Source organism: Scardinius erythrophthalmus (assembly GCF_964197995.2).
Source record: "Scardinius erythrophthalmus genome assembly, chromosome: 4".
NCBI lineage: Eukaryota > Metazoa > Chordata > Actinopteri > Cypriniformes > Leuciscidae > Scardinius > Scardinius erythrophthalmus.
In genome coordinates, this window is record NC_138224.1 from 12,665,506 (window position 1) to 12,809,684 (window position 144,179).

Genomic DNA, 144,179 nt, shown 5'->3' on the forward strand with positions numbered 1-144,179 from the left:
CCAATCATTATGAGATGCTCAACCAATAGGAAACCTGGGAGGTGTTGTTATCGCTATGGGCACGTCATAAAAAAAATCCCCTTGCTTCCCTGTGCCGAGAATCAAAGAGAAAGTAAAAAAGGACCAAGTGCCAGGCAATCATTTAGGAGGCCATGTTACAATAGGTGAAAGTTAAAGCAGCAGTTAATAATCACTCAACTTAGTATGAAAAACCCCAAAGTCTAAATAGCACAGAAAGAAATACATACAAGAAAGTGGAAGTTTTGCGTGATTCACTTTCACATTAATCAGGATATTTAAGGTTCTGGTAAATAAATTTGCTTTTTGTTGTTTCAAGGTGACCAAACTGTAATATATAGTGTATATGTTACCGGCAAAGTGTGAAATCCCTGTATTGTATAGAATGCCTAGGCAATGTATAGAATGCCTGATGGTTTTTGGCAAAAATACATTACCTCATTCTATACATTACCTAGGCATTCTATAGAATGCTGGATTACACACTTTGCCGGTAACATATATACAAACTAGGCTATATAATTGGACACACTTTACAATGAGGTCTCATTTTTTAACTTTAGTTAATGCATTAGTTAACATGAACTAACAATGCACACTACATTTTATAAATCTTTCTTAATGTTAGTAAGTAAAAAATATTGTTATTTGCTTGTTAATGTAAGTTCACAGTGCAACTTTTGATGTCAAAAATATCTTAGTAAATGTTGAAATTAACATTGAATAATATTAATTATTAATAATAACAAATTAAACCTTATTGTAAAGTGTTATTTAACATCAAGTGGCAAGTGTGCCTATACAGTTACTTTACTGATTTGTTATAGTGTGCAATTCAACTAAATGAAATGGACAATAATATGAAAAACTTAAATAATTATAGCATGGATCTAATGCAATAACTAAAGATAAAGCAAAACTGGTAAGAAATAACTAAGAGGCCTTTTATGGGGCTAGCGATGGATGGATGGATGGATGGATGGATGGATGGATGGATGGATGGATGGATGGATGGATGGATGGATGGATGGATGGATGGATGGATGGATGGATGGATGGATGGATGGATGGATGGATGGATGGATGGATGGATGGATGGATGGATGGATGGATGGATGGAAGTCTACTGTTTTTCAAGCAAGTAAACACTGCTTTTTTCAGTTATCCAAGATTGAGAACATTTCATCTCCAATATGTAGGAAAAACCCAACCAGCACAAATGTGTAATAAAAGATGCACAAATTTTCTGAGACAGACCGGTAGACTGGGCAGCATGTTAGATGTTGGCATCTGTTCTCGCTTATATATCTTTGCCTGTAAACGCCTGCATCTTTTGCATAAGCGCTGCAGAAACTATTCTTTGTGGCTCATATCATGGGAACATTCTCATTACACCTGAGAACTGATTATCAGATTATCACAAGCAAGTGAGGCTTTGGACTGTTGCTATAGTAACGGAGCTAAAATGGCATCAGTATCCATGGATTTCTTGGCTAATTCTCTGCACCCTGTGCTCAATAATCTCAGTGGCTGTTCACAATACCTCAATCTTGGTTACGTGATTTTTTTTTTTTTTTTTGGAAAGAGCAAACCCTGTTCAGTAATACTTAATACAAAATGAACTGTTGAATGATTTCCATGTTAGAATCAAGGTCAGACATTAACCCGGACATGACATTGAATGTAATAAAAAAGTCCCAGATATTTTTGGTACATGGCGGCCAAAATTTTGTGTTTTTACTCCTTTTGGCCTGATTTTAGATAAAACAAAAAGCTTCAACTGGAACAAAGGGATCTCAGGTGTTCTAGAAAGAAAGTTCCTTCTTTAATAAAATAAATTAGCAAATTGTGCAGATTGACATGATATTACTGCGTGAAATCAATGCTTAATTATGTCATGCTTGCCCATTCTCTTCCAATGCCCTTTCTCGCTCTTATTTACTCTCTCTGTCTCTTTCTCTTAGTCCTCGTACTGTATATAGTGGTGCATCAAAGATCTCCAGATCAGTAATACCGACTGAATGCCTCTGATCAGTTTCCCTCCCACTATGAGCAAAAGAAACCCTTTCACAGGCCACCCTTATATAAGGCTCAGAGGGGATCAGGAGCTTGATAAATCTTTGAACTTATGAGAGACACAATTGATGTTTCTCAGGTGATGAGCCTGGGAACCAGAAGGATACATTGACTGTTTTACACCACAGTGGGAACTCAAGCACTGAATAGCTCATAATAAAGCTCCGTCATTCTAACAGGTCCAGATCTAGATGTAAAAAAAATAAAAATCCATACGATAACAGTTCATAGTGACCACAGGTTGTAAAACTATAAAAAGGACAAAAAAACACAACAAAAGCACTGTAAATGTAGTCCATATAACTAGTATAATATATTCAAGTCTTCTAGAGTTTTGTGTGACAAACAGACCCTAATTTAAGTAACTATTAACAGAAAATGCACAAATTGAATGGATTTTATGATGCTTTTATGGTGATTTTGTCATTTTCTTCTAGACAAATCTTTTCACTATGAAATTAATTTGGTGCTCAAGAAACATGTATTATTATTATCAATGCTGAAAACAGTTGTGTTGCTTAATATTACAACTTAATATAACAATTTAATGTGTAGTAAGTATTAATTTCTCATTACTACCCTCCTCCTCATTCATTTTTTAAAGTTAGACATCAACCTTCTTAGTACTCCTCAATCAATTCATTATAAACAATATAACATATAACTATATATATACGTATATATTAATTTTTTTTATAAAAGAATGCATGTTTTCCCATTCATTTTTGTAATAATTGTATAGGGTCGCTAACGACCCCAGTTGTGTAATGGTTTGAGTAAGTTTTTTTCTGCACAACAATAATTGAATCTTTCATGACTGAATAAGTGAAAAACAAAGGCAGAAAACAAAAGAATAGGAAGAATCATCAGCAAAACTTGAAATGGCTCAGCGATTTACTGCCAAGCAAGTAAATAACGCAATCAAAGTGTCATGGGATTGCAGAGAGATGAACCCAATCGGTATGCAGACGGTATGCAATACACACAGATTTATTAAGACAAAACAGGGAAAACAAAACCCACGAGGGGGCAAAACAAGACAGGAATGACTAACTAGACTAGACTAAGACTGACAGAAAACAGAACAATAAACTAACAGCTAAGACAGGATCAAATACTTCACAAGACTTCTCAACAGGTTACTCACAAATGAATCGACATAAAGATTGGCAATGAACCGGCACAGGACAGCAAACACAAGGGGATTAAATAGGGAGCAAACTAATCAGGAACAGGTGACACAGGTAAAGCAATAATCTAATGATAACGAGATGAGATAACAGGGGGGCGGGGTTACATGACGAGACAACGCAAGCACACAGCCAAACAAATGGCCATGTGCTTACACACAAAACATGGGTCTGTCATGATCCTGCCTCAAAACAAGAAAGATCTAGGACATGAAGGCAGAACCATGACAGAACCCTCCCCCCAAGGAGCGGCTTCCAGACGCTCCCTAGAGGGAACATGAAACACGGGACAAGACCGACTGAGACATAGACACAAACCAACAATACATGACAAAAACTAATAAAGGCAGACATGAATACACAATGACAGGATTGGGGTGACATAATAAAAATAAAAAACAAGGAAGGGGAGGCGGAGACAACACAGAGTTCATGGGGGAATGTCCAGGGTGGGTGGGTGGGACTGTGGTCTTGGGTGGACAGGACGATGGCTGAGGGCGAGGGGACCGGGCAGACTTGGCTGGGGACACACGAGGAACAGTCTTGGGGGAAACAGTCCGGGGTGAAGTGGTGACAGAGGGAACAGCTACAGCCGGCAGCGGAGCGAAGACAATGGGTGAGGCAGGTGGTAAGGGATTGGAGAAAGATGTAGACTGTGATGCTGGGACAGGGCTGGACACAAAATTAGGGACAGGGCTGAACACAGACATCCTCCTGTCAGCTGGGACAGGACTGGACACATTAGCTGGGACAGGGCTGGACACATCAGCTGGGACAGGGCTGGACACCTCAGCTGGGACAGGGCTGGACACCTCAGCTGGGACAGGGCTGGACACCTCAGCTGGGACAGGGCTGGACACCTCAGCTGGGACAGGGCTGGACACCTCAGCTGGGACAGGGCTGGACACCTCAGCTGGGACAGGGCTGGACACCTCAGCTGGGACAGGGCTGGACACCTCAGCTGGGACAGGGCTGGACACCTCAGCTGGGACAGGGCTGGACACCTCAGCTGGGACAGGGCTGGACACCTCAGCTGGGACAGGGCTGGACACATCAGCTGGGACAGGGCTGGACACATCAGCTGGGACAGGGCTGGACACATCAGCTGGGACAGGGTTGGACACATCAGCTGGGACAGGGCTGGACACATCAGCTGGGACAGGCATCTCCAGAATCTTGGCTAGACTGGACAGATACTCGGACAAGGCTCTTACAGCGATGACAATCGGCATCTCGTGGCTCGCCGAAACCGACCGCAAAACAGCCTTAGCAGCTGAATCGGCCGCTGCTCGCTCTGCAGCCCTCATGACTGCAGGCTCTGGAACAGCGCTTGCAGGAGCGGGCTCTGGAACAGCGCTTGCAGGAGCGGGCTCTGGAACAGCGCTTGCAGGAGCGGGCTCTGGAACAGCGCTTGCAGGAGCGGGCTCTGGAACAGCGCTTGCAGGAGCGGGCTCTGGAACAGCGCTTGCAGGAGCGGGCTCTGGAACAGCGCTTGCAGGAGCGGGCTCTGGAACAGCGCTTGCAGGAGCGGGCTCTGGAACAGCGCTTGCAGGAGCGGGCTCTGGAACAGCGCTTGCAGGAGCGGGCTCTGGAACAGCGCTTGCAGGAGCGGGCTCTGGAACAGCGCTTGCAGGAGCGGGCTCTGGAACAGCGCTTGCAGGAGCGGGCTCTGGAACAGCGCTTGCAGGAGCGGGCTCTGGAACAGCGCTTGCAGGAGCGGCTCTGGAACAGCGCTTGCAGGAGCGGGCTCTGGAACAGCGCTTGCAGGAGCGGGCTCTGGAACAGCGCTTGCAGGAGCGGGCTCTGGAACAGCGCTTGCAGGAGCGGGCTCTGGAACAGCGCTTGCAGGAGCGGGCTCTGGAACAGCGCTTGCAGGAGCGGGCTCTGGAACAGCGCTTGCAGGAGCGGGCTCTGGAACAGCGCTTGCAGGAGCGGGCTCTGGAACAGCGCTTGCAGGAGCGGGCTCTGGAACAGCGCTTGCAGGAGCGGGCTCTGGAACAGCGCTTGCAGGAGCGGGCTCTGGAACAGCGCTTGCAGGAGCGGGCTCTGGAACAGCGCTTGCAGGAGCGGGCTCTGGAACAGCGCTTGCAGGAGCGGGCTCTGGAACAGCGCTTGGGACAGCGCTTGAAGTAGCGGGCTCTGGGACGGGCTGAGACGAAGGACAAGAGGCTCCCTTTCTCCTCTTCTTTCTCTTAGGTCGTGGTGTGGAAGTCATAGCCGGACTTGTGACCGGTTGAAGAAGCTCAGAGGGATCTGTGACCTGAGTTGGAAGGGCAGTCTCAGGCAGCGCTGACTCGGTCGAGGATGACTCCGACGGAGAATCCCACGAAGTCCGCCTCCCTCGTTTGCCACGAAAATCAACAGGAGTGGATGGGACCTCAGGAGACGAAACAGAATCAGCCTGATCCTGGGTAACAACGGCCAGGACGCAACCTTCCGGGACCACTGGCAGCGAGGCGGGTGGAGAGAAGATGGAGCCCCGCAACTCCCTTCGCGACAGGCAGTCCACCATATCAGTAAACGGGCGGTCTACCAACCTCTCCCGTTCAGCAAGAGGCGGAGGAGCGTTGAGACCCGCTATGAAGTAGCGGTTGAGAAGGATATCAGGGAGGAAGAGCCGCTTCTCATTCGCGACCCGGGCATACTCCCTTATCGAAAGCTCTCCCTGGGAGGGGATCGGGAGTTTGCCCCTCTTCGAGTCGGCGATGGTCCTGTGCCACCACTCCTTAAGAAGGTCCGACTGAGACTCGACGGGCGAGGACCTTCTGTCTGCTGGGTTCGAAGATGGCCGGTTCATTCTGTCATGGGATTGCAGAGAGATGAACCCAATCGCAGACGGTATGCAATACACACAGATTTATTAAGACAAAACAGGGAAAACAAAACCCACGAGGGGGCAAAACAAGACAGGAATGACTAACTAGACTAGACTAAGACTGACAGAAAACAGAACAATAAACTAACAGCTAAGACAGGATCAAATACTTCACAAGACTTCTCAACAGGTTACTCACAAATGAATCGACATAAAGATTGGCAATGAACCGGCACAGGACAGCAAACACAAGGGGATTAAATAGGGAGCAAACTAATCAGGAACAGGTGACACAGGTAAAGCAATAATCTAATGATAACGAGATGAGATAACAGGGGGGCGGGGTTACATGACGAGACAACGCAAGCACACAGCCAAACAAATGGCCATGTGCTTACACACAAAACATGGGTCTGTCATGATCCTGCCTCAAAACAAGAAAGATCTAGGACATGAAGGCAGAACCATGACACAAAGTGTCTCAATCACTTGATGGTGGATCTGGTGAAGAAGCTGTCAGTGATCAAAATGTTGATTTTGAAGGTATTGAAAATGATAGTTTCGAGAATATGTTTGAGATGGCGAATATGAGCCAGATGCTGAATGTACTGGGAAATGAGCTCTGACGAGGACAGTGATGATGGTATAAAACATCTGCTCAAACTGAACCCTTCCAAGCATCAAAAGGTAACAAAATATGATTTATTTTATTCTTCTGTGATTGTTACTCTAAAATCTAGAGTTTTATATTATCAACAGGTAGAGATCCATCAGTGTTAGATATAGATCCGGGTCGCTAAAGACCAGAATATGTAATAATGATTGGCGAAACATTCATACATTTAAGGGTTAAAATATACTGTATATATCTTATATAAAATATACATTACTGACCCCAAACTTTTTTTAGTAGTGCATACTAAAAAAGTATCACACCACAATCCCTCCGACACAGAGACAGTTTAATCTTCACCCATCCATTGTGGTCTATAAATTTGACCAAGACCAATAACATTCCCTGTAAAACATCATCATTTTTATCACACTAAACTGCTACTTGTTAGCTTGTTACCAGAAAAGTTACAATACGTTAAAAACATCTGATCTACTATCACACTACCGAGAAAAAAAAAAAAAAAGTATTTTGTAGTTAGTAGCTACTCGTTACTTTCAGTTAGTTACTCCCAACTGTCACTGGGAAGCTTAACCTCATCTTATGGTAACACGACACAAACTTCAGCTCGGTTTCTCTGTTTACGACTGTTCTTTCAGCTTTCAGAAAAGCCGTGGCAACACCATGGCGACAGAAGCCCCTGATTGTGAGTCACACAGGGATTGTTGCAGTGAATGTCACAATGCCTCTTGTGCAATCTCAAAAGTGTGAGAGAGCACATTCCTTACTTCTGCATGAAAAACAGGATGAGGGCGAGACAGACACGTAGGGCACGGGCACAAACTGCAAAAAACACCACAGCACGTTCAGCACAGTAATATTTACAGTAAGGTTCAGCCTGCTAGCATTAGCTAATGCAGTAGCTAAGATGAAATAACAATACAATACTTTTAAAGCATTTATTATTCTTGGTTAATGTTAATAACTACACAACCTAATACATATTTAACATTTCAAGATGTAAATGAATAAATAAACTAATCTACATTAATATAAATTAATGCATTATGAACGAACCTTAATTAACAATGCACTATTTATATATCACCATTAAGAGAAGTTAATAAATGTTCATTGCTAGTTCCTAATGCCGTAACTAGCTCAAAATAAGACCTTTTAATACCATTTTACACTTAAATGTGACTGCAAACATCTTAATCACTATTTCCAACAAAGTTCTTAACTATATTTTTACAAATATCATGAATTCTTAATTACTGTAATATATATACAGTATATGATGTTTTTGGCGAGTCGCACCACATGACATTTTATAACATGAAACAACCTTAATAAGCCTTATTTTCTATTTTATTTATTTATTTTTTGCACAAAATGACTGATTTGGTGGAGTTTGTCAAATAATAATATGACGTTTTCTATATAAAAAAAAAACATTTTATTGTTTATTTAGACTAATGAAATAGTATTGTAGAATTTCTTTCACCAGCCTGTCATTTTAATTAAAATTCCTGTCAGCTGTGGCCAATTCACATTGATAAAATGAATACATTTTAAAACTTACAAGCATTTGTGTATTGAAATTAGAGCTGTCAATCAAGATGCAAGCTGCTACAACACATCTATCGATATTTATATCACACAAACACTGATAATGAATCTGTTTAAGTATTTGTTGGTGAGAATATGAGCGTTATATTTAAATATATGGTATATTTGTGTGTGTGTGTATCAGGTAATACCACTTTTATCACTCATGGTGGAAAAACTAGACAGTTCTCACACAACCTCCCACATCTTGGAGTCTTGGGAGAAGTGAACCATTAAACGTGCTCTAAAAGGCAAGTTAACACACTCACACACCTCGCTGAATGCTCCAGAGGATCCACTCATCTAGAATATCAGGCATGCTGGCCATAAACGAGAGCAAAACTGAATATAACCATCATAAAAACAAGTACGGACTGCAGGACTAGCCAGAAGGAGAGTGGAAAAACAACAGCTTTGCCATGAAGGAGGAGAAGGAATGTGTGTGTGAGAGATTTACAGGGGTCTGTCAGTAGCAAAAGGGATTTCACTCATCGTCTGGAAAGGAAAACTAGGCCAGGAAGAGCAAGACGGTATGAAGAACTGCATAAGGAGTGTGTCCAACTCGTGTATACATGTGACTGAACATTCAAGACTACTATAGAAATGAAGCCTGACTGAAAATAAACATATTCAGGCCAGGGCGTATCACAAGCTGGCGCAAACACACATACACCATGCCAACACACACATTTCAGTCTTCACCCACTTTTTACACTCGAATTGAACCAAAACTAAAACACTATGCTGTGCCACTTGGACATACATTGGGGTCCAAGAGTCTGTGATCATTAATGAAAATGCTTTTTTAATACAAAATTTAGTCACAAATAAGAGTGTCCACAATACAGAAAAAGCAAATATTATAAAATCTAGTTTGAAACATGTACCAAGCTCTTTAAAAAAATACTTTTTTATATGTATGTATTAATGTTGATAAAACTTTTATACCATTTTCGAGACAAGTTTAAATGACTAAAATATTATCATTTCATGACTCACTTTATGTTTTTTGGCTATTTTTAGAGACTAACTGAACATGACACACAGTCATGAGGGTCTGAAGGCATCCTTTCTATATTATTTCCTGTTTTTTTTGCATGGCGGTTGCACAACATGACTTCGATCTGGTGGACAACAGTTTTTCAAATATTAATAAGCATATAAGCAAAGTGATTTTGTTAAAATATATATTTTATTATTCAGTTATACTTTAATATTCAGTTAAACTTATCAAATTATTTTAATTATGCAAAACAATAAAACTGTTAAATAAACAATAAATATATTTATTTTTTATTTTTTATGTGCTCTCAGACTTCTTGACCCCAATGATATGAAACCTCATAAATGTGTTTTTTCCATATTGACCTGCTCACGTCATTCCTGCTGATTCGTAGCATGTTTTAAGCCTTGAATATCCCAATCTCCCACGCATGTAATGTGCTGTTCACTGCAGTAATCGCTGCACATTAGAGCAATCAGTCCTGGTCGCTATGGTAGCTATTACATTCACAGCTGCCCAGGCGTGTATAGATGTTATGAACCAAAGAGGATCGGCAGTAGATGTGGTTTATGCACATTTGCGACAACGCTCTCACAGTTTACCTCGGACAGCCTACTTGGTCTTTTATTTCACTCCTACAAATTTGTTCATGTAAATTCATTCAAATAATGTCAGAAATGTGGTGATGATGAGATGGCAAACAGCATGGCTGTACTGGGATTCATTACAGCTCTGCACAAATGTTGTTTATCTGAGGCTGCGTTGCGCTTGCAGGGTGAATTAATTGAACCGTCTGAGTAAATTAGTTACTAATCGGTCTCAGAGGCATGAAAAAAATGCCCCATGTTACTCATTGATAACAGCGGCTGCTTTTCTGGGTCAAGGCTGCTTGGCTGAGGGGAAAAAAACAGTCTGAATCTGAAATTTGACATTTAGGGGAATCGAATGATGTGCTAACTTACACAACAACACTGTTTTTGCTCGATATGTAACCACAGAGGAAGAGTGCTGTGCATTTCATGATAAAAACGAAATATTAAGTGCTGTCAAACTGAAGAACAAGCTGTTCCTGGCTTTCAGGAAGGAATTATTGAGAGAAAAACCCAATACAAATCGAGCTCTCATTAGACAATTTTGTCTTGCTCCTTAGCTTAAAGTGGACATCTGTTTTAAAAATGCAAAGGGAGGTGTAAGTGTGCATGCAGTTTTGTTGTGATAAGGTTCAGCCTAAACACTTGAAGACGGTTTCGCACAATGCTGCAAGGTTGCAGCATGAAGCACATCTTCCACTGCGGTCGTTCTCTCTTTTTCTGTCGCTCTCAGCTGTCTCAGGTCTGCGGTGTGCTGTTCAACAGAAAACAGGAAACAGCTGAAGCGTGTTCGCGAGTTCTCAGAAAACGCAAGCATGTGCAGTTGTTTGCAATCGGAGGGCTTTAAATTTGCCACGTGCTAAGCTTACGGCCGTGCGCGTTCTTTATCACCTTCCCCCGTCTGATATGTCATAACACTTATCATACTGATAAAGATTCTTATTAGTTCCAGAGTACATCAAAACAGTTTGATGAACAAATTCTGTTTAAAAAAAAAAACAGGCTTGGCTGCTTAGCCCGAACAGTCAAGGGATGTTTACCAAGGGTTTGGCCTTCCTAAACCTCCTCGTTCCACACCAGGCCAAAGTACAGCAAATCCACACAATACATCTTTTAAACTCAGATCTTAAACAAGATCACGATGCCATTTTTGAGTCAGAGACAAAATAACAGCAGATTTTCAACAACATATGAGTCACAAGAAACCTGTCATGCACATATTTCAGCCAAAAACTCATAGCAAAAAAATAAATTACATTTTGCTTAAAGAAGATTAAGCCTATTTTTAGGGCTATTAAGAGTGTTCGTATTTTTACATTATTATATGAATTATATGAAAATTGAGCATATTGTCCCCCGCAATTGTCATTACCGTAATGCAAAAAAAAAATAAAAAATTGTAATTACCGCAAAGCAAAAAAAAGTTTCTTTATCCTGAAAATATCAAAATCTTGATATTTCAATTAAACGATATTCAATAATCAGAAAATAATCGGATTGCAGATGCATCACAGTAATGAGAATCTGGAGGAAAATGAGTAAGATCATACTACAAAAAAATAAGACCTGAGAAGGTGTTGGTGTTTTCATATGTGTCTGCTGTTGCTGTGGTGTATTAGTTACTGGTTATCTTTTCCCTTCTCTGAGTCAGCAGTTAACCACATACACCACAGGCCAGAGACCTTTCTGAAAGACAGAGAAACAGAGAGCGAGAGGCCTGTAAAAAAAAGTACCCAGCTATTCTAAGCATTCCTCTCGCTGTAAAAGCAGGAACATACATTCCATAAAAGAAACAGAGAGAGAAAACGAGGTGACATATAAATCTGGAAGTTCCCTAAATGACAAACACGGCAAAAGAGATCAATGTCTCAATACTAAAGTCTTAATAATTGATTTGTCTCTCTTTTGCTTTTAATGGCAACGGCATTTGAGCTGCATGAACTCTACAAACTTCTTTCCGATCCTATTAAATCCATTAAATTGTGAATCCTAGATTTTCAATGTAGACTCAGACTTTTAAACACAAATTATAAACAAACTGAAATATATCAGCAGGAAAGAAGAGACATCTCCACTGGTGACCCTTGCTATCAGCTCCCTGGTCTTCAGCAAGAGTAACGACTTTAACACTAATGATAAGATAAGTGTAAAAACAAAAGATAACAAGCATTTTCCTGACCCTCACTTTATAAACTACTGCGCACATAAAAATATAAAAACATACATGGCAGAAAAACTGCTTTTGAAAGCCAAAGGTATGCTGCCACTTTCAACGCAGAAATCAGATCAGATCAGATCAGATCATAATATTATGTATAATTAATAAAAAGAATATCTGTCATCGTGTCAGTTCTACAGAAAATATTTAGTCTGTTCTTTGGGATGAAAGGAAAGTAGCACCTGACAGTAGAAAGGTTCTGAATAAAAGAAGAAAGACACACACAGAGAGAGAGAGAGAGAGAGAGAGACAGCAACCAGGTGAGTCTCTCCCAGAGTGAAAGAGAGACTGCAGTTTCCTTCCAGCTGCTTTCACTCAGGTCTTCTTTGTTGTGGTCCAGTGCTGCAGATGAAGAACGAGAGGGTGGTTGAACGCCGAAAGGCAGAAGTGAGAAGAAAGAGGAACAAACCGAGGCCACACAGTGTGAAGGAACACACACTTACAGCAAATCCACAGATATGTTTTACTGCGCGGTCTTGCATCTACACACAATCTCAAGCTGCATGTGCCAGATTCCGTGTGTTTGTGATGTTGTTTACCGCATGCATGCATACTTCCCTGGAAAACCGTAAGCTCAAGCGCCTTGGTCAGAACGAATTTTAACAGAGTAGGAAACAAGCACGGTGACTCTGAACTGGCAAGGCCTGCAGGTAAATAGATGTATTGGACCTGTTTTGAGTCACATGACAAGCACACCTACAGAATTGATGTCCCGCTTCAAACGCTCTCGCAGCTTTCCAAGTGTTCAAACATCTTAAGGACACACGAACAGCTATTCAGGTCCTTTCCTTTTCTTTTTTGTTATACTCGTCTTCTCCCCACCCCCATCTCTCTTTCCATCTCTTTCCATTCTTTGTCCATTGAATCGAAATACCCTCCATTTCAGACCGCTACCAGGCAGAAAACAGAATCTAGGAGAGTGAGCCACTTTTATTTTTTTGACAGCACCCACAATGCCTTGTGTGTAGTGACTTATTTGATATGCTCTTGCTAAAGAACATTATCTTTGAAAACCTGCATGTCAGCAATTTTTTATTGATATAGACAAACATACTTGATATAAGTTTAAGCTTGAAGGGATACTCCACTTTAAAATGAAAATTCTGTCATCATATACTCACCCTCATGTTGTTTCAAACCTGTATGAATTTCTTTCTTCTGCTGAACAGAAAGGAAAATATTTAGAAAAATGTCAGTAACCAGACAGTTTCTGGTCTCATTGACTTCCATAGTAGGAAAAAAATATACTATGGAAGTCAATGAGACCAGAAACTATCTGGTTACTGACATTCTTCTAAATATCTTCCTTTCAGTTCAGCAGAAGAAAGAAATTCATACAGGTTTGAAACAACATGAGGGTGAGTATATGATGACAGAATTTTCATTTTAAAGTGGAGTATCCCTTTAATGTGAGAAGAATATTACTCAGTGAAACAAAGAATCATATAAGAGAAAGCTATGCATTAGCATTCCTTTGTTATGTATGTTAGCTTCTCAGCTAGCGCAACACCCCTGGAAGTGTTTTTAATCTTTTCTCGTTGTCCCTCTTTTCTACATCCAGGTTTTTGATCCATAAATGACTACAGAATCACAGGAAAATGACTAATTAGCTGATTAGCACTACAAGGACACATTGTGCAAACAACTATCCTTAGCTAGTGATGTGAAAATGCAGTAGCCAGGGGAAAATCCAAAACATAAATCCTCTTGCACATTTTTAAGACCCAACTGAGGAAAAAAAATACTGATAAAATGTCCTCTGTACTATAATGAATAACTGGCAATGGTAAGGAAGCTAATAGCAATATAGCTAATAGTACTATTAGCTTGCTTACCATATTGCTAGTATTTTGTTATAGTACAAAGGATGTTTTGGTGATGTTGTAGTTACAGCATATACAAGCAATGGCTAACTGCTAACTGAAGCTTGAACCTTAGGGTCAAAGGCCTGTTCACACCAAGAGTGATAAAGATAACTATAACAATATTATCATCCATATCAACAGACTATAACTTTCTATTTATGCAAGTGCTGCATTGTCGTCTGCCACAATAAATGTTCAATCTCTTTAAGGTCGGGTGGATTCTGAATGAAAAAAAACGCAAAAGATTCCGATGATATCTTTCGTTACACTGTAAAAAGTGATCAGATGACTTAACTTAAAAAAAAGTGAGGAAACCCATTCCGTTAAAATTAAGTAAATAAACCATGCGTAATTGAAAAAATTATGTTCATAGCATTTATAGTTATAGCACATAAGACCGGCTAAATGAACAATGATCATTTATAATTAACTTTAAGCTGGTTAATGTTGGTTGAGTCTATTATTTTCAAAACGCAGCTGTACTAGACTCATGCTCTCTATGACGTCCATACAGACTTCCTTTCTTTGTCCTAATAGAGGAAAAACTCAAAGCAGGTCCTGGTTACTAATAACGTCTGGCATATTTGTCTCAATCAGGGCCTGGTTACTAATAACGTCTGGCATATGTCTAAAATGGCCGAACTGGAGCGGCGTATATAAGCATACTCTGGTCTGTGATACAAAACTTTCCCATCCCATGCTGTTATACTAAATTTCATCCAAGAAGACAAAGAATTACCAAATGAAATATGAAAGCATATGTTAAGAGTGTTTTGATAAATAATAAGACCACATCCACGGGAAAACATTGCCAAGATAGGAAATCTTTTATTACAGAGAAAAAAACTTTTCTTCCAAAATATAGAAATCTGTACAACTTCCGCACAATCAATTTACATGAACTGTACAAATTTACAGCAGTTCATCACAACATACCCAAGAATGAGGAAAATAATGAACACAAGAGATGTACAGACGGGAAAAAAATCACAAGATACAGACAGCTTTATCTTGGGTTGCTCAGAATTTTTTCTTTTTTGTTTTAATTTAAAAAAAAAAGAAAGAAAAGAAAAGAGGGGAAAAAAACAAACACGGAAAGTCTATCAGCACAGAGCATGGAAACTGATTTATATATTACCAAAACAACTTTGGTCCTCTCCAACACTCCTAACACAAATGGCTTCGCTTATGAAAGAGGAATTCATGTTAAAATATGAAATACAAAAAGGAACACGTCTACACACAGCAAAATATCAATTATTGGCACTTCCCATATGTATGGTTATGTACTTAGTCTACCATATGTTGTACAATAACAATACATTCTACAAATATGGAACCACCTCAGATGCGAAAGTGGCAATAACGCAAATCACTTCTGAAATGACCAACAAAATTCCCAACCGAATCATTCCCTTCTGTTTTTCACATCTTAACATCCATAAGGGTTTCAATGAATGTCTGTGGCCTGAGCTTGGCAATACATTCCAATCGAGACGCTTAGGTCTCAAAGTCACATAACTTCAATGTTTAACCTATTAGTGCATTTCATGTGCTCTTGCCTCCGAGTATACTAGAGTTCAGACTCACAACGATACTTAAAACTTGTGTGCAAACATTTACCGAACTGAAACGGAGAATAGAAACAGTTTGCTGATGTTGTTTCAGTGGAGGTGGGGGAGGGGGAAAGTAGCTTGTAGTAGTTTAAAAGCTGCAGATCTAAAAAACACTTAAATTGTCTGTTCCAATTTGGTTGAGATCACCAGAACGTGGTTAAAAAGCTTCAAAGGTAAAACCATCAGGCGAAGGGGGCCGCGTGTCAGATTTCAAAGCATTCAGAGGGGTGGGATGGCGAATTGCGTCCGAATATCAGGGTTCGACCCATGCTTAAAATGTCAATTTGATTTAAAAACAGACTTTCCACCCGTCTATAATGATGTCTGGACCAAAACGAGACAGAAAGGGACGGCAGTGCATCGACAACCCGGCGTTACCCATGGTCCTCGAGGGTCAAAAGTATTAGCACACATAGGACTGATCATCAGCACCCTGTCTCGGCAGTTTAACGGCTAAGGCAAGAGCAGTTTGTCGCACACATAAACGCACGCAAAGCCTGCAACCCGCTTATTTCCACCAACTTACACCAATGTAAACAGAATCAGCCAGAGACCAGGAGCATCCCGTATTAGCATCTCTTCCCGTCCCGACTCGGCCCTGTACGTAAGGCTCAGTGGGGTTTGGAGTGCGCTTGGTGTGTGTATGTGTGTGTGTGCTGGCATAAAAACTCTCCACCAGGCTGCGAGAAGGGGGCCGGAGAGGATTGTAGCTGCCCTGATGTGAGGGTCCTACCCCCTCCTTCGCCCAGCCGACAGAGGGAGGTGATATGTTTTGACCGCGCACTCCTAGTTAAGACTGAGACCGGTGACGCCTGTTTGGAAAGTGCGTCGGGACACCCTCAGTAACAACCGAGCACCACTGGCCCTGTGATTCTGCGAGGAGATGGGAACATTGGTCCGTTTTTCGACGCCCTTTCTTGTTGGCCATGTACTGGCCGTAAATGAAGTCCTAGTGATTGACAACTAATCTCGAACAGCCTGAATCAGTCAATCGAAAGGATAAAATTGGCTAGAGAGAACAACCTGGGATTGAAATGTCTCCCTCAGCTTTGAAAATATTGCAACCACGACGCCCTGTGCAGAGCGCAAGCAGAGAAAGCGATTTACGACAACTGAATGACGAGGTGCGCGATGGAATGCAGCTGGGTCAAATCGAATCGTCATCCCACACAGTCTAAAATGTCAAAGTGCATTCAACGTCCTTTCTAAACCAGGCAGAAAGTAAAGACCACATCTGCTCCAAGGTTTATAAAAAAATAAAAAATAAAAAAAAACCTTTGCTACATCTTTCATTTTGGTATGACAAGGGGCTTAAATAAATCAAATGTTTTGTCATTGTTGGATTTTTCTTGAGTTTTTTTTTCTCTTTTTTGTTAGAAATTACATTCATCCAGGAGGGAGCCCCTAGAAAAAGCTACAAGCATGAGAACCTTTGCATCACAGTGCCATTGACGGCCAGAGTGGGAAACAGTATGACACAGGTATTCCATCGCGGCAGTGTACAGGATGGAGGCGGTTTGAAACGGGTTCACGTCGACCTGAAGCCCAAAAGGAGCTCCGGTTGTGTGCCAGACACTGAGAAAAGAGACAAAAGTACCGCTTTGTGGTCCAAAAAAGTGAGGTTTTTAGAAAAAGAAAAAAAAAAGAGGCTCGTAGCGGCTACTCAGGTCTGGCACGGCTTCCCGAAGGTCTGGGCTTCAGCTCGACGGCAAACGGAGAGATGATGAAATTGGATTCTGAGTGCAATTCCTAAACATTTTAGAGGGAGTTTGTGTTTATGCGATAACATAAACCGTGAAAGCGAAAGTGCAAAGTCAACATCGACAGACGATAGCAGAAAAAGCCCCCTCTGTGAGCAGGGGGGGCCGGGCGATGTTTCAGGTCTTCATTAGCTGCCCCAGGGTCGAGCCTCTGGTAGATCCAACACAATAACAGAACAGACAACCAAACGAGTGAAAATTAAACCTACGAGGTTTCCATCACCTGGACGATAGGACACATCCTGTTTTTTTTTTCTTCTTCTCCTTTCTCTCTTTTTTATTTCTTAAAAATGATTTCTGTGAACCGTTTAGCTGGACACAGTCATCATGTAGGGTTTAGCGGGGCTGGTGCGACCCAAAACCATTAGTTCCTCCTTGCAGCTGATGCGACTGTCCACCATGGGGGATACCTGGGCGACAGAGGAGGAGGGGTGGCCGTTTCCAGTGGTGACGCTGGGGTTTCCGTTGGTAATTGGGAGGGACTCGTAGAGCACGCAGATTGAGCCGTCCTCTCCGATGCGGTAGGACACCTCAAATGGGTCGACCCACAATGTGAGCTCACTAGGAAGCAGCAGGTAGAGTTGCTGGATGGTCAGGCCAATGCGCTGACCGGCCTGTCCCACCAGAGGGTCCATCTTGTGGTTGATACGTATGCAGCGATAACCAGAACCCTTGTTGGGACGATCTGGGAACCAGTGGTGTTTGTATTGCTCTGTAGGAGAGAGACAGAGGGAGTGGTTATGTAATCGTCCATCTATAAACTAATAAATAAAAAGCAATGGTAAACAAAGCAATGAACATAAAATGAATTCACTTGTTGTGTAAGTGAAATGTTGTGTAAGATTTGTTCTGTGGAACTTGCTAATTATTTATTCAACTGTAAACTGTACAGACATTAAAACTATAGCCGTTAAGTCATGGGCATTATTAAGTAAGTCAATCTATTAAAATAAGTAGTCGTAAATTATAAATATTAATTATGATGTATATGAAAGATATTTATTTTAAGGTCTGCTATAAATTCTGCTTATTAAATTATGAGTATTATTGAAGAATATTCTTCTTAATAATATTCACACATTATTCATTCAATTCATTTGGGGTAGCATATCAAAACCCTGGCCGATAATTTGATACCAATTGTTTTTGTGTTATAAATGTAGGCTAAATTATAATGTGCATGAAAGATATTTATTTTTTAGATTTTCTATTAAAAAGTAAAAAGTTGTGTAATGCAAGTGTTATTAAAGAACACTATTAATTTTAAGCAAGTGCTGCATTTAATTTTAGGTGGAAATGAACATGCATTTTTAAATATCAATTATCAGCCAATAATATTCAGGTAATATTACTAATATTGGCCCGAAAACCTATTATAGTCCCAATATATTGTGCATCCCTAAGCTTAGTAGACATTAAGACAATGTTTAACGGTTAGTTTTTTGTTTTGTACACTTTACTAAGTTCCAGAATTTTCTTTTATAGTTTGAAATCTTTCAATTCCAACATTTTCAATAATAAAAAATTATTAAGTTTCAGAGTCCTTCATAAACTTAGTTTTAATGCATGTGTTATTCTAGCAACAACAACAAAACAAATATTAAAAGGAAAAGGACTTACAAATGCTTATATTTAGAAACAAAAAGAAAATCAACTTGGTTATTCTGGAATAATACTTATCCCTACCCATAATAAGTCGAACGAACGCTGTATTAAAAAACACGCATTCTGCAATATGATAATTTGGCCTTGTTAGGCAGCGAATGTAGCAGCAAAAAGATGGCGTGACTCTAGAAAGGATGTTCTTCACAGTGTGAAATGATTGTTGGTAGAACACAGAAAAACAACCATTAACCATGTGTTAAAACTAAAAGCCTACGTGACGGAGAGAGAGAGGGCCATTTGATTGCTCAATCCCCTTTTGGCCTGTAAGTTACAAAGTCTTCAAACACAAGGAGAGCAAAGAGCAGCAGGAGGGGGAGGGACCCTCCTCTTAAAGACAAAGTGTCCCATTTAAACAACCTGATTTCATCAAACATCACGGTTTCAAATGGATCAGCTTTGCTATTTACTAGTAGATGACGTTTCTGTCCATTTCTTTTGAGCTAATTCATAATACGTGCGAGTATGTTCAGAAGTGAGGCTAAACATAAACTCGTGACTTCTAATGTTCAGTCACAACCTAGATAAAGGACTTGTTTTTCAAAAAAGAAAAAGACTTTTCGCAATCGCATTTTCTTTCCCTTCTGGCTCGGTGTATTGGGTGACAGGTGGAGAACAGAAGACGGAGGGATGGGTCTCAAAGCCTCTTTGTGCGGCTCTTAAATAAGCCAGGCCCCCGCAGGCCACCTGTAGACTTGGGCTAGATAATGACGCCTGTGTACCGTCTGTGACGTGCCTTCCCATTCTCCTAAAAGCCCTGTACACAATGATCAATGCAAATCAACCCACCCACAACTCTGGATGGAACCCAAACTGCAACAATGCTCGTACTACACGTACAAAATGTTTAACGACGTGAAAACGTTGCTCGTCAACATCAAGATAACCTTTGGACCGTGTGGTGGCTGTATTAGGGAGTTTTGTTTGTGAAACAAGGCTTGCTGTAAGGTTGGGAATTAGGACAAAGCCGTGACGAACGTGTATTTAGTGATGTGATTAGCGAACAGGAAGCAGAGACAGATTTTCAGATACATCTTACACAACACCTGTTTTGTTTTTTTTTCAATCTGGCAATCCTTTCTTATACACACACATTTTAACTGTGTGGAGAAGGAACTAACCCACTTTTTCTACCCTATGGGGATTATGAGGAGTCTTTGTTCCATTGTGTGGACATATGCTGGGTTGAGGCAGCCGAGAAGGGAAGGAAAGAGAAAATCTAAACATTATGAAGTCATCTGCAACAGTAATATGTGATGTGCAACTAGCCCCCTAACCCCCCACACTAGCCTCGCTTCCTCCATCGACGGCCATTTTGTCTGACTGGGGCCAAAACATCAGTTGTTTACCTCAGTTGAGTATTTAGTGTCTGCCTTTTCCCAAAACAAGTGATGTTATAATAAAGAATGTTATATAAAGAATGTTATAATACTAAATAAAAAATATTCATATAAATACACAGCTTACTTTAAACATTTAGTTCCACATCTGACTGCAAACACGTGTATTTGTGTATAACCTAAAATAACTTCTATTACGATTATAGTGGTGCCATGTTGGTAAATTTTATGCTTGATTGCTATTTCAATTGCAAACCACATTTTTATTCTATAGTATTGTTTTTGTCTCATGAGTCGGAATAAAGGGTTGAACAAAATCCTGTTCCGTTAAAAAAAAAAACAGGAAAAAGATGGATGGTAAAACAAAATGGGGAAAGGACAACAACGTTAAAAGAACAGATATTATTTTTTATAGCTAACACTAAACAATAATAATTAATTGTTATTCTACTTCTGTCTTTACACCTTTTTTCTTTTATTTGATCAAATATTTGTTAGGAAAACTAACGTAAATTGTAAAGAATTGTAATGTAGTTAAAACTTTCCATCTACAAACATTTCCAGTTGAACACAAAACAGACGAAATTGGCTATTCAACTTGTACTTAAATGTTTATTAACGAAACACTGGCACAGTGTGTGTTATGCACACTATTATCAGTGTGCAAAAGAGATGAAACATTAACCCTACATTTCATATCTCCAGTCTTGCTGTGCATTACGTAATTTACTGCCAACAACATATGGCAAGCCATTTTAACATTTATTCCTTAAAACTAACTAGTATCTAATTTTATAGATATTTTGAATTACTACCCAGTAATCCGATATTAATTAGTACTTTTTCCTCAATCTCACTAATTAAGTTAACTAGCAAAGATTCTCCATAAAATTTAATGGCACAAATCTACAGTTTGTTACCAATAACAACCGAATAATCACTTTATAGTGACTAAGGCTAGTGACTATAGCATTCAAATAGGTACTAATATGTAACAAATAAATAATACTGAGTTAATAGATATTACTCACTACTGGAATGGTTACTAATAAATGAAAGGCATACTAGCCAATATTTAAGTACTTACTAGTGAGATACGATTCACTATTTGATTGTGTTCTAGTAATTAAAAATAGGCCACGTAATTTTAACAAAAACATACCTATTAGTTTAATGGAATAAATGGCTTGCCATATGATGTCCAAAGAACCCAATGCATCCATTTTATGAACTACACAAATAGTCCGTCGATAAACTGAGCTATTAATTACGATTTCCTCTCTATACACACACACGTTTATAAACATGTCTATCTTTTGTCCTTTTATGTCTTTCTTTGGGTCTCTGTTTGTGTCGAGGGTTTCGCCTGTGCGCAAAGCGTCCGCGCGCTTCCGCCTATGTGGCCAAAGCACATAAATTAACTGATAAACAAAGAGATCGATGTTTTCCACATCTTTCACAAACAAACGACGCATGAATAGAACGTGGATATAATGAAGTTCATATCCGTGTGTAGAGAAAGATACTTACCTGCCAGGATGTCCTGTAGGGTCTGGTTGAATGTCTGGAGCTGTCTGTCGTTCACATGTCCTTTAATCCGCAGGAATCTCGACAGAAACCCGACGGCGGCGTTTATTTCTGGCTTCATCGTTCCTCGGGCACAGAGGGTATGCATTGAGAGGCTCCGTGCGCTGTATGGCCAATGCGCTTTTGTTTCCGTTTGCAAAATGATCCTTGTTTTTCGAGTGTTTTAGTTCTCTGATGCCTATGCTGAGCATTTATTTGTCGATGAAGGAAAAACTCGGAGAGTGCTACGTGTTCCAGGACGGTACAGTGCTTCGACTGGGGTTGTTTTGTCCGAATAAACACATAGAGGTGGGCACCACCCTCCTCGGTCACGGTCCTCCAGAAGAGTAGACAGAAATGAAAGCGAGCAGCGCTTATGTAATGCCCCCTCCACCACCAGCAACAACAGCAACAACAACCAGCCAATCACCGCGCTTACACGAGGTGACGTATGCGCGGAGGAGTGGGTTCATTACGTCACAACTCTAGAAATAAACAGAGCATGTGAAAAAAGCGCTGGTTGGAGGTTTTAACCCCTTCCTCTGAACCACAACATAACATAGACTTGAAATTCATATACAAAATTGCTATACATAACCCTACGTGGCTCAGACTGTCTTTTAAGAGAGGTGTTATTAGTAACTTCAGCAGTGATATTTGGAATTCCCCTCTCACTTCAAGGGGAAGACCCTAGTCTTGTAAAATGGACACATTGCACATCCTACACAACCACACGTTTTCTGACCAAAGAGACAAAAATATATAATAATATTAATAATGTATGTCTGTGTGATTAGGTTATGGACCTGTACATTTCCACAGCTTGTTTTCATCCCTGAGAGAAACCTTGGCATTCAGAACAGCGGGTTAGGAGGATGTTTGTACGTGGCTATGTGTTTACCAATGGGAACAAACCACTGGAAGGTGTTTCAAAGGGACTAACAAACATTCTGACCTAATTATGTTGCTTCTTCTGGCAAATCACCTCTGAACTAGCGAGTGCTGACTCAAGCCTCGACCTGACCTGCCCTGCACACCTATCATTCAATTACACTGACATCTTGGTTGCTCCAAGACCAGCTAATGGCAGTATTTAGCAAATAACTACATTCTGAAAATGCCTGATCATCTCTGCTAATCTCTTTGATGCCAATGTCAAAAAATAACTGCAAGTCACTAGAAAAGTAAGTCCATGAAACCTTGTTTCACAGTTAATATTCAACAATCATCCCATGGGTGTTTCAGAGACGACTGAATCAAAGCCTCAGGTAAACATGGCAGCCAAGCCGCCTGCCGTTCACCCGCACTGGAAAAATCCAGCGTGACTGAAAATAATCAAAATTTTAGTGGCAGCGATTAATCACAACATCACTATGTCTGCCCTCACTCCACCCACAAGTCCAAGGGGCTCGAAGGGATGAGAGGAATTCATGCATTTTGCAAGGCTGTGAGATCAGCTTTCCCTGATTCTTTTAGGTAGGATTTTAGCGGTGGGGGAACTGAGTCTAAATGTTAACGCTGAAACCAGAACAGTGCTATACTTAGTCTTTCATAGCCCATCATGCCTCAAAAGTAACAGTGATACCCCATATTAAACAAGCCATTCTGACAATTACTGTCCCATTACCGGAATACAGATTCCTCAGTGAAAAGAATAATGACCGTGACAGAGAACAGAAGAAAAGCAGACATGTGATATGTGAGTTTGAGCTCCTTTCTCACTTTTCTCAAGGTGAAGGAGATGGACTATGAAAGACAACACCAATATAAAGACAAGCTGTGGAATCACTTGACTGAGACTATGTTTTATTACGCCGTTATTTCTTCATCCCTCGCTCTTGACCTCTCTTTGGAGAATATTGACTTCATCCGTTAGAACTGATGCAATCTTTCCCCTTGACGCAGCTGATGGAGTGAGTAAACATGAGAGAGGGATAACAGAGAGGTGAACATTGAAAAGAGAAGGGAGGAAGACTAGAAATATGTTTAAAAGGACAAAACTTTGATCAGTTAACTCAGAATGTTAACTCAGGTCTAAATGTAAATTCTAATCATATAAATTAATAATGTATATTAATATTTAATTATATTATACGTATCATTATAATACATTTATAAATTAATAATAATTTGTAAACTAAATTTGATTTTTTTTTATTAGTTGTACAATTATACACACACATATATATACAAAATTATATATGTGCGTTTATAAAATATGACAATTAATATTCACTCATGAATTAATATATAATAATGTATTTTTTATATATATATATATATATATGAATTATTATATATATATATATATATATATATATACACACACATATACACTGTGTATACTATGCATAGATGGTGTAATAAAAGATGTACTGTGTGTGTGATGGTGTAATAAAAGATGTACTGTGTGTGTGTGTGTGTGTGTGTGTGTGTGTGTGTGTGTGTGTGTGTGTGTGTGTGTGTGTGTGTGTGTGTGTGTGTGTGTGTGTGTGTGTGTGTGTGTGTGTGTGTGTGTGTGTGGTAGAAAATTAATTTCAGGGAACATTCTACCGTAACTAAATGAACCAGACTGTATCCCACACCCATCACACAGACACATTTTACACACATTACACATACTGTGAATGATTTTCATTGGACAGGGCATGAGTGTGGTGTTTGGGTTGTGTCTCTGAGTCATAGTCCTGTTAAGAACAAGAAAGATACACACTTGGAATAAAAATACCAGTAGTTGTTTGCACACTACTTGACACTTCAACAATACCTAATGTGTTAACATTTTGATATTTATTCACAAAATACTTTGTTTAGAGCAAAATACTTTGTTCTTAAATTAGTTTGATAACATTATTATATCATAATTTGCCTTTATGGCATTTGAGGCCATAATAATAATAGCTATCATATTTAATTCAATGTGAATGAAAAGCTTTAAAAATTGTGACGTGACCCCCTCAAAAACAACATTATCCGTCACAGCCCCATTTTCAGTCACATTAAATGAAATGTTGTCTATATTGACTATAAGGTCCAATAACATTATCTGTGTACATTATTAGTCTTTTTTAGGTTAGAAGGTGTTTGTATAGCAAACTCAAGAGGTTATCTCTGCTCTGCCAGTATATCGGGACATGCAAAAGTCATAAAAAGGAAAGCCAATAAACTGCAAACACTTGAGCATGGCTTATGAATAAACCGCTGGTGGAAAAAAGGGGGAAATGCCCTTCAGGTATATAACTATTGGACCAAAAAAACTAAAAACCCTCCATGACTAATTTCCTTCTCTTTCCTCTAGTTCTAATCCAGGAAGCATGGGAGTGCTCTTTCTAACGGTTGGAAGTCAAAACCCCCAACTGTGTGGTTTGGCCATCGCTTCCATAGGCAGGACATTCCTCTGGAAACTCAACCCCCTTTCAGCTCAAAGACCTTCACACGCTTCCCATTCATTTCCAAAGGCCCTGAAAACAGGTTTTTGAAACACTAACGAAGGACGCAACAGTAAGGAACAAATATAGTTTTTTATAAAATCTCATTAATGTGTATTGGCTCTTGATAACCTTCAGCCTGAACAAACAACCTTATAGGCCTCTGCCTATTTATAGGGGGGCTAATCTGTGCTCCCCACTCTCCGTATCTGTCCATATCTCCCCCAGTCGCCAGGCTGGTGTGACTTTATTTTTAGAGTTGAGAGAGAAGAGAAGCCTTTTCCAGAATATCCTCATGAGCCCCCGACTTCATCAGATACTCAGGGATAAGACATTGTGTAACTTTGCTGAGACTTAAAACTGAGCTTAGTATCCTCAACCACTGTTCACTATACTGAATTTTTCTTTTATATATTGCAATATGAAATATATAAACACATTAAATATTATCTTTAAAAATTAGTGTTGGGCAACAATTCATCGCAATTAATCGCATGCAAAATAAAAGTTTGTGTTTACATAATATACAGTATGTGTGTGTACTGTGTATAATTATTTTGTATATATACAGTACATACACACATATGCATGTATATATTTAATAAATATTTGCATGTATATACTGTATATTTATACATAATTTATATTATAAATAAAAAAATGATATTTAAATAAAACACATTTTTAAATATATACATGTATATGTGTGTATTTATACAAAATAATTATACACAGTACACACATATATTATGTAAACACAAACCTTTATTTTGGATGCGATTAATAACTAATAATATATTACATATTGATAAAATTAAATATAAATTATATAAAAAATAAAATATAAATGTATTAATAAAAAGTAAATATTACACAAATTATATATATATATATATATATATATATATATAAAATGTGTGTAATACATTTACTTTTTATTAACACATTTATATTTTTTTATATAAATCATATAAAAATCTAAAAGTAGGCACATAGGCTATATATATATATATATATATATATATATATATATATATATATATATATATATATAATTAAAAATTATATATTTAATTAAAAACAAATATTTTTAATATTATATATATTATATACATATATATATGTAGGCCTACATGTAATGTAATAATACGTAATGTATAATTTGTTTATATATTTACTTTCTATTGTAATTTTAAAATTACTTTTATAAAATGTAAAAAAAATATATAAACATAAAAATTTCACTGACAAAATAAGAAACCCCCTTTTTTAAAGACTTTCAATGACGAGATCAACAGAGTTGTCAGATTTTTTTTTAACTAAAATCTGCTTAACCAGGCCTGAGCATCCATAAGTTCATTCAAAGTATGAAGATAATTTACTGAGAACCCCACAGGGTGGCAGAGGGTTTGAGAAATATCACAGCAGCAATATGAGCTATATTTAAAAGGTTTTGCCTTAAATGAGGCGTAGCAGAGCAGGGCTGATCCAGATCTCTGAAGTCATGGAACATATCTGGCAGTGGGAAGAACGTTACAGGTTTAGGTTTTAATCGCTTCAGCTGCTTCTTCTACATATGCTGTGGATATTATTTTAATCTATACTGTAATCACGAACTATCATACACGTCAAAGTCGTATCAGAATGGTTACAACCTTGTCCAGCCTGCCCTTGTGGGTGTATCCGTATCCTTGCAATTTTGCCAAGTACCATGTGTGTTTTTGTTCGTGTGTGTGTGTGTGTGTGTGTGTGTGTGTGTGTGTGTGTGTGTGTTAGGGCATGTTCAAGAGCTCATATTTTTCCAGGTTTTCCGCTCAGCTGTAGCACACTTTCACCACCCTGTGAGTCATGTCCGGTAGCGGGTCTGTTCGTGAGCTTGAACACACTGTGAACTCTTTGTAAATAGAGTTCTATACTACTTTAGAGAAATATATATATATATATGAATATATATATATATATATATATATATATATATATATATATATATATATATATATATATATGAACTCAAACATTCATATGTTTCCAATTTTATCTAATTAAATGCCTGAAGTTATAGTTCTCAATTATTTATCTAGAGCTATGAAAGAACAATATCTGACTGTTACAATTTTCCTCAAGGGTGTCAGCTGAGAGAGGATTGATTTTTCAATAAATAAATAAATAAAATAGTATTGTTGTATTATTACTCTATGAAAAGGCATCCTCTGACCACTAAAATCTTCCAGATCTTCCAAATCACAAATCAAGTGTCCAGAGCTATGAAAGAGCAACCTCTGACTATTACATTTTTCCTGTACGATGTCAGCAGAGGGGATTAATTTTTCAAATAAATAAATAGAATTGTTATTATTTTTATTCTTATTATATCCAAATATGTGTCCAGAGCTATGAAAGAGCAACCTCTGACCATTAAAATTTGAAAACAAAGTTTATGTTTGACCATTAAAACAAGGCTGATTCATTTAGTTTTAAAAACATTTTCTATTAAAAAATAAAAAATTAAATAACATTTAAAATAAAATAACATTTAAAATACATTTAAAAATAGCCTACAATTTTAAATCTAATTTAATAAAATAACATTAAATGATTAGATTTTATATAATAATTTTAACTTAATAATATTAATAATAATATTTTAAATTATATTAATATATATAATAAAAATAATAGTAATACATAATAAAAATAAAAAAATATAAAGTATGGCTTTTAAGACAGACAATTAGGATAGATCACACATTTAAAAACACAAAACGTTACAGTGACCATAACACCACAAAGCAGCGTAATATCAACTCAAGCAGCTCCAGTCTGCTCTGGCAACGCTGATCTCCGGCATGTCTCAGGCTATGAGTGGCAAATAGATGACACAGCTCCTGAGGACTTAAAAGGGTGTGTGTGTGTGAGTGAGTGAAAGATGACAGACAGCCAACAGTGAGTCATTCTATAACCAGCTCAGCAGCTGTTGCCTTATCAGATAAGGCAGAAACCCATCACACATGCACAGGAGACACACATACACTAAAAACAATACCAGTTTACAACATGCTATAAACCCTACTTCGTTAAAACACAGACCACATTTTACTTCCTGCACACACCTCAACACATGAAAACCTTTTTTTTTTTACATAGTTTAGAGATGATATGGAGAAAGTACCCTCCTTCCACAATCACTAAACAGAAAAAGTGACTGTTGACATTAAATACAGCAGATTAAAAGACTGCTCTCAGCAAATTTGAACCTAAACAAACAGTCTGATTATTGATTAATCTGGGACAAAAGGTGATTCATAGTCCAACATCAGTGCGTTTACAGAGTCAACTTGACCTCAGGGTTTAAATGGACATGATAAAACTGGATTTAATATATGCCTACAGTGTTTAAGGCAGTGTTTTCTCTCTGTGCTGTAAGCTCAATGTGTGTTGACTCTTTGCTTGAGGTCGTGCTGTGGTTGCAGGTTTAGAGATTAGGCCTATGATTTGTTTGCAGTAAACGGGAGCCGCTTTCACACAATCAGAAGCGACACAAAAAAAACTTTCCCCTCTCTTGACCTCCTCGCATCCCCCTCACAAACTATTTAAAGAGCTGTCTTGGAAATATGTGTGTGTGTGTTGAAAAGGAGTTGGTGCTAAAAGAATCTAAATCTAGCAAAAAAAGACTAAAGTTGTATTAACTAAAGTAACTTGCACTGACATATCTTTAAACATGTCAATGCCGTCGTTTTGTCACAAGATGCTCACTATAAAGCTACTTAAATGTCCTAATTTAACTAAGGCCTAATCCTGGTTTAATCTAAGCCTTGTCTGTAAAACAAGGCCTAAATCTGACGTATCAGTGAAGCATTTCTTTTATGTAGGTTAAGATGTGTTCATATAATGACAAATAACTAGAAGTTTTCAGACAGGATTAGTTTTCTAATTTACATCAGATTTACAACTCTTAACATAAGATGCCCATTATTGTATATAGTGATTCAGACAGGATTATAATCTCTAGTAATTTACATTTAATATATTGCTAATCTTTCGTGGTGTTCATAGGACAAATGACAAATGTTTATAGGACAAACAAAAAAGTATGTTGCCCTATCAAGGTTTTTTTTTTACATTAAAGGTATAGCGGAGGATTTTCTTTTTCCGGGTGGGTAGTGTAAACTATTGGTCCACCTAAGTGTCAATCATTCTGGTGATATGTTTACGTAAGGCCGTCGTACGTGCTCGTCCCTTAGTTTTCGCTTTCTGCGCATGCGCACTTTCAGGTGTTTATGTGTGGTGAGCTAGAGCTCAGCCATTCATTGAACCTCGCCGTTTCACCGGGTCCTTTGAAAATGTCTGAGGGTCGCAAGAGAAAAAGTTTGTACGAACTGTATGAGAAGAAGAGAAAGGCCTCAGAAGAGAGAAACAAGATCAGAGTGTTTTTGGGAGATTGTTTCACACGATGGCGTGCGCTGAAAACACAGGTTGGGCTTCCCGCTGATGCCTCAGTCGCGAAGTTTCTACTTGACAGGTAAAGTTTGGCATGCTATTTGGAGAAAAAGTGCAAATCTTCTTTTGGAAAGTAATCTTGTATGAGCGATGCCGACAGCAACTTGTAAACAGAGCGTGCACGAGGAGAACCTCGCACACGTTTAATAGGCGTTCCCTATCGGGAGCAAGTAGAGTGTTGCGCATGTGCATTTTTTCAAAAAGTGGAGAGGGCGGTTCTTATCTAAAATTCGGAAAGATCCTCCGCTATACCTTTAAGTTGGCAAAAACGATTAAAAAAAAATATGTTAAAGGGTTAGTTCACCCAAAAATGATAATTCTGTAAGTAATTACTCACCCTCATGTTGTGAACGAAAGTCTTACGGGGTTGGAACAACATGAGGATGAGTAATTACTGACAGAATTTTCATTTTTGGGTGAACAAACCCTTTAAGGGTATATATATATATATATATATATATATATATATATATATATATATATATATATATATATATATATATATATATATATATATATATATATATATATATATTCGGAGGACCCCTGAAAAGTACTGTATATTTTACCATCGTCGTGTGAAAAACTTTATGATTTGGACAAGATGAAAATCACAAAGCCGGTCTGTAAAACTCAAGAGAAAACTAGTTCCATCCAAACATGCCTGTATTCATTTATCACTCACACTCGGGTGTTTGTTGGGACATGTACCTATCAGCTGTAAAACAGGATCCAGCAGAGGATGGGAGGAGGGGCACGAATGAGAAAAATGGCTGTGGGTGTGTAAGATAACAGCTGTGGAGACAACTCAACGACATCAACAGCCAAACAGAGCAGAAACTCAAGACAAAGCGGCTCCTGCTCTCCCCAGGTTTGTCAGTTTTCACTTAATCATCATCACCCGAAGTAGTCAACAGATGCTCAGGAAGCCCTGGAGCCTGAGGAACATGATATGCCAACATCACTGTAAAAATGAGTACAAGAAAATACTATTTCAATCTTTCTATTTCAAAAATTCAATGTAATGCAATGTAATTAATTGTGAAAAGTTGTTTCAAAGTAAATTCTACACCAAAAGAAATATTTCTGTGAAATGCTACCTTTTGCCTGAGTCCTCAGAAACTAAAGCACAAAACAAAACGCTTGAGTGTGGAGTGCTTGTTGCTATGGCAATCTCTTCAGATGATCTTGTCAGGGCGAGCGCTCCTCATTCAACGGGAGCAATGAATAAATTGGGCACGTTTAAGAGAAAAATGACAGCCTTAAAGATGTACACAATGTCGCTAAGGTTAGTTTGCAAATAAATAAATACAAAATGTGGTCACACTTTAGTTTAGGGTCCAATTCTCACTATTAACAAATTATTAACTACGACTTTTGCCTTAATAAACTCCTAATTACTGCTTATTAATAGTATTAGTAAGGTAGCTGTTAAGTTTAGGTATTGGGTAGGATATAGGGATGTAGAATATGGTCATGCAGAATAAGGTATTAATATGTGCTTTATATAAGTACTAATAAACAGCCAATATCTTAGTAATATGCATGCTAATAAGCAACTAGTTAATAGTGAGAATTGGACCCTAAACTAAAGTGTTACCGAAAATGTGTATTTATCTATATTGTTCTACTTCTTTAGAAAAATAAATTTTTGAACAAAAGGCATAGTTCTCGCAAAAATAAAATATGTGATCAACAGCCAGTTTGACATACAGCCTGTTCTGTCAATTCAACACTTTAACAACCAATTAACAACCACTTCAACACATCATGTGAACAGAACCCATTGAACAGGTTAAAGAAGTTGTAACATTGCTGGAAAAGGGCCACGCCGATATTATATGCATGAATGAAGCCGTAAAAATATAAACGGTTTATTGTCCAAGAGATATGTTCTAAAGGACCAGAAGCAATTACTCCGTTTGGCTGTAAGCCCGTGACGTGGTTCAGAAATCAAGATTATTTCTGTTGTGGAAAGAAATGTAGAAGCTAAAATTAAAAATCTTCTCTTCATTCATGAGGATAGACCAATGAATCAACTGAAGAGATGTTAAAAGTGTCCATATTATGTTATCTGTATTTATCTAATTTTGTTTTGCAGTATTATTAGCAATATTTGCATGCATCCAAGGTAAAAAAAAAAAAAATAATAATAATAATTATACATTGTAGCATCACCTTTTTTCTCACAGTGTCTGAAACGGTTTGATAAAGGATTCAGTCTCTCTAAACCTCTCCTTTCCGAGAGCCTACTCTGCTCTGATTGGTCAGATGGCCCAGTGAGTTGTGATTGGTCGACCACTTACAGCGCGTGTTGGAAACGAAACACCTACTGAGGCAGTCGTGGCCTAATGGTTAGAGAGTCAGACTGGTAACCCAAAGGTTTAAACAGATTTTTATTTTTGCCAAATTTTTGCTTTTATAGGATAGTATAGAGTAGACAGGAAGCGAGGTGGGAGAGAGAGAGAGGGGGACAGGATCTGGAAAGGACCGCGAGCCGGGACTCGAACTCGGGTCGCCTGAAGCGCAATGGCGCTATATGTCGGCGTGCTGCCCACGAGGCTATTGGCGCTGACCCAGAAATGCGATTTGAACAGGATTTCAAACCATCTATGAATGTAGCATTCCATGCGATTTTATGCCATTCACATTTGCTAAATCTGATCAGATTTCAATTGGATATGCAGAAAAATCTGATTAGGACTGAGAGTCTGAAAGTAGCTTTAGACCTGTGTTTTAGACAAAGGGAGCTTGACATTTTTGTGCTTTCATTCCCTCACTGTCTCCTCTTGTCTGTTCATGGGGGGCAGGGCTTCAGTCTCTGCTGACTAACTCTGTGATGAGACGTGCAGGACAGAAAAAGACAGGTGTGCACAGCAGAGGTCTTCTGAGGCAAACCCACACCGTCACAAAACAATGTGTGTGTTCAGACACAGCAGCTGACTGGCCGCCTCACCCTGAAACTCTGTTTCCTGATCTGTCCATTACAGTACACAGACACACAATCTCACAAAATTTCAATCCTTTTGCTCGGAGGAACATTTCTTGTTTAAAATGATTTCACTTTATGCTGTAACTTTCTTGAAATGTAAAAAACTTTTTAAACAACTATATGCAGCCTGTCCTTCGCTTCTCTTTCTTGTTGCATTAATGTTCTGGTGAAACTGTGTAAAAGCCATAAATCATGTTTAAACATATGGGTAGAATCACCTTGAATATGTAGTCTACTACAGTGGCAGCTTATATGGATGCACCTCCATTTGAATCCACAGCACTTTAATGGCTTCTGGGAATTAATCTCAAGTCACATGTTGAATAATATGGTGAAAGCATTAATCAAAGCTATAATTTGATTCAGTCTGACCTTTTCTAGTCTTTGTCAGCATCTCTAATTGATTACCAGTCCTGTGACCTGTGTCCAGCTGTGTGCATTTGCTTTTTTATAGGTTTTGCTATGAGTGACAATCTACCTGTTTATATAAACAATAACATAAATAATCATATTAATAATAATAATAATATAATTTTTTTTATATAATAATAATGCTATTTTATTTATATATATATATATATATATATATATAATTTTTTTTTTTTTTTTTTTTAAATACAAATTATTATTATTTTTACCTGGGGCCTAAACCTTAGATGTCATATTCAATTTGACGCAAATGAAAGCCTTTAAAAACAGCTTCTCAAAGCACTGTACACAAGACAAACAATACATAAAACAATGAATAAAATAATACAAATTTATTTCAGAACAAAAACCAGCAAGTATAAGCTGGTCTAGGAAAAATTTCGAGTCGAGGAGCTTTAAAAATCCAAAACGTCTGAGCTTTCCAAAAGTTCAAGAGGAAGAGAGTTCCAAAGAATAGGAGAAAAAGACGAAAAAGACCAATAACCCACTGATTTTAAACGGGTTTGAGAAACAGATGATTCAACAAGACTGAATCATTACAAAGTCTATCAACAATACCAGAATGTTGCAATTTGCCATGGTTTCATAAAACAGTTTGTAAAGAAACATCCTCAATGACTAAATCATATCAGACCAGCAGTTCTCAATAATCTTGACAAGACAACAGTCATTTCCTGAATCTGACAGTAATTGTGAATGACAATACAACCATTATTCATCTGATCATTAATCTAAGGAGAGTCTCAGGTATTTCACATCGATCATCCCCAGTATTTCCTGTTCTTGTGTTTTGGTGCTATTATTCACAAAGTCTTCAATTACAGAACATTTACACTGTAAATTACTATCATTAATTAATAGCATAATTCGGTCAATTTGCACAATTAACCTGAAGACTATGAATACTTTGAGTTTTACTCAATTAAACGTCTAGTGAGAAAAAAAATGATATATATAAAATGCACAACACAAATTAAAATTAATACATGTGTGTATTAATAATTTTACCATATCATATCAAAATTGTAAAAATATAAGTCAAAATATTACATAGCCTACATATATACAAGATTTTGATGGAAAATGCTGTGATGTTATTTCCATCAAGAGGTGCATCAGTTTTTGGTCAAGATCTTGTATTGACAATGCAAGAGTCAAGCACTCTGTAAAGTCTCCTCCAGTGCATCCCAAAGACTTGTCAATTCATGTGTGAAAATGATTCTTCAATCTTCACGCTCCCTCCCAATCATTCTTTCACAATTTGAGCCTGATGAATCTTGACATTGTCATCCTGGAATATGGCCATGATGTGTCTTCCTACATGATTGTTTAAGAAATGAAAAGCTACACACTCCATCAATTAACTGTTGCCAAACATATAACATGCTAGAAACATAATAATCACTGCAATAAAGTATATTTGCCTATTTAAATCCAAACAGTGACTTTTTTTAGCTGGTATATTGAAGTGTATATTATTCAAGCTTTTTTTTTATACATAATTTGACTTGTAACTTAATTAAACTCTCAGTATAATTTCTCATTACATTTTATACTTCTGTTTAACTGTAGATGTAATTCTAATATTCAGTCAAATACCTGCCCCCACAATGTCACAGAAATACATTCAGTTCAATCTTTAACAACAGCACTTAAGAAATTACAACCCGCATGTGTGCAGAATATAAGATAGAGGTGAGCCCTCAAACCCGGCGTTCCTGAATGACAGCCCGTCAATACACATTCTGTTTCCAAACATTATTAAAAATGAGACGGCGTTATGCCGAGGGGTCTCGAGAGGAAGATTCGTAAAAGCCAAGTGTGGGAATTCCAGCTGATTTCTGAGATAAAGAAACCAGCAGGAACACAGAGCGCCTGCTATATACATAATCAGATATCTGAAAGGCTCATATCTATACCTGCATACACAATCCCAGACAAATGAACAAAGACTGTCAGAAGGACAGAGTGAAAACAAATGGGGGATGGGGAAAGATAAGAGGAAGGAAAGGGACTGAAATAGAGAAGACTAATGTAATTTAATCTTGAACATTGTGCTGCTCATCATATTTCAGATTGGATCTTCACCCAGCTGAAGGGTAGAGGTGTGTTTGACTCAAATTAAATTTCAGCTGGAAATTTGTTCTTTGTTCAGGGCAGGTTTCAGTCTGTACAACTAAGTTAACTGTCTGTTTTGTTTGAATGCCCCATAATCAGAGTTTAATTTGTCTGTGTCCTTTGCTTTAAAGGGGTCATTTCATATTGTTTGTGACATTTTTCTTCCTGCAGGTTCACATTTTTGTGCCAATTATTTAGTTTTCATGACCATTTTCAACCCTCTCTCTGACCCTTTGAATTCAACAGACTTTTTTTTTAAGACTAGGGCTACAGGGTTAGGTTTGCTTATCAATTTGAGGTCAAATGTGTCATTCACACTGTGAAAATGAGAGTGAAATTACATGACATAGCTTTTAAAAATATTATTTTCCTGGTTCTAATATTGGGATCCTTCAGAATCATGTGCAGAGCTGTAGGTGCTACACACAGCCAGGAAAAGCATAAGGTTTGACAATGACTTTCCAACATTTTAATGTTAGTTTTAGTTGTTCTGTTGTCTAGGAATTATAGTATTTACCCAACTTCTCTCACCGTGACTGCATGGACCACATTGTTGAACAGACATCTTTGACGTAAAAATGGTTATGACCATTTGTTAATGTTTTGGTTTTCTGAGTTTAAAAAAAAAAAGTTTTCTTAAGTTTTCTTATAATCCTATAAAAGCAAGAACTTTCTTAAGTTCTTATAATAATATTTTAAAATAGCGAACAGCCATCTTCTCTTTCTAGCAGAGGAATTTTGTATGGAAGCCTATTTCATTCAAAATAAAAATTAATTGTAATTGTTCATTTATGTTTATATAATTGTTTACATCTCACAATCGGACTTTATATCTCGCAATTACAAATGTATATCTCAAACAACATGATTTTTTTTACCTCTCTCAGTTACCTTTTTCGTTTTTCTCCAAGGCAGAAACAGACTTCAATACTTTTGCATCCACCCTTCAGACAGCGATCATCTCTCATGTCAACGAAAACATATTTAACTGAAGAATTTGAGACCAAGAAAACAAATCAGATGGCCTGGCAGGGAAAAAAAAAACACTGCCTGCAGCACTTTTAGTCTTTTCTTTCATGTAACTGCTGCCGCCTTCTCTTTTTCTTTCACTCTCCTTCTAATTCTCTCTCACACACACAATGTTCTTCTCTCCACCCCAGCCCAGAGGTGCCCACCCGAAACCTTAAAAACACCAGAGAGGTTAAAGGTCATGCATTTTGGTGATATGTGCTTTTGTTCAAATGGTTCGTGAGAAAAAGAGTCCTAGAAACCGGGAAGGACACGTCAAATCAGTGTGTGTGTCATCACACTGACCTCAGGTCAGTGTTAATGAGAGGTCAAGCCTGGTAGAGGAGCTGATTACAAAGAAGGGAGGAGAGAATGGAGGTCAAATATGTTTTTTTGCCAGTAAAGTGTAAGTATCAAACGATCAAAGAGAGCCAAATTGTCCATTAATGAAATGTAAATGACTTCTGGGAACACTATAAGTATGGTTTAAACTAAGAGAGCATTGTCAACTGACAATGATGCTCATTTTTAGTCTAGATCTAATAATGTATTAATATATATATATATATATATATATATATATATATATATATATATATATATATATATATATATATATATATATATATATATATATATATAGGATAAAAAATGTCAGGGTGATAAAACTGCCCAAAATTTGTCATTGTACATAAACTTGATGTTTATGAATTAATAATTCATTATATTCATTAAAACAATACTTTTACCCTTGAAAATATATATTTAAAAGCTTTTTTTTGTTAAAAATGGAATAACAGTTTTTCAAAAGCAGATAAAACCAAGATGAATTTCAACAAAGGCCATTTTTCCCTTTTCTTTATCAAGGACATTAAATGCAATTCACCCAGTTATATATTTTAAAGCCTGCAAAGCTTCTTATTCATGCCAGCAGTGTGCAGTTCTTTAATTCATGGCTTCACTTCAGAGTCCCATGTGAATAATGTGGGCTAAACAAGATCCCTGCATGCTAGATGGTCTGTGAAAACAACTTCTTTTAACGTGCTAACTGTAGAGCGCTTTGAAGATTAAAAGCTGTTTACGGTTAAATTGCACTTTGGTTTTGCTCTGGGTTTGATAAAGCTCTCATGGTCTGCTAAAACAGGAGGAGCATGGCTCCTTTGAAGATATGTGGGCATATGGCTTATCAAGAATTCAAAAATAAGATTTAAACAAGTTTTGGCATTCCTGGTAAAATTGCGGAGAAAATGGGGAAAACAGCGATTCTGTGAAATCGTCTTTGCTGAAAGATTCAAAAGGATGAAATTCTTTGGGATTCTTGTAGGAGGACGAAAATGTAAAGCAGCACTTGATGAGATTATGTGGGGGGAAAAGCTTCCACGCCATGATTTCCACAGGCCTCAAGTCTCTCTGTGACACCAATCTGAGCATCATAACTCAATCATTCAGCTATTCAAGACCAGTCATAATTATAACTCATTAAAATTCACTATTCAGCTCTGACATTGATTGTGCCAGATAAAAGGGCTTTTGTCAGTTTCTAAATGGCCAAAGGATTTCCTTTAGAATCAAATCTGTTTCAGGTTTTTTTTTTTTTTTTTTTAGGCCAAGGTGTTGAATTTTATCTTTTGAATGAATGAATGAATGAATGAATGAATTCAGTCTCTAAAACCGTAATCTATTCTGCCTTATCATACGCCAATATCACGCAAATTAATAAGGGGTGATAATTCAATTGGAAAAATCTGTATTTTCTCTCACAGATTCACAATACTACCAATACAACCCAGAGACACGGCACACTAAATATGCCATTGTGACATCAGCATTTCCATAGCAACAGCTCGAACGATTTTCCTTTTGTTCACAATTATTAAATGGAAGGTTGGATTATCCACTTTCCCTCTAAAGTGTAATTTTCATTTTTTTTTTTATTAAATAAAAGGAAAAATCAAGCCCCTGTGTGATTTGTTTTGAAATTTTACATGTAGATGAAGGTGCGATGGAATCATTTGGAAGCCTTTATTGTACATTTGTTTATATTTATATTAAACCTGATCTTATATGAAATGAGAGTCAAAAATCATCATTGCTACTAAATATGACTGGTAATTAACAGTAATGTGATTTGTAACAAAATATGATATGTACTGTTTTGATTTTGCCAAGTATCTCATTGGTAACAGGAATTAGCATTTATGCTAACACATTCATTCACAGTATCTAATTGGTAACAGCCACTAGCACGTATGCTAACACATTCAATGCAATTTAAGTTACTTTAGATAATGGACACGTACAATTAAACAGAAGTAAAAACTGCCAACCGAAACAGATTCTGTGGTCTCGCTTTGGGAATAACTAACACAAGTTGCCAGTGATGTCAATGTCCATGCAACACATTCCAGCACAGCACCATGTGATAATGCCTTGTTGGGTACCTCAAATCTCCATATCCTGTACTAAAAAGACCAGTGCAGAGGTCAAATGATTTGAACCTGCATGGCCTCTTCAGAGTGGCATTAACACACATTACCATTTCACATTTGTGAGGCATTTCACATGGTGAGTTTTTCAGCTTGAAGAAAGCAGACTGCATGAGTGTGTGAGCTTCATTGATAACAGTCATAAAAGCATTGCTCTTTTTAAGCATGGATTATGGACTGCAGCTTTATGAACACAGACTACATGACCTAATTCAAATGTGAAGTCTAATTCAGTGAGTGAATGAGCCAAAGCTATAGTATGAAGACAGATAGACATGTTTAAAATCATGTCCTGAATATGCATGTGCACGATATTACAAACCTAATCAAGCCAAATATTGCCTCAAAATGCATTTGGAACTTAATTTCCATGTTAAAGCTCTTCAAAGTATCTTCTTTTGTGTTCCACATAGGTCATACAGGTTTGGGAAAAACAACAACATAAAGATGAGTGAATGATGACCATTTTCATTTATGGACAAACTAAACAGTCAATATGAAAGAGATACTGAAAATGAATCAGCCATCCCATTAAACACACACACTCACGTCCCATTCCCCAAACGTCCTGAATGGGAAATGCATTGAAGAGACAGTGATGTCATGCTGTGGATCAATATGATGAAGGTCTTAATGTAATTCAGCTGGAATGGTACACACAGCACTGAAGGGCGTATTTGACTGCAGCTGAAGCTTTCCCTTTATCACACACACACACTTACAGATTGTCTTACGTGTACACACACACTTAGCCAAATGTGCTCATGTGTCCGAATGATCTGGTCGGGGTCATGTGTCTGAGTGCAGTGCCCTGATTGTTCGATGATCTCACCTCCAAGGTCTTCAATATGAGATAGATCAGATAAGTGTGGGTGCGCGTATTAGCATGATGTGGGTTTAGCGTTTAAATTCGCCAGTGTATTAAAAATTGCATGTGATCCAAAGCACTTTTTTCTACTGCTATAAAAGACAAATGGTTTCTGTCATACCTCTCCCTCTCTTGCTCATCATTACATCATCCATTTCAAATATTTATTAACAAGTTTGTCATGCTAGCCAACCAGTGTACATCTGTGAAAGAGAAAATGAGAGAGTGCGTCTAAGTAAAAAGGAGAGAAAGCAAATAACAAAATGAGTGTAAATTTCTAAAGGAGGGTCTATTTGCTGATCGGTCAGTTTCTCACTTCACTTTGTTTCAACACAAAGCAAAAACACAAGTCATATTAGCTCTGTTCTGAAACATAAGTTATCAGCGTCTACTGACTATAGGTGTCCTAATCATAAAACCTCATAAGAAACAACATAGGTAACATAGGCATCGATTACGTTCAAATTGTTCTGCTCAAATGAGACATGACTCCTATAGAGTTTTATGTAGTATGCAAACAAACTGTAAGCATACAAAAGACCACGCAATCTTATATATTGGGCAAATCTCCCACTTAAAATTACATTTAAACTATTTTAATTAAAACTTTTCAGTATTTAATGACAAATTGAATCTGCATTTTGGTTTCAATTTGTCATCCACCAATTTCTTTCACTAAGCTAGTCGCAATGCATTCTAAACTACTTTTTTTCCAGGAAGGATGTATGTGATGTTGGCAACACACGCGTTCATGGCAATTTGTAACTGTTACGTTTTGGCGAATTGCTGGCTAATTCATGTGAATTTGCTTGTTTCCATGCAAACTGGAAGTTTGGAAGAATTGATGAATTCAGGAGTGTGTTTTTGATGCGCAACATGCTGTTTAGGTAGGTAGCTTACAAGGTTTTGAAACAAAACAATTGTTCATGTATGGAGTAGGCGTTGATTGAATAAAAAGTGCAGCATGTATTCTTGCTTTAAGCTGTTTCTCTTTCACAGCCTCTGCTTTCCTGACTGTTCAATTCCAGCTGAACGGAATGTATAATACGCTTTCTCATGCCATTTACATTAGAGGAACACCGTAGGTGTAGGGGTGGGGGATAACTGGAAATGACCTTCACACTGTCAGGCGGCAATAAGACAACCGCTGTTTTCCACACGAGCTGCACTAGTTACAAAAAAAAATGGTACAAGGAAGTTTGTATTTATGAGTTACGATGTAAGGTGTTCAATTCACTTTGGTTGGAGTATGTTGTTGTACTAGTTCTACAAAAAATACAGCAAGATTATTTTTTAATGCTACTTATACAAAATGTATATGTATAAATACATACATATACCACGTTTTCACACTGAGAGTTTTCTACTCGTAATTATGATTTTATGGTGGTATTCAACTCATGAATATGACATGACTTGAATGCACCATTAAACCAACCTAAGTTTGTAGGGCTTAGGTTCCCAAAAACCCTCTAAAACCAGCAAACCAAACCAGCCTGACCTGGCTGTGAGACCAACTAGGACCAGCAAACCAGCTTAGACCGGTTTAAATGTTGTTGTTGTTGTTTTAGCAGAGTGGATTGCATGAAACTCCAAATTAATTGATGCCAATAGTTTGATGTTAGCATGTTGCTAGGCTAATTATGACAAATATATGACCAATATAAAGCTTGTTATTTAAAACGGCACATCAACTAAGACTAACCAGCTTCAAGTGAAATGTATTTTTCCACAGGGTGGATTCTGTCTGAGCTATAAACAATTTTCAAGGGGGGTGGCTGACGGTCTTTGTCACCGTCCTAGAAAGAGATCTCGTGCCCTGCCATCTGAAAGCCCCCTTTCTTCAGCCAGTGGTAGGAGAAACCATGGCTGTGTCACATCATTCTTCCCAGTCCAAAAGCCAGCTCTTAACTCTCACAAGCCAAGAGACATGAAAAGACCCTCTCAAAAGAACAGGGTTACAGTTCAGAGTGGCAGGACCTTCCAGAGGTCTTCATTGACCGGCGCAGCAGACAACAACAATGACTGTCTGTGACACCAAAACACCCTCGCCTTTCCTTTACGGCCACCACGTTTACGTAGTCCACCGCCCCCAGCACACATACACACACAGACGCTCGCGCACACACACATCTGTAGTAACAATGGCCGCCTTTGCTCATGGCCCCCACAAGCCTTCTGCCTCTCAATAGCCTGGTTATACCACCAGCCAAATACCCTCCTCCTAATAGTACATTCACACACACAAACAGAAGTCTGATAACCAGGCACAGCTGGCACTATGAAAAACATGTGGGCACGAGACAAAAATTGTGACTTAAAGGAGAACTCCGGTCAATTTTAACATTGAGCTCATTTTTTTGTCAATTTGGAGTGCTGTCAATACAGAGAACAATGACAAAAATCGGTGTTGCCTACACAGTGTTATCCTCTTTTTAAAATTTGCACCCTGTTGACTTCAATGGGGCAAGTATTAAACCTGCTTTTAGCCTCATAACACCCTTGATGTATCATTACAAGTGCACAGGTCATGTGAGTGATTCCTTCAGAGTGAACACGAGTGAATCTGACTGCAGTAGATGTGAAAGATATGGATAAAAATTATGTTATTTAAGCCAGCGCAAATACCTGTTTACATCCTGTTTTCGGTTGAAGTCCAAAGTAGTCGATTGTCGAGTTCACGCGCGTGATCATAGGTAACTAAACCTATGCGCGTGAACTCGGCAATCGACTACTTTGGACTTCACCCGAAAACAGGATGTAAATACAGGTATTTGCGCTGGCTTAAATAACATCATTTTTATACATTTCTTTCACATCTACTGCAGTCAGATTCACCCGTGTTCACTCTGAAGGAATCACTAACATGATTCTGTGCACTTGTAATGACACATCAAGGATGTTAAGAGGCTAAAAGCAGGTTTAAATATTGCCCCATTGAAGTCAACAGGGTGCAAATTTTACAAAGAGGATAACACGGTGTAGGCAACACTGATTTTTGTCGTTGTTCTCTGTATTGACAGCACTCCAAATTGACAAAAAAATTAGCTCAATGTTAAAATTGACCGGAGTTCTCCTTTAAAAGCAAAAGACAGAGCAAAGCAACCTATTGTCAACATGCTTAGAGATCCGGAATTATTAGAGAAACAAGAGGGGAAAAAAGAAAGAATTTAAAGACAGAAAGCTAATAGCTAATCATGCTAGTTCTTCTTTCACTTGAAGAAACAGTGAATTTTTGAAGATTTCGACAAACACATACATAGCGTATGGAAAATCTCGAGCACATTTGTAAGAGGAACTAAGACGTAGCGCAGACACTTTCAGTTCCTTGTTTGTCTATTTTACTCACAAGCACATGTAGAAACTCGAACCTTAGCTATAGCATAACAACAAACTTGGAAACCTGAGATCTAGGGGAGTGATGCGCATGAAGTGACATTTGTTATATTTCCCCATCAGCCCAAACCAGTCTTGTTAGTTGATTAGTGCTAATGCAAAGTTTGTTTTTTTATGGCTGATATTATCATCTGTGTGTGTTTTTTACTGTAGGCCAAGACCTGCAACACAGAGATGAAAAACAGCCTGAGGGCATCGACCACAATGCCGTTCCAAACACACCCACTTGTGCGGCTTCATATGACTCTACAGACCGAATACACAACATACCAAAACATCTCTATTAGAAAAAGAAAGCGGTTAAAAAAAAAAAAAAAAAAAAAAACGGCAACGTTCATCAAGCCCACACAGGCCTCATCACAAAGCAGAACAGGCAGATAAGATAGTTTGTTTGATATGGGCCAGTATTGAGGAAAGGCTCTTAAAAACCAGCCTGTTAAAAACAACCAGTTTACTGGTCTTGTTTGGTTCAAGCTGGTCTTAAAAATACCCTAAAACCAGCCACCAAACCAGCAAACATGCTTATGCTGGTTTAAGATTAATTTATTTCAGCCGGGTTGTTTTTCTGGGTTCTAGTTTTTGTTTATTTCTCAGGCACAGGCACATACATGCATACCCATACAATAAACATTCAAGTCAAGTCACCTTCATTTAAATATCGCTTTTAACAATATAGATTGTTTCAAAGCAGCTTTACAGTGAGAATAGGAAATTAAAGTAACAGAGATTGTTTTGGCTTTACAGCAGCTGCAAACATGCAAAAATGCAAACAGCACCATCAGGACAACAGATCTTTTGCAAAAACAAGCCTCTAAGGGCAAACACCACTATATAAGGACTGCACATCTGTTGTGATGAGTTTTCTATGTTTTATTTTGTCATACAAAAAGCTGCCTAACAACCTTATCAGATAACTGCTAGCCGAGCGACCCACGTCTCTTGTGCTACCTGAATACCACTGGGTGTGGCGGCCCTGTCTGTGCTTGCATATCGCACCCCGAGGGGAAGAACAGGGACGATAATGCGTTTGCGTAGCCCAAACAGAGTTCTGCATAATATAAACACTCAAGGGGGGAAAAAACAGGAAGATGTGTGTTTTTCTGTATGTGTATTTTCATGGTGTGAGAGCTGCTGAATCAGGGGTTTTTATATGTTGCCATAACAGCCCTGACGGCTCTTCGCTTTCTGTGGAAAATGTACAGTTTTGAACACACCATGCAGCTTTCCATCACTGTGGGCTGGTTGCCGTTTAAAGTGGTGGTGATGTGTATGTGGGAAGACTGTAAAGGTATTTTGAAGATGAAAACATCCACCCATGAGAGTGTGAGTCATTGCACATGTGTGACAGACAGCTGGAATAAGCAGCTGTTCTTCCGAGAGCTAAGCTAACCCACTCATGTGGCTACTCACACACACACACACACACACACACACACAATAGCTCCGTTCCATTGGGGCGCTTCAGTTTTGCTTTGTTGCTTAATGCAGTCTGGGAAAGTTGTGTGTTTGTTCATTACTACAACATGTCTTGCATTGAAGTCGGAAACATTACATGGAAGTAGCTTTAACACAAAAGAATATTGTGGACAATAAGCCCATAAATACATCTGAATTCAAAATGATGAAACATATTTTATATTTTAGAGAGACACTTAGCCACTGGGGGGGATATTGTTGGTTGCAATGTATTCTGGGATTATAATTTGTCTGCAAAGGATACATATGATGCTGCCTTAGACTTTTCACACACAGAACACATTTTTGTACTCCACTGCACTGCATTTCCATTGCTTTTGCACTTTGACCTTTGCATTTGCATCTTTTTGCAGTATGGCACAGCGTTCTAGAAAAGCAAACCTCAAGTTAAAAGAAGTTTAACTTTTAAAAGATGTTTAAAGACCTTTAACTAACATTATTCAAAGCAAAAATGTGCTCTGTGTGAGACACTTTCTTTTGGCCAAATTAACTAAGAAAGCTTTGCATTACCACTCGAGGTAAACACAGCACTCAGTGTTTGTGTATATCTTACATACACTGTCTATGCAAACACATGCATGTGGATTCATAGCTCTCTCCGTTCTTTCTGCCCTCTCTTGGTTTTTGTCCCACAGCTGTTTTTTGAATGCATCTCTCTGACTTTAAATAAGCTTGAGGTCAGTGGTCCAAGACCGCCAGTGGCTTAACTGAACAGAGGGTCCCATTAAGGCCCGTAAGGCTCACAGCGCCCTGTCAGGTGACATTTGACCTTCTGCAATGCTAATAATTCAGAGACTCAATCCTGCAATAGATTGGCTATCTGGTTTATTACCATTTCACAGCCCTTAAAGAGAAATTCTTTGTATAAGCAGAGCAATTCAAAAAGTGTAATTTATGTGGAAAAAGACATTTAGCAAGAAACCAGTAAAAATATCCATATAAATACTTCTGGCATGCAGGCACATTCGTAATTGTTCAACTCGGCAGCACATATATTTGGGTTTAGAGAATTTTTGGTGTTTATATCGCATTTTACAACATGCAAAAAGGCAATCAAGCATCTCTGCACACTGGTAATAAATTATAGTTTTTCATGTGTGTTTCAAAAAGTGTGAGTACTAGTAGTTTGTAAGAGTATGGTTTGGACTGGTTAAGTATTGCACTTTTATACTCACACACATACACAAACAACTTATTTTTGACAGTTATAAGTATGAATAACGAGACGCCTCCCAAGCTTTCAGCTTTCCATCTCAGCCACAGCTGCTAGAGAGAACTGTGCTTTTCCAAACTGCTGGATCCATATCAAACTCAACACTTTTCTTGTGTGTCAGCACTCATATGCCTTGAACACACCTGTCATGATTGCTCCAAAACACAGTGAAAAAGAACATAAGTGATTCAGCACTATGGCAAAAAAGCATAAAACACATCCTTACATGCAAGCGAACAGAGTTGCTGGAACATCAACATGCCCACTTACAGCCAGACACTTCCAGGAAAACAGCACTTCCAGGCTTTGTTGCTACAACACTTAGATGGTTTAAAGCCTCTCCCTGAACAGGCCCCAAAACAATAACCACAAATACAGACATGCACGCACATACAAGTAGAGCCGCACGATTCTGGATAAATTGAGATTCGCGTTGTTGTTGTTTTTAAATAGAGATCATGATTCATCCACAATTCTGAATAGACAACTTAACAAAATAACATGTTATTTACTTGGTTCTGACAAAATGTTGATTTGAGCAATTTGAATTAATCTTTTTTTTTATTTTTTTTTTATGAATGATTCAATGACTCACTCAAAGACTTCACTTGTTTCATTACTGGGTGAAACTGTTTTTTCACAAATCTCTTGAATGATTCAATGACAAACACATTTTTAACAGTCACTTGTCGCCACCTACTGGTGTAACAATGTAATTGATATCATCTTTATTTGAAGTATCAAGTTGCTTTCAAAAGGTAATTTACTCTATTTTGATCGCTATCATAGACATCAGTGTTTATATCCAAAATATAAACTTTTATCCCAGTACTTCTGTGATAATTAGAATTATTGTAACACAGAAATAATGATACTGTGTGGTTTGTGAAGCTGCTTCATATATACATGACAACTGCGCTCTGGCAGCGCCAAGACAGATTCCCAATAGAATGTTCCTCTGTGATCATAGGCTACTTGTCAAAGGTTTAATAGACACAGGGGAATCGTTGTCATTTAGGAATAAGATCGTGAGGTGTTTTTGAATCGAGATCGCGATATTTTGTCGATTAATCCTGCAGCTTTATCTACAGGTTGTATTTATTATTTAAAACTTTTTGCATGTATATTTGCAGATAGATAGATAGATAGATAGATCTATCTAGAAGCACTTGACGGCACACCTATCTGCCGCATGCACCATACATACAACAAAACCTCTCTGTAAATTCAACTGCAGTCAAGTAATCAGCTCTTACACAACAGATTTAATGGTTCAGTCACCATAGTGATGTACAATCATTGTGTGAACCACAGAAGAAATGAATGGCTGCTGTAAGGGTGGAGATGGGTGGTACAGTTAATAAACGGGAAATGGTTTACATCACTCACAAAAGCCTTTGCAAACATCTTAAACTGATATACATGTCCTTTTTATCCTTCCTTTCTTTGTCTATCTTCCTGAACCTGGTGTGCTTAATATAATGCTGCTGTGAGGTGGGACACGAAAGTCACAATCCGCATCAGATCCCCATGTTGGTTATCGTTCACTGGCCCTTAAAAAAAAGCCTCCAGCAATGGCTGATTGGATAGTAAAATCCAAATAAAAACAGTCATTCTCTGTTTTCCAGGTCAACACAAATTTGCTTGACTTCTTAGCAGGAGCTCGTATTTCTCTCTGCACGGCCAACTGGATGAAACAGAAAAATTCACTGCCAGTTCCAACAGGTCACGCTCTCTGTCCAAAATGAGAAACGGGAAAAGAGAAAATCTCTGGATGGAGTGACGTTCATATCAGCCCTCAAATGGCAAGACATGAGTCACAAAGTGATGAACGAATTTTGTCATGATTATCAAATCATCGAGAAGGTCTGCACTATTCACCATAATTTCATATTACGAAATTAATAAACAGAATCTAAATCAATAAAATCACTAAATTTCACAAACTGCTCATACTGCAACATTAATATGGATTTTTCCATAATTATTCCTTGCTCCCACAAATCCTATGTGGGTTAAAACCTAGCTTGCTCACATGCTTATATTGTTTGTCTCCAGTTAAGTCTAGTCTAGACTGATAGCACTGAATCAGCTGATGAACATACAATGACGCTGACAAGATCCAGTCCTAGGCCACACGAAGACACACTCACACCTTTTTCCATTCTATTGTTTGCAGTACATACCCTTTTCTCCTTTCTCCGATTTCAATGTGTTCATAAGGTATTAGGCTCAAAACTGGAAATACCTCTTCATACGTGAATTTGATGCAATCCCACAGAGCATTGGTGTGAAACAAGGGCTCTATTTCTCTGAGATGGACGAGTGAAGAAGTCCATTAACACCTGCAAATAGCCACAAAGAAAAAACACAAGGTGACTAACTAAACTGGGACGTTAGTAGCATTACAAATATCGTAGGCTATGTCAGCCAGAAGAAGCGATGCTGACTTTCTCTCCTGTAAAACAAAAACAAATGTAAAATACATTACCATAGACCTTAGAAAAGTGACATGGAAAGACAGGGTTGCCATACATCTGCATCAATGGATATCCATGACTTTCAGTCGGGATAAGAATTTGAAAACAAAACACACAAACAACAACAGTAAGTTCCGGTCCTCGAATTTGATTGGCGGAATGGCTGGGTCTTTTCACCGTTTGTCAGTGTTACTTTGAACCTTCCCAAAAATTGTGGTGATTTAACACTTTTCTGCTGATAAATCGGTGACGCCAGTAGGTGGCGACAAATGATCTTTAATGAGTGAGCCAATTTCTTAAATGATTCGTTTAAAACTACTGATTAATTCGGTTAAGTGAATCATTGAACGATTCATTTAGAACCACAGATTCATTCAGCAATTAAACAAGTGAGTCATTGAATTGTTCATTCGAAAGATTCGTTCAAAAACATGAATTATGCTACCTTCACGACACGTGCTATAGGAAGTCTCCTACTTCCCAGTTCTGAAGTCGCGATTACGAGCTCATCACATTAAAATTTTGACTTGTTCACGTCCAATTTTAACTACTAATATAGTATTTACGATTAGCCTATTCCACTAGCACTTGAAATCAGCGTAAATTTAGGAACAAAACAGCACTACAATAGGCTACCTGGCAATATTGTGTCTAAAATAAGTGAAAGTTACTAAAAATGTACTTCTTGTTTAATGAACTGTTGTATAAAAGCAATCATACTTGATATCCAGAATAGGCCTACTAAATACTTGTGAAATTACTGAAATATTTTGTTGAGATTGCACTCACAAAGGGCAATTTCTAGCCAATAAATTATTTTAGAGCCGAGCATAACTGACTTTATAAATTTCCTTAACTTTTGTGACATTATCATTACACATGTTTACTGTTAATTATTTAGTCAGAAAGGCAAGTCTGCTGAAAGTGGGTGTAGGCTATCTACATTCCTTGCATTCTGATGCTTCTTTTACCTGAATTTTAGGTTAAGGGTTTAGATCAACAAGCTCATTAGCGCTGAAACTAAAAACAAAGGTTTGTGTTACATTAGTGGCTATAATATTTACAGAAGCACTCTGGTACTAGTACTCAAACATCAAATTTACAAATTGGAATTGTCGGAGGACATAATCCTGAGCTGAAAAGCGAAAAGAGAAACTTAAACAGCTAAAACAACATGCAGTACAGCAGCTCAGTGATATGAGCACAAACGGAATGAAGTGAAATGTGCATTTGTTTTCCAGGTGGTTTCGACAGCGTCAAACTATTCCTGTAAATATCTGCGTGATGTGGTGCATTTTGTGCCAGACCCCTGAGTAAGAGATGAGCTCAGAGGTTTTGTGTGCGTGTGCTTTTGTTGATGAACATCAGTTCTGGATAATTTACATGTGATAAACAACTCTAATGTAAACCAGTCGGGCCCAGAGCTGTGATTCTAAAGCTCTCACGCATGCTTTTCCATACACACATGGCAATGCCTCAAAGCCTATGGATCTAAGATGAAACAAAAAAAGGATATTTCACACTGCATTACACTGTGAAGCTAAGATGAACTGAAAATATTTGAGCATTATGGGTAAAACAGCCTTCTGTTTACATGCCAGTGAGTTTGGAGTCTATTCCACACTGAACATCCTGGAATAGGGAACATGGAAGCATCTCACCATTTAGACTGTGATATGCAGAGAAAGCTGAAAGAACTTGTTTACCTCACACTTTCTCCTCACAGCACAATGCTGTTCTACACAGCAGGCGAAGAATCATTTTACAGCCTGATTCTTTCCCAAAGGAGCCTTTACAGAGGCATCATTTCCCGAAAGCTATAATTATCCTTCCACTGCAGCAAATAACGATGAAAGAGAACAAGAAGGAGATGGAGACAGAGCGATACTTTCAACAAAAATAATAAGAAACAGTGGCCTGCTATGACAAACAAAGCATGTGGGTATACTGGGAAAAAGAACCACATTGTTAGCATGTTAGCCAGGATTCATCTTTATTTGTATGGTAAACACATAGATGATTAGTTCCTTTTTAGCATGTGAAAACATCATGGGACTGGTTATGGCTTCATGGTTCAGAGTGCACATTGCTAATATTGCTAAGTGTCTAAAAGTAGTAGACTTCAGAACTCATGTTCTGATAAAGACTTAGTCTAAACGCTTAAAAGGTCTCGCCAGCCACCAAGTCAAACCACACCACAACACTTTCCAACCAGCCTGAGTCTGGAAACAGGAGCTTGCCCCCGTACCAAGCATCAAACTCATTTGCTTCCACCCTACAAAAGAAAGATGGCAGCCGTTAATGTAAACATAAATCAGATTTAAACAATAGCGCAGTGTTTCCCAATTACAACACACTAAATCAAGGAAGAATTGTTATAATGGCAGAGATTTGTTAAGTCTGTGCTATAATAGCAAAAAAATGTGTAAAAGAAAGCGTTATGTTCGAAATGAGATAGGCTACTAATTTACCACCATGTGGTGGACCATGTACAACACAAATGTTGTGCCAGAATTAGCTAGATATCTAATTTGCATCTGTAGTCCCTGAGCAGGATGTGTGATCTGCTGCATAGGCCTACTACATATTTTAACAAATGTGGTAATCTGTAAGGGAGTCGAATAGTAGTAATCGGGTTAGAATAGCATTAGTCAGGTTTCCATTCACATAGCCTATGTTTGTGCAAATTGGGATATTGCATAATGATGCTGGATGGATATGGATAACATTTGCTATTATGTACATTAAAAAACATTCTGCAGTAATACAATGGAATCAGATTCATATTTGGTCATTTGGGTAGGCTATTCCACACATACATACAATTTCCATGTAGTGCACACAGTAGCCTACATACTATAGTGTAGGAGTAGTATGTTATTCTGAACATGATATATAATACAGCATTTGTCAGGTTTCCATTCACAAATTGGGATATTGCATAAAAATGAGGGATGGATGTGGATTAGAATTCCAAAATGTGCATAAATGCAAACATATTCTGTAAGAAGGCATGTACATAAACTACAATGGAACCCCATTTAACAAATAAATTCCTAGATGTACTCTAAAAAAACTGAATAGTTTGCCAAGATGATTGACTACTTTTACCTCCCAAAACGACTGACCTCATCACTTCCAGGATTACAGAAAACATGAAGTGCATCAGAGAATTTTGTTTGTCCACTCTAAATAGCAAGTAATTTATTTTATAAATTGAGTACAATGACTTTCATTTCCATTTTGCACCAATTTTCTCTGGAAGTGACTATTTTGTTCACATGAACACAGAGGGTGCAAACGGTGCTTTCATTGCTAATTATTTTTGCTATATTCATAACTTTTCACATATTAAATGTGCAACTTGAATGTAAACACGACATACCGTCCTGCATACAAATGTAGTATCTCATCCATACTGCATACAGAAAACTTAACATTAACATTATAATGCTATTGCTGGATTAGTAAGAATATGCTATTCCAAACATAGCATGACACTGAGCTAACTGCAGAGCCACATGTTGACACTGAGTGGAGGAGTTAAAGGATGGGAGGAGGTTTAGGAAAAATATACGTCCAACATGAAGGAGTGAGTTCGCATGGATGAGAAGAAACGACGGGGTGCAGCTTCAGGTTAGAATCACACACCTGGACCTCCTCATAGAGGTGTATGCACAAGGCGCACAACCGTTCTTTTGTGCGAAATGTCTGAATTCTGTCACGGCCGTGAGAAAACATTCACTCCGCGACCGCTGGGTGTTTGGGTCACTTACATTCTACATGCGCCTCGGCAACACATTTCTGCAGTTCCCTGTAAACTAGCAATTCAGTTGTTTTCAATTTACTACTTGTTATGAGAAGATGGTTATCAGAGAGATTAAAACAACAGGGCAGGATTTGCAGAGTCAGACGCAAATCTTATCAAAAACCCATCGCAGCTTGCAGAGTTTATTTCCTGGGCGGAAAATAGGATATTTACCCCCATCACATCATGCACTGCATATTGCAACAATGCAATGCAAGACACCCAGCAAATGTGTTGGACTGGACCTCTGAAAGGGGATTTCCTGCTATGTTATGCTGGGAATTTATGCTGAACTATTTTGCACACGGCCTTTCCCCGCTAAGGAATTTTTTTGAGAATGTCAATGCTAAAAGTGATTAAAAAAAAGAGAAGTAAACACACAACAACACTGATAAAAGCCAACATGAACTAAGTCTTATGCTGACAAAAGGAGATCCAAGTAATCTTAATTTATCATCCACAGTGAGCATTTATACAGCAATGGATGGATCTGTATTTATTAACATCTCTCAATAGTAGCTCTGTGAACAAATCTGGCCATACAGTTTAGTTTGTCACCAGTCCAACCCACAGCACAAACTTATTGTCGTAAGTACTTTTCATGGAATGTAATTCTAAAATCCTTTTACTCGCTTCTTACACAGATGCAAGCCATAAAATGACTTTTTCATTGGAAACATATGAAAAACATTGCCAAAGCTTGGGCAAGACAGTGCACGCAAATGTTCATTTTCCTGTTTTGCAGACAGTCAGTTTTTTGCAACTCAAATGCTGTGCATGTATTAGCCAAATAGCTTAAACTAATGTTAACCATATATATTTTTCAGTCAAAAACAAGAAAAACAATTACTATCCTGATTTGCACCTTAAAGGTACATAGAGTAATTTATGTTCAATGAAAAATGCAAAAGTTTTCAGTTGCCAAGAAATGCTCTCAGTCATGAATAATTTATTCTATGGATGAAAATGTCCAATAACAGGGGTTAACAAGATGAAATGAGTAGTATTTCCAGTAGGCTGGTCATGTGATCCCAAAATGGCTGCCCCCATGAGGGGACCCACTGCATATAAAATAAAACTGCTTTTTTTAAGGCTACTGATCTGATTAGAAAGACTCGATTGGGGAAAGTTACTTTTGAAAGTAATGTGTTACAATATAGTGTGTTACTCCCTAAAAAGGAACTAACTATTGCGTTACTTGAAAAGTAATGTAAAATTACTTTAAAAAAAAATCTCACTTGGACTGAGCTTTTTTGTTTGTTTTTTAATTACAAATATATATATATATATTCAAAATCGCCCCCTAAACCCTCAATCACTATTCCTTATAGTCCACCGATACAGTTCACTTAAAGGAGAACTCCGGTCAATTTTAACATTGAGCTCATTTTATTGTACATTTGGAGTGCTGTCAATACAGAGAACAACTACAAAAAACGGTGTTGCCTACACCGAGTTATTCTATTTTTAATATTTGCACCCTGTTGACTTCAATGGGGCAAGTACTAAACCTGCTTTTAGGCTCTTAACATCCTTGATGTGTCATTACAAGTGCACAGAAAATGTGAGTGATTCCTTCAGAGTGAACACGAGTGAATCTGATCTGATTGCCGAGTTCACGCGCATAGGTTTAGTACCTATGATCACGCGCGTGAACTCGGCAATCGACTACTTTGGACTTCACCCGAAAACAGGATGTAAACACAGGTATTTGCGCTGGCTTAAATAACATCATTTTTATACATTTCTTTCACATCTACTGCAGTCAGATTCACTCGTGTTCACTCTGAAGGAATCACTCACATTTTCTGTGCACTTGTAATGACACATCAAGGATGTGAAGAGGCTAAAAGCAGGTTTAGTACTTGCCCCATTGAAGTCAACAGGGTGCAAATTTTAAAAATAGAATAACTCGGTGTAGGCAACACCGATTTTTGTCGTTGTTCTCTGTATTGACAGCACTCCAAATGTACAAAAAAATGAGCTCAATGTTAAAACTGACCGGAGTTCTCCTTTAAAGGAGTGAATGAAAATGAGTGAGCGAATTCAGACAGCCGTTGAGCGTACATCGGCTGTTGACTCATTATTGCAGTGCAATGTGGGATTGAATGAGCAATTCCACTATGGTTTCAGACACCACTACAAATGGCTGTCCCCTCAAATAATAGCCTATTTGAGGGTATAGTGGGCGATTTCGGATTCGGCCAATAAGCCTCAGGCTTAAAGGGATACTCCACTTTAAAATGAAAATTCTGTCATCATATACTCACCCTCATGTTGTTTCAATCCTTTATGAATTTCTTTCTTCTGCTGAATAGAAAGCAAGATATTTAGAAGAATATCAGAAACCAGACAGTTTCTGGTCTCATTGACTTCCATAGTATATATTTTTTTTCCTACTATGGAAGTCAATGAGACCAGAAACTGTCTGGTTACTGACATTCTTCTAAATATTTTCCTTTCTGTTCAGCAGAAGAAAGAAATTCATACAGGTTTGAAACAACATGAGGGTGAGTATATGATGACAGAATTTTCATTTTAAAGTGGAGTATCCCTTTAAGCCTGAGGCTTATTGGCCGAATCAAATGAAACACAGCTCAATCAAATTGCAGATTTGCATGATATTCTGAGTTTGCAGTTCACTGTTTTTATTCATTTTGAGGAATACTGAATCTGTTTTTGTGCAAGTGAGATGAGTTGATGCTCAAATTTAGTCTAGAACTACAATATCCATCATGTTCACACAGCGCACACAACACCTCTGCACTTACTCCTGTCCTGATTTCTCTCAACATGAGGACAGGAGAGCTGTCAGTCAATAGGAGAACAAAGTAACCTGCATTACTTATTTAAAAAAGCAACTCAGATTTTTTTTGTAAATTTAAAAGTAATGTGTTACTTTATAGTTAAAGTTAAATAAGATAAGATAAGTTAAAGTAAAGTTGCTTGAAATGCATAACCCCCAACACTGCTTGAATGTACATGCTTGAAAAAAAAAGTAGGCTACTATTCATTTTAGGTGTGATTAAAAAAAACAAAATGTCAAGGCAAGGCAAGGTGACAGAAGACTATCAAATTACATATGATTGTATAAATGCCTGAAACAGTGCCAGGAGTGTCACATGTTCAACTTGGTAGAATACAACAATGACCCATTTTCTGAGAGTGCTTGTGAAAACACCATTTAGCCGCAGTCTTCCACTGATAATGGGCTGAATTCCAAGTATTATTTTGGGTACTGTTGAAAAAACTGAACTGAAAAAAAAAACTGAATCGAAAGAAATAGTCATGTTCGATTAGTTAACTTTACGCTCTCTTTGTGCCTATAGCTACAGCTGTTTAGTAGTTTCTTTGTTGACTTTTGGTTATAACGGTAATCTCAGGGATATAACCACAGAATGGTGTCTTCCCAAACTTACACTTTCTCAGAATATGACTCATGACCTCAACATTGTTTTGAACTGAAAATCAGAAAAGCCTCAGGCTGAAACTAGGAAAAAGAGAAGTGGGAATTTTATACTCTCCTGCTATCCCCCCAAAACCCCAAAAGCAAAGACACAACCCATTTGCCTATAAAGAACAGTTTGTTTAAAAGGACACAATGAACAGTACAGTCCCTTTATTCAAAGTCCAGCAAAAGATCTTCAGACCACGGCATGCAAGAAGACAGCTGACCATCCCAGCCATCCTGGGACCTCGCAGAACACAGGGTGAGGAGGAGCAGTGGGTTCACATGGGACATGACCTAATACAGGGGGGTAAACCTAGGTTTAAGAAGGGAAGGGTATTATATGATCAAGTCTGGGCAGGTCGACCGCAGACATACTTGCCATGCAGACCAGCAAGAGGTTAAATTTCAGTTTAGGGATTATAATATCAGACATTTGCTTAGCATGGACTAGACAGTCAGCCCAAAAAAAAAAAAAAAAAAAGCCAGTCAGCATTGCACAAATGATATCATGACAAAATCAATATGAATCGTAATCTTAAAAGCCATTAGTAGGCTACTAGTAGAACATAACTTGAATACACGGGGACACACTCGGCTGTTAAAGCTGAGAAATGGAAAGGTAAACATTTGTGCATTGTGACATTTATGGCCCATGGCAGGACTCAAGTGATCTGAGAGTAGAAGCTCTCGCGAGAGACGCGTGAAGTCCTACTGAACGAATGTGTTTGTTTTTCCATTACGCACAGTACAGACGCAATCAAGTTGGGCAACAGCGGCCTCTTGTGCTCATGTTAAATATTTTTAAACATCCACGACGAGACAATGCTTCCTCGCGATTACGTGATATGTATCAGGGGTTTCATTTACCCTTTCCAAGGGACCTTCTAATATAAGGGTGTTTATCGCAAGGTTGCAGACATTACATCAAGCATAAAAACGCGTAATAAACACATCCGAAACACATACTTTATTGTATGTTCAGTCGTTGTAATTGTATTGAATTATGCAGAACATGAGAATTATTTTTAGTTCAAGATACAAACTTTGTTTTGAACAAATCTATTATTTTAAAGTCATCACAAACTTCAATTAAACTACATAATTTAATAAATTATATTTGTAAACTAATAGGCCTATATCAATTTCATTAAATAAATGGTAACACTTTAAATAATGTAAACAAATGAGACCTTATTGTAGGCTAATAATGTATTACCAACATGAACTAATATTGAGCAATACATTTGTTACAGCATTTATTAATGGTAGTTAAAAACTGTCATTCAATGTTAGTCCATGTTAGTTCACAGTGCATTAATGTTTACATATACATTCGATTTTAATTTAATGTTAAAATTAAGATTGATTAATAAATACTGTAGAGGTATTCTTCATTGATATTTCATGTTAACTAAAGCATTTACTAATGTTAACTAATGAAACCTTATTGTAAAGTGTCACCAAAAAAAAAAAATCTATATGAACCTGGAGCTAGTGGATGTAAACATCAAAGGGACTTCTAGTTGAATAAAAACACCCATAAAGGAAGCTAAACATATGCATATGTAAAGATAAATTTATACGGAGATTAGCTATAATGAAAACCACATTACAAGAATCATAAGATTAAATGATAACCGTAGATGTGGAAACCATAAAAAAAGAAATCAGACCATGTCAAAACATACAAACCTGTCAGCATTGACACCCTCTGATGCATATTGTAAGCTTACTTTCATTCAAAACTCACATTTTAACAGAAAACCTGTTTAGACTGGGTTTTACCCCCGACTGCTAAGTCACAAATTTGAAAGTTGTCAAACTGAGTGCAATAAGCAACTTCAGGAGATGAAAATTAGCAGAAGCCCAAGTTCTGTGAGACTGGTTTTAATAGAGGTAAACATCCCACACTATCTGCATTGATACTAACCTAAACGGCTAGACCAGCTGCAAATTTAAACCGCATTCACAGCTTTACTTGATGCACAAATGAAGCCATCACAGAAGTGAACTGCACATTTTTATTTCAGGCACAAGAGGGAGCAATTTTGGCCTAAACGCCTTCTCGGCGGAGTCGGTGTTCAACTGATTCACTCACAGTATTCCACAGACAAACACGCAGATTAGCACACATACACCCAAAACCCCAACAAGGCCACCAAGTCATTTAAAGTGCTCAACGTGTCAAGTATTACCAGAAAAAAAATCCTCCATTCTTGCAAAGCAATGTGTTAGTTCAACGACCCAAAAAACAGAAAGGCACCATGTTGCAGACTTTAGTATGGCTGGGAAACCTCTCTCTTTCTCTCTCATCTAAAATGAACAGGCGAGAATACAGGGCCATCTAACAAGCACCAGAAGATGTTTCTGAATGTTAGGATTTCAGTTTAGTGCACACTAAATGCAGCTACTTTGGGTTACGGGTTTGTGCACCCAAGTACACAGTAAAGACTTTCAAAACAGTGAAAGAAAGAAAAAAATATATATATTAAATAATGATAATTAAATAAAAAGAACAACCCAGGTAAACCCATGTAAACGTTCACCAGCAAAACATCTTACATTAGCTTTAACACTGACTTTTGTACTATTGAACATCTTTCAAACATGCAGGTGCACCATGCGTAACCAAAAGCGCAATAAAGTGCAGAGTAGCTTTCAAAGAACATCCAAAATGCCCCATCCTCCCTTTTTGTGCCCATTTAGAGATAGATGTTCAGTCCTGGTACAGCAAGAAACCAGAGAAGGTGCTGTACTTCCAGCTGCTGCCGTAGATGGCGCCGCGGTGAAGCCGCAGCCACACCTGGTCACCCTGGAACAGCTGGAGGACAGCGTGATTGCTGGCGGTCTCGTGGTCCGGAGCGCCGTCATTGGCATACGCGGACACCATCACCTCTTCGTTGCGCATGAGGTTGATGTACAGGGGCACGCTGATGGCAAGCTTCAGGATGTGGAAGATGAAGACGTAAGTGCCGGCAGCAGGACAGGTGAAACGGCCGCTGGTCGTGTCAAACATTTCGCCGAGGTTGGTGTGCAGCAGTTCGAAGGCGATCGGCTGATCCAGAGTGCCAGGGGCGAAGTTGGCCGCACGGGCGGCGGAGAAAGCCACGCGGAGTTGGTTGAGAGGGTACACGTGTACGGGCATCATAGTGTGCGGGCCCTGGGGTGTGATGGGCACTTCCATTGGCGGGATGGAGAGAGTGTCACTGATTCCTGAGTCGAGCGGATACGCACCCTCCCGGTCTGGGCTGCTCACCTGAGAAGAGTCACTCCAACCAGCTTAAAGAGGGGAAGAGACAAAGACAGACCATCAATTTGACCAATTAAAAGTAACCATTGCATTGCATTACTTTTTCCTCACCTGGGCTGGGCTTGCGCATAAAAAAAACAAAAAAAAAAACTGATTCATTTGAAATGAATGCTTACCTTTACTAGTTACTTGAAAGTAATTGGATTACATATCTCACATTACTTTACCCCCAACACTGTTCCTCACAACTTAACTTTTGAACAGGGACCATGTTAAAAAAAAAAAATGAAAGTATCGGTTTTAAATATAATTTTTTACAAAATACCAGTATGGGAGATTGCTCATACCATTGCTCCGTTGAGTTGCTGTGCCTCCACCTCGTTTGAAGCTCTGCTGATACCCGTTTTCCTATTGGTAAAACAAAAATCACAACTGACCCAATATAATATATAATCTAAAATATTGCCTACAACACAATGAAAACAAAATTAATTCTGCTGTTTTGGCATTAGTAACCCTGACCCATAACATACAAACTATAAGTGGCTTAAACAAAAATGGCTAAAATAAAAAAAGATAAAAGTAAACTAAAAGCATAATATATTATATAATACCTACATCACAAAATAAAAAGAAAATGTACTTTTTTGTTCTTTTTATAATACAACCAATATGCAACTTTAAACAAAAAACTAAACATTACCTATAATATAATATAATATAATATAATATAATATAATATAATATAATATAATATAATATAATATAATATAATATAATATAATATAATATAATATAATATAATATAATATATAATAATATAATATAATATAATATAATAATATAATATATAATATATAATATATAATACTTGGCTTGGTTGAATTCCAATGTAGAATGCGGTCTGTTATTTCTTGATAACAGACCGCTGCGAAGTATAACACACCGTTGCCATGAAAAACAGAGCGTTGATATGGACGCAGGATTCTAACCGTAGAGACGGAACAGACTATTTTCTTTAGCGGAAGCAATACAATCGTTTTTAAAATCAATAAACTCCTTTTTAAATCAATATTTTGTGTCAAATTATTGATTTATTTGGTGGGTAGCCATGTAATATGTGGGATAATGTAGAGCAAGGTGGTTGTTATAGCGAATACAGCCCCTTCAGGCTGATTCCCGATCAGCCTGTCGGGGTTGTATTCGCTATAACAACCGCCTCGCTCTACATTATCCCTTACATATAACGCAATGACTACAACACAAAGTGAATATACATTGTTTTGGTGTTGACACTAAGCAAATAAAGTAAATCAGTAAAAACAAACTTACTCTGGATAAATAAACAGCAGATCCAGGGTCTCTGTGTGTCTGGGATATGAAGCCCCCTCCCGGAGAACGCATATTCACTCTGTAGGCCTCATAACCACCTGGAAATCAGTCAGAAGGAAAGAAAAATGCAGGTTTTATACTATTAATCCAGGTCTGCTCCAAATTGCAAAGATAACAAATAGTATAGTAAATAGTATATAAAGTTTGTGTAAGAACAAGAGAACTCATGCATTGGCTCTGTGTTAAAGTTTAAAACAAAACACACCACCATTACGTGATCTGCACACAATACAAAAAAAGAAAGCCTAACAGAGTGAAGAGACCGAGGAAGAGGAAGGTACCTCTGTAGCCACCGGGTGATCTGTATGAGTGACCCAAACCCCTGCCTGCACGCGTCATACCTCTCGCTGTACCGCGGGGGTAACAGGACTGACTCAGACGAGACTGTAGCTGAGGGGTAGAGAACGCGTGGCCAGCTGTACTGACCGGACACTCCAGCTGGTACTGGCCTTCTGCAAAAACGCATGATTAGAGAAGCAAAATTCAACAGTCTGAGAGTTCGTGTGAGAAAGTGTGAGTGTCACTAATCTGTAGGTCATGTTTTACCAATCTGTAGGTCATCTTCAGGTAGGTTGAGTTCAGGTGGCGTCTGGGTGCTTGCGGTGGAATAACTCTGGGTTTTGGCTGACGTGTAACTCAGATGCATAGACTCAGAGAACCCACTCTCATCTGACTTCATCCCCGAACTCTCACTGATTGGCAAAGATGCCACGTTAAACACCTGATGAGGAGAGGACAGGCTTCAGATAGGATGTTTTGCATTAAATAAACTGGAATTGATGGTAGGGACATCTGAAGCATATGGAGATAAACATGCTCACAGAATGGATGTTGTGGAAGTTGTTTTCTGCACTGATGGATCGGTGACTAGGTGGGGTTGTAAAAGTCTGCGCAACCACAGAGGATGATACTCCATTGCATAACATCTGCTTTCCTGCCTGACACAAAAAATACAAAAAAATAAAGTCAATCCCAAACAAGGTTTTAAAGGCACTGGATAGTCATTTCCATGGCACCATATGACATCTCCAGTCATTTAAATTTCCACTTGTAAACACCCATAGCCACAAAGTCTTCTAAATCTCCTGAGCTCAGGGTTAGAAACTTTTAAAATCACTTTCTTGCAAGGCTGCAAATTTAAAAGGGTAACTCTCGCCAAAATGCAACCTAGGGTATTTTTTTTAATCTACCTGAGGCAAACTTTCATTTTAAAGCATAAATTAGAATGGAAACGCCACTTTTAAGTTTGACCATATTTTAGTTTTTGGTCAAATTGACTTTTGAATGGGAGGGCTTGGGGCACTTATATGATAGCATCAAAAATCGCTATTTTAAAACACTAAGGCTCGACACAACATGAAACTTTGCTCGAAGTATCACCAGGGGCTCTACATATGAACTCGAGCACTGAGAACATTGTGTACAGAGTTTACTAAAACGAAAGATTTTGAAAGATTTTCCGTCCGCCCGCATTTTGTCAGTCAAAAATAGCGTATCTCCGAATGCGAATGAACTGACTCTGAATTTTAGTATTGTTTCTTATATGAGGATCCTTTTTCAAATACAAGGTCAATATTGATTTTCACTAACGACAAAAATTCTTAGTGAATTTATATGGAACTAAGCCTTTGGAGCTTTCCATCTTTACTCTCCTCCGTTACGTTCACAGTCTATGGTTACGTTGCATTCAAAGATCGACTATTTTTGACTGACAACATGCCGGCGGACGGAAACACAGTGAGTAGTTGTTCAAAATCTTTATTTTTTAGTAAACTCTGTACACACAAACAATGTTCTCAATGCTCGAGTTCATGTGTAGAGCCCCTGGTGATACTTCGAGCAAAGTTTCATGTTGTGTCGAGCCTTCTTAGTGTTTTAAAAATAGCGATGTTTGATGCCATCATAGAAGTGCCCCAAGCACTCCCATTCAAAAGGCAGTTTGACCGAAAATGAAAATACGGTCAAACTTAAAAGTGACGTTTCCATTCTAATTTTGCTTTTACACGAAAGTTTGCTTCGGGTAGATAAACAAAAAGACCCTAGGTTGTATTTTGGCGAGAGTTACCCTTTAAACTTAAAACTCTGTCTGAAACAAATACCTTAGAGTTTAAAAAGATTTATTTGGCCAAGTAAGGAATTTAGGCACCACAATATTAGTGTACAGTATAAAAACTGCCATTCATTTTGAGATTTGGTAAAGATTAGACTATTGGTATTTTAAAGATTAACTGTGATTAAAGATTAAAGTGAGCATTAGATATCCAAATCAAATGTACGCAACTAAAACCTCTAAATAACATTAAACCTTAAATTTTAACCTTCAAATCTCAAATATAAAAAAAAAATATATATATATATATATTAAAAAAAAGAAATTCCCCAGTTCAATCTCTGTAGGGTTTAGGAGCGCTCCATTTAGCATGAATGAGAATTGTCCGTGGAGTTCTTACCTGTACAGAGCTTTGATTTTCTAGAGGGACTGAGATGGAGGATCCCCTGCGGTACAGTGGAGGAGTGGTGAAGCCCTCACTTTGCTTCTAACAAACAACAGATAACATTACAGCATATTTAAGATTACAAGCCTACTTTTTGGCATCTTACATTCAATAACTGTACCATCACAAAAAAATCTTTACATGTGGCTTATCTTCATGGTGTAGATCTAGGTCAGAGTTGGTTATAGAACGGTCTCCATTTGACAGACAGTCTTTACCCTCTCCAGACAGCAGAATCTGTAAAGGAGTGCTCTACGATCACAACATGTCATATGCGGTCAGTCACAGAAAATCCTGACCTCATGTTTTTATTGTTATACACAAAATAAGCTCTCATATCAAGTCAAACATGCTCACCAGCTGGGACGGAGGCAGACTATCTGATGGGCTTTTTGTCAGTTCCCTTTGTGCTGCATGTTTAAAAGAAGCAGACTATCAATATCAGTTTAACACCATCCTAATCTTAAATGTGCAACTTAAAGGGATAGTTCACCCAAAAAATTAAAACTGTCATTTATTACTCCCTCATGCCTAAATTAAATCCGTTCATCATATAAAGCGACCAATTCTCTTCAGAAAATTTGGACTAAACCACTATTCATATGGATTATTGATCTCTCTATGAACATTTTGAAGCATCAAAATGTCAGTTGTGTAGCTGTCAATGGAGGGACAGAGCTGTCAGATTTCAGCAAAAAGACCTTCATTTGTGTTCCGAAGTCTTACGGGTTTGGAACGACATGAGGGTGAGTAATGACAGAATTTACATTTTTGGGAGAACTGTCTCTTCAATATGGAGCGCTCGTGTACCAAGAGGAGTAGAGCAGCCTGGAGATGAATGGCATCTCTTTGCACGACCGTTTACAGGTGAAGTTTCTCCATCCAGATGAGACTCCTGCGAACAGAATAGAGGAAAAGCTTCTGAACACTTACATTTATTTAAATTTATTTATTTAATTACACTTAAATTTAATTAAGTATTGTTGCGTTTTAATTTAAAAAAAAATCCCCTATAATACATGCCTGCATGAAGCTGAATGAGCCAGAGATCTGGTCCATCAGAGTCTCCAGCTGCTGTTTACGCTGAACAGGGTCTTGCGGTAACGGAGATGGAGAGCTAAAGACTTCCACTGCGACAGGAGTCTGAGAGTATAAAGCATAAAAATAATGATTAAACTGCTTTGAAACAAATGAGTTTATGATGGATCTAAATAACTCACCGATTTGGAGTCCTGCTCCACCTTGGTCTTCTTTAGACGTTTCTAGAAGACAACACACATGTGAAGAGTTAGAAAAATGACCTTGTTACATATTAAACGGTTGCCCAACTGAGTAAATTGCCAACATGGAAGATCAGTCGTGCAAGCAGCAACTTTTAATGGGTTTTAAAACTACAGTCCGCAGAGCCCTTGGTGACCTTAGGGGTCCATACAATAATAAGAAAAAAAACGTGCACTTTAAAAAACATTTTTTATTAAAAAAAAAAAATATTTGGACATGGTTAGGTAAACTTATTTTCAAGCTATTTCAATAATTTGTTCTGGCTGTATTTCCATTTCTCTTTCAGTATAAATTGGTCTGTATTCATGAAAATATATAGCTGCCTTTGTATTTAAGCAAAGGCGATCATCATACTTGGGGTTCCCACATAAATATTAAAATGAAAAGTAAATAAAAATACAGATTTTCACCTCCTTGGGGTCAACCGTGGGTCTCTTCAGGATGTCTGTAGTCTTAGGAATCAACCCTGCTGCCCCTTTCCATGGCTTCCGTATGGGGGACTGAGAGGACACAGGAGGATCAGAAAGCTCCATTTCCCATGAGTCCGGTGGCTCCCTTTGCTTCATAGCCAAAAACTCATCCTTCCAGCTACGGGGCGAAGCCTTCTCATCCGGCCTATGCTCATCGACGTTCGTTTCAGGTAGGTATCGTCTGTTAAGAAACTGGCATCATTCAGAAGTTACTGACTTGCTTGTGTTTCTCCAAAACACAGTTTATAGCGTTGAAGGCTTAAGGATCAGGGTCACTTGTTTTTACCTCTTTGGGAGGCACTTCTTTTGAGCTCAGCTTCACCAGTGCTAAAACACAGAAATATAAATGGCATGTATTAGAGTAAAAGAATGGCTGCTGAAATTATTAAAAACTGGATGTTAAATTTGAATCTCACTGGAGAGGTTACAAGGCCTAGATGGAGGGTCAGCCTTTACAGCCTCAGTCTTCTCTGGACTGTCAACTTTAGGAAGTGGTACGTGGTCAAAAAAGCCACAGTCCACTAGCTGAAGTAGCTTCTCCTTCATGTGCTTATCTGTGTGGAAAGACGACAGCGTTCACATTCAAAACATTTTGACTTAGTGCTCTCACAGCCCTATTAGCAAGTCTCAAACGCCCCTTTATCCACACAAATATAAAAAAGGTTATTTTTGCTGAATTACACATACAGAACACAAAATATGCCTTTAAATAAATACATTTACCACTATTAATGGTAAAAAACAATATTGTGGAATGTATGCCCTTTAACTTATTTATGAAATACTTTATACCAGTGACTATTTATATAAAAATAAATCACTAGTATAAACAATAACACTTAAACACTTAAAACAAAAACAAAAACACTTAAAATTATAATATATTAAAAAAATATATATATATTATTACATTACATTACATATATGAAGAGTTCAGATGCAAAAGCCTCTAAGTGCCATCTGAAATTTCCTTCTAGAATGATTATTTTTATCAAGCTTGTATGTTTATGTTCAGTTATTTCACTTTAATGGCAATGAAAATGACCTATTAATTGTCATTAAAGTGAAATTAAATATGCAAGCTTGATAAAAAAAAAAACTCATTTTAGAAGAATTTCAGATGGCACTTAGAGGCTTTTGCATCTGAACTCTTCATATATTAAAATAAAAATTATATATATAGATAGAAGAGGAAAAAAAAACATCCTGGCTCATTAGATAACACGTGAAAAGCCATCAAATTAATTTGGCGATCAGAGAATGAGCTAGAAACTCACATGTCGAGCCAGCAACTGGTCTTTCTTTCCCTTCCAGCAGCTCAGAGTAAACAATAGCAGCCTGTTCCATCTGATCCTCTAAACTAGAGCAGGAAACAACAGGAAGACCATGCCACATCAACAGGCTGAATAGACAAATACAGTACTGTGATAGCATTAAAAATAACCAGCATCCACAGATAGACATGTTGAGGACAACATACAGTCAAGCCAGTAATTGCACAATAAATCAGAGGGGCTCTTGTATCATCCTGAAGTTTTTTGTTTTTTTTTACTGTACATTATCCCACTATTACACACCTGGCTCATAAAATCAATATTTTTATACACACAATATACATTAAACACTTTTAGATGAAAACGATTTTAGTGGTACAACAGACAGACAATGTTGGAAATTAGTCCCCAATTACAAACTTTAGTACTACACTTATATCACCGAATGTTGTGTTTGACCAATCAGAATCAAGAATCCAAGAGAGCCATGCACAAATGACAAGCACTTTGTAATGAAATCAAACGTGTAGAAAAAATACAAAAGCGTTGACTATAGAGCTGAAGGCATTATCAGGCGTAGCACAAACCTCATCTTATGGTCTCGTTTGCATCCCAACAATGACGCCAGATCCAGCAAACTCTCCGTGTCCCGTGTGGTCAGGTGACGGGAATGTTGTCTGGCGTTGCAGAAGTTCCTCCGGACGTCCTCTCTCTGCAGACTGTGGAGGACGTATTGCACCTGGAGAATCAAGCTCAGACGCTTCCTCTCTTGTTCGATCCTCATGATCTTCTCTTGGCGAACAACCTTCCGCTGAGCCTTCAACAACTACGGCGGAGAGCATCAGAAGATCCGGTGAACCATTCAGCACAATTCCATTCTGCTCAGTACTTTACAAATGCATAAGCCTTACATCTTGTGTGAGGGCACTAATGGTCTTCTGGAGCTCTTTGGCAAATGTAAGATTGTGGACAACCTCCTCGTACTTCCCCACAGCATCCTGCAACATTACCATACATCAGGGATCTTGAAACAAGCACTATATTTCCCAAAATGCACCACATTTAAAAAAAAAATTTTTTTTAAAAAGACGAACGATTACCAGTTGGTCTTGATTCAGTTTTTCCCCCTTTTCCAGCCTCTCATTGTAGCTTTCCAGTTTCAGCTGTAAAAAAAAGTCAGAAGGTAATTTGATGCTCTACGAGTAAAACAAAACCAATTCCATCGGACTACAATACAACTCATTCTTTCATGCCATTTCTGTCCAAATAACATAATTAAGGCACCTTCTTTTTCTCAATGTTACGGATCTTGTGCTTGAGGCAGATGAGGCCGTCCTCGATGTACTTCTCGTAGCCGTAATAGGTGGTCGCGGCCGGGTTAAGGGCGAGCTGGAGGGCGGTGAGCACTCGAGGGGACCCGGATTTAGGGCTGTCCTGGTCATCATCCTTCTCCACGGTCAACGTCTCTAGAGTCCGAGATGGTGACAGCTGAACCATGATCTTAGTCTCTCTGATAGACAGGGGAATGAATAGAAAGGTCACACTATTTGTTATGGAAAATAATAAAAAAGACAGACTCTTACATGTTCAGAATGAAATGGTAATTACTTCTAACTAAATAATGTGCAGTATATACACCTTTACATTGCCCTAGCAATACATGTCACCAACAACACAGTGGTCATAAACTTTATACTGACACCTATTGGTATGAATGCAACATCACACAAACTCAGTTTATTTGCAGCCAATAGTTTGATAATATGGGGTCATGTGATCTCAACAAGCATCTATAACCTTTAAAATTCATAGAACCTTTCCACAGCACAAAAAGGCACTTTATTTAGCAAAAAGGTTCTTCAGAATATTAAAATATTCTTTACACTAAGAAAAAAAAAAAGTTTCCATGGCATCACTGCATATGACCATAATGGGGCGACCCTCCTTAATTAAACTTTAATACCACCTATACTGGTATCTTATGTAGCCTAATTATGTATAATATGTATAATCAGATTATGTGTAAATTCCTCAGTGTTATTTTAGTATCATTAAGATACTAGCCTACTATAGTTTTAGAAATTAGAAAATGACAAACTTAAAGGTATAGCGGAGGATCTTTCCAAATTTTAGATAAGACCCGCCCTCTCCACTTTTTGAAAAGTTTGATTGATTCACCAGAATGATTGACAATTAGGAGGACCAATAGTTTAGGTTACCCACCAGGAAGTAAAACATCCTCCGCTATTCCTTTAATTTTTAGTTAACAACCTAATTAAAAAAAAAAAAAAAAAAAAATATATTATATATATATATATATATATATATATATATATATATATATATATATATATATATATATATATATATATATATATATATATATATATATATATATATATATAAAGAAACTTAATGTATAATAACTCTTCCGTGCCCGTGGTACATAAACTTGTTTTGCCTTTAAAAGCTTATATAGTGCCATATAATGTATCCTTGTTTATCATGCAAGGAGTTCAGTAACCCAGTGACAATACTGAAAAAGGAAATATCAGCAGACATGTATTGAGAAGTTATGCACGAAAAGCAGCCTGAACACACTGTTTGATAACTGCATTATAAGCTAAACTCTGCCCATGTGTCTGGACATTCGCCAGTGCTCACCAACCATGACATGGCATTTACATGATAGACTGACAAATGCAACAACAAAAGGCGAATCACCCACGGAAATGCACTATGTAAAACCGTAATCATTTACTGTCAGCCATTTACAAATATTCAATAGAACGTCAAATGCAATTCTGGCGTTCATAAGCATAGGTTATGCATCCAGCATACCACCAAATCAAGCTACAATAACTTGCATTACAAAAAGAGCAGCTGCAATATTGTAAAACGCAACTTTTAAAGCATTTATCCGACACGAGTTTGATGCTTTCCAGAATAATCCTCCCCAAACAGCATCGCCGGGGTGCCACCACCCAAAATGACCGCGCAGGGAACGCAAATAAGTTGCTAGAGGACGAATAAAAGCACAGATGCACGTGACAACATAACGCACAGATATCTCACCGACCTCATGCGTCTCTGCCGGTGTGTGAGTTTGTTTGCTGCGATTCAGATCGTTAGGATGACTAGGGTGGGAAGGCAGCTCATTTAGAGTCAAAAGCAAATGAGATAGCCTTTCGGTGAGCTGGAGGAAAGACGAAATAAAGCGGTGGGTAAACAGAGAGGACAGACAGCAGCAGCCTCTCACCTTTTTATGCCCTCAGAGAAGAGGAAACCCATCAGCTGGAGGAGCAATCATGACGTCACACACACACACACACACACACACACACACACACACAGTCCCCTCGCGCAACCTCAGCACTCTCTCATCTATCTATCTATCTATCTATCTATCTATCTATCTATCTATCTATCTATCTATCTATCTATCTATCTATCTATCTATCTATCTATCTATCTATCTATCTATCTATCTATCTATCTATCTATCTATCTATCTATCTGAGATTGTTTACTTGACTTCCCTTCATGCCCTAGAAAGGGTTCAAATATTGATATTTATGGTGTGTCACCATTTCAAATTTCATCATGTAAGGGGCAAACATTTGTTGTTAAAAAAGTGTTAATTTAATGTTTGGGGTCGGTTGTGCTCTCTTCAAGGCTGCATTTATTTGATCACAAATACAGTAAAAACAGTAATGTTGTAAAATAGTATTACAACTTAAAATTGTTTGCTGTTTGAATATATTTTAAAATGTATTTTTATGTTAAAGTTGAATTTTCAGCATCATTACTCCAGTCTTCAGTGTCACATGATCCTTCAGGAATTCGTTATTATCTATTATGTCTTATTTATTACTATTATTATTTTTATACACTTTTGATTAATTAAATGCATCCATGCTGAATGAAAATATTAATTTCTTCTTACTGACCCATTTATTTCATCATGCAGTTCATGTATTGCCTAAACTGAACCCACAACCTTTGTGTTGCAAACATCATAGCCATTGTTACCTATATCTAGCTTATTTAATGTTATTTATTGGTATGATCTATAGGTTTTGTATAAACAGCATGGCACAAACAATGCCAAGGTCATGGGTTCACTTCCCAATGAATGCATGAGTTAGTAAAATGTATTGAACGCAGTGTAAAAGTTGCAATGCACCAATGCACATAACAAGTGTAACCATCACAAGTTACATTTATTGAGGAACAAGTAAAAAGTACAATATGTAAAAAAATACAAAACCTGCTTCATATATCTCTAATAATGTGAATACAAAGTGCATAGCTACCATACATGCCTGTAGCACTACAACTAAAGGACTAGGCTAAGGAAAGGTATGTGGGCATTAGACACCCTCAAACTAAAGTATAAAAATAATCAAATCAAATTGTTGTACTTAGCACACACACAAACATATGTTTTTACAGCTATCCAGTCCTGAAGTTCTCCATAACGTTTAGTGAATCTCAGACTACGATCTGTGACATGTGTAAAAGCATTTTCAGTCCATATTGCAGTGTTGTTAGGACAGACGGGTCAGTCCTACGACAAAATCTGATGAGACTTAAAAAGAAAAAGACCATAAAACAAATAAATATGAAATAAATAAGACAAAAGAGTATTCATCATAACCGTTGTTCAGTCTTACACATCTTATATTTACAAATAATGCCGCCATAGAGATGACACGATAGAAACCCCATATAGGTGCTTCAGCTGAAAGGATGTTACCACAAATACAGTCATACATGTCATTCCATGATATGGCATATTCACACTAAAGCCACAAGCTGCCACCATCAAAATACCCATTTCAAAACTGAGATATTAAATAACAGATTAGATTACCCAGAGGGAGAAATTAAAATGAATGTGCAATTGAGTGTTTTGTGTGAAACAAATGAACTCTCTAGCGCCACCCCCTGGAATTCAACAGAAGTATGTGTGCATCAAAGTAATTTGTACAATCCAAGACAAAAATCACAAACAATAAAATAATAATAATAATAATAATAATAATAATAATAAAAACTGACAGGACAGGCATATTGGATCATAGGGGAAAACTATAGGGGAATATAGTATGAATACTCCTTATATGAAAGCTTATTACAGACTAGTAACTTATAATGAAAATGTACAAGCTTACGTTGATTTAGCTTTTTAGTATTTTGAAAAGAGTTTTCCCTGGAACATATAAAAACATAAAACCAAAAACGGACAAAACGATCAGATCATGTGCTCAAATCTTTCATGACACACACACACACAAAGCAGTATCTGTCATTGAACACTATTTACAAAAGGCAGAGAGGGAGAGAGGAAGGGATATGAACACATCTATATACGATGACAGTATAAATAGCAAAAATGTTGGGCTTTTTGGCTCTGAGTGAGACAATATTGAAAATATCCAATTCTAAAAAACATTTGAAGACAATTAAATCCCTGTCATAATTAAATGTCACTGTCATCTCAAAAGTTGTGGTCAAACTCTGATTTCATTTTTGTTCTTTTCTTGCATTTATCTACAAAAATATATATTGGGACCGTCTCAAAATTTGCCCAACTTATTGCAAAACAAAATTAAAAATCTCCTTAGAAGGCCATGCAAAATTCATGCAGATTTTTATCAAGACAATATTTTCCTTAGCGTTCATGCTCGACACTGATCTTTACCAAAAACCTTAAATCTACACTTTTTGGATATTTACATTAGTACGCTGAATACAAGAGTGTTAATAACCAGGCATCATTTTTTGGCTGTCCGTGCCCAGTCTGCTTCAGCACCGTAGAAATGCTGTCTGAGGAACAGTAAAACACTAGGCGTCAAGTTTGATGCCCATTAGTGGCTAAAACCTGCACTGAAATCAGGGTTTAAAAGTGACCATTCACCTTCACATCATTAACTTTTCTTACATTAAACACAAAAATTTGATTTTTTGAAGAATATCCTGCAATATTTTTTGCAAGTGAATGGGGACTGGCAGCATCAATCTTCAAACTGCACCATAAAAGTTCCACGTCTGTCAAAAGTCATATGGACTACATTTAATCACTGACATATGGCTTTAAAAGACTTTTTTTAAGATACTACTTTGGTGCTTTTTGTCATTTTGGAGTTGTACAACACTGTAAAAGTACAATCAACTTGGATGTTTAAAGGGATAGTTCACTTTGAAATTAAATTTTGGTATGTTTTAGCTTACCTCAAGGGCATCCAAGATGTAGGTGTCTTTTTTTCCGCAATAGTTTTAATTTTGATATTTTTAGGTCAAACCGTTCTTGTCTGTCAGTCATATAATGCAGGTCTATGGTCACTGTCTCAAAGACATTCGTTCCAATGAACTGCCGTAGACAAGGCGACATCTAGTGTATATATCTATGCACCAGTCTGCGTACACGTCACACACCAGGAAGCGCGCGCGCCCTCAGATCACTTGGACGTGGCTGTGTTACAAGAGGTATAAACGATATAAATACTGTTCGTTTTCTCACACAAATGGCTCGTTTCGTGTCTTAGGCCATCAATGTGTACTTACGATGGGGAATTGTTTAATTTGGACGATGGGGAATTGTTTAATTTGGACTCTGTGCATGCTCTTTGAGAAAGTGACCATAGACCTGCATTATATGACTGAAAGACAAGAACGGTTTGACCTAAAAATATAAAAATTGAAACTACTGCAGAAAAAAAGACACCTACATCTTGGATGCCCTTGAGGTAAGCTAAAACATACCAAAATTTAATTTCAAAGTGAAGTATCCCTTTAAGTCATTACAACTTAAATTACATTAAACTGACTTTAAAAAATGAGCTGAATCTTGGATAACTTTAAAAAAAAAAGTTGAAAATTGCTCAACTTATTTTGATGAGTTAAAGCAATGTAAAAACATATGTTGTCATAACTTATTAATCATATTTTTTTTACAGTGAACCCTAGTGCCCATTCACTTCCATTATATGGAATAAAGCAGCCAGATGTTCAAAAAAAAAATTTGACTTTTGGTGTCCCATGCAAAAAAGGAAAGAAATTTAAAGGGGGTTTGAAACTACAGAGCCCCTAAAGTGATGAAAAGGGAGGAAAAATTATATGTTAATGCTTTTGCGTTCTCACAAATCATTTAAGTTCTTTGCGAGAGAACGTGAAATTTTAACGTTTTGTGAGCAAACGCTAAATTTTTGCAAGAGAATTCAAAAGCACTGAAATATAATTTTCCTCCCATCTCATATTTTTTCCATCACAAAGTTCCTTTATGAAACAACATGAGGGTGAATGACAGATTCTTTTTTTCTTTTTTACATTTTTAGGTGTCCTGTCCCATTAACTACAAACCAAGAGGGGGAACAAACAGAGCAGGCCTTAAAAATAAAGACAAAGACAGAACAAAATAAATATATAAAAGGCAAAGATCAGAAGCTTCCCTAAATAATGGCTATATCCCAGCTGGAATGGTGGAATATCCTAAATACTGTACACTAACTGTCACCCCAGAGGAAGGGCACAATGGTGCTCAAGGGTAGAAAAGTGACAGCGTAGGATTGTGGTCACTGTCCAAGTCGATTCTCTACATTTCTATGCATGATATATGTAGATCCAGCATTCTGTGTTTGAGTGAGATAGCAAAAAAAAGCAAACTCATTTTCCCTGATCTACAAAAAAAGAAGGGGTGAACTGGAATAGCGTGGTACCAGGCTCTGAAAAACAAGGAAGGTTTTCAGTCAGTTTGATAAATAAAGGTTGCTTCGACTGCAAAGGAAATGAAAGAGACACATTCTCAACAAGGAGGGGAAAAAACAGGAAAAGACAAACAAGGATCCAGCTGCTCATGAATCGAAGGCAATCCGAGAGAACGTCTTTGAGAGTGTCTGAGGGGCAACGCTACGCCTCTGACTCTCGAAGGCTTCTTAAGAATGCCAATTCAGTACCCTGGGAAAGTGGCATCACCACTCCTCATCCACTTCCTGTTCCATTTTTATTTGGGAAGAGGAGTGCGGTTGATTAGACGAGAGAATTTCTTGACTGCTCTGCACCTCCTCTTTCTCAAGGTCTCTGTCCTCGTCTTCCTCTTCCTCCTCCTCCTCCTCTTCTTCTTCTTCCTCCTGCTCTTGCTCCTGTTTTTTCTGACAGCAGGGCTTGTAGAGATGTGGGTCAATCAGAACCTCCCCGAAACGACCTTTATAGATGATGCCACAACATACCCGCTGCCTAGAGAGATTTAAAAAAACGCTCACGTCATTTAAAAGTATTCGTTCTGATGAAGACTGAAAGGTGTAAACTTCTAAATCAGACTGATTCGGCAGAGTGAATACCTCTTCCAGTATGTCAGGTCCAGGAAGGAAAAGACTGGAGAGCGGGCGGAGCCAGGAGTCAGCTCCGAGTCAGAACCCTCGTCTGATTGGTTACTGTAGCTGGGCGACTGGGCGGGGCTGGCGCTGGAGGTGGTGCTGTGAGCGTCTGAATCTGTTAACAAAGACATTTTTTCATCAGGAACATGCCAAGAGCAATTTCATGTTTTGTTTAATTTAGTTTTGCGATTCAGTACTCACTGTGTCTCTTCAGCTCCTTCTGAACTCTGCTGATCTGGTTCGGTCTGATCCGTCTGGATAGGGATTTGACTTTCTTTGACTTCACTGTAGTTTTCAGACTTGGTCCCCCTCGTGCATCAACCACCTGATAACAATTGATAACAATAACAATCTCCATATAGTGATTGGAATGTAATATTTATTTAATTTTCATATAATTATTTTAGTTATAAACAAAACAATAAATATATTTATATTAATATGTGTTTTAGGAATTATATTATATGTCAGGTTCATAATTATTTATTTATTTAATCATGTTTTATCAATTCATTCTTATCATGTCATATTTATGTTATAGTGTTTATAAACAAAACAATTATATTAATTTGTGTTTCACGTTTTATATTATATGTCAGATTTATGGTTAATACATTTATTTTCATGTAAATTATATTATATTACTTATAAGCAAAACAATAAATATATATTTACATAGTGCCTACGTTTTTTAGGCATTTTGTTATTTTATAGACTTTTTATTTTAGATTGCATGTTATTTATTTTATTTTTTATTTTCATTTTATTATAGATCAGGTTTATAACTGTTTAATTTATTTAATTATTGTCATAATTTATATTATACTGGTTAAAATAAATATAAAAAACAATAAATACATTTATATTAATTTGTTTTTTAGGTATTATTATAACATACATATGTATATATATATATATTTTTTCATATATAAAAACATGTATATGTATGCATGTATGTATGTATAGTTCTAACAAAAAACAAAAACAAATCTATATTTATTATTATTATTGTTAAGATCAACAACAGTTTCATCAGTGGACCAAACATGATATTATCTTATTTTTCATATATCATATTAACTGCATTAGATTTCATTTGTAATCATTAGAATCAGACTGAATTGTAGTGAATACTTTGATTAATACAATGTAGCTAATTATTATTAATACTGTTATATCTGTTCAAATACACATTTGTGCATATGTAGAAAATTGTTTAAATATGTGTCATCCTGAGGATGTGGGCTAATTCCCAACTAATTCCCATTTCCTCCCAAGGTTTCATCCTCATCTACTTTATAATCTTATAGGGAGTTGCCACTCAGAGGGGATTCAGTGAAAAGCTGCTTTGGAACAATATGGTTCGAAAATGGATTTGAAAAGACTCAGTGTGATAAACAAGAGGCTGTGTAAGTGTGTAAGCGTGCACTTACATGATTCCAGTTCTTCTTGGAACCGACGGGAAGCTTCTTCCAGCGTTTTACCAGCAGGACACAAGCGTTGCAGATTTCACCAGAGCGAGTCTCGCCTAAACTGTAGAAGTATCCCATTGTTATATCATTGTAATGGCAGCATGCGTATGGAAATCATCTAAGTTCTCATGTTGTGAACAAACAACATTATTTCCTTTACATTCTTCTAATAGAAAATATCTGATCGCTTGACTAGACTTGACACAATAGAAATCCTGTACTTACAGTAATTTCACCAGGCAGATGTTAATATCATGTTAATACAAATGAACCACACACACACACACACACACCATAGAGATATACTCACCCAAAGCAGCTCTGAAAGTCTCTCTCATAGCGTTTGCTGTCAGTGAAACGAGAGCTGGAGGACTTTGCTCTGCAGATGCAGCATCCATCAAGGCTGCGGTACATCTTCGGCTTATGAAAGCCAAACATCTGTGACGCAAGAAAAACAACTCTCTTTTAGGTACTTCTGCTGATTCACAATGACTCAACATACGTTTAAACACATTGGCTGCACCATAGTAGTCCCATAGTTCCAAACAAAGTTACTGTTATGGTCCTCATTATTATCAATGTTGAAAACAGTTTTTGCTGCATAACAAATGTTTCACCACATCAGCATATTTCTCGAAGATCATGAGATAATTAAGAATAATGGCTGCTATAATAATAATAACAATAATAATACATTTACTAATAATTATAATAAACATACTTTGTAATTTTATTTATATTATGATGTAAGTTTATATTAAATATGGAAATATTTGGAATAAAATTTAATAGTTAAAATAAAATTGTCAAGTCATGGAAATAATGGTTAAACATTACACAAATTAATATGAAAATATTATAACTGCTTATTGTCTTGTTTTTGTCATAGTATTTTCATAATTTCAGTACATACATTTTATATATTTATACACGTGCACATATTAGTTTATACATATAAAGTAAATGTATTATAAGTGTTATTAAATGTAGTTATTGCAGGCAGCTGTATAGTAGCCTATACTGTGTTTGTTCTGTGTGCATAGGCCTATAGAATATTCTATTACAGAGAGAGAGAGAGAGAGAGAGAGAGAGAGAGAGAGAGAGAGAGAGAGAGAGAGAGAGAGAGACATATGAAATATGTGTTATCATCAGTCATCATCGCGTCAATGGGATAAGAGCTTAATGGACCGAGTGCTCCTGCTCTGTCTTATATAACCTCGTGCTGATGATGGAGCCGGACAACACCAGTGGCCTCGCGCATCGACAGATCGGTGTTAGCAGCGGTGCCTTCACGAGGCATCATATTCATACAGTATAACTGGGTCATTACAGAGGAAGCATCTGTCCAAACCGTTGTATTTTTATTTAAATAAATAAATTAATCGATTTAGAGAGAGAGAGAGAGAGAGAGAGAGAGAGAGAGAGAGAGAGAGAGAGAGAGAGAGAGAGAGAGAGAGAGAGAGCCCTGCGCTCTGTACAGTGTGTGTGAGTTGAACCGCGCTTCTGTATTCTGCCTCTGCTCTGACGCAATTCAACATGGCAACGCGTTTGAGAGGAGAAGAGGGGCAGAAAATGGGGGCAAGAAAGTAATGCCATGCCGTCACGGAAACCACGATCAAAAGTGCCATTAACATATAACTGTTAAGTGTGTCATCTAAAGTTACCCAGATAACATCGAGCGGACATTATCAATGTTTCGCGGTGTTTAAATGTACACGCGCGCGCACTGCAGTGAAATGGTGCGTGTGTCCCGCCGTATTCATTCACCGCCCACCAGCTCGCGCGGAAGCATGGCACGCCACACGGCATCTTTAAACACACACATTCAGCATGTTTTCACCGCAGTTTCACTGATAAACGACCCTGCTCTGTACGAGCAACTAATTCTTGCACTTTCTTTGATGCCAGTTGTGCCCAAAGTAGAAGAACGGTTGAATTTAGTCGAACTGTTCGACCGCGGCTCTTTGTTTTCCGCGCGACTCTGCGTCAGTGGCTCGTGCGACTCCATGCTTCGCGCTCGAGACTGTAAACACATGCGGTCCGTGCAACAACTTCGCTGAAGAGCATTGAGCGCAACAAAACACGCATTTGCATGTGTATTTCTTTAATACAATAACTTAATACACTTTTAAACAATTCAGAATGCTAAAATTAAATATCGGTTTTATAAGCTCCACGTTTAAATGCGTCAGTGACACCGCCTCCATCTCACATTAAACGAATCTCTTACAGTAGCAGAGCTCTAACCGCTACAATAACGCTGAGCTCGTTGAGTTAGTAAAGCAGAAGTTTGAAAATGTTGTTGATGAGCTTGTGAAAATGCGGGTTTGTTTTGAAGCACACCCACCAACAGCGGAGCAAGAGACCACACGCAGTCAGACGGATAGTTCAGCATCGCAAGTTCAAAACGAGTAGAACTAAACTTGTTTTAATGAATGCATGCAACACCAAATACACATATATTTAAGAGTGCATGTTCACTACTGTAGTTTTATATAGGCTTTTAACCAGACTACAAATGCAAATTGTTTATTTTAAAATGCAACATTGGCCGTTTCTGTCAAAATACTCATCTATGACGGATTTTTTGTTTGTGTCTGTTCTGACTAGTGAAATATATATAAACTCTGGCTTCAAATAAATCAATTCTGTTATCAAACACTTAACAGCGATCATCGGAAAGGATGCGAGCGCCCTAAAATGTGATGCGCTGTATAGGCAGCATGTAAACACTAAACTTACTGCACGCTTTAATACTAGAGCAAAAAAATGTACAACAAGCTTCAAAAGTGATCGTACTGTTACATTTCTGATGAACGCGACAGCTTTAACCCGGGCATCGCACTGTCACACAACTTCTTAAGGGGGCCTTACGAAAGGCGAATTATGACATCTTCTGCACACATATAAACTGTTAAATAACTTTTACGAAAAATACCTTTATTCTTACCTCGACTTGGATCAGTTGAAGTCAAACCACACAGCGAAATCCAAGAGTTACAGGCGTTACACATTTAACAATGCGCCACTCGTTACTGTCTCACTTTCTGTCTGAGTGTAGTAAAATGTTTACGCATGCGCGGATGTCCATCCACCATTTTCTGAATTTCTTCAATCAACCTCATTTGCATACGCTGCTGACGTTTGACTGCGTCTGCATTCTATTGCCCATATAAGGGAAAGAAAATTACGCGGGAAACGTGGGCGGGTCCGGTTGCTAGGGCAGCAGCCAGTGCGCTGAGATCCCGGTGGGCGGAGTTACGCTCTACTACTACGAGGACAGCAGATGTCGGAACAAACGCAGCAGCAGCACATCCTTCTTCTCTCTCTGTGACTGTGTCCGTCAGCCATGAGCACATGTCGGCAGCTTCGTCTGCGATATATTCATCATAAAAGTAGTTCGAGGTAGTCGTTTTTTAAATAGACTAACGAGCTAAACGAATAGACCAACATTCACCACAATTTTGATCAGTTTTGGGGCAGAAAAAAAAACGTTAATTCCCTCAAGCAGGAGAGCTGGTTTCGTTTGTAACTCGTGTTTTTCCCCCTCGAAATTTCATGTAATATTCCTTCATTTCCTTGCAACACATTAGTTTAGAAAATGACTTGTGTACTTAAACTGTCAATTATTCTTAACTGGATAGTTCACCCAAAAATGAAGGTTCTGTCATCATTTACTTGCCCTCAAGTGGTTCCTAACCTGTATGAATTTCTTTATGTGGAACACAGAAGATATTTTGATGAATATGGGTAAACCAGCTGGCCCCATTGACTTTCCATAGTATGTTTAGTGTTTATTTCCCCATCCCAAAGTATGGCTTACCCATATTCTTCAAAATATCTTGTGTTCAACAGAAAAATAGATATTCATACAGGTTTGGAACAACTTGAGGGAGAGCAAATGATGACAGAATTTTCATTTTTGGGTGAACAGAGAGTGTTGTTAATCTATCCCACTGTGGTTGGCTTATAATACAAACAGAAAACATGAACAATTTGAATTATGTGCATTGAGTATAAATCAGTCAAATTTACATTAATCCCAAATTTTTTTCTAGAGTTATTATATTATCACAATCACTCCCTGCTCTCCCCAACAGCAAAATCTCAGGTTTCTACTATAAAAACACTTATTTGATTATCATATGAGTCAAGTGCTGAACATTTGTTTCACAGATGCCATCAGCATGTCCCTAAACTAAAAATAACATTCCATGAAGAATGACTCTTCATAAAGGAATGTTCTCTGGGACCTGAGTGTTGTCCTGGAATACCATGCGTGTCCTGTGCACACACACGGTTCAAAGTTCAGAGAGGACACAAATATGGACATAAGGAGCAATTTTAATGAGTTGCTTCACAAATATAAACATGATAGTGGAACCCCACTCATTTTACACAGAGAACTTTTCATAATATGATTGATGTTTAGAAGCATTTCGTACAGGGGAGAAAAAAAAAAAAAAAAAAACATTAACCAGTATGGAATGAGACTGAAAGGATTTAGAGGAACATTTACAGCAACAGTACTTCTCCAAGATCTAAAACGCCGCATGCATCAGCACTGCAAACATGGACAGTTCCTGCAGTTTCCTCATCAATCCAGCCAGAGGATTCTGGGATTTCAGCAACTTCCGGGGCCTAAAACTAAGTCGACCTTTACACAAGATGGACGTTCCATTCTATACAAAGTCTGAACACATCATAAAGTTGATTTACTAAAATAAATAAATGATACAGTGTCAGCTTACTGCATAATTCACCCCAAGATTATAGTTAATCTAAAATCAGTGTCACAAAAGTTTTGTTTGAAAATAAATACATACAAATGATCCGAGTCATTATAAAAAGAAAGAAAGAAAATACACAGGTTGATGTACTCCAGATGTCTTAGATTAAATGCTGAGAGTCTTAAAAAAAAAAAAAACTTCAGGTAACATTAAGTTGTAACTCATCCTGTAACAAATGCATTTATTCTACAACTAGATTTCTCTCAGCATGGATTCCGGATTAAAACTGAGGCATAAAAGAACAAACATAACTGATTATTTAAGGACAATACTTCTTAATTTCTAAGCAACGTGCAAGTAATGCAGTAATTAAACATGGATTTACAAAAAAATGCTGCATTTAGACCTTCAATTAGTGATAAATACTAGGGTTTACACTTTATATTTAAAGCACCCCACAAGTAACTGTAATATTTAAGATTTGAGAGATTTTAACTGCGACTAAGGTTAATGGCAAAAAAAAGAAAAAAAAAAAAAGAGGCTTGTTATTGCTTTCCAGGTCTGATTTCCAGTGTTTCTTTCTTAAACATAAAAAAATTTCAAACATGATACTGAAGTATCTAAGAATGAAGTTAATACTCATTGGCAAAATAAACACATCTTCCCAAAGTGTTCATCTGATAAACCAGCCACACACAATTCTATCACACATAAACTATAAACACATCTTGTAACATACAATGATTCACATCATGTTGGAATGTCCTTTTTCGTGGAAAATTCGCTTTTAACCAAGAGAATGTTTCAAACCGACACCCTCAAATTCAGACTATCCAATGTCAAGAATCTTTCTTTCAAACTGACAGCCAATCAGCACATGGATAGCATCAGTTTAAACACACAGACATCGATTTACTGATTAGTCATTGTGAGCACTTGATGTCTGAATTCCTCAAGTATAGTCGTTATTGAGTGTGTCAGACATATATTAAGTCAGAACTAAGGCTCCTCAGCAGTTCAACTGTTCTTGACATACTTTGCAAAAAAAACGTTAAAAAAAACAGTGCTTTCCAGAGAGACGGCACATGATACGAAGCAGAAACGCTAGCGGATACGACCGTTGCTCGCAGACAGATGTGTGTGGAAATGACCACAGGTTTAAAAGCAAAATCCACAGGGAAAAAAAAGTGAGTCTTCTAAAAACAAACAAAAAAAGTCATCAACACTTTCAGTTAGAAAGAGCACAACTCCATATACTGCTACAAAACACATTCATTTCTTTGGGGGGGGGGTGCAGGAGACAGTCAGGTTGAAAGAAGCTTTGATAAGTCCTCAGTTCTTCCCAGGTCAGCAAACGCACAAGGCAGAGTAACTTGTAGAGCCGCTTTGGCCCTGAGGGTGGCAGCAGAGAAGGGGGAGCAGTCTGAATTTGAGCTCAGTACGTGGAATTACAGCTCGACGCTTTTCGTAAAGGAGGTCTCCAGCGTGATGGGAAAGTCATTGAGCGTTTCCAGGACGCCGACGAGAGAGCTGACGGTGAGCTTGTCTCGAAGTAACGCGTTCTCCTCGTACATGCGTGTGTTGATGGGGCATTCGGCCAGCAGAGGGAGCCACTGCGGCAATAACCGGTCTCTGTGAGAGTCGGAAATACATGCAGACAACTCTTGAGAACATTTTGCTCTGACTTTAAGATGCTTTATTTAAAACGAATGCATCAAAAAGCATGCGTGTGTCCTTACCTTGCCCCGAGGCAAACTAGCAGCTGGAACTTGCCATCCTTGCCAATGTTGCGTGGCATATTGTTAACGGCGTTGACGTATCGACAGAAAGATTCACAATTCAGTCCAAGAGGCTCTGGTATTTCTTGTAGGTCTCCAATCTGATCAGCATTCTCCATAAGTGCTACTACTCTCTCTGTACAACACACACAGCAACACATTCGTTAGAAACCTAAAAAATGTGTTTTTATGCAGGAAATTAATATCTCTATCTCTTTATCTATATAGTGTGTGTGTGTGTGTGTGTGTGTGTGTGTGTGTGATTGTGTATAACAGTTAGTGCCATATACTCTCATAGGAAAACATTTAATAAGCTTTACCGTAGAAATCCCACACAAAGACATTTTTCTGAAAGATTCGAGCGGAGCGGAATCCATGTTGGAAGAACTGCTCCAGTGCCCACACCAGACCACCCTCACCACACAGCAGAACCGTAAGACTGCCCCTCTGAAACACACCGTTTTAGGTTCAAAAAACACACACAAAAAACAGGGAAACATAAAGTGACGATATTCTTAAGTGGACACATCATACCTCTTTCTCTGGTTTGTGGAAATGCTTAATAATATTGTTGACTGCTTCACCGATGGATTCCTGTATCTGAACGGTTGTTGGTTCTGAAGAGAGAAGGATTGTTAAAAAGGTTGAACACCTAAATACAATAATAGTACTTCACAACAATTATCAATTTAAAAATAGTTAAGAATAATGTACATGCATATTAGACGAAGACAGTCATATCAGTAGACTAATAAAAGATGGTTTATTTTACAAGGAGAGGGTCGCTTCATGGAGGCGGCCATTTTGAGATCACATGAGCAGCCGAATACTAATTACTTCATTTCCCTAACCTTTGACAGAATTTTCCATCATTTATGAGACAACGCTTCCCTTCCATTGATGGAAATTTCTGGCCTTTCATGTCTTAACTGTTATACAGTAGGAATCGCTATTATGCATCTTCTGAAAGAGTAGATAATCTCCAGATCAAAACACAGGCAAGATAAGGAAAAAATATATATTTGTTTAAAATGTTGCATTTTTTTATTAAAAACTCACCCACATTCAAGTGTTGATACAAAAAAGAATGCATGAAGCTAGAATAAGATTATTATTTTTTTAAAGCAGAGGTGTTCTTTATTTTGATATATTGCATGTTCAGATATTTATACAATAAAGTAATCTGGCTGCAATAAAAGTTTTGTTTAAAAAAAAAAAAATGCTGGCGGGGAAAGAGTTAAGAGCATTTCTACAATGTAATTTGTCACTGAAAGCATTTATTTTTATGTGACGCTATTCAAACCACTAGGTGTCAGTGTAAGTCCAAGACCACGACCAATCAAACACTACTGAAAGCACCTTAAAGGGATAGTTCACCCAAAAATGAAAATTCTATCATTGTTTACTCACCCTCAAGTTGTTCCAAACCTGTATGAGTTTCTTTGTTCTGCTGAACACAAAGGAAGATATTTGGAAGAATGTTTGTAACCAAACAGATCTCGGTCCCCATTGACTACCATAGTATATTTTTTTCCTACTATGGAAGGACCGAGATCTGTTGATTACAAACGTTCTTCCAAATATCTTCCTTTGTGTTCAGCAGAACAAAGAAACTCATACAGGTTTGGAACAACTTGAGGGTGAGTAAATGATGACAGAATTTTCATTTTTGGGTGAACTATCCCTTTAAATACAAGTTAAACTTACTGTTTCCACGTCCTGTAAGTGATGTGATGCTAATTCGTCGGATCTGGGAAGGCGATCGCTGAAGGGGCGGAGTCTTAGCCCCTCGGCCTCCTTCATCATCATTGCACGGAACTACAAATTCACCGATCAGAACTCGCTCAAGACTGCCATCATCCACACCTTTCCCCAGCCACCTGCCGCACGGGAACCTGGGAAGGATAACAAGTGAATAACAAGAAAGCCATAAAAGGAAAAAGATGGAGGGAATGTGAAGAGGACAGAGTAGGCCGTACTTGTATGTGTGGCCAGTGATCTCATTGCGGACCATGACACAATCCACCAGCCACTTGGCAAGCAAGCCAGAATTATCATGACCCAGCTGCACTGTTGTCAACTTCCCGAGGTTCTGACGCTGTACATACAAAACAGATAAACGAAAAAGATGTCAGAGGCGTTAAGCAGCTGTCTGAGAATAACTGAACAACCCGTGTGAGGGTGTGTGCTGCATTTTGAAAGTGAGCAGCGGAAGGACACCAAGACAGTGAAAGTGTACAATGTACTATCACTGATTTAGATTTACTATTGCAACCTATGGCTCTAAAAATATTTATGGAATCAACTAAACGCAAGTGTACAAGCAGGGTCCAAAATGAACACACCATAAGTTCCAAATGTGAGAAAAAACTGGCTTGGTGAGTAAATTAAAGTTACTCGCCTGAGCCATCAAAACAAAAATATATTTTAGCTTTGTGGCTTAAAAACAATACATATGGCATTTTTCTGAATCCACTCACCAAGTGTGCATAAGAGTTCATTTTGGATCCTGTATACAAGTAATAAATAATAATAGAAACATTTTGTACGGCTTCTACAGATGTTAACCGTTAGTCTAATGTTCTAATCTGGTCTAATTTCCATGTTAAATGGATAGTTCATCCAAAAATGAACATTTTGTCATCATTTACTCACCCTCATGTCATTCCAAACCTGTATGAATTTATTTCTTCATAAATAAAGAAATAATTTATGTTGGGGGGTACTATGGAAGTCAATGGGGCCCATCAATATTATTCTTCAAAATATCATCTTTTGTGTTCAGCAGAAGAAATTCATAAAGGTTTGGAACAACTTGAGGGTGAGTAAATGATGACAGAATTTTCATTTTTGGGTGAATTATCCCTTTAATTTGAGATTTTTTTTCCCCCATATGTACAATCAAATGGAAAACGGCTGTTGTACAAATTTTGGGAAGATTTTAAGGTAGAGAGGAACCCAAAGAAGCAAAAGAGGTGATCTCTCTAAGTGGAGAAGAAGGAAAATGGAGAGATGAATGAATGTAGAGAGAGGGAGGAATAAAATGGAGGGATGTGCACCTAACCTTGAAGGCGATGGAGAAGTGCGTGTGAGGCCTAAAGGCAGACTGCGAGAGGACACAGAATGAGTTAGAACATGATGGATGATTGACAGTAAGACAAATGGCAGTGATTGGTTCCATGAGGTGGGATGTAAGAGTAATACCTCCTCCCTCAAATTTATAGATTCATGCATATATATAGAGAGAGGGGTTTTGATCACTAATACATGAATCACCATCTCAGTTTTGGGGGGGAAAAAGAAACAATCTGGACATAAAGAAAATCTTTTTGTCAGAAAATCTGCAAAACATTCTGAAAGGTCAAAGCAAAAGAACAAATTTTCACAACAATTGTATCATTGTATCATAGTTAATAATTGTATCCCTTAAAACTCATCTATGATCACAAAAATTAAACGTCTTTTCCTTGAAAAAAAAAAAACTCCTTCCCTTTAAAATAGCTTGAATGTAACTCTACACCCTTGCCTCATTTAGTATACGCGGTTCTATTAATATATGCAAATTAGCCCCGCCTCCACTCACTCGCACCAGTTCAGAGATCCACTCGTTGACGTAATTGGTTACAATGTAGTTTGCGATGTCAGAAACACCAGCGATTTCAAACCGTGTTTTTGAGACTGTCTTTAATTCACTGCAGTTTTAAGGAGAAAATACTCAGCAATGGTGTTGACTTATGAATTTGCACATGGTTTGTCTTAAAACATATTAAAAACACCACATTATATTTATGTTCCACAATTCTCATTAGAAGAGAAAAAAAAGTATCACTAAAATTGCTTTAAAAAAAACTTTTGTTGAGTTATTTCCAAAAACAACTTCAATTTAGCAGATGTTCGAAAAGACCTGTAAGCACAGTCAATTCTGCGGATGGCAGGACAGATGACTGTTTCAGTCCCACAGGAAAACAAACACTCGAAATAAACTGCTGTATCAGTTTCAGAGCAGAACAGCTGGAGCGTGACATCACGGCACTCACGTCAAACGTCATTTCCAGAACATTCTTCGTGATCTGCAGGGTGCCGGAGTCGCCCAGCTCGCCGGACACACACAGCCAAGGGTTGGACGTCGTCATTGCGTTACTAAGCTTCTTGATGGGGATGATGACGGCCCGGTACGGAATCACTGAGGGCCCAAAAAGAACATAAATCAGGTTGCAGCTAATCACAACATTATACAAAAAGACAGAAAGAGTCATTTGAAAATTAAGTTATGCTAATTCCTATGCATCATCCTGTAGACAATGGCTAAACATAAGTATACATTTTTCATGATATGCAGCATCAAATCAGTGTCAAGTGTCTGACATGATGGATGCTGTTTTATATGAACGTTTGCATTAAATATTCATAAAATTTTAATCCACATTGATTGACTTGGGTAGGTACTGTCCTGGTTTGCACATCTGTGTGTGTGTGTGTGTGTGTGTGTGTGTGTGTGTGTGTGTGTGTGTGTTTCTCTTTCTCTGGGACGTACTTATGGTGGTGAAGACGCTGGTAAAGCAGAAGTAGTCCACTGCATTCAGGCTCAGGAGATGAAAGAGAAACTGTTCTTTTTCCTCTTCGCAGCGCAAGAAGGCGTACCGCTTGTACAGCTTTCTGTGGGAACATGGCATGCTTAATAACAGGTGCAGCTACTTGAAGCGGGTCGTGTACTTCTTTGCGTCACTCAGAAGTTATTGTGATGAGCATGTTTTTTTGGTGTATATGTGGGAATCTCAAAGCCTGCAGGTGTGTGTGAGTGTAGTTTGTTTTTTAACGCCATGTCAGCTTCTTTGGCTATTCTCGTGGCGAGAAAAGTTTTTTTAAATCAATTTTTGCTAAAAACAATATTTGGAATAACTTTGTAAAAAAAATCTTCAAAAGTGTCACCTGATTAAAACAAGGTTTCTCACAGGGTTAAACCCAGCACAATCTAATAAAGCATGCTAAAGGATTTGACAAAAAGTGACAAATCTTTCCCTAAAACCTTGTGACTCATCCTGGATTGGCCTATTCAGCAACGGGTATGAACAATCTGGTCCCATCAATTTGAAAAATAAGAAATTTCTTCTCCTAACATTGGGACTGGTGTGTGTGTGTAGATGGGAGTTCGGATGCGTGTTAAGTATTGTACGCACTTGGTTAAAGACTGGTTAGACAGCAGCTGTTTAAGATGCTGGGAAAGTAGTTTTTTCTCCAGGGACAGACGGATCCAGGCACGTGCTCGACCTACATCGGTCTTAATCTCTCCCATGTTCTGGATGTGTCTGAGAAGTTGAAAGAGAGAGAAAGGATGACGGAGAAAGAGAAAAACAAGAACAATACTGTAATTGATTGAGTGTGGGTTGAAATGGCCACAAGCAACGGAACATTGTGGGTGTATATCAATCTCTCTTTATAAAAAAACCACATCACATCATTTAAATTACCCAGCTGAATTATTAAACAACCAAACCCCTGTAATGCGCACTGCTGTATACGACAATTGTCCTCAGGTGATAAACACACCTCATATCCTGTATGACTGAGACACGTAGCGCAGGAAGACCAACACTGGACTCTGGCTTTCGTCTTTCCTGGCAATTAGACACTGTAGAGCGAGAAACACACAGTTTTAGCACTCTTAAGCTAAAAGTTGGAATGAGATGGAAATTCACCTATTTTCTAAATGCATGGTAATGATATCATCACTTGATCTTCCAGTGAAACGACTGACTTAGACGTCCAGTGACGTAGGCTTCTCCAATAATTTCGTCCAATTGACTGGATAGGAATGCAATTTTGCAATCAACAACTGATGTTTTGAACCAAGACCCCATTCTACATTGTTTTATTTTAGATAATTAGTTTCACTTGAATGTACGTCAAGATGTGTAAGAAAAGATCTGTTGCTACTTGTGTTACATCGTGACTTTAAATCCCTTCATGCAGAGCTTTTGGCCTGTTAGCATAATTAGCATGGAGAGGTGTTAAGCCTGAAGACTTCTAGCTACGCAAGCTTAATGTCAAAAGGCAATTTGAAACCTTATGTTTCAGAAGCACTAGCAGGTGTTGACGTCAAAACTTTGTGAGTACACATGTTCCTTTCATGTTTTCTAGGAGAATCGCTGAGGAATATAAAGTTAACTGGCTTGTAAACATGTTTTGCTAAGTCTTGAACTTCCTCAAAAGGCGGCAAAACAAAAGCTTTGGGTCTGAAAACACAGTTTCTTGTATATTTACACTATGTTGTGCGAGACGAATCTAAATGCGGCCCTACAGAAATGGACACCCCTGAATTCTATAATTTGCAGAGTGACTTGAGTAGAGTTGTTTCTGGTCTTACAATCTCATATGCATTTATGAAGAAAGTTTTCACCTGGAGACTCTGACAGCAGCTCGTTTTTCTCTTCTCTTGCCTGGTAGTGCAATAGATGAGACCACAGCGCAGACTTTCCCTATGAACCATGACGACAGCACACAAATGATTCTGAGCATTAGAGCTGCAATTGTTAGAATGTGAAACTCATTTCCATTTGTCGGTGTCTCACCTGTTTGACCAGTAGGCCGTGGCTCCATATTCTCTCCAGCAGGTCGCACAGACTGGCTATGAGCGTGTTCTCCTCCAGACCGGTGATGTTTACCTCTCCATGCCCCAGTTCAACAGCCTCTCTGCCCATTTTCTCCACCAACATACGCTTGGTCTGAACATCCATTGAAAAACATCATTACACCAGACATTTCAACCTTGACTCTGTCTTAAGGCTTTAATGCAGCAGACAAAAGGGTCATAATTCCAGTTTCCCACAATTCTTGACTAATGCATTTAGTGGTTCATGATTACTGGATAAGGATATTAAAAATCATTACACTGAGATTGTTGGGGCAGATTTCCATTTGTATGTTAAGTATTAAGCATTTGAATGATTAAATGCAAGCAATTATACTAAATAGTTTACAACTGTCTCCAGCAAAACTAACCGACAGACCAATGACTATCATTGTGACCTACGCCAAGTTTTGCACTACAAAGTACAATATCTAGCCAATTAAAAATTCTAGAGTAGTGAAATGATTATTCAAACAACACTATCATATTTATTTTGGTAACGCTTTTATTTTAATGACTTTGTTACAGATGTTTGTACTGTAGTAATAACAGTACATTATGCTTAATTACATGTAACTAACTCGAAACCAAACCCTAAAGTATGTTAATTAATATTACTACTTACTATTTAAATGTATAATTACACTGTAACAAGGACACCTTAAAATAAAGTGTTTTTATTAATAATAATTACTTTTATAATTCAAAGAAGAAAGTCATATCTGTGACTTTTTAAAGCATAATACAATTATAATTTTAAAGTTCCCTGATATTTCCATTAGGAATGAACTAACATAAAGATTCTTGTTGATATGATGAGCTGTATTACAAGCCTCATTATTTTGATGTCATGGTCAGTGACCAACCAATGGCTGATATAAAATTCTATATTTTGTATAAAAATATAAATGAACAAAAAATCTGTTATATATCTGTTATATATCCATATCTATATATATATATATATATATATATATATATATATATATATATATATATATATATATATATATATATATATTATATTATAAAATCAAATCTACAATAGGAAATGCAATAGGAATTTGATAAACATTTAACAGTGCATAAATTATTACTGTTTTTAAAGATGAACTTAAAGTGAGTATTAAATGACAACAAAGGTCATCTAAATAAATATGAATGCACAAATATATAGTATCGATCAATACAAACCCCGTTAAACTGTTTGATAACAGATTGATTTCCAAGTTTTCCATAACTGTGGGATCCCCAGTTAAAACGCACACAAATACTTCCATATACGCATATTAAACTCATCCTGACCTTCATCTTGCATTCTTTCAGTAAACCCTCCACAAACTTCCAGTTGGTCTGAGCGATGACTGCAGGGGAGAGGTCTGATAATTTGGGTTGTCTCAGGTTCTTCCCCAGGTTACGGGCCTCCTGCATGTACTTCTGCAGATCAGGACACAAATAATAAAGAGGCTAAACACATTTAGAAAGGTTCAAACACACTCACACAGGTAACTGATGAAAAGTTTGAAACATTTTCTTGATAACTGTGGGCACAAGTTAACTGTTGATTATAAAACCGAGGATTTTTTATTCTTCGTAGTAGGATCCTGTAATGTTTGTGATTGTTGAGTGATTCACTAAGCGCTCACTACTGAAACTCTGCTTTATAAGAGCATGTGGGAAAATCCAGGGGCAGATTTGAGTGCAGCGGAGTTCAAAGGTCACTGTGTGTCTGAGGGGAAGGGCTTCAGGGAGGAGTTTGTTAAGGGCATGTTAGGAATGTTTTAAGCCGGTCATATAACGACAGGCCTCCACATACCAGACAGCAGGCCGAGAAGGACTTTTTAGGTGGTTTTAAAGGCGGGGGTGGTGCCTTATCCCACTCCCAGAAAGCCATAGAGTTCTGCAGAAGCAAACACCCCTCCACCTGTTGTGAGGTGGTACGACCCACACCCCACAGCATCCAAACGCACACAGAAACGATGAAGAAACAAAAGGAAAGAAAAAAGCAGCATGCACATGAATGTGAGGCAGTCAGACAAGAAAAGACAAGTGAGAAAACACCAAGACACTTAAAAGAGAAAATGAAGACTCAAAAGTAAAAAAAATGGAGACAATGAAGAAATGAGAACAGGCAGATTCACAAAAAAGCTCAGGAGGCCTTTGTACTAATAAGCATTATTCATCAAGAAATTTGACTTGTAAATGGATTATGTAAATCACTTACAGCCCTGAAGACCATTTATGTGATTCAGACATTAGGAATCTGTGATTTATGGATAATTACAGTCATTATCATGTCATTGAAAAGTGATAAAAAAAATATCCTGACATGCTTCTTACTGTTCTTTGGCGCGTTTATGAGATATGGTGCAAAGACAACGAATTATTCTTTTGAGTCAGATCTTTTCAAATGATTCAATTGATCTGATTTACAAAACTGGTCTGTATGATTTGTTGCTCTCAGTTAATAGTGATGAATATCAATAAATGACTTAAATATTGGTCAGTATTATTTTTTCATTATTTTAGTTCAGTTATTTTAAATGTGCTTTTGTCATTTTTATTATTTTTTATATTTAAAGGTTTAATTATTTTTATTTCAGTTTTAGTACTTCTACATACTCATATTTAGTTTGTTTAATTTCAAATTTTCATTTCAGTTTTTAAGTTTTTTTTATTTTTAATTGTTTGAGGTACAGACTGATATCATTGTTGTTCACAAAATACAACATGCCTTATGGGTCACTATTAAGGTGCTTTTACATCATTTTCAAAGCTTAAAATCTAATGTATTGTCTTATTTATTGTAATTGCATGGAAAAGAGTTAGTTACAGCCTTCAAAAATATATTTTTTATGGAAGTAAGCAAGCCTTGCGGGTTTCTAAAAATATGAGGCTGAGTAAATGATGACAGAATGATCATTTCTGGATTAACTATCTTCTATTTTTCATCAGCTCTATCTACCATCTGGCAAATGAGTCCCTGTGAAAGTGTCAGTCAAAAAGAGATGAAGTAAGAAGACTGTGGTAATCAAAGGCTGCACACAGAACAGGATGAAAAGAAAAAGAGAAACGAGGAGAGAGGCTGAATAGGAAGAAACACTGCAGTCTCACCTCTTTGAGGTCATTGTCTAACACAAGATGTTCGTTCTGCTGTCTGTGTCGGTCCACTCTGCGCTGAGTCGAGCATGTGCGATTGGACCACCTGATCACAGAGGATTTTGATTCGTCATTATCGCACACACACACATTGATACAAGCTTTAAAGGGTTGCTCAGCTAATACTGACGCTGAAGCGCTACATGCCCCACACTGAATGATCAATGTCTCATAATGGTGTCATGTGCCATAAAGAGGACTCACTTGTTGGTGGGCCCTGAGGCAAGCACATCAGCCTGTAGTTTGGGAAAGAAGCCCTGCTGGTATTTTCCTTGGCCAATCTTCATATCCAGCAGGTGAGGGTGGATGGCCGTGTGGTCGATCTTTCTCAGCCGTTGCTCTATGGCCTGGGCTGGAGAGGAGAAACACAGCTCGAGTAAGAAAGGTTAGCTGTTGTGTCGTGACAGCTTGAGACTTGAAAAGTGTGCGAGTGACTTCAGAATGTTCGCTAACAACAAACCTATAAGCTGTAAGCTCAAGGCTAGACTTCAACAACTGTAAAATAAAAGTCGTTGAAAATAAATAGTAATTTATTCACAAATCTACTCCTAAGATGCGCTTTGCTTGGGTTATTTAGAGCACAATTTAACACATAATTAGCTTCAATCATGAAATATAAGCAGAGTGACTAAAGTTAAAATAAATAATAAAAGTATACTATAAATATAATTAAAAAGTATAATTATAATAAAACAGTATAATTAAAAATATTTTTATATTGTAATAATAATAGTATTATTATTACAACTTTAATTTATACACATAAGGTGCAAAAATGAAATATGAGCGGAGTGACAAACAATATAAATAAATTATAAATACAATAATACATTTAATACTTATTATACTATGTAATAATAATTATACATTAATTATAGCATTTTTATAACTAATAAAATTAATAACAATATATTCATTTTATTTACAAAATGATATTATTGCATTGATTTAAGAACTAATAAAATTAACAACAATATTCCTTTGATCATTTATAAAATTATATTATTAATAATATTATTATAGCTTTAATTTGCATATTATAGATTAATTGTATCCTTTATAAAACAATGCTATTATTATTTTTATTATTTTTTATTATTATCATTGGACTGACAGGGAAATTAAAGTAGCAACAGTAGCTGTGCATTGCATCAGAAAGATAGCTTCAATTATTTAACAAAAATAGGAATTCAAACCTTGTTTTCATGCTAACACACTTGTTTGTTGCCTAGCTTTTTAAGCGTGCAACAAATAAAACAATGTTATCGCTTTCAAAATGCATTTTGTGATAGAATTGATAATGTTGGGCATCGTTCATAGTGCATCTGTGGGCAGTGTGCCATTTCAGAAGCAAATTTTTCAAACCCGAACAGCAGCATCCATCTTCCAATAGTGACCTTCAGTGTGACAAGAGGTTATTGACCTAACAATGGTACTGAGGGCTCAGCGAGCAGATGCACACTCGACAATATTCAGCGCACACACACACACACAGGCTTCCCAAGATGGCACAACACAGCGGCAGGCGGCCGCCCTTTTCTTTTCAGCATTTGGCAGTCTTTCAAAAGCGATCCATTCATATGACTCATTTGGGGACACGCTCTTCAGTTCTTTCATTCTGTACTCCTCTCCTCATTTTTCAAACACTTCGGTTCTCTCTTTCTCCCTCCCTCCCGTCTTCTCGGCCCCTCAGCCGCCCTCTTGAACTGTCACTCTCTATAATCATCTGCGCATATAAGCAGCAGCGATTTTTTTCTACAGCTTCATTAAAATTGAAATACACAATTTGTAGTGACAGAGCAACGACTGGGGAAATAACCATCGTTCAGAAAAAGAATAATGAAAGGGTGATTGCACAAAACTCAAGGTATAAAATAAGACAATTTCCAATACAGTAGAATAAATTGATTTACGAATCTGTTCATAAATAGAAAAAACAGCACCAAACAAAATAAACCGCCCAAAAGTAAATCATTTCAAAGATTTTAAAATTGTATTGAAAGAGCATTTATACTTTTTAATTTAAATGTAATGTGACTACAAAAAGTTACGTTTATTTATTGTTTTAAAGAAATTAATAATTTAAAATCACATTAAATTAATTAAATGTGACAGTAAAGACATCATGTTTCAAAGTGTGTCTTAAATGCTGTTCTTTTAAACTTTTTTTATTCATATTAAGAAATATATCATGTTTCCAACGGGTTTTAACCTTGATAATGACAAGTAATGTTATTCGAGCTGCAAATCAGCATATTAGAATGATTTCTGAAGTATCTTGTGTTTTTACTGTACTTCTTATTAAAAAAAAAAAAGCAGCTAGTGATTCTTCGAACAGTGGAGTAAATTCGATTTTTTTCTCAAATCAGATCTTTTCAGGCAGACTGTCTGCATTATTAATAGCAAGTGATCAAATAAGAGATGTGTGTCCAGACATAACCAACCTGCAACTGTGGTTTGAATCAGATTTCATGTATTTTTTTGCAGTCCATCTCAATAAAAACTGGATACGCAAAAATATTGATTTTTGCTGTCAGTCTGAACATAGCCTAAGATATTCAACAAGGAAAAAACTAAATAATGAGTGGCTGGACTTGATTTTATCCTAATGGAATTGATTAGTTTGTGAAAAGTGTTCCAAATTTGAACATTCTATAGTATACCATACAAACGTTTTTTGTGTGTGTGTGTTGCAAAAACATGCACGCTTAAAAGGACAAGGAACGAGAAATCAGAGAGTAAACAGGGATCATTTTAATGTTATGTTCATTTAAAGATGAAGTGTGTGATTTCTGTGGCAAGTGAACTACATTTTTGCCATTTTTTTCCTTATTGCTCTGCCTCATCTGATATTGTTTGGAAAAAGAGTCTTGCCTCAAACTTACTTCGGTGGTTGAGAGACTGTCACGTTTTTTGAGCAATGTTTTAAAAGTAGCGCAGACGCAGAGACGTAAAAATCAAAAAAGTTGACATTAAATCAATTTGACATTTATATTAAGAGAAGTCAATCTCATATCAGACCACTAACTTTGCATGTTTCTTACCCGATTCCTTCAGGAACGTGCATTTCTGGTAAACAGATGAGCGCAAGCTGGGGGCGCGGACGTTGTAGAGGCGGGCCTTCTCAATGCGCCCATCAAACACTCGTAGAAGGGGCTCTTTCTCCTCCCATTGAGACATGATCTTGTTGTCGATGAAGGTGGCAAACATTTGCGTTTCGATGAAATGGGACAGGAAGGGCAAGTATGGTTCCGGCTGGTCTGAAAGGAATGAGGCCTGAGGAGAAATCAAATGAAAAAACTTAATAATAGATGTACCATCTGAGACTTTTGATAAAAACTTTGGTACAAGACCAATAAAAAGTGACAAACCAGACTGAAAAAATAATATTGAGAATGTGTTTGATTTGTTTTGTGCATCATTGCGTGTGAAACATGCCAGTCACCTTGTCAAAGTTGTGCATTTGCTCTCTGTTTGTCAGCCAGGACTCCAAATCTGGCGAGTTCTGAATCACAAACGACTCGTAGTCCGCAAACATTGTCGCGAAGCGCGCGGCGAACACCTCCCTCAGCTGCACGTTCAGTTTAGCGTTCCTCAGCTCCTCTTCCTCAACAGGAGACCTTCCTCCAACTCCCTCATCCCCTACGGCCTTCTGTCCCGCTGCCAATGCTTCCAGACGGGCCACTTTCACCCCAGTCCTTTTGGCCAGAGCCTGCAAACGCTCCAGGGTCGGGTTGCCTTGAAGAAGTTCCAGCATGTCCAGCGCCTCCCCACCGAGGTTGCCGTTCCTTTTGTCGTCCACTAACTCGCTCAAGGATGTGCTCTTCAGCTCCTTCTCCAGCGTGGAGGACTGCGTGCTGACGGCAGGTTCAGGGGAGGTGTTGCCCCCCGCGGGAGACAGGCGAAAACTTAGCAACACCTCACTGAGTTCCTGGATGAACTCAGCCTTGTTGGGGAACTGAGGAAAGTCTTCAGGCAGTTCGATGCAGTGGTTGTCGACATCAACGAAACACAGGTTCGCCTGAGGAGGAAAATACTTTGGTCAGTAAAATCATCTTTTGGGTGAACTATCCCTTTAAGGGCAGAGAATTTGGATCTTGGTTTAAACCTGAATTGAAATTAAATGAAATTCAGCTTCATTGTGATGTGCCAAACAGAGCACACATCCAAGAGGTAGAAAGTATTTTACAAATAAATATTGTGAATTCTTAATACATGACCAAACAAGGTTTTTTTTTTTAAGGCATGTTCACACTTGTAGTTCTCTTGGTTCGTTCGGTCCGGACCAAAATTGAAAATTATACATTTAGTTCCAGTTGCATTAACACTGTCATTTTTTTACTCCAAACCTAAAGATACAAAACAAAAGACAACTTCAAATTGTTGAGTAAAATTCAACAATTTGAACATGTAGCTGCTTTGAGATCCCCATATCTTTGGGACTGAACTTTATAGCAGCTTGAAAATTAAGATTTCAATATGGAAGTTTATTAAGAATGAGAATCTAGAAGGATATTAAGATACCTTGAAAACCTTTACAGTTACAGGCATGCAAACTTTAGAAAAATAATATGTATATAATATTTATGGTATGTTTTATGCAATTGTGGTGATAGAAAAACATGACATACATTTCTATTTTCAACATTTGTTCTTCAGATATTCCTCTTCAAAAGAAAAAAAAGTATCAGCTGTATGTAAAGTGACCCACATGTTTTTTGACCACTGAACATGTTTACAATTTCCTCATGGAGCTGCATTAAGATCTCCATATCTCTGGAATTGAGTTATCGAGGGCCTTTATTAAAAAAATACCAAAAGAAAAGTTTAAGAACCAGAATCTAAAAGGATATTAATATATCTTTAATACTTCTCGAGTTACAGGCATGCAAACTTGAGGAAAAAAAAACAAGTAGTGCTTTTTTGCCATTTTTGAACAGTCAACATATTTTGCTAATAGACCTAAAGACCTATTTTATTTTTACACAAAGATTGGTAATCTTTAAATGTTGCCATCTTTCTAAAGTCATTTTCACCCCCTATAATTTGGATCCAAATCTCAGGTGAAAACTGTCATTTTGACTCCCATCTGCAAAACAGTGGATAACTCAGTAAATATACATCTGTGACATTTGGTTAATTTGACATGGAATGACTCTGCTGGGAACAAACACTGACCCAAATCATCAGCTGTACTGACCTAATAACCAAAGCCAATATCTGAAATTAGGTTAAATCAATTCAGTAGATCATTAGAAATATCGCTGTGTGTGACACAGCTGTTCAGTCCCATGCAATGCAGCTCATGCAGTCAAAATGGCCTAAAGTCAGTGTGTGTGAGCGTGACCTTGTTGCTGTAAAAATAAATCAGTCAAGCAGAACTGTCCGCTCTGTCAGGCCACAATGCTGACAGCCTGTCAGAAAGAAGCATTCAGGCCAGTATGTGTGTATTTAAACAGGTAAAAAACATTTTTATGGCCACCTATTTAACTGTCTTCAACTTGTAATATGAGTGTATATAATTTGAAACATGTCAGATGTGTCTGTGTATTCGTAGGTTTGTTTGAGTAAACACATCCAACACTGTTCCTGATCAGAATATATTCCTGTTCTCTTCTGGGGAAAGGCAAAGGACAGGAGCTGGAGCATGATAATTGAACTACTGTGAGGCATCCTATTTTGCCATTACACAAGGACATATCAGCCTCAAGTGGTTTTGAAGCAAGGACAAGGAAAAGATTGTGAGAAGAGCAGCATTTTAGCAAAATCCAGCCTCAAGAGATGACTATGAAAATGGCGAGCCTAGAATGCACTGCAACAAGGTCAGGGGAACAATCCAATGTAAATAATCATTATTTTTATTGTATTAATAATTTTGCCTAATATTTGTGTGCTGTTCATTTAAACAAACTTATAAGAGTATTGCGCTGTTAGCTTAGCAACATGCTAACAACAAACAATTTGAGTTGTCAAACAGTTTCTAGAGTTGCTACACTACCGTTTAAAATTTTGGGGTCAATAAGAGTTTTTTAAAGGAATTTTTACTTCAATTCAGCAAGGATGCATTAAATTGATCAAAAGTGAGAGTAAATACATTTATTAAAGACATTTCTATTTTCAAACTGTCAAGGCATCAATGAATCCTAAAAAAAAAGGTATCTCAGTTTCCACAAAAATATTAAGGCCTCATTATACTTCTGCGTCGAACTCACGCCGTAGCTACGTCGTAGGCTGTGTATAGCGCACGTACCCTGACGTGCACCTCTCCAAAAATGTAACAACACGTCAACTCTACGCAGACGCAAGCGCTGTGATTGGTCTGCTAGGACCGCTCCCTCGGGTTTCACATGCTCCCTCTGCAAGGGTAATTGCGCGTCAACTCGGATAACGACGCAGAAATATAAATGAAAACCAACGCGTTGCCTACAGCGTAGAGCCTCCGGCGTACGTCCGACGCAGAAGTATAAATCAGCCTTTAGGCAGCACACCTGTTTTCAGCATTGATGATAAGAAATGTTTCTTGAGCAGCAAATCAGCATATTAGAATGATTTCTGAAGGATCATGTGACACTGAAGACTGGAGTAATGATGCTGAAAATTCAGCTTTCCCATCACAGGAATAAATTACATTTTAAAATATATATAAATAGAAAAGAGTTATTTTAAATTGTAATACTTTACAATATTACTGTTTTTACCTGTTCAAATAAATGCTGCCTCGGTGAGAGACTTCTTTCAAAAAGATTTTACCGACCCCAAACTTTTTAACGGTAGTGTATAGATATACATTTCGAATGCTCTGTTCCAAATCCTCACTAATACAACACAGCAAAAAAGAAACACGAAAGTCATGCAGTAAAATAGAAACCCATGCAGTTCCAAAATGAGCCATTTCCTCTCTCATTCCCCTTTGGTGTCTCTTGTTCTCACCAGTCTTTTTTTTCTAGGTCAGAGCGACTTCAAAGAGAATGCATAGCAGGGAATCTGGATGTGGAGTTTACGGAAAATGGGATTTAGGGATGAGGATGTGGGGAAGCCTTGCAGCACCCAGATCATGAATAATAAACCTCTGCTAAGAATTCCGATACCGTGCGACAAAGAAACGAAGGATCAGACGATAATGCCAGACGTCAACATGGAAGCACTGCATTCCAGCATCCCTCTAATAAAGACTGTAAAAGAAAAGCCTCATACTGTTCCTGCTGCCATTTTCAGCAAAGGCCTCCGGTGCTTTTTAAAGGCACTGAGGGCGTTCTCATATGCAGATCACTCATCGTCACAAGCCAATCCGGCTCCAAACTTATAAAGCCTCTTAGAAAAACAGCCCACTTGACAGATGCGTCCATGTCCAAGGTCCCTAAGTGGCTGTGCCATGATAAGGAGTGTGAATGTGTTTTAAAATTTGTGAGTATGTGCAGGTTTGTGGATGTGACCATGCAAGTGTGTGCGGGTTACCTCTTGAGGCAGCTCTAGTTTGGAGCGGTCCGTGCCCTCTTTAGACTGCAGGCCCATGAGATAGGGCACAGGGGCGTCCAAGAAGTGCAGCAGGGAAGCGGGAAGGATGGGCACGTACACATGCTGCCATTGGAATGGGAACAGCAACGTTGTGATTCCCTCCGCAACCACCATGAGCCTCTGGTAGTCTAGACGTATACACAGGGGGAAAAGCACAAGTTCAAATCACAAAAGAACTATAAGAAAACATTATACACTAAAAAGTAAATAAATATGTAATAGATTGTAATTAATAAACTAAAGTTTGTTGAAAAGAGGGTAAAAAAATTCTCATTTCACTTGCCACTTGTGAGTGAATTGTAAAAATGTACTGGCCTTAAATACCAGCAAAGAAACTGAATATTGCATTATGCAAAAAAAGAAAAAAGAAAATAAAAACTGGCTAGTAAATCTGTTTTATTTAACCATCAAAGTCCTTTCTACTTGCATTTGGCACTTAATGACGGTTCATTTTGGATCCTGGGATCTGACTGAAATTTGATGAAAGGCACCTGTATGGTAGACTTACTAAAACAGGGCAGTGTGATTATTAATAGATGTTTCTCACAAAATCTCGTTATTAGTTTATCTAGAGAACAGTCAGAGGAATTCATTAGCATGTGTATCAGCTTGTGTTTGCAGAAAAGCATATGTGCTGCAGAAGGGTAATGTAATATTCATTAGACTCCTCTACATTCACTCAGTCTCCACATCAAAGGCCCTGCAAAGATTCATTTGCCAGCATCATAAATTAAATTTAAATGCTTAAATAAGAGATGAAATGATCTGCATAGAGTCAAAACCTAAGACACAGTCTGTAAAATTGATGTAAAAAGTAGGAGCCAATCGATTAAACATTATATTTATATTTGAAATTGTTTATTAAATCAAATTGCATATTAATGTTGCCTAATAAAGCTCCCATGAACAGAATTTATAACTTAAAATTATTGTGGCAGATCAATAAGTCATGAGACATAAACATTACAAGCACAAAAAGGCAATATATTGTTTGGAAATGCTGCATCACAAAAAAAAATGAAATTAAAAATTGTATTATTTAATTTTAGATTTATTTTTTATTTGAAATGAAATTGAAATGATTTGAAATGATTTGAAATTAAATTATTTTGAATTATTTAAAATGAAATGGATTTGAAATTCTGTGAAAGGAAATAAATGAAATAAAAATCAAATAAAACTTAAATTTTATTTTTTAAGTTACAATCCTTGATTTCTTACCCTGTGAGTAGAGGAGGATCTGCATCTCCAGCAGAACACAAGTGAAAAGCTGCACTAGATTTTCCACACCTAACAACCGGAAGGCCTCACCCAATGGAAAATCAGCCAATGGCAGCTCCCCAACACCAGGCCTCTGGCACAGAATAGGTTCATACACTCCGTGGAACTTTAAAGAGCGTCCGGGCGGTGGCAAGGGTACTTCATAGAGGATGTTGTAGACGTAGCTTTCCAAAGGGAGTGGAGGTGGCTGATGTGAAGTGACGGCCAGGTGGATCTGGGACAGGAAGCGTTTACAGGCGTGCATGAAGGGCATAGGCGTGATTAGACACATAGCTTTGGACACGTACAGAGTGTCGCGAACAGAGTCGTATCCTTCGCCAGAGCAGCCACAGCTCCTGCGACCCCCATGTGAGGATGAAGATGAGGAAGGAGACTCGACTTCATCCAGGCTGCTGGCTAAAGAGTCCATGCTAGAGGAGGATGAGGAGGAGGAAGAGGACGACGAAGGGCAGTTATGCGCTGACGTATTATGCTCCGCTTGGTGCATCTGGTGTAGCGTCTGCATGGCGGAGCAGATCTGAGGGCTGGTCACCTCCTCGTAGAAGGTGTGAACGAAACCATAAGTGCGAGAGCCGTCTTCTCTTGTGATGAGGAAAGAGTGGAACTGTGGGGTCCGACTGTCACGCTGTGTTCGAAATGACAGACCTTTGGGCATGCAGAGCTGAAGACAAAGAGAAAATATTGCTTCAGTAACTACACATTTTTGTAATGTTGCTTTTATTGTGCAATTTGATACACACAGGGATTTTACGGTTTAGAGTAGTAGTGGGTAAACTTTTGACTGATAGACAACATTAATGTACCATGGTACCACTCCAGTGTTTTTTGTAAGGGTTCTACATACTATATGAATTATGAAGTAAGGGCACATCATATGCTCTGGTATGGCTTTTCCTTTCACTCTGCACTACTTAAACATATTGACCAGTCAACTTAGCTTTAAAGGATGTACTGTCTCTCTCACTGGCTGACTATTTAGATTAACATCGCCATTTTGAATACAAAACAATGTTTGCATGTGCTGTACATCTATTAAAGACATGTAGTTTTTTCAAAATATAGGTGAGCAATTCACTATTTTTCGTTGCTTCATAAAAGCTTATAAAATAATCACAAAATATTGTGCTGATAAAGAGGTTTACAGTACATTTCCAGCTTGTTTTCTACACTTCACGGGTCAAAAATAGGAAGCTCTTGCACCTACACATCTGCTTCGCTCCTATTGTGCTGCTCGCACATACAGTGTGAATACTGGAACCTGGAATAAATCGTGTCATTCAAGCGCTGTCTGAAACAGGCAAGCACTGAAAAGACTGAGAAAAGGAAGGAGAGGACAGCATGAGAACAAAAGAATGCGGGAGTGAAAAGAAGATCAGCCAAGAGTGGAATTGAAAAATGAAAGTAATCACTGGGGAAATTTTATCCAGGCCTTGAAGGATTGAAAACCGAAAATGGAGTTCTGTGATTGCAAGCTGTCTTTCAATGCACTTTCAATGTGTAAGTGGATTTTTTATTTTTTTATGTGTGAACCTCTGCTGAGAAGAGACTGGCCTTGAAAAATGACTCAACAGGAACGTTGGGAACAAATTTTTTGCTCAAATGATGTGATGGCATCATGACTGGCAGTGCTGTACGCTTCAGGTGTTTCTTTACAGAGCGAGAATACGCACAATGAGCCGTTTCCATACCGACGTAAGCAGAGAGCCTGGGTTGAATAATTGATGCTGGTGTCACTACAGCCAAGCTTCCGTTTACGTTTGCTGATGGAAAAAATGACCTTGCTGCACGGGAACGATAGGTCAGAGGTTTTCGTTACCTCTGCATGCTCTGGGACGGTAACAAAAACCCCTCGGCTGATCACTGCATGCAACCACAGAATGAGCGAGAGTCTGTGTAAACACGTTATGACACTCCAAATCAATGCAGATACAGATCTCTCCAATGACTAATGTGAGAAATTGTGAGACTGTGTGAGGGAACCTTTATCTGAAAGGGAAATAAAATAAGTTTAGATGTGTCGGATGTGATGGATTTCTCGTAAAAGTTCACCCTGGTTGACAAGCCTCACCATGCTCTGAAAGGCACATATGGCGTAAAGGGATAAAGGGATAGTTTACCCAAAAATTATCTCTTTATGAGGTAAACGAAAAGTCTTACGGGTTTGGAATGACATGAGGTTGGGTAAATGACAGAATTTCATAAAAATATAAATAAAATAAAATATAAATATATAAAATGAAAGAGAAAAAAATAACAATTAAACAGGTAAAAATCTAAAGTACTGAAGTCACTTACCATGTTAACAGCATCCTGGTCAAATGGGCTGCACTCTATGTTCTCTGGGTAGTGGGCCAGAACTTTGGATTTAAAGGTCCTTTTGAGGGGGCTCTGATCAAAGTTTTCCCCTGCAGAGAGGAAATTGTAAGGAATGAGGATAAGGAGAGTAAAGGCATTAAATTATTCATAGGAAAATGCAAAAGGAACTATGGCACGAGTGTGTCTGAATTTTTATACATAGTCATAAAGAAGAGGTTTGCCATGCGTCTCAGTTACACTGCATTAAACTAATAAAAGTTTCATGGGTTCGCCACTAAAACGCATAACTATTGGCCTTTTGAGAGTCATCCATGTGAACAAGTTACAGAGGATTACATGCTTTACGTCTACTTAGTAGTGCTAAACCTTTCTAGAAAACGTTGTACACTTGTATTTGAATATAGCTACAGTAAAATAAATAAAAAAACGTTCATATTTTTATAATGCAGAATTACACACCTTACATTGATGGCTTAATAACTTAAACATTGTTGTAATTTTAATATTAGTCTGATTCCTACAGCTCTCTCAGGTACGTTGAACAGAAATCCACTTGTACGTGACCCAGATACAACACCTGTCACTGGGATAGTGCTGATCGCACACACACACACACACACACACACACACACACACACATTCTTGTACATCGATCTTTATGAGGACATTCATTGACACAATGCAATCTCTAGCCGCTTACCCCTAACCTTACCCATCACAACTAAGTGCCAAACCCGAACCCTTACCCTAAACCTACCCTTAACCTAATTATAACCTTTTCCCTAAAACCAAGTCTTGACCCTCAAACAGGCCTTTAAAGGGGTCTCAGAAAGTGAGGACCGGCCAAAATGTCCTCACTCCAATGGTCTAAAACTCAAACTGGTCCTCACAAAGAAAGTTGTACAAGTACACACACACACACACACAAACAAACACACACGTTCATTCGCTCACTCACGATGCAAAAATATCAGTACAATCAATAATTGATAATATAAACAGTCTAACATAATAATAATAATTAATATTATAAATATATTTAAAATATATACACAATTTTTCTGATCTCAAATGTATTGTATTGTATCAAGTCATGTAATCACTATTCATTTGTAATGCTGGTGTTCGCTACCTATAAGACTGTGCTACCAGCATTATTCATGTGGTTTGAGGCTTTATTAACATCCATACCCCTAACCTTAAAACAATGCAAATCTGGAACAGAGATTGGAAAAGCGCCATGATTGCCACAACAGCGCAGATTACAGGAGCAGACAGTGTGTCATGCAGGATTTGGATCTGATGACAGTTAAAAAGAACAGATTTAAATCGAATAGATGTGAAGCAAACCAGATAGAGAGTGCAGTTAGCATGAAAAGATAAACAAGACGACGATTCTGATGATGGTACATGTTGATAAGCTGACAACAGCACTCAGAATAAGGCAGATGAGTGCGCTGAGGTAATTAAAAAGAGTCTAATTAACAATCTTGTCCAAATCAGCTTCGTTTTGACATGTATGAAGATCATTTAGAGCCTGAATCTGTGCACTGTGGGGTGAACTAGCGGTGATTTGGCATGTGACAGCCCTAAGCATTAACTAACAGGAAAGGACAGGGAGGAGGAGAAATCTACTAAAGCCCTTTATAACAGAGAGAGTCTGAGGCCGCAGGCATACACGTGAGGAAGAGAGACAGACTGATGCAAACACCCCATGAAGTGATTGCAGGAACAGCAGGGGAACAGCAGAAAAACAAGGCAGGGACTGGGAGCAAGAGATAGTCAGTGTTGCAAGAGAACAGAAACTGATTTAAAATAACAAGCAGAGGCAAATGACCCACATTTAACTATGACGAGCCTGCATATCGCAAACTGAGAAAGAACGAGAGGAAAAGGGGGAGGAAGTAGTGAGGACCGAAATCGAAAATGACAACAATGACCCCGTTACCACTTGGCATTCAACATGGTCAAAGCAATGAAGAGTCAAAATCAACTATTTTCTTTCATAATGCAAATTCATTGTCTTATAAACTGTTAAATCAAAATAAACTATTCATTTCAAATAATAAAAACTGTTTGGTTTCATAACTCTCTAAAATGTCCGTTCTATAATATTAAAATTAATATGAAGATAAACAGTTAATTTTATAATACTAATTATTAAGTACTAATTATTAATTTATTATTATTATTATTTAACTGAAAAATGTTAAAATAATAATATTAAATATACAATATTAAAATACTATAATATTTTGTTTAAATCATTTTAAAATAAAGTAACAATTATTTGATTTAACCAATAAATATTAAAATAAAATTATATTAAATATTCTTAAAACATTCAAATACAAGCATCTATAATTATAAAACATGAAATTTTAAATACTACATATGAATGTAATCAATATTATAAATGTACAGTGTGTAAAATGGTTATTCATTTCAAGATTTTGTGGTTAGATTAAAATTTGGGAGAAAGTTGGGTGGTTAGTGATTTTAATTTTGTGTGCTTTATCCATTATGCAGTAACGCATTATAATAAGCAATGTATTTAGTCACAAAATCAGAGACCACCCCCTCAAAGTCTGAATACAAGTGGACACAGGAAGTACATTTGGGGAAGTGTATTATATTAATACCAAGTGTGAACAGCAGTCTGTCTTGCCATGGCTACTTAAGATCGAATCATCCAAGGATCTTAATACCCGATGTAATCAGGGCCAAAGGAACAGAGAATGGGAAACAAAAATGGATAAGTTTAGGGGAGCTTAGCAATGAGGAGGTTAATGATGATGTTTACCTGCTGCCACGGCCTCTGGGTCCCTGCCCTGTCGATCGGCCTCTAGCCATTGGTACAAAGCTGAGATGGCAAACACACAAACAGACAAACAAAAAGCAAAAATGTCAAACCGAACACAGAAATGGAGAAGCAGACAAAATGATCTGATGCGTGACTACTAAATTCAAAGTGCAATGGCTTTGCAGACAGACAGCGTGTGTGTTATTTTGCAGGCTGAGCAGTGATGGAGGTGAACGGAGACATGTTTTTTTCACAGCCTCTGCTTTTGCGAGCACAGCTTGACTGTAGGCCGCAATCTCTGCCGGGATGGAGACATCACGTTGTGCATGACCAGCAAACACTCGCAGAATATCTTAATGGTGGGTGTTGAAGGAACACGAGTTCCTAAGAAATATCTTAGAGGTTGCTAAGAAATATCTACATGTGCAACCCACACACACATACACATATTCAATAACAGCTGACAAGTCATCTTCGATTTGGCCTCAAATAGTTTGGATCATCAAAATTGGATGCGTGTTATGAAATATCACTCAAGACATTCAATGTGCACTGGTGACAATCCCAAACCCTGTCAAAAACGTTTGGATCATATTTCACTTATAAATCAAAAGATAAAAAAAAAAAATCAAACATTGAGAATACATTAACAATTTGTTGTACTACTTTAACTCACACTGTTAAAAATATAGAATTGCATCCATAACACAGTAATGAGAATCTTCATGCGAATAAGGGTTATGAACATCTAACATTGGATCAGTAATGGAATATACTTAATGTCAATGTTAAAATCCATAAAAACAGATTAATGCTAAGAATAGGTTTAACTTATTAGGAAGTGAGCCACTGATTCGTATTTCTTTCTTTTATTTATTTATATATATTTATGAAAAATGAATATGTGTGTGTGTGCTGTTATTGAGATTCCCACACAGGAAGCAACTGCTGTGTCTGCAGTTTTATCAACGGTACTTACAGGATGACTCAGCCTGTGTTACGAACAAATGTCACTACCTTTTACAGTCTTATGGTCACTCACTACTGACTGAATGAGAATCAGGTACTCTTTGAACTCTTGTGAGATCATAACTACCTCTCCAAACTCCAAAATCCAGCACCTGCCATAGTCTTCCTCACTCAATCAACCCATATCACATTTTCAAAGCTGATGAATGTTACATGCAAGTCAGCTAAATCTCAAAATAAGGACCATACCACTTTTTTTTTCACTTTTATATGATATTCTTTGCAGTACGCTTATTAATCATAAGAACTTTTTATCCAAAAGCCTTGCAGCAGTGAAACAGAGTATTGGATTTGTGATATTGAGCTTCAAAGACCAAAAATCACTGGCATTGCTCCGAGCACCATTCATTTTAAAAGCGCTGATGGAAGACTGGGAAAGAGCAAGAGACGGCACACAATGTCTCCTGCAGAGCCTTTGTCCATACTCAACAGCGTTACGTAACTGAGCTCTTGCTATGTATGCGTGTGTGTGTGTTAAGTGCTGATTGGGCACATTGTGAGCACGAAACATTGGGGTCTTTTTGCTTCTCGCAGGGTTTGGACAGTCAGCACAGCTCTGATGTCAGCCTCATGACGAATCTGCTGAAGCTGTAATCCAAAACAAGTCCCAGCCCGTCAAAACCTCGGTTTTATCTTGCTGCACCACAAGGATAAGCAAGAAAACCCTTCACTTACATGGTTTGGTATTGAAATTTCACATGGCAAATGACTTTAATTTGCTTGATACAAGTTACTTTGAAAGCCAACAGAGGGATGGAGCAAGTAGCAAAAGTCTTTCATCTTTATTTAAGATATTTAATGAGACGGTCCCAGTGTTTTATTAAGAAAAGAGCCTTGTAGCATAGGGAACATGGTTAACCTCAAAGAAACAGCTCAATCGATAAAAACACACGAAACGGAAGACTTTTTCAGAGCATGACAATTCACACAAGATTGTCAAGATAATTTTAGTGTAACTCATCAGCCTGTTGCACGCATTCAGGTCAAAGTTTACAGAGAATGAAACACTAGGTGTGTGTTAAAAGTTTGGATTCAATTAAAAAAGACATTAAAAGTCGTATCAGTCTGTGAAGCGGGAATAACAGACAAAAACGCTACGACATACTTAAGGTGCGTCCCAATACGTGTACTTATGCACTATTCTAAGCCGTTTTGTAGCATAAATAGATCACTCATATTGAAAAGTGCAGTTTAAATACATGTGCCATACACATTTCGGCACTTTATTAACCGAAAAAACTAAATGTGTAATGTTGGACACCATGCATCCACCTGTCGCTGCTTTAATTATGTAGTGAAGGGGGTGTGATGATCAGACTTTGATGTTGAACAACAAAATGACCTTTTTACCTTTAAAATTCACTCATGACACCATGCATAGTATAAGTGAATCATGTATAGTGCGTCATTTGGGACATGACTTTACAATGTGGTATACTAAACTTCTAAAGCAGAGTGTATGGGATGGCGAAACCCGGTACAATAACCATAAAATTCTAAATGTATGCAAAAAATAAACTACCAAATGAGCCTTCATTTAACAGTATGGATAGAAATCTGAGTTAAAGAAGCATATAAATCCTACTTACTGAAAACAAACAGTCACGTGGTGTTTGATAAGTCTTATCTGAGGACAGAGGTTACCGATGAGTTGGAACTTGGTCAATGAACTAGCCTAAGTCAACATGACCAGTTCATGGTCTCATTCTGCCTCACACATACACAGATAGAGAGAATTCTTAGCAGATCCAATGGCGCAACCCTTTCGACTCGTTTTTGAGACCCTAGACGAGCATATCGGAACATCTAGTTTGCATTTTCAACCATACTTTTGTGGTCCAGGAGCTCAAAGCAACCAGTACAGACATTACATATCCAGAGCTGCATCCATCTACTTTCTGACTGTCATTAAAGTCAAATATTTATATAATAAAAAGCTTTTACTTTCAACTATTTAATTTACGTGCTATCCATTTTGCTCTGCAAAATTTATATGATGAAGGCCTCTGAATGGCCTTATCTCAGTCGTAATCTATTAGATGAGCGCCATGCAGAGTGGTAAAGATATTATGCAACTGGATTTATGCGCTCGTGACATAACTCGGCAAGTTATGACAAAGATTGCCCATTTGGCAGCCGCCAGCTTCCGACAGCTTTAAATGGCTCTCGTCTAGAGCGATGATAATTATGACAGATGTTCACCCAAAGCAGACACAGTTCCCCCCCTAGATGCCTTTCAAACTTGACTGACAAAACCATCTCATATGTATACTATATGGCCTAAAGTATATGGACGCCACACTCTTGGTCAATGGGTTTCTATACAGAACCTACAGAAGGTTCTTAACTCCGTCATAAAGAGCATTTTATGTAAAGGGTTCTATATAAGGAGAAATGTCATGATTGGATAATACTTTTATATTTAATGGGTTATATACAATTTTTTTTTATAATTAAATTTGATACTTATTGTGGACATGCATGTTTTTGCATTATACTTACGTAAAAAACTAATATTTGTAGTTACATTTATAATTACAATGTTGACACTTTAACCCAGTGTTACACAACCCTGTTCCTGGATGCACACCAAGGCTGTGTCCGAAATCGACCCCTATACCCTTAGAGCACTATTTGAGGGAACAACCATTTGTGATGGTGTCCGAAACCATAGTGGACGTTATCGAGTGCACTCATTCTATCCCATAATGCACCGTGATTACAAGTGTACAACTGATGTACACTCAACGGCTAGAGTATACCCGTAATGCACTGTGATTGTCGCGCTGAATGAAGACCAGTGTCTCGCCAGTAGATGGCGCATGCAGCTGAATGATCCATTAATTTTGCAAACCGCTGGTCCATTGTGGGAAGCATAATATCATACAGGTATAAATTATTCTTAATACAGATTCGTTCTTACAGATTTTCCAACACTGATGGCATTTTACCAAATCTGGAGTAGAAGACTGGCCTGCACAAACCTGCTTAGACTTAAACCCCTATTGAACACATTTCTGAACTGACAGCAGGCCATTATCCAACATTAGTGCCTGACCTCACTGATGTTCGTGTCTTGCTGAACATTTCATATGTCGAAAGCATAGCAAAAAATATTAATCCCTCCTTTTGCTGCCATAACAGCTTTCAGGGATTTGTTCCCATTTAGACCCAATATCATCAGTGAGATCAGGCACTGATGTTGAGTAATGGGTTCTGGCTCATAGTTGGGGGTTCAGTAGGGTTTATTCTACGCCATATTTAGTAAATAATTTCTTTATCATGCTTTGTGAACATGGGTATTGCTGGAACAGAAATGACCCTCTTTAAACTGTTGCAACAAAGTTGAAAGCACAAAAAGCAGAAAAAAATATGGGTCTATGGGTATAAAACTAAAAGGTCAATGCATCTAAAAATTTACTTAAAAAAAAAAAACTTAACATGTTTTAAAAGTTCTTTCAATTTTTACATATTCACAGTGCAAGTATTGTAAAAGTTAATGACATAAATATACATAGTAATATACAGTATAATAACAGCTATGGTACATGCTGTGAAAATGTGAGTCCCATCCCATGTTTGCAATACAGTAACTGTGCAACATTGAACTTCACTTGAAATTAAGAGGATGGCAGATTACAGTTGTACTGCATCTCTGAGTAGATTATGCTAACAGGCTTACAGATCCCCTCCAACCATCTCTGATCTTCATAAACAGTCTAGAAAGTACTGGGGAGAGTAAAAACACGACTTTGAACTGCTGTACCTTTGTTTCAGTTTTCAAAAGAATGCATGATTAAAAGTTGTAGATAAAACATTAGACACTGAAAAAGTGAAAATGATGAAATGTTAAGTTAAACAAAGCAGGGAAACAGGAACTGAAGAGGAATGGCTCAGCTACACAGCATTGGCGTTTGACCCGTTTTCCCCCCAATTCAGGCCGATTGGAGGGAAAAGTCAATGGGAAGCCGGGGAGGTGTTACGACATTAGCATAGCCATTGTCCCCATGTCCACGCTGGTGCTCACAGACAGATGGTCCAGGAACCAGTTCTCTTTATGGCCGTTCACTACTGCCTTGTGTCCCTGCCTCTAGTCACAATACGAGCTGGCCAGTGTCATTAAGAAACAATGAGCGGAGACACGTCATGCAGCCACAATATAACAATGCGCCATTTGATGCCCAATATTTGTTAGTCTTGTCTGGCCTGAAGTATTAGAAGCTGCTTCAGCAGGTATGTTTGAAGTCTCACTATAAAGTGAACACAGCCCAGTGTTTCACCAGAGTCAATGTTCATGTGATGGACAACAAAAAGAGAGCTGTAAAAATGAAGACCAGCACCTTTTAGAATAGAGATGCACAATGTAGCAATCAGTTATCAGCCTATTGGTCAATAATATTGAATATTTAATTTTTATAGACAATTTTTACAGCTTTGCTATGATCTACAGAATCTTCACAACAACAATAACAAAATAAATAATTAAATTTATTTGTGATATTTAGCAAAATCTCACAATGCATATCCGTTTTTTCATCCAGTAGGCTACATTATAATGTTTTGATGCATGTTCATTTGTAGTACCTGATTTTAGATGTTTGATCTTTATTTAGACAAATTTTAATATCAGCATTTAATGGATATTAAGTTCAACATGCACATAACTATCGACTATTCTAATTTGCCAGAATTTTAATATTGGTGAATTTTTTAGTGTTTTATTTGTTTACGCAAAAAAGTCCTCAGGACGAAGATGTTTTTTTTTTTTTATCGAAACGTTGCGAACAGTGTGCAGATTTTCCTCATTTATTTTTATGTAACTTTAGTTTTGATCCTGTACCTGTTCATTCGTATGTGTACTTTTTTCCTCTTTCGAGATTCTTTACAAGACACGACACCGAATCAAATTGACCTGCAGAGCATCAAGGGGGACGTCAGAAGTACAAGTAAGAATTTGGCTTTTCTCTGAATACATGCATTTAGTTTTTGTATGACTCACATCACTGCCTAGACAACAAACCACTAATGGCAGACACACTGCTGGCTGAATAAAATACAGCCCTTGTTTGCCCAAGTACTTGTTACAAGCTGCTTGGGACCACTATAAAAGTTAAACGGAGATGATACAGTGAATCAAACAGCACCACTCTAAATCAACAGGTACCTGAAGGGGACCAGACATGGTCGATTCACAGTTAATGACCGTTCAAGGTGTCAAATCCTCAGTAAATGAAGGTAATTCAAGAGACTAATCCCCTCTTTAGGTAGAGGTGTGAACGATAGAGACAGACTAGAACATCAAAGATTGAAATCTCTTCCTCTGCCAAAGCAGGAAAACCCATTTTACTGATACATGGCAGGCACATCAGTAAGACACGAGATGAGATTAAGGCTTGTGGGTGCGGCACGTTTTGTAGGGAACTGAAATCGTACAGAAAGCTCAGACCACCAGAGCATAACAATGTGTGCATGTGCATGACTATGATTCAAATTTTGCGTTTCATGTTTTCATTCTCTATTACTGTGGGGACTGCTTGGAAAGTAATTTCTTTCTGACATGTAGCAATCCTCTTCTCGTAGAGTCGAACACAAGAGGCCTATTTATAGTCTTTATTTTTATCCTACTCAGAGGACATTTACTATACCCTTAGGCCTAGAATATGAGTGTTTGACAGGCCCTCTAAGAAACTGCTAACACATAGTTGAAAGAGGGGACTAAAGAGAATGAGTCTGAAGAATTAACAAACAGAGAAAAAACATGAAATATGGCCAGTAGTGCAGCTTGTTTTCCCCAAAATCACTTTGTTATGGAAGTAATTTAGAGAAAGTTTACGATAAGACATTGTGAGATTAGAAACTGCATCGTGATAGCCTAGAAATCTAGACGCACCCTAGCGGCAGCAAAATGTATTTTGCAGCCAGGGTAGTCTAGCAACTCTCCATTGACTTTCGAGCTGGAAAAACCTAAATTGGGTCAGGCCAATCACGTCGTGTATAGAGTAGGTGGGGCGGGCTTAACATAATGATGACAGAGTTGCGACGGTTCCCTGCTACTTGAAAACAAAGAAGAGTTGCTGCTGCTGGAGAACAGTCTTTCGAATCGGCTTTGGCTGCGACTCTGGAGGACTTGGAGTTAAGTTTTTCTTTGAGAAAAGAGCAAAGAACGGCACTTAAGTCATTCTTAAAAAAGGAACATGTGTTCATAGTTTTGCCGGCCAGATTCAAAAGTTGAATCTATCAACTAACGTTAGCTCCGCTGTTGGGAAAACGCTCTGGTTGGTTGAAGCGCTGTCCTATTGCGTGCAGAGAGAATTTGAAAGACAGCCGTTTATCCCGCCCCTCGGATTGAGCCGTGTCTATGGTGAGTTGCCAGACCTAACATCTTGATGTAGGTCTGGCTTGCCAGGCTAGCATCGTGAGATAAAAGGTTGCAATTATGAGAAACCGTCACATTGCAAGATAAAGCCGAAAACTATTAAAAATAAAGTCGCACTGTGATATATATTGCAATTACTTGATAGTCACAATTACTAGTGTCAAAATTACCTTCCAAGATAAAAAGTTGCAATTACAAGAAACTAAGTTCCATTGCGATATATAGTTACAATTACAAGAAAAGTCGCAATTACAAGAAACAAAATTACCTTGCAAGATAAAAAGTTGTGGCTACAAGACAAAGTTGCATTGTGATACATAGTTGAAATAAATTACATGATAATAGGTCACAATTATAAGAAATAAAATTGCCTTGCAAGATAAAAACAAAGTTGCAGTTACAAGAAACAAAGTTGCAGTGCAATATATAGTCGTAATTGTGTTTTAAATTTTATCTTGTAATTGCAAGAAATAAAAATGCCTTGCGTTATATAAATTTATTACATTGTGAGATATAAAGTTGCAATTATGAAATAGCCTAGAAAGCTGCACTGTGAGAAAGTCACAAAAGTGAGATATAAAGAAAAAACACTTTGCAAGATAAAAAAAGTTACAATTAGCTTTATTTCATTTTACAATGTGGAAACGGTCTATTATACTTTGGCCTTGCAGAGGGTAACAAGCTCGAAAAATCAGAGCCGAGGACAACAGTCCAATCAACAAGCCTCTGCCAGCGCCCATCAATGAAAGGAGGCACAACAACTCAAAATGACATTAATCGAGGGGCCACAGTGTGTTTATGTAATGAATGATTACTTCAATTAACCGTGACACAGTAAAAGACAGTTAAATAAAAATCCTCCATTACAAGAAACAGATTGTACAGGGACACACCAGTGAAAGGGCGACCAGCAGTGTTGATTACACTGAAAAGCCCTGGGAAGGGGGGTGGGGGGTGGGTCATATGAGTGCAGGGCCCCTCTGGGATTGGACGGCCGCACATTAAGTCATGCAGAAACACGCTGAGGTACCCAGCAGGAAATGTGCATTAGGAACAATAGAACTGAGGAAGCAGGGCCAAAAATATATCAGGAAAACCATCTCTCACTCTTTCCATCTTCAAGTGGTTTAAATTACAAATGAGCGTTCTCATCTTCTCACAGGAGGTGCAACCAAAGCTAACCTTCAGAAACTAGGCCACCAGAGAATACAGGTGCAATAGGGTGGGGCAAGGGGGGCTTTTCAAAACACTCGATATTGATCAAACAAGAACAGTAGGATAATCTTCAACAAAGGTTATGCTGTACATAGATCTCTCAAATGAAGCATCTCACAGTGCCATTCACATTGTGAGGCTTATCTGAGGAACCCGGGGAGCTGATAAATCCAAGCCCTCATGACACTGGACAAAATTAATCAAGTTCAAACTGTTTGATCATGATGAACTTTATCTGGGGAACCAGACCAATCTCACAGTGGACAGGCAGACAAACATTACAAACCAGATTTTTAGATTGTGGTGCTGCTATGATAAGGGGCTGAGGTTGATGTCCAAGGCATTGCCAGTCTCTAGAAAGGTCTCCATTCAGTGTTGTTATTGTTAACTAAAATTAAAATTATAAAATGATTTAAATTTGTCAGTTGAAATATAATAAAATATTATTAGATGAAAAACTAAAACAGTTAGTTGCCAAGACAATTTGTTTAAGTACACTGAAAAAAAAAAATTATTCGTTGAATTTAATCAAATTTTTTATGGTAAGTGGTTGCACACAATTGATTTTAGCTACATTTAAACAAATTTATTAAGTTGAACTTATTAAATTTTAGTTCAACTTAATGCATTTGTTTAAATGTAGCTTAAATCGATTGTGTGCAACCACTTACCATAAAAAATTTGATTAAATTCAACGAATCATTCTTTTCAGTGTATACTAAATTTACTCAAACCAAAACTGAAATAAAATTTTTTTTTTAAGTAACAAAAGAGACTAAAGCACTTAACAAAATTACTAAAATGAAAATGAAAATTTAAAATATAAAAATAAAGGCTAATTCAAAATGTCAATAGTATACTCAACTAAGTTGCACCATCAATGTCTATGTGATTTTTTATTTATTTGTATTATTGGTAATGGTTGATTTGGGGTCTTTAATTGCACATATGACTATGCCGTCATTTAAAGCATTACATTTCGGAATATTTACTTCATACAATAATTAATTGTAGCATTTAAAAAAAATATATATATGGAATTTTTTATTTACACAAAATAGCATAGAAATTGAATGAAGACCATTAATAAATTATCAACTATAACATGAAAATATTTATCGGTTTATTCTATCAGCTCCAATTTTTATTTCTAAATTCCAAATTTTTCTTTTTGAAAGCTGACTTTAACAAATTGAATTTATTATAATTAGTTGTTTTCTGTGGATAGAGTTGCATCAACTTGCATTTCCCAGGACAACTGCGCAGACTTAATTTATAGATTTGTCCAAGTATAGAGCTAAAATAGAAGCTCTAAGCAGGTTCATCAGTTTGCTGTGCTCCCACACGGCCTGCTCTGTCCGCTCTCGGTTAAAAGAAAACACATCTAATCCACGAGAGCATCACGCACAGCTTAGCTCTTCACACAGTTCACCAGCAGTCTGTTAAACTGCGCCAGGCCTTAAAAAGGTAGAGCAGTCATCATCACATCTGTTAAAACAAGGCCAGACAAAGATTGGAGAAAAACAGGGTTAGAGTAGACAGGCTGGCTTCTGGGATTACAAATTGTTGCTTTTAGAAGCCCGGTTTGCTCTGACAATTACACTTGTGCTCTTAGCAATAGCTTTTGTGCTTTTAAATGAACTTACAAGAAATGTGCATATTAGAGACAATTAGTACACAGACAAACAAACCTCATAGTGCCAAAAGCATATAATATCAGATACAAGCCACACAGATCAAGTCATTTGAGACTCGTCTCTTTTTGATACCATTCACTGTATGAGTGAGTGAAATCAAAATGATCAGTAGTGAAAGCCACGTGAGCTGGCCAGCATTGGTTGCTCAATGCAAGTTCATTTGTACACTGGACAGACTGCAATACTTTGTGATATCTTCAGTATCCAACAAATAAGCCAAAAACAACACATATAATCAGTTATCAGGCCATGAGACATCATGTCAAAAAAATATTCAGAGAATCAATACATGAGGATGACGATTGTTTTTATTGGATGCTTTAAGGCTCAATTAAACATTAAATAGATCTGATCCTTCCTCCAACACTCCACTTACGCAGCTGGTTTCAGAGAATATTTGGTGATTGAGAACATTGTAATTGATTTCGCTTAATTTAGGTAATTGGATATTACATTGATTTATCTAAGATCCATCATTTTCATCTACATGTCAATAATGATATAGATCATAGGCTTTAGTCACAGGCTATGCTAAATTCATATTTGTAAGTCCATCACACGAACCGTAAAGACAATGTTTGAGATTTTAGGTATTTTTACTTATAGTCACCAACAATATCAGGAAAACAAAATGGCTACTACATTTAGGCTAATAAATGTGTGATGTGCAAAAACATGATTATTTTCTCAAGACTCCATTAATCATGTCTGACTGAATGAGTTAAATTCAATATGAAACCATCTTGTAGTCTCAATAAATTGGAATTAATGCTACAGTTTGATCGTTTTTATAAGAAAAATGTGGCAGACATTTTTATCTTGGTATATGGTGACTTGAGTGGTGTGCAATTAAACTAATTTTATGAGAAAATTGAACCCAAATATAGGTGAAAACCATGGAGCAAGCTGAACAGATTAAAACAATTCACTGATACCTATATTATTATTTTTTGTAGCATTTCTCAGTTTAATTTCTTAGGGTCCCGTTTTTAATCTGCTATTCCCAGCCAAGCTTATTAATACATTAAATATATACATTCCTAAAGTCTTAATATCAGGAGGCTATAATGTGAGGGCTCATAAGAAATCAGTGCACGTCAGCTCGTGTTCATTATACCCGCTGACTCTGGTGTGTTTACCATCACGCTATATGTATAAAACACAATAACTCAATCTTACCTGCCAAAGCATCGGGCTCTAGACCAGTTTCGTTGTCTATTCCGCATATGATGAAGTAATGTGCGAAGCGACAGGGCGCTGACCCAGAGCCGCTCATAGTCGCGCTCATCTCGGCTCGAGCTGATCCGCTTTGTTATAGAGACCCAACCAGCTCCATATCCAGCGTCCTCAGGCAAATGAACTGAACCAAAGTGAGGTTGTAATAAGTACTTATCGCTATGTTTTCGTGCAGTAAGCTTCGGAAAGCCGTCTATGACTATCTAGTTTGGTTTGAAGAGCGTTTGCTGCCGTGTCTGCGAGTTGTATCTGCTTTCATGAGCGCACTCGCACTGCTCGCGCACTGACGCGCCGCTTCAGCTGATCACACTCAGCCAATCCAGTCCTTTCAAAATGTTTGACCACAAGTATTTGTCTGGGAGAGAGAGCGCGTGCAGTGATGTACGCATTATCTTTAAAATGTTATGATTCACCAGCAAATATAAATAAATATATATTTTTCATATATCAATATATTTTTTATTATTGTATTATACATCAGATTATCAAAGAAAAATATTTGTAATTGCTCATGTAGTGTTTTGATACATTCTACGCTAGATAGGCTAGATAAATATATAAATAAATACAAAAATAAATAAATACAACAGTGTCAAAGTGTTTGTCATAGTATACGCCTAATAAAAAGATGGCGTAAATAAATATCTATCGGCTATTTATGTTGTTTCTACATTAATTTGGAGATTCAATGTGATATAATGTATTACAATATAAAAAATATATTACAAGTTTTACTGTTAGGTGGGATTACTCGCAAAATAAATTGATTAATTGTTTGTTTGTTTTTTAATCGATTGACAGAACTCGTAGACTATGTATATTTCTGAGCGATATATTATTACAACATAACTTACTGTTTTAAATGTTGCATATTAAGTTGAATAAAGCTGAACATTTTTGAGTGAGAGGTGGTAACAGTTTATATAAAGTTTCTGATTTCTCGCCAAAGGATGAAATGTTGCGTAGGCCTTTATAATTTAGCATTGTAATGTTTATTTTATTATTTATTTACGACGTATAGCCTACTGAGTCCCCCTAGTGGGCCTCGTTCACCCAATGGAATGTACAGTAGCCTAGTGGCCAAAAGTGATGTCCAAATGGGACATTTGTTTCTAATGACCCTACACTACACATATATATTATACACACACACACACACACACACACACACACACACACACACACACACACACACACACACACACACACACACATATATATATATATATATACACACATATATATATTCACAATACACATATACACATATATATTCACAATACACATATACACATATACACAATACACATACATTTATATATATATATATATATATATATATATATATATATATATATATATATACACATATATATATATATATATACACATATATATATATATATATACACATACATATAGCCTATATATATATATATATATATATATATATATATATATATATATATATATATATATATATATATATATATATACACACACACATATATATATATAAAATTGTTTTGTTTTGGGGTTTTTTAAATGAGGGAAGAACAAAACTCTAAACGTAGTCTCTTCATCTGACAAAATTATTTGGCAAAACAGGCAAACTACATCACTTACAGGTTTTATTTTAATATGTTCTCTCTTGTTTTTGCATGTGTTCATCATTTCTTTGTATGACAGCCTGCCAAAAATAATGTCCGCACAATTTGGCATGTTTCATTGGATTATCACAAATAAATACAAAAATTGTCTATGCAATATAATTACAAAACCTTTAACAGATTTGAATAAAGGGTGGAGACATCACTTTTGGCCACTACTGTAAGTGATTCAAAAATACAGAATAATAAACATATAATAGCCTATCTGCAAATGCTATTACAGCCAGATCTGCCAATTTTAATTAAATACTGTATATCCATTTCCACAAATTTTAAGGTATACTGGGCCTAAGATCAGCTAAATGACTTTGAAATAGCTATTCACATTTTGAAGCTGCTAACTTATTTTTTACCTACTGCCTTATATTTGCATATTGTGGCATAGGAAGAAGTCTGAAGTCAAATCTATTTTTAAGTGTAATGCATGTAGACAATAACCCTGATTTCTGTTTTTTTGTGTGCACCATCAGTCCATCAGTAATAGTCAGGATGAAAAGAGTAGGAGTGTTTTGACACGTAAAGGTCAGGCTTAGCAAGTGCAGGCCAAAATATACCAGTATAGCACCAGTATATGAGAGAGAAGCCCCAATGGTAAATGAATCAAATCTAGAGCTCTGTGCGTCAAATATGGGTTTCCATTAATGAGGACTTAATTGAGAACTTTCTTGTTCCTAGAATGATGTGTCATGATGAATTACCATTAGACAAAAATCTACTCCATCACACAGGGGATGAAATCGGCCAAAAGCTCGGTCAGGGAGGATTTTGACTATCGCAAATTTTTGATCTCACACTGTCCATTTCAAGTCCACTTTCTTGTTGTGTGGAACAGGTGGCAATAAAATTGGCAAAAAGCAGAAGAACTCAGTATGCATCAACATTGTAAGTAGACTATTTTTTCACACTAAATCTTTATTTGTGATCCTGGACCACAAACCAGTCACATGGGTACATTTTTTTAAATTGAGATTTATACATCACAAAAAAAGCTTAATACATATTACCATTGATGTATGGTTTGTTAGGATATGATAATATTTGGCCGAGATACAACTATTTGAAAATCTGGAATCTGAGGGTGCAAAAAAATCGAAACATTGAGAAAATCGCCTTTAAAGTTGTCAATTTATGTTCGCGATTGTGCTGCATTCACTCAATTCATTCATTCAATGTTTTATATATTTACGATAGGAAATTTACAAAATATCTTCATGGAACATGATCTTTACTTAATATCCTAATGATTTTTGGCATAAAACAAAAATCGATAACTTTGACCCATACAATGTAGCCTATTGTTGGCTATTGACACAAATATACCCGTGCTACTTGTGACTGGTTTTGTGATCCAGGGTCACGTTTGAGAAAGCAGCTCCATCTAACATTCTTAAAATGGTCTCTCTTCTAGCCTGGTCATCCCGCACCCCTTCCATTAGAGGTTGACCTATTAATCCTGATCCTTTTAATGTTCACGATTAATTACACAAAACTGTGCAATTTACTGCTTTTTTTTTTTTAATCGCTTGACAGCACTAATTTTTTACATAATTATCCAAGTCAAATGTTATCATATTTAAATACCTATCTTAAATGATAAATGATGGAAAACTAAATCAGTTAAACAATAATAATATAGCTTTTACTGATTATTTTATTATGCATTACTGCAGTGATATACACATTTTTTTAATATCTATGCTCATTCAACATAAATCTGCTATGTATTAAATATTATGCTGTAAAATATTCTTGTTATGATATATGTTCTATCATCCACTGATAAGTTACAACAATAACGCCCTCTGTTGGTTAAACTGATGTGTTGCTACTGTCTCTGCATGAATAAGTAAAGTAATTTATCAGTGTTTTCCAGTTTGCTAAAACAAATTAATATTATGATAAATATAATAAAACAAGCTGTGAAGTCCATCGGTGCGGTATTTCCAGAAGTTAAAACACAGGTGAATACAATTTAAAATGAAGTAAGTTGACACAATAAATATAAAAAAAAAATAATAATAATAAAAAAAACCACACTGAAATAAATTCAGACGAAGAAGAAGAAGAAGTTTTATTTCTATAGCGCCTTTCCATAGCTCAAGGTCGCTTTACATTGTACATTACAATACATTTAAACACCCACACATTACAGTCACATAGGATACATATATATAGTGTCATTATCCAAAATGCATGTTATAGATATGTTTTTAACTGGGTCTTGAAAGTAGCCACAGATGAGGTATTACATAGTGTAAGACGTAGCGAATTCCATAACTGAGGAGCATTAACACTAAATGACCTTCCACTAGACAACCGGAAACGAGGGATGGACAATAAACCAAGTTCAGCTGATCTAAGGGACCGGGCAGGGTGGTAAAGGTAGAGTAGGTCAGACAGATATTGGGGGAGCAAGACCATTTAATGCTTTGAATGTTAGAAGCAATACCTTAAAGAGGATACGTGATGCCACAGGTGAAGGTCATGAAGCAGAGGAGTAATGTGAGCGGAACGCCTAGTGGAGGTGAGAACTCTTGCTGCAGAGTTTTGAACATCTTGCAATACATTTTTTGGGAAGACCAAGAAATAAGGCATTGCAATAGTCCAGGCGTGATGTGATTAATGCATGAATTAAGGTTTCAGCATCAGCTAAAGTGAGAGAAGATCGTAGACGAGCAATATTACGGAGACGGAAAAAAGAGTTTTTAACAAGAGAAGAAATATGAGAGCCAAAAGATAGAGTTGGATCGAATAAGACACCAAGGTTACGAATCGATGACGAAGGCTTAACATGAGTTCCTTCAATATCAAAGGACTGGTCCATCCTTTTGACTGAGGCAGTAGAGCCAATCACTAACATCTCGGTTTTCTTATCATTTAATTTGAGGAAATACTATGAAGGTAAAATGATGCCATAATGAATTGCAAGCGCAAGGTAAAATTTGTGAAAGTGTAAATAAGATTGCAAGCGTAAATCAAATTTGCATGCGCAAGATAAGATTTGTAAAGGTGTAAGTCGCCTTTCAAGTGTAAGAAAAAAATATTTGCAGCATTTTAGTGTTATTCGTAAGTGTAATTCATGTCTTGTGAAACTGCAGCTTCATGCTAACGCAAAATAATAAGGATCTGCATTCTTCTGACTTCCATTTTTCCGCGTGTACACTTTTGGCACTGTTTCAGCGCACAGATGCGGCCAAAAGTACTGCAGGTCTGTGAACATCAACTTGCAAGCGAAAGCAACAGAGTCAGGAACTGCAAAACAGATTAATTGCGTAAAATCAAACTTTGTTTAAAAAATAAACTGCTGCAAACGTCTAAATTACTTGTTGGGTGCGTAGGATAAACGCTCCCGAAATAACCTGGTTTGCACAGTTCGTCTTTCTGCGCTTACAGTTTTGGCACGATTCTCTCACTGACTTTAGCTTTGCAAGCGCGAAAGAGGAGGGCGGGTCCACCTTCTTCATGTAGCCAATCAAATGAGCTTCTTGCTGACTCTCGATTTACTCTTATCTGATTGGTTCAATTAACGCGCCAGTCACCAGAAGAGAAACTCCTTCGTGAGTAACTTTCTGACTTGGCTCAGCATCTTCCTCGCCGCCGTTATGCTACTTTTAACGCACACACACAAATATATAATAATAAACAATTGTTGTAGGCCTATATTTAAATACTTTATAAGTTGTGTAGGCTACTATTAAGCTGACCCCCGCCTCCCGGGTGTTAATACTGCATAGTATGACATTCTCGGTGTTAAGAAAAACAGATTCGGCTGGTTTGGCATTTTCATTGAAAGGATGTATATGTTAAGCATCAGCTCAAAGGTCTAAGCATATTATATGGTGTATATCATATAAGCTTAGAGCTTTGAGCTGATATCCAAATCTATAATTTAAACACAGTGTGTGTCCATTGCTCATTTATTCTACTATTCTTTCTGCAGCAGATTGAGCTAGTTCTCAGCATATCATGCAGTGCTCATCCCAACAATCCCAAAGCAATATTCCCTATCAAAGTATGCATTGTTAGTTGTTTATATCCTGCTGTTATGATTATGTGTGAGGTAATAAGAAGGCAGGTTGAGTACTGTAGTAGTGCAGCTACCACTCTAATTACTTTTCAGGAGCAGGCCCGGCAAGATAGGTTACAAAATGCTCTTAAAAATTTGTTGGACTGTGTGGAGGAAGCACGCCACAACGCCACCCCCACCCCCACCCCCGCCCCCGCAGCCACCCCTACCCTTTCCCGGCCAGGATCGATTAGAAGTGGAGCTCCTGGTCTTATACATACAGGGGTCACATCTGTCTCCGGAAAACCTAGTGGATCTCCTAATACAGGGACAAATAGGCCTACTCCAGCACCCACTGTCAACAATGAAATGCAAAGGTTAGTTTTTACTTTTAAAACCATTAACAGTAATGCAAAATCTGTCATTATTCACTCACTGTTATTTGGAACACAAAATAAATGTTTGTTATAGCCATGTTGTGAAAAAAAAAATTGTCTCCAAAAAAAATCTCCAGCCTCAAAAAGTTCTAGATACCGAAGATCAGACTTTATTGCTGCAGTCCATAAAACTGAGATGCCAGCTGTATGTCTGAAAATGTATTTCACAGATCTTTCTTATAATAGAATCTTTTGACCAATCAGCTCAGAGGTGTTTCCGACTTTTTCTTTTTTCCTCACCCTCAACTGTTTCTTTTTTGACAGATCATTTCCTGGACTGTTTTTAAAAAAACAAGGAAAACGGCGTTTTCAAGTAACCAAATCCATACGGACGTTCTCCATACAATTCTTTCTGCTCCCAGAGCATACTGACAGAACTCCTAAGGGGGCAGAAGAGCTTAGGTTGCTTCAGGCAGGCCTTGGACGAAGGGTAGTGTCATTGCCAGAAAATGCTACTCACAAAGAGGTAGTGTACTCACTTCGGCATATGTGCTCAGTTTTCACTTTATTTAATACAATCTTTTGGTGACTGTTCTTCATTCTTACTCCTTCTGATTCTTGATTAAGATTGTCAGTATCCTCGAAGACGAGTACCATAAAATTAAACAACTAGCTGGCGGTTGGCTTTGCTATAAAGCTGCAGGTATGGGTATTGTTGTTTGATTCTATAAGAAAATACAGAAGCTAAGTTCCACAGCACTATCAATAGTAATTACTATAGTATGTTTATCTTTTATTCAGCATATTATAATGCAGGAATATTTTAACACATGCAGAAAGTTGTAAGCCTTTTTACAGTGTATGTATTCTATGTTTAATAATGTTCCACTTCAAAATATTACTAATCAGGTCCATGTCTTGTACTTAATAACAAGGTGGATGCGGACAAAGAAAGTTGACTGTGGTGCCACCCGAGTCTGAAGGCTATACAACCAAATGTTTAAAAGTGGCATCTAGCAATGGAAAGATCACACTATACATAGTTCCACTGCAAGATACAATAGACAGTACACCATTATCCCCACATTCAGCAGAATTTGAGAAGATGCCCAAATCTGTTTGCAAAAAGTGTGGAGTCACCATGCCACTTCAAGTTTTGGCTCTGCACATTGACAATTGTGCACTAGACTCAGAAAATGCATCAGTAAGTTTGTGTAAAGTTTACAGATATATCATAGTTTATTTTACTACTATACTGTAGATGTGTAATGTTTGATTTCCCAGTGAGATTTTTTTTTTTCTGTAACAGGAAGAAAGTCCAGATGAGGACATAATTTATGTCAGTGAGGAAAAAAAGATCAAACCCAGCATGGTCTGTAAAAAAAAAAAAAAAAAACTTCTTCAAGTATAAATATTAATGTTATTACTTTGAAAACATTTTAAAACATTTGTTCTGCTACTTATAGGAACAATGTCCAGTTTGTGAAAGTTATTTTCCAGAAGACATGATTGAATTCCACGCTAGTCTCTGTGTAGAAAAGTATGTTAAAGTACAGTTTACACATAGATGGGTTAATTTTTTAAATATTTGTATCAGCATAGATGACATGTTGTTGTTTTATCCCGCAAGTTGCTCTAGAGAAATGGAGAACTCTTCAGAGTGGACAAATGATGCTGTAACTGGACCACCTCACAGCAGTGAAAGTGGAGAGGATGCTACATCTGAACAGCAAGAGGTAGCCGGACCATCCAACAGGAGAGTAGGTGGCGAGGATGCTGTAGCCGGACCATCCAACAGGAGAGTAGGTGGCGAGGATGCTGTAGCCGGACCATCCAACAGGAGAGTAGGTGGCGAGGATGCTGTAGCCGGACCATCCAACAGGAGAGTAGGTGGCGAGGATGCTGTAGCCGGACCATCCAACAGGAGAGTAGGTGGCGAGGATGCTGTAGCCGGACCATCCAACAGGAGAGTAGGTGGCGAGGATGCTGTAGCCGGACCATCCAACAGGAGAGTAGGTGGCGAGGATGCTGTAGCCGGACCATCCAACAGGAGAGTAGGTGGCGAGGATGCTGTAGCCGGACCATCCAACAGGAGAGTAGGTGGCGAGGATGCTGTAGCCGGACCATCCAACAGGAGAGTAGGTGGCGAGGATGCTGTAGCCGGACCATCCAACAGGAGAGTAGGTGGCGAGGATGCTGTAGCCGGACCATCCAACAGGAGAGTAGGTGGCGAGGATGCTGTAGCCGGACCATCCAACAGGAGAGTAGGTGGCGAGGATGCTGTAGCCAGAACATCTCTTGAAAGAGAAGGTTGAGTGGATGCAATAAGAATAATGGTTGACATTGACATTGAGTTTTAAATAGGTTAAAACATTTAGTTGAAAACAGTAAACAAAATCATTTTTTTCTTATAACTTCAGATTGGAAGAAGATTACTGAGCCAAAAATGGCTGCAGATGTGTACAGAAAACAACTACTGAGTACTGAAGAACAGGGACAACCCTTGCGTTTCATGTTAGATCTCAGGGACGACCTAGAGGAGCAGGATAGAGAGATCATTTCTTTCTACAAGCGACCAAATATCAACTGGGCTAGGCCATTTTCCTGTATCCTCAGAGGTAATATTTTCTCAATATCATGATTTATAAAAAGTACACTGATAATGTATTACCATAAATAGTAAACAAATGTCTGGTATGTTCTCTGAAAAGTTGTTACCTTGTAAAAAAGGTTAGTTCATCTACAATGTAAAATGCAGATTTTACTATTTTGGGAGAACTAATTATTTAATGTCATCTTTAACAGGTGATGCCGCCACTGGTGAGGGGGTGAATCGTCATATTCTCAGTACGGCAGTTTTAAAACTGACAAATGGCTTCATGATCAATTTAGGTAAGATTTGTTAACTGTTGATTCCAATGACCTTGTTTATTGACTTGCACACAAAAAAATATAATAGACCAATGTGAATGCTTTACTGTAGCCATTTTGTATAACATAACTAAGTAAATATTTATGAATTGGAATTTTAACTGTAGTAATTTATTGGCCAAAAGTTATCTTTCACAAATCTATTTTGTAGGGAACACAGGAACAACCTTGTTATTTGAGGGTGAGCCCGATCATCTTGTACCCTCCACATCCCAAATTCTAGTGGAGAGTGACCTTTTCCTAATGGCTGGGAGGATGGTTGGCCACTCCTTCATCCATGGTGGTCCTTGTTTACCAGGGATTAGTCCTGCTGTAATACATGTTTTACTAGGAAGACCAACTGAAACAGCCACTATTCAGCTACAAGACTGCCCAGACCTAGATCATCGTGAAACTATACAGTTGGTATGCAAATGTTTGATTTTAAACCACTTATCAATCACCTGTACAATTAAAATTATATTTGAAATTTCACAATGAAAATGTTTCCTACAGCTTGAGGGAGATGCTGAAATTTCAGATCAAGACAAGAAAGCCATCCTAGACTTGGCTTTATCTTGGGACCTCCCTGGTGTCACAAATGACAATAGACATTGGCTGTTCAACCGACTTCTGCATCATGCTGTAATCTTATATTTTAATCTTACCTACATCTGTTTTGCTCCACAATTAAAAGCAGTCAAACTATAATTAAATATTTGGTCTGTATTCTGTTGTATAGGTTCTTGGAAGGACGATTCGTCAGATCAAACAATTCAGACGTGGTTTGAAAGACACAAACGTTTGGTCACTGCTGCAAGAACGTCCAGATGCTGTCCCTTTGATGTTCCCCAGACACTCAGACGTTGCATGCTGTGCTCAGGTATTATAACATGAATTTTATGTAGTATTGGACAGGATTACATTCAAATATTTTGGTTGAATCTATAATTCTTCTGTTTATTCTTAATTAAATAAAGACTATCCTGGATAATATTGTATGGCCTGCTGAGGAGGAGGAAGATGACGATGAGGATACATACCCACTTCACATTAAATGTCGCATTGCAGAGTACCTACGTCGTTTCATTGAAATTGGTAAGATAGATATTCTGAGTCTGAGTTGAATCAAGACATTTTTTGAAATGTAACAAATGCATTTACTAATATATATTATTACTATTGCTTCGAAGCAAGTGCAGGTACACTTCAACAACTTGTGAAGTTCTGGGTTGGGTGGGAGCTACCCTCATGTGGCATGAAGGTTGAAGTGGTCCGTTCTAATCATCCAAGATCATCAACATGTTTCCAAATCCTACGTTTACCTGGTCACTACAGTACATTTAATGAGTTTTCTATGGATCTGGAGGCCTGTATTGCAACATGTGACACTGGATTTGGGTTAGTGTAAAGGTGTGGTTGAATTGGCATAAGTTTGCTTATTAGTCGAACTATGCATTAGATTGAGTTTAAATATTGTTCAACAGAAAACACATCACCACCTGATAATCGAAAGTTCAGAAAACAATTAATATTGTTGAATGGCATACGTTGTAAAATACTGTACATTTGCCTAATCCAGCTGTTTTCCGAGTTCAACATTCTTGTCAGTGTTATGATGTAATTGAAGTGATTCATATCTCATGACTTGGCATAAGTTACATCTATAATGTACCAAAATGTTATTCAAAAACAAACTGTTCAGTTCAAAGACTGATCTTAAAAGAACCTCTAAAAGATCATTAATAATAAAAAAAATCGTAAATGGCATTAAAAAAATCTGTGATTCTATGTCAATGTTATGATGAATGTTCAATTCATTATTTAGAAAAGAGTTACAACTGAAAATAAAAAGTAAATAAAAAATTCAAAGACTTTTCCAAAAAAAAAAATTTTATTAACAGTGTATTCAGACATTACACAGATGTCAAATACCAACAATTTCACTGACCACTTCACTTCAGCACTTTAATTTTACCAGACTTTGTCTGGAACTGTAATTCTTTACATATACACATTGAAATGTTGTTGCACATACTGTACAACTGAAATATAAATATCACGGCCAAAACACTCTGATGGCCCCATTGGGTCCATTGCAACCCTAAGTTCCCCATACGCCTCTGCAGTTAGCGGGCACTCTATTTCTGGTACCTGGATTCCAGATTCAGGCTCTTCAGGGAGGCCACTGCTTTCCCAGTCAATCAAGGGAATGTTGATGCCCTATATGAATGAGACAAAACATATTTTATTTTGCTGAACTTTCAGAAAATAATGCCTTCCCTTAAAGCTTAATATTACTGTGAGAATAAGAAACAATGGATGGATGGTCAATGTGACTCTATCTCTTGTGATAGTTCTGCCTTAGTCCCTGATTTGTCTTAAACTGTGAAAGTTTTTTAAGAAGGTCTTCACACCTCACACACTGAAAGGTTTTTGTGTGTGTGTATATATATATATATATATATATATATATATATATATATATATATATATATATATATACACACATGTGTGTGTGTGTGTGTGTGTGTGTGTGTGTGTGTGTGTGTGTGTGTGTGTGTGTGTGTGTGTGTGTGTGTGTGTGTGTGTGTTACAGACATACAATCATAAAACATTGGCACCTCATCATTTTCAGGAAGACACAAATTATGTCCTCCCATCTCCCACAACTGATTTGGAGTCAGATTTCCTTCTGAACTTAGGGGATGATTGTCCCATCCATCACGAAAGTGTCCAGATGATTTTGAAGTCGTGGAACAAACACGTAGTGGCAACAGAAGAGATGCATACGGTTAGAGATATCCAGCTGTCCTTCTTCCTCCAGTTGATGAAGCACATTGTAGTAGATGTTTGTGGCTGCAACCCAGACATCTCTCCAAAGCCTCTCTATTCTGTTAATGTATACATTTTATGTTACAATATTGACATTATTGTTTTTTTAATTAACATTTGAAATAGGTATAACAACAGTACAACCTTTGATTGTGGACACTCTTCCCCGCAATGAAGCTGCTTCTTCCTGTACCTCGAACTGAAAACATCATACGGGCCACTTCTACATTTTCAACCCCTTGATCTCCCCTGACCCTAAACAAATATTTAGATAGCACATCTTAAAAATAACTATCTCACAAAATTTGGATAACACTTTATAATAACATTCAGTTGTAAGTAATTTTTAAGTGATTAGTTAATGATGAACTAATCATTTAGAAAACATTCATAAATGATTAGCAAGTGATATACTAATATTTTATGTATATTTTGTAAACTGTTACAAGTCATTTACAAGTGATTAGTAAAATAATAACTAATAATTTACAAAACATGAATATGCTTTTCATAAATATTTAATAAATTGTTTTTTTGTGTATATATGTAGCAATTATTAGAGGGTGCAAAAAGTGTTGTCAATGGCTTATATACACATATATGTAAACTAATCATCACTTGTAATTGTCGTACACATCATTCGTAGATTTACACTTAAAGGAACTGTATGTAAGAAATGTATTTAAATTAATCATAAAATTGCCCTGATATGTCACTAGACATTAATAAATCGTGTTAATTTCAAATACTTATATGACTGACAACGATATGATATATGATCTTACATACGGTTCCTTTAAAGAATCAATAAGGCATAAGATCTGTGGATCTTATCTATGAATGATATTTTTAATGCTTTTGCAAGAAGTCTCTTATGCTCATCAAGCCTGCAGTAAAAAAACAAAACAAAAAAACACACAAAAAAACAGTAATATTATGAAATATTATTACAATTTAAAATAATGGTTCTCTTTTTTAATATACTTTAAAATGTAATTTATTTTTGTGATGCAAAGCTGAATTTTCATCAGCAAGTACTCCAGTCTTTGGTGTCTTATGATCCTTCAGAAATCATTCTAATATGATAATTTGATATCTATGAATGATGTGTAACACATTTAGAAGTGATGAATGGTTTACACTTTAGATTAGGGGATACAGAAAGTGTTGTAAATAATTTATTCATGTGTTTACACATCTATAGCAGGTGTTGAACACTGCAGTGTGTACTGCAGTGTAAGTGCTGATTGGTGAGGGTATAGACAGCTGTCTTCTCTGAAACACATGGAGTCTTTAACCAGTCAATCTGATGTGAGCAAAACATACAAATAAATGTAACTTAATGTATTATATATTTATGAAACACATAGTCATGTTTTGTAAATGATTAGTTACAGTAATCATTAACTAATCAATTGTAAATTACTTATAACTGAATCTACAAAACATACATAAAATAATGAACATATCACTTATTAATAATTTATGAATGCAGTCATGTTTCATAAATTATTTGTTAATCATTTACTAATCACTTGTAAATGATTTGTAACAGAATTTATAAAACATACATAAAATGTTAGTATATCACTTGCTAATTATTTATGAATGTTTTGTAAATGATAAGTTCATTAACTAACCACTTATGAATGGCTTACAACTGAACATTATTATAAAGGGTTACCAACATTGGTTTACACTATACAACATTTTACTTTGAATAAAATGTTAAATACTGTATGCATTACATTCTTTACAACCCATGTTGGCATAAACTCTCACACTGGGATGTCAAAGCCTGTTCCTGGACAATAACTGTTATGCAAATAAGTTTAACTTAAAATTTTAACCAAATGCACTTAAACGAGCTAATGCAGGACAATGAACTGGACCAGGCGTTAATACCCCTGGTTTAAACCAAATGCAAATTGAATCAAAGCCAACATTTACCTGAGTGGAAGACCGAATCTCTCAATTGAGCACTGGAAGTAGTAAAGGGTTGTTGAAGCCAGATTGTTGGTTGCAACACCAAGGTACATGATCTGTGTAAATTTTTTTTTACAATATGTGATTCTGACATCAATATGCAATATACATGTTATAGATCTCGAGTAATGGTTGCAAGTTTGGTAGTAATAATTAGTTGACTTCCGTGCAGAATAGCCCTTTGTTCACATTTAAATACCTTTCTAGAGAAACCATCAATGCCCCCGAAGATCACAATGTTGTAGCTGTTTTGGAGAAAAATAAAAAATAAAAAGGTTCAGCTAATAACATTTCCTTGACTAATTTAGGATGAGTATATACATACCGAATGAGCTTATGATTTGTATCAATGTGCATCAGTGCTCTTGGGCTAGGCACAGAGTATGTTCGCCGAACCACACATCCCAACTGTGTCAGCCTGGAGATGATGCCTGCACTGTCAACCCTGTGCATGGAGGCCCGAATCCTTTCCCACTGCACTCTGTGACCCTCAGCCTGCAGCAAACCCTTCACCATCCTATATCCAGCATATGGATGTCTGGATTTTACTGCTGTGACTAATGTGTCTAGCTCTTCATCCTGAACCCTACTGTATGTGTCTTTCACTGACAATCCTATTTCTGACATTCTCCGGCGTATGGTTCTTGTGCTCACTCCCAGCAATTTTGCTACACATGGGACTGGTAGAGACATGGCTACAAGTTCCTCAATACGGTCCTCTGACAAAACTATTCTTGGTCGCCCAAGCTTGCCAGATTCAAAATCTAGAATGTTGTACACGTGATTGTCGTTGATCTCACCAATCACCTGCACAACCTCTCTAAGTCCATTCATTACAGCATGTAGAAATCCTGCATCCTCCTGGCTTGAAACTGCACTTAAAAAAACTAGCTCCTGTGAACAGGTAAACTCCAAAAAATCTAAATCAACTGGTGGCCGATTAAGCAGATGGGTCAGTCGTGTGTGAAGTCTATCCATCACAGCATTCATCAGTAGTTCCTACGATTTAGACAGCAGTATAACAATTAGCAACATGCACATTATAGATTTGCTATAAAATGTATTAATTATATAGTTTAGCATCAGCTCAAAGCAGATACCATTTAATATGCTTAGACCTTTGAGCTGATGCCTAACATATACAGTACCAGTCAAAAGTTTGGAAACACTACTATTTTTGATGCTTTTGCAAGAAGTCTCTTATGCTCATCAAGCCTGCAGTAAAAAAAAAAAAACAGTAATATTATGAAATATTATTACAATTTAAAATAATGGTTCTCTTTTTTAATATACTTTAAAATGTAATTTATTTTTGTGATGCAAAGCTGAATGTTCATCAGCAAGTACTCCAGTCTTTGGTGTCTTATGATCCTTCAGAAATCATTCTAATATGATGATTTGATACTCAGTTATTATCAATGATGGAATACTTTTTTCAGGATTCATTGAGTAAAACGTTAACAGCATTTATTCATAAAAACAGCATTTATTCAAAATAAAAACATTTCTAACAATATAAATCGTTACCATCACCTTTTATCAATTTAACGCATTCTTGTTGAATTAAAGTACTAATTTCTTAAAAAAAAAGAAACTGTTCCCAAACTTTTGAACGGTAGTGTATATTGTTACAAAAGATTTCTATTCTAAATAAATACAGTTCTTTTAAACTTTTTATTCATCAAATAATCCTGAAAAAAGTATCTCAAGTTATAAAAAAAATATTAAGCAGCACAACTGTTTCCAACATTGATCATAAATCAGCATATTAGAATGATTTCTGAAGGATCATAAGACACCAAAGACTGGAGTACTTGCTGATAAAAATTCAGCTTTGCATCACAAAAATAAATTACATTTTAAAGTATATTAAAAAAGAGAACCATTATTTTAAATTGTAATAATATTTCATAATATTAGTTTTTTTTTTTTTTTTTTTTTTTTTTTTACTGCAGGCTTGATGAGCATAAGAGACTTCTTTCAAAAGCATTAAAAATAGTAGTGTTTCCAAACTTTTGACTGGTACTGTACATCATTTTGAGCTGATGCTTAACATATACATCCTTTCAATGAAAATGCCAAACCAGCCGAATCTGTTTTTCTTAACACCGAGAATGTCATACTATGCAGTATTAACACCCGGGAGGCGGGGGTCAGCTTAATAGTAGCCTACACAACTTATAAAGTATTTAAATATAGGCCTACAACAATTGTTTATTATTATATATTTGTGTGTGTGCGTTAAAAGTAGCATAACGGCGGCGAGGAAGATGCTGAGCCAAGTCAGAAAGTTACTCACGAAGGAGTTTCTCTTCTGGTGACTGGCGCGTTAATTGAACCAATCAGATAAGAGTAAATCGAGAGTCAGCAAGAAGCTCATTTGATTGGCTACATGAAGAAGGTGGACCCGCCCTCCTCTTTCGCGCTTGCAAAGCTAAAGTCAGTGAGAGAATCGTGCCAAAACTGTAAGCGCAGAAAGACGAACTGTGCAAACCAGGTTATTTCGGGAGCGTTTATCCTACGCACCCAACAAGTAATTTAGACGTTTGCAGCAGTTTATTTTTTAAACAAAGTTTGATTTTACGCAATTAATCTGTTTTGCAGTTCCTGACTCTGTTGCTTTCGCTTGCAAGTTGATGTTCACAGACCTGCAGTACTTTTGGCCGCATCTGTGCGCTGAAACAGTGCCAAAAGTGTACACGCGGAAAAATGGAAGTCAGAAGAATGCAGATCCTTATTATTTTGCGTTAGCATGAAGCTGCAGTTTCACAAGACATGAATTACACTTACGAATAACACTAAAATGCTGCAAATATTTTTTTCTTACACTTGAAAGGCGACTTACACCTTTACAAATCTTATCTTGCGCATGCAAATTTGATTTACGCTTGCAATCTTATTTACACTTTCACAAATTTTACCTTGCGCTTGCAATTCATTATGGCATCATTTTACCTTCATAGGAACAACGCCGGATGCCAAACTACAGTTTATCATATGAAGGGTGCAGCCTGGGGCACACACAACTTAAGCAAAACAGTGGGTGTAGGATCAAGCCGGCAGGATGTGGAATTTGACTTCACAATTAGATCACTTATGGCAGCAGGAGTAGAGTGAAAGCAGAGAGAGAGAGAGTTTGTTGAGTGAGCGGAATCGGCTAAGATTAGAACACATGAGGAGTGTTTTTGGTAATGGATGCAGTGATTAACTTCAATTTATCAGAGAAGAATTGAGAAAAGCTATTTACAAGCCCTACAGAGCCCGAAATAACATGTTGTGGAGTTTGTTAACCATTGCAAAGAGTGATTTGGGCCTGCACTTGGTACAGAAATTAGGGGTGTCATAGATTAAGTAACTAAAATAATAATCATTCAAATTAATTACAAAAAGTAAAAAGTTTTAAGTGGTTCTTCAGAGATCTCTCTTTTAAACCAATGAAACTACATGACTTTTCCAGTAAATGAGTAAATGATGAAAAGAAGGGGGGGGAAATCATTTTTGGGTGAACTATCCTTTTCAATTAGGCCTAAGTCCTTTTAAGGCCCCCTAGTGGGCGCTTACCCCTGGTTGAGAACAACTGCCAAGTTTACTAGTCTCTATTGATATTAAGCACTTTACAATCCCTGTCGCATGTTGACAGAAATGGTTACCATGGTAGAGTATTTTACCTATACAAACTTTCAAGTGTGACGTCTCTGTTGTGGGAGGGGCCGTCTCATATGACAGATGGGGGTCTAAAGGTTTTTGTACAGCACTACAATCAATGAATAACGCTGAGTCCACAATTCACTGCCAACTATTCCCCAGTTTTAGCTGAGTCCAGTGACCAGTAGGTGTCCGCAGTGGAAACCTCCACCCACCTCCACGAACACAGGTGTTCAACCTCTAAATATTCAGAAACACGATCTGTGTGAGGTGACGCATGTTTATACCACACCCTGTACACAAAGACCGAGCATAGTGCTGCTACACGCCCAACAGAGACTCAAACACCTGACGCTTAATATCAACTCCATCTGCAATGGCGGTGGAGACAGACTTTATGCGGTCAGTGTTGCCCGTTCAGGGCGCTTTTCACTCGGAAGACTCTTCTTTAGCTTTACCGCAGGCGGACAAACTTGCGGACACTCACCGGCTGAACAGACTACAGCAACAAGTACAGCTCACTCTCTCTCGGAAAAGAAAGAAACCAAAACTGCCAGGTATGTAGAATGAAACCGCATTATATAAAACAAACTATTTAGAGATGATCAGTGTTTTGGGTTGGAATATGAATACAGGTGTGTGCATTTATATATTTCTCATAAAACAAAGGATGTCAGTCAAATGTTTATGGTCAGCTTTCACTGGTCCTTTGTTCTCAACTCTGTACTTTCATTATTTTTTTAATTTGTGTTTAAAATAACATGCAAAAGAAAATTTATTTATTCTTTCTTTCTTTTTTTATTGTACTTTTGACGTATACCATGGCTCTGAAGGATAATATATTGTTTTATATTAATATACTGTAATATTTACATAGTACTTCAAGGTACTTGGAAGAATATTTAAGGTCCAAATATAGCTATCAGATATATAATATAATAATATTTAATAAAATAACTATGTAATATAATACAATATAATGTCCAAATAAACACATTTGTTAACTTTTTGGTAGTAGAGAAATGTGAACCATACCTTAGTTTGTCAGAACTCACTCATTCAAACCTATTTAGTAGGATTTGGAAGTGAGCATGAGGAATATGTTTTCCATTATATTGTATTGTATTGTAATTCGATTGTGTGTGTTTTGGGCGTTGCAGATTCATCTCTCTCAGACAGTCTGTCCAGCTGTCATATTTCAAGTAGTTCATCTTTAGGAAATCTACACGTAAAGGTAAAAACTATTTTCTAGTGGGATACATGTGTTCTTTAAACAATAGTTCGCCCAAAAATGAAAATTCTGTCATCATTTAGTCCATGCAGTGAAAGGGAATGGTGACTAGGGCTGTCAAGCTCCAAAAAAGGGAGGCAAAAAGCTCCTTAAAGGTAGTATAAAAGTAGTTCATACAACTTGTGCACTATTTATATTGTGCACTTACCTAATTTGTAAGTCGCTTTGGATAAAGGCGTCTGCTAAATGACTAAATGTAAATATTCTACATCATCTAAAGCTGTATGATAGGTTTGTGTCCACAATTGTCAATGCCTTTTGGGTGAACTATTCCTTTAATATCACTAAATTCACTTGAGATAATAACACACACTCTACTTTGCAGCGTATCTCCGCCAATCATGAATCTACAAGGTCGTTGCGGATGGTTGACCGGTCTCAGTGGTCAAGTACCGAGCCGCCTCGATTTCACAGAGGCTATGGAAGCTTTCGTTACACCACCAAAAGAGCGGGATTATGCTGGGGGAATAATTCTCTCACTCTCCCCTCGTCCCCTACAGCCAACCATTCCCATGTGAACAATCACCCTCTACGTTACGCCCGCTCTGAGGTTCTGCGAAACCCGAGGTTGTACGTTACCGGCCTGTCGGCTGTCACTCAGCCCACCAATATCTCTGTGAATGAGAACAATCACATAGATGGTACAGATGACGTGTTTTTACCCAGCACCCCACAAAATGCTCCTGCAGAGAGGAACAGGATGGAGTTAGATAAACACACCCTTCATAGGACCCTCTGCAAGCCGAGAGAGGGGGGTTTCGGTGCTCTTGAACAATCAGAGAACGTGTCCTGGCAGAGCCGCGTGCGGAAGCCGAGCCTGGAGTTTGTTGCAGGAAGACGACCCTCCCAATCTGGCTCAGAGATCAGCATGGAGGAGCGGTCGGGAAGTTTAGTGAGGACAGAAAAGGTGGAGGTCAAGCAACATTCAGTGACAATGTCAACAAAGTAAGCCAGTAGTTTAAACATTTTAGCTACTTAATCTTAGTTATTTTGTTTCAATATCACATAAATATTAATGTAGTTTCTTATTAGTAATTAACACTTAGCAATAAAGTGTATTTATATATATATATATATATATATATATATATATATATATATATATATACTATTTTAGATTTTCTATTTTAGACTATTTTAGATAGAATGAACACTGTATTTCTGTCTTGTGTGTTAAAGGAAAACCAGTAAAGGTGAACTTGGTACAGAGATGACACTAAAAGAGGCTGTAAATCTCCTGGAACAAGATAATATGGAAACACAAATCACCGCGGCAAACTTCATACAAAACCAATGCTTTAACAGTCCTGATGCCAAGAAAAAGGTAAGTGATACTTGACTCTAAAATAGCACATGCTGTTATGATCCACCCAAAAGATGATGATATACTGTATCTCGCACAGTCCTTAATGTCTAGCCTAAATGGTTGCAGTGATAACAAACACTTTTGGCAAAAGGAAACAATGAGTCATAGTTTTACATTGTGAGGTGGGACTTTAATTAAGAAGAAAAGGGGTGTGGAAGAAAGTGAGAGGAAAGTATTTAGTGTGGTTTACAATGCTGTCAGACAGTAAGTAATTAATATGACAACAGTGTTTCACACAATCTTTGTAGAGTTATTTTTCTGCTGTTTATATTCCTCAGTACTTGACCTTTATAGACTTAACACTGTTGAATCATTTAGGGAGCTCTGGGGGCTTGCCTGCATTGTCTTTGAATCCAACAATAGCCAAAAAAATAAAAAATAAAAAAAAGAGTGAGCATTATATGATAAAAAAAACTTTAAGTAAGGATTATATGATAAAAGAGGTAATATAAATGTAAAAAAATAGGGGAAATGAGCATGCACAATTAAATATCCAATATCAGTCAATTACGAGATATTAAAATCTCTAAAATTGGCCAATAACCAATATGATATTGTGCATCCCAAAAAATATATTTTTTTTATGTTTTGTGCATTAATTACAGTTTAGGAAACCAGCTTAGGAAAGTTTCATGTACTACTGTATGTAAATTAACTATAATGTTAATAATCACAGAGCTACCTTTCCTGGCCACCCATAACATTTACGAAAACTAAACTGCAATTTATTCTGAATTGTCAGGGTTGTGACATTACAACCGTTAGCACATACATACACACACACACACAACCGCCCATGTTTGCATATCAACAGTAACTCAGCAACTTCGTCTGTCCTGATGAAAGTGTGAACTGCACCGGTATGCAGAGGTCAACCAAGCATGAAAGGTCAATTACATACACTACCATTCAAAATTTTGGAGGTTTTCAGGGGTAATTTTTTTTCAGCAAGGATGCATTTATAATTTCACAAACGCTTTACATTTTAAAATAAAAGCTGTTCTTTTGAACTTTCTAGCCTGAATCCTGAAAAAAAATATCCAGTTGTCTACAAAAATATTAAGTAGCACAAGCACAACTGTTTTTAACACTGATAATGGTAAGAAATGTTTCTTGAGGAGCAAATCAGCATATTAGAATGATTTCTGAAGCATCATGTGACACTGAAGACTGAAGTAATCATGCTGAAAATTCAGCATCATGGGAATAAACAATTTTTTTTAAATGTATTAAAATAGAAAACATTTATTTTTAATTGTAATAATATTTTAAAAACATTAAAAAAATCTTACAGACTCCAAAATGTTAAAAAGTAGTGTAAGTTTTAAAGGTTAAGTAGCAAAAACAGTCTGTTTAATTAAGTGTCAGAGAGATGAATTAATTACCAATGTTTTGGTGCATGAACCTTGACTAACATAAGTAGATTTAGGCTGCAAAAGAGTAAAATATGACCCATTTAAATTGTGAGGTTTCTTATTTTAGCATGTTCTGTCTGCTCAGGTACATTATCTTCAAGGCATCCCAAAGCTGCTGACGCTCATGCAGAATGAGAGCGAGGAGCTCCAGCGGGCTGCCGTCAACGCGCTCCGAAATATTGTTTATGAAAACAATGAAAACAAAATGGAAATCAGAGACTGTGAGGGGCTTCCAGTGATCCTGAGACTGCTCAAGAAGAACCGAGACATCGAGACCCGACAGCAGCTCACTGGTAAGGGAGCCATTCCAAGTACTTTAGATTTGCGCCCTACACTGTATATTTCATTATGCAGCCAAACTTGACTTCACTTTAACTAATCCTGCTAAAACTCCAGCCATGTCTCCAACTATGAAAACATCCAGATCTTGGAAGCGTGACCTCTACCCTTCCATTAATCTTGCCGATGTTATTCTCTCCCCAGGGCTGCTGTGGAATCTGTCTTCTCATGACCTTCTGAAAGAGCAGCTCGCTAGAGAAGCGGTCAAACCTCTCACAGACAGTGTGCTGGTGCCCTGCTCAGGCATTTCTGAAGGGGAAGACCCCAAGTTGGAGCTCCTCGCTGACCCTGAAATTTTCTACAATGCTACTGGCTGCCTGAGGTATTACCAACTGAAATACAAGATACAAAAGGTTGAAAATGATTATTTTTGACAAGCCAGGCTGTTCTAAGTAGTGCTAGTACCACTCAAAGTTGTGCTGTGCGTTATTAACAAACCAATTTTAAGTGTGTTTGGCACTGCCATTCAAAGGTGTGGAGTCAGTAAGTCAAAAAATGAATACTTTTATTCAGCAAGGATGCATTAAATTGATCAAAAGTAACAGTCAAGAAATTTGTAATGTTTTCAACATTCAAAATAAAAAATGTTTCTTATGCTTAAAATCTGTATATATGAATTAAGGATCATGTTACTAAAGAGTGGAATAATGAAGGTGAAAAATCAGATTTGTCATCACAGAAATAAATTACTTTTTAAAATATATTTAAATAGACAAGTTATTTTTAATAGTAATAATATTTCACAATATTGCTGTTTTTACTGTATTTTGGATCAAATAAATGCAAGCCTTGGTGAGCAGAAGAGACTTCTTTCAAAAACTAGAAAAGAAGTCCGTCCCTAACTTTTAAACTGTAGTGTAGATATTCTTATAATTACTTATTTATTCAGATCATTGCACTTTGAATTGCATTTTTCCATAAAAGGTGTTTTTAAATAACAAATATTATATATATATATAGAAATTTGAGCTCAGCCGGTCCAGATGGACGTAAAGCCATGCGGGACTGTGAGGGTCTCATTGAGTGCATCATCTACTATATCCGTGGCACCATTGCAGACTATAAACCTGATGATAAGGTACTTACATTAAATCCTCATCTTTAGCAACAGCAACATTGAGTCTTTCATTTTTATGTCTAAAGGGGCCATATCACGAAGGAATCCAATTTTCCTTGATCTTTTAAGATAAAAGAGCTCTATGTACCTGTACAATAAAACTTTTTATAGCTTTCAGAACACATTTTCAAAAACGAAAAAAGGATTATTGAAACTAAGCTCATTCTGAACACTCGCATTGTGGCACAAATGTGTCCACATTTACGTCAATGTTATATTTGTTCCCTAAATGTTTATGTTTATATTATCTAATGTGATCCCGAATGACTATTCCAACCTAATGATTAATTCTTCTTTTCCAGGCCACAGAAAACTGTGTGTGCATCCTGCACAACCTTTCTTATCGGTTTGAAAGTGAGGTGCCTTGTGTGGATTCCCCGCTGATACAACAGCCCAAACAGAATCACAATGCAGAAACTAGCAACCCCGGCTGTTTCATTCTCAACAGTCCCAAAAACTCTGAGGAGGTTAGTATAACAACCCTAGATTAAAAAAAAAAGCATTTCAAATTCAAACTTGGCTGATTTAATAATATAGCTGATGATATTTTGTATATTGAGCATAAGACTGACCAAAATACCCATTCCTAATGCAAAAGGTAGTGGTGTAGAAAAACAAATTGACCTCATATGTGGCATCATATGTTGTGGCTCAGGAAGCAGATACAGACTATCCTCTACTCGAGGAGAAAGGCAGCCCTAATGGTGTGGAGTGGCTCTGGAGCGCCATCACCGTCCGCATGTATCTCTCTCTCATTGCCGTCAGCACAAACCAACACACAAAACAGGCGTCCATTGGAGCGCTGCAGAACCTCACAGCTTGTTCTGGAGAGGTATGATCTGGAAATTAGCTTCATTAAAAGAACTATAATCAGCATTGACAACAACTACATTCAGGCTTAGATTAAAGGGTTAGTTGGTTCACCCAAAAATGAAAACCTTTCATCAATTACTCACTCTCATGTCATTCCAAACCCATAAGACTTTCCTTCCTCGACTAAACACAAATGAAGATCTTTTTTAAGAGATTCCTGTCCCTCCATTGCAAACCTATTCACCCAAAACTCTGACTAGGGTTGTCACGGTACAAAAATGTCAGTAGTCCGTGCCAATACCAGTACAATTTTGTGGTTCTCGTCAACAATTATTTCGGTACCAGAGCAAAAACTGTTAATTACTCAAAAAAATGTCCCACTGTCCCATTGTCTGTTCGCTGATCAATGTTTATATGTGAATAAAAGCCTAAATTAAATCTGTTTATCATGTAAAGCAATCGTGTCTCTCCAGAAGACTTGGATTCAATCATTTTATGAGCTTTTTGAAGCATGAGAGTTTTTGGTGAATAAACTTTCAGTGAAGGGACAGAAATCTCTCAGATTTCATAAAAAACATCTTCATTTGTGTTCCAAAGATGAACATAAGTCTTATGGGTTTGGAACGACATGAGGGTGAGTAAATTTTTTTTATTAAATTTATTTTATGTCTTTGTATCGCCATTAGATGTCCCAGGCCATCGCACACTTCGTCGTGCACAAGGAGGGAGGCCTATCTCAGGTGAAGAAGATGCTTCAAGAAGGAGAGAAGGAAGAGATCAGAATATCTGTGTCACTTCTAAAAAACATCTCTCGCTACCGAGAACTGCATGCTGATATTGGTGAGCTGCCATTATATACCAATATACGCAAAATATGGCAGTTTTTTCAGGGGAAAAAAGCTAATGAACATCTCTACAGTTAAACAGGTGCTGCCGGAGCTGGTTACCATCCTCCCAAACACTGACCGAAGCGCAGAGCAGCCAATAGAGGTCACCGTGACGATATGTCACATCCTCATCAATCTGAGCAATGCGTCTGTATTGAACACAACTGCCATCATAAACCAAGGAGCGTTACCCAAGATCATCAGCATTAGCACAAAAGACAACGGGTAGGGTTTCAATTTCAGATATGTAATAAAAGTCATGTGTGTTCAGTTATATGACTTGTTTAATTCATACATTTTCAACTAAATATAGGTTTGGACCCACACGGGCGGGTCAAGCGGCCTGTATATTACTTCATACCCTGTGGAGACATTCAGAGCTGCATAGCAGTTTCAAGAAGGTGAGATTACTACATGTTTGCATCCCGTAGTGTCCATGAAGTAATAAAGTGTAATTCTCAAATATTTTGGGGCAAATACATAAACAAACTACAGTATAACAGTCAAAGATCAGTTTAGGGCAGCTACTCAAAATATTGACAGTGTTTACAATGAAGAAATTAATGCAATTAATTGTTCACAAAGCCAGCTATTGCAACTACCGTTTCATGCCGACTTTAAATCACACACTTTAACAAAACATTAGGCTACTTTATACAGTATATTCCACAACTGTGGGAACCCTGGTTCTTTAAAGTGTGTGGGGGAGGTGAATTAAAACAAGAAATAGGTTTAAAAATTTGTTTTTAATCACATTTTTTCAAGTCATCTTGATTTTTGCTGAGGGCCTCGGGCCCCTGGTTGAGAACCACTGATCTATAGAGTGCTCAAAAATGAATTCACATGTTAGCGTTTCAGATTTTGGCTTTCACGTCATATTTACTCTTCTCATCTGTTTTTCAATCTATGGCAGGCTGGTTACAGGAAAACAGACTTCATAAACAACAGGACAGTAAAGGCTGTGAATTCTGCTCGTGATTAATGGGATCCAGAAATGAATTGCAAAGAAAAGGCTTTTCACCTGTTTTGTTTGGAAAGATTAAAAATGGTGCTAATATCATGGATTTAGTGTTTGTATATGTGTTTTGTCTTAATTTAATACTTATTAGATTACTATGTGTTTTAATAATAGTTATGTCTGTCGAATTTACACAATTTTATTTATTTTTTCAGTGATCTTTTTAAGTTTTTTACTGCCTTTAGTCTGTTTAAATAGTAATATTAAAAGCACTTTTATCTACAAAGCTACTTTTTGTGTATGTTTTTGTTGTTTTTATTTCTTTTGCAATGGGTAGTAACTTCCTAGCCTTGTGTATTGAAACATTGTATAATATTTTAATATTTTCAAATAAACTACCATATCTGAGGGGTAACTTCCATAACTACCATAACTTCCAGTCACTGAGGGGTTAATGTCTGTTTGTTTTGTTACCATGGTTCTGTTTGAGTCTCAACGCTCATGTATACGTCTTTGTAAGCATAAAGCATTAATAAAAACCTCAAAGGAACTTGGCATGATAATTTAATACTGGTGATGATTTCTGAAAGATGAGAATCAGGTTCAGGAAGTGATTTAGTCTTTTAAATAATAACATCATCATAGTGATGTTGAGTCTTTTGAATAATAACAAATCGTAATCCTCGGTGGGAGGGATCAAACGAAAGATCGAACTCGCTTATAACGTTTCCGATAGAATCAGAACTTAAACAAAGCGTTCGGATAAAACTGCCGCGTGCATTCATCGACAATAAATTACTATGGTTTCATGTATTGTTACTTTGTACAGGAGCTCGCTTTGACTGCAAAGCATTTAATGTACTTTGACGTCACATCCGTAAACAAAGAAGCTCATGCAAGCTGGGCTGTACCAATATGTTACTAGAGGGTGCGTGTCAGTCTAGTCGGGATTTTTATTTTATTTTTTAATTGAAAAAAAAAAACTTTTCAATAAAACAAAACTTTTTCGTTCATATTGTTTTATTTAGTTTCTCTTTCTACCCTTTCTATGGGAATCTATCAAATTAGCTTTAATATTTTTATCGAAGACAAAACGTCGAAAACCCTATAGCTGCGTAATAATAGATTACCCCTGTTTCACAAAACAGTACAAGTCAAGTCATTTTAAAGAGCCCTTTAAAGTCCCACAGAGACGG

The 144,179-nt window shown here is 37.4% G+C and overlaps 7 protein-coding genes across 14 annotated transcripts in view; 3 read left to right on the forward strand and 4 right to left on the reverse strand.

The window, feature by feature from the left end:
• Positions 1 to 14,803: 14,803 nt before the first annotated feature.
• On the reverse strand, positions 14,804 to 22,294 carry btg1 (B-cell translocation gene 1, anti-proliferative). The gene is made up of 2 exons (XM_081363564.1): positions 21,908 to 22,294; positions 14,804 to 18,087 (listed from the first exon to the last, which is right to left on the reverse strand). The coding sequence occupies exons 1-2, from the start codon at positions 22,050 to 22,052 to the stop codon at positions 17,684 to 17,686; spliced, it is 549 nt and encodes a 182-aa protein (XP_081219690.1). The 5' UTR covers positions 22,053 to 22,294; the 3' UTR covers positions 14,804 to 17,683.
• A 35,306-nt stretch (positions 22,295 to 57,600) lies between these two features.
• On the reverse strand, positions 57,601 to 69,026 carry caprin2 (caprin family member 2). 4 transcript variants are annotated; one of them, XM_081362906.1, is made up of 21 exons: positions 68,835 to 69,026; positions 67,040 to 67,265; positions 66,856 to 66,918; positions 66,667 to 66,753; positions 66,343 to 66,581; positions 65,759 to 65,841; positions 64,898 to 65,035; positions 64,768 to 64,808; positions 64,422 to 64,673; positions 63,951 to 63,992; positions 63,754 to 63,873; positions 63,541 to 63,625; positions 63,088 to 63,140; positions 62,872 to 62,982; positions 62,686 to 62,772; positions 61,057 to 61,173; positions 60,782 to 60,956; positions 60,517 to 60,687; positions 60,176 to 60,273; positions 59,191 to 59,251; positions 57,601 to 58,872 (listed from the first exon to the last, which is right to left on the reverse strand). In XM_081362906.1, the coding sequence occupies exons 1-21, from the start codon at positions 68,837 to 68,839 to the stop codon at positions 58,310 to 58,312; spliced, it is 2,817 nt and encodes a 938-aa protein (XP_081219032.1). In that variant the 5' UTR covers positions 68,840 to 69,026; the 3' UTR covers positions 57,601 to 58,309. The 4 variants fall into 4 exon arrangements, with proteins under 4 accessions (XP_081219032.1, XP_081219033.1, XP_081219035.1 ...); XM_081362907.1 differs by having other exon boundaries at positions 62,872 to 62,967; positions 68,835 to 69,016; XM_081362909.1 differs by having other exon boundaries at positions 60,577 to 60,687; positions 62,872 to 62,967; positions 68,835 to 68,992.
• Positions 69,027 to 72,475: 3,449 nt separating this feature from the next.
• sinhcaf (SIN3-HDAC complex associated factor) lies at positions 72,476 to 78,708 on the reverse strand. Of its 2 annotated transcripts, none has more exons than XM_081363836.1 (6): positions 78,556 to 78,708; positions 75,916 to 76,043; positions 75,567 to 75,666; positions 74,335 to 74,458; positions 74,098 to 74,248; positions 72,476 to 73,993 (listed from the first exon to the last, which is right to left on the reverse strand). In XM_081363836.1, exons 2-6 carry the CDS (start codon positions 76,041 to 76,043, stop codon positions 73,729 to 73,731), a joined length of 768 nt encoding a protein of 255 aa, XP_081219962.1. In that variant the 5' UTR covers positions 78,556 to 78,708; the 3' UTR covers positions 72,476 to 73,728. The 2 variants fall into 2 exon arrangements, with proteins under 2 accessions (XP_081219962.1, XP_081219963.1); XM_081363837.1 differs by having other exon boundaries at positions 73,086 to 73,993; positions 78,544 to 78,678.
• A 1,222-nt stretch (positions 78,709 to 79,930) lies between these two features.
• Positions 79,931 to 117,642, reverse strand: dennd5b (DENN/MADD domain containing 5B). 3 transcript variants are annotated; one of them, XM_081363941.1, is made up of 23 exons: positions 117,312 to 117,642; positions 105,816 to 105,875; positions 102,992 to 103,101; positions 100,637 to 101,357; positions 99,356 to 99,543; positions 95,346 to 95,921; positions 94,945 to 95,176; positions 92,105 to 92,252; positions 91,856 to 91,946; positions 90,047 to 90,178; positions 88,683 to 88,835; positions 88,511 to 88,589; positions 87,661 to 87,742; positions 87,291 to 87,419; positions 86,648 to 86,769; positions 86,151 to 86,296; positions 85,178 to 85,219; positions 84,093 to 84,211; positions 83,821 to 84,008; positions 82,648 to 82,730; positions 82,434 to 82,560; positions 82,075 to 82,249; positions 79,931 to 81,967 (listed from the first exon to the last, which is right to left on the reverse strand). In XM_081363941.1, the coding sequence occupies exons 1-23, from the start codon at positions 117,418 to 117,420 to the stop codon at positions 81,784 to 81,786; spliced, it is 3,996 nt and encodes a 1,331-aa protein (XP_081220067.1). In that variant the 5' UTR covers positions 117,421 to 117,642; the 3' UTR covers positions 79,931 to 81,783. The 3 variants fall into 3 exon arrangements, with proteins under 3 accessions (XP_081220067.1, XP_081220068.1, XP_081220069.1); XM_081363942.1 differs by lacking the exon at positions 85,178 to 85,219; XM_081363943.1 differs by lacking the exons at positions 85,178 to 85,219; positions 105,816 to 105,875 and having other exon boundaries at positions 117,312 to 117,545.
• A 5,447-nt stretch (positions 117,643 to 123,089) lies between these two features.
• LOC308689082 (uncharacterized protein) lies at positions 123,090 to 128,175 on the forward strand (the record flags this gene model as incomplete). Its single annotated transcript, XM_081362635.1, has 14 exons — positions 123,090 to 123,421; positions 123,746 to 123,947; positions 124,049 to 124,124; positions 124,357 to 124,625; positions 124,731 to 124,793; positions 124,888 to 124,961; positions 125,052 to 125,731; positions 125,842 to 126,039; positions 126,227 to 126,313; positions 126,504 to 126,757; positions 126,848 to 126,976; positions 127,074 to 127,214; positions 127,312 to 127,429; positions 127,525 to 128,175. The coding sequence occupies 14 exons, from the start codon at positions 123,090 to 123,092 to the stop codon at positions 127,740 to 127,742; spliced, it is 2,841 nt and encodes a 946-aa protein (XP_081218761.1). The 3' UTR covers positions 127,743 to 128,175.
• Positions 128,176 to 135,080: 6,905 nt separating this feature from the next.
• On the forward strand, positions 135,081 to 143,544 carry pkp2 (plakophilin 2). The gene is made up of 13 exons (XM_081364393.1): positions 135,081 to 135,354; positions 135,958 to 136,031; positions 136,414 to 137,033; positions 137,268 to 137,412; positions 138,955 to 139,162; positions 139,353 to 139,530; positions 140,169 to 140,286; positions 140,628 to 140,792; positions 140,981 to 141,157; positions 141,825 to 141,978; positions 142,058 to 142,250; positions 142,339 to 142,426; positions 142,939 to 143,544. The coding sequence occupies exons 1-13, from the start codon at positions 135,174 to 135,176 to the stop codon at positions 143,005 to 143,007; spliced, it is 2,370 nt and encodes a 789-aa protein (XP_081220519.1). The 5' UTR covers positions 135,081 to 135,173; the 3' UTR covers positions 143,008 to 143,544.
• A 619-nt stretch (positions 143,545 to 144,163) lies between these two features.
• tcp11l2 (t-complex 11, testis-specific-like 2) overlaps positions 144,164 to 144,179 on the forward strand; it is a 9,766-nt gene continuing 9,750 nt past the window's right edge. Inside the window, exon 1 of one of the 2 annotated variants that reach the window (XM_081364394.1) lies at positions 144,164 to 144,179. This exon is cut by the window's right edge and continues 88 nt beyond it. The gene's annotated coding sequence lies outside the window, so the exon portion shown is untranslated. The other variant, XM_081364395.1, reaches the window with a different exon arrangement.

Excerpts from the sequence above, each read along its gene's own strand:
- btg1 (XM_081363564.1), bottom strand. The coding sequence starts at position 22,052 with ATGCATACCCTCTGTGCCCGAGGAACGATGAAGCCAGAAATAAACGCC. Across the intron at positions 18,088-21,907 it reads CCTACAGGACATCCTGGCAG|AGCAATACAAACACCACTGG; the intron begins GTAAGTATCTTT and ends TCTCTCCTACAG.
- dennd5b (XM_081363941.1), bottom strand. The coding sequence starts at position 117,420 with ATGAGCGCGACTATGAGCGGCTCTGGGTCAGCGCCCTGTCGCTTCGCA. Across the intron at positions 82,561-82,647 it reads TCCACAAACCAGAGAAAGAG|AGGGGCAGTCTTACGGTTCT; the intron begins GTATGATGTGTC and ends GGTGTGTTTCAG. Across the intron at positions 81,968-82,074 it reads CTAGTTTGCCTCGGGGCAAG|AGACCGGTTATTGCCGCAGT; the intron begins GTAAGGACACAC and ends CGACTCTCACAG.
- caprin2 (XM_081362906.1), bottom strand. Across the intron at positions 61,174-62,685 it reads AAAATCAAAGCTCTGTACAG|GCAGGAAAGCAGATGTTATG; the intron begins GTAAGAACTCCA and ends TTTTTGTGTCAG. Across the intron at positions 60,957-61,056 it reads ACTTCCACAACATCCATTCT|GTGTTTAACGTGGCATCTTT; the intron begins GTGAGCATGTTT and ends TCTCCTCATCAG.
- pkp2 (XM_081364393.1), top strand. The coding sequence starts at position 135,174 with ATGGCGGTGGAGACAGACTTTATGCGGTCAGTGTTGCCCGTTCAGGGC. Across the intron at positions 139,163-139,352 it reads GACCCGACAGCAGCTCACTG|GGCTGCTGTGGAATCTGTCT; the intron begins GTAAGGGAGCCA and ends TTCTCTCCCCAG. Across the intron at positions 142,251-142,338 it reads ATTAGCACAAAAGACAACGG|GTTTGGACCCACACGGGCGG; the intron begins GTAGGGTTTCAA and ends AACTAAATATAG.
- sinhcaf (XM_081363836.1), bottom strand. The coding sequence starts at position 76,043 with ATGTTTGGCTTTCATAAGCCGAAGATGTACCGCAGCCTTGATGGATGC. Across the intron at positions 75,667-75,915 it reads GACTTTCAGAGCTGCTTTGG|TTTAGGCGAGACTCGCTCTG; the intron begins GTGAGTATATCT and ends ATACTTCTACAG. Across the intron at positions 74,249-74,334 it reads GAAGGAGCTGAAGAGACACA|ATTCAGACGCTCACAGCACC; the intron begins GTGAGTACTGAA and ends CTTTGTTAACAG.